The sequence below is a fragment of the Ciconia boyciana genome, chromosome 12, assembly GCF_034638445.1.
Source record: "Ciconia boyciana chromosome 12, ASM3463844v1, whole genome shotgun sequence".
NCBI lineage: Eukaryota > Metazoa > Chordata > Aves > Ciconiiformes > Ciconiidae > Ciconia > Ciconia boyciana.
In genome coordinates this window covers 17,663,406-17,807,584 of record NC_132945.1, presented here as the reverse complement: position 1 = coordinate 17,807,584, position 144,179 = coordinate 17,663,406, and the positions used below count along the sequence as shown (strand labels likewise).

At 39.6% G+C, this 144,179-nt stretch overlaps 1 long non-coding RNA gene across 1 annotated transcript; it reads right to left on the bottom strand.

Moving 5' to 3' along the window:
• Positions 1–67,139: 67,139 nt before the first annotated feature.
• Positions 67,140–129,561, bottom strand: LOC140658640 (uncharacterized). The gene is made up of 3 exons (XR_012044801.1): positions 129,537–129,561; positions 126,431–126,568; positions 67,140–67,403 (listed from the first exon to the last, which is right to left on the bottom strand). It is a non-coding gene; the product is annotated as an uncharacterized lncRNA (long non-coding RNA).
• Between the last annotated feature and the right edge of the window lie 14,618 nt (positions 129,562–144,179).

The following is a 144,179-nucleotide window of genomic DNA, read 5'->3' as shown; positions in this document are numbered from 1 at the left end:
GAGTTTGGGTTTTTCTCATTTGTTTGGTTTTAGTTTGATGATTAACTTTTGCTCCAGATTCCCTAATTTGAGCAAATCAGTTCTTCTCAGTACTAAACAGGAGGAAAGTTCTGAGCGAGCATTTGGCTCCAGTCTGAAAGGTGCTACTTCCCAAGGAGGACTGACGGCTCAGGCTCAGACGATATCGTACAGTGAGGAAAAGATCTCCCCTGTTGGTCTCTTAAGCCTCACACTTTTCCTGGGTCTTGTTCTAAGTGTCCTTTTAAGAGACTTTTATTCCAAACAAAGGCAGCTGCCCTTTTTAACAATTTAAAGTAGTGTAATGTCAAGATTTTAATCTATTCTAATGGCAGTACTTTGAATTGTAAACTGAACCCATTATCAAAGATAGGCTATGGAAATTAGTTGCATAATTAACTGTGTCAAACGGGTGGTGCTTTCCTGAATGCGCCCTACTAAGCAGGGGTGAATCTTCTGCAAAAAATTATTAGGATTTGCTAAACTGGAGCTTCTCCCCAGACCGCAGGTCAGCAAAGCTGACAGTGTGCAGGCTGGGCGCTCTCAGGGTAGCAATGGTACAAACAGCCACAGAAAGTATGGGTTTAATTTTATGTTGTCTTAGGACCTGTTTTTGTAATAAAAAAGTCAAGCCCCAGGAAGAGTGTGAGGCTTTGAGGCAAGCAACTCTGAGGACTGGACAGGGCTAAGGTTAGCAGAAGGGTATGTTTATAATGCTAATAAACTAGATTCTGATTTCTAGCATGAAGGGGGTAAATTACAACCTGATGAAGCTTCTCCACAAATGTGATTTCTATTAACATTAAAGCAGCCATAGGCATATACTGAGGGGAGAATCGGTCTCTAGAGTTTGCTATTTTAACCATCAGTCATATAGTGCAATTGCTGGAAGAAAATAAACGATATAGCAATAGCAACTCTAAAGGCAGATAGAGGACAGGAGAAGGAAAATATTAAATAAGAACAGTCACTATGGAAACAGTTGGATGTTTAGTATTTTAATACCTGGATGACTCAGAGGAGTGGCAATAAGACATGGAGCCTTTTGCATTTGGAGGAGATATCATTTCAAATTTTGCCCAAGCTAGGGGCAATGCAAAGATCGTCCTAGTAACAGTTGTAAAACAACTTCACAGTTTCAGTTCATTTTCAAGGTTAGTATCTAGCTAGGAAATATCTCCACCACGCAAATACCCCAGTTAGAAGGCCCAGCAGAAGGCCTGAACACCTGACTGGGGAGGCAGCGTTTTCTCACTGCTTTTACAACAACAAGGTTGGGACTTGAGGAAGTTTGTTTTGCTGCTGCTGCTGCCGATGCAATGCCTGTGAGCATCAAGATTTCAGTCTCCAGGCCTTGCAACTATGCTTCATGAGCACCAAATTAAAAATCAAAGAAAAGCAGGCACTGTGTTTGCAAAATGGAGAAAGGATGAAGTTAATGAATTGCAGAAGAGAAACAAGATCTGAAACGAAATCTAACAGATTCCTAAACTTGGGAATTTTTCTAGAGTAGTTTGTTCAAGTCACAATTCCCACCTATGCTGTCTGGCCTAAAGCCAGGCTCACATCTAGAATAGTTCAGGTAATTGAAAGGCATTGGTGTCTCTGTAAAAGACAGAGACATTGCTGTAGGAATGCCTGAAATGCATTTTCATTCAGTGGTCGGATAATTTTGTTAAAGAGCTAAACTGCATGAGATTTATTTAGTCTTTAATAGTGGAGATATACAATAAAGGACTACTTGAACAATTATCTAGAAAAATGTCTCTCTGATACATTTTCAGTCACACACAAGTGAAATTCTTTCCAATGTTCTTTTAAGGTGCCCTACTTGCTTGTACAGAGACTGAGAGGAAATCTAACACTCCTTCCTCCGTTTCTTTCCTTTAATGCCTACACACTAGACACAATGCAAATCTGGACTGCCGCCTTGGTAGTCTCGCTACCAACTGCTACTGGATCCTGGAGAACATAAAGCAGATGGAGCACATTACCAACAACTTGTTTTGCCAGCTAGTCAATCAGTTGAAAACACCCATTATCTAGCCATATTTTTTAGGAGAAAGTTGCACAGGACAACATCAAAGCTTATTAGTAGACATAGCACAGGAAGGTACAGGTGAGAAAACCAGAGATAACCTCACCAGATTCCTGTTCTGCACAAGTGACATTCATGGAAAGGGACTCCATGTGCTTTTAAAAAAAGTCAGTGCTAAAAATAAGCGGAAAAACAGTTCAACTTCACTCATCTAACTTACCAGGTGTTCTTAATGATGATGTGAATATTTTCAGGGCAATACCACTGATTTCTATACCATACCCATGAAGGACTATTACGATGACTGAAACCAATTAAAAAAAATGACAAAAAGTAAGAAAGTAGAGGCTGTATGGGACAGTATGATAACTCCAACCTGACCAAAAACTTTCTGAGAACTGTACTGCAAACAGAAGCTTCACAGGGAGACCAAGATGCACGGAGACAGAAGCTGTGAATGCAGGACAGCCCTAATATCTGAGTTATATATAGGCTACCAAAGAAGACCTGTGAAATGGGCTGTGCCTCCGAGGCCCTTCACAACTAGAAAGCCACACCATTAGGAAGAAATGTCTAAATTTTCACTCACTTATGGGTCTGTGAAAGATGTTGCATTAGCAGAAGTTAAGATTTGGTTTATAAGAGAAACTCAGCAGGAAAACCACACACTTGTTGGAAGTCTGTTCCCCAGTGAACCGCAGGGAGAAGCACATTAACCATCATCATGCAGCATTAGCTTCAAAGGCAAAAGAGAGTTCCAGCACCAAATTCACTTATGATTACAATCTAGTACAGATAATTTGGGTTCTTGTCTAGTCTTGGTCATAAATATTTATTTTCAATAGATGGAATATAGAATCACATTTTATGTAATGATAAGCTCTACCAGTTGTTGCAACTGTCCTCAATTTTACAAGACACACAGCAGTACTTGCTAACAATGGGAAGGCAGCTTCACACCCTTATGCTTTGATTAAATAGCAATCATGTTATTTTGCTGTTTTGCTCACCATGCATCATACACATCTGTTATTTCAAAGAAAATTTATGTTTACACAAAGGCTCAAATAGGACTTGAAGGAGAAGGGGGGGTATGGGTGCAAGATTTCTAATCTCATCGTATTTTAATTTCTGGAAAGACAAAATTCCCTTTTCAGTTAAATAAATTTTGTTTAAAAGCACGTGCACAAACACAAAACCCAAACAGTATTTCAGCTTTTTAAAATGCATGCAATGAACTGAAATCAGAATAATTCTGGTATTTCAAAATTTTGCTTGTAATTAACAAAAAAGATCAATCAGCATCAAAGTGAATGGAAAGGAAAATTAGCATCTTCAAATTGTTCATTAGCCCAGACTAGTAACAAATATTTTTGTGCTTTCTGCATCGGCCTCCATTTTCTTTTAGGCTCAGAGCAAGTTTTACAAATGTGTTGTGATCAACAAAATGTATCATTTTTTGTAAAACCCTGACATGATTCAGATGCCAGGTTTCTTCCTTGAGGTTCTTTTAATCTGCTCTCCAGGTCCTTATTTATGCTCTCCCTTAGATATATGTGCCTCTTAGCAAAAGCAAAATTTCCTATCATGTCCTGCCTGGGTCACAAAATATTAAATTCAGTCCTTATCACAAACCATGCCTTAACTTAGGCATTTAAAATGTTTATGAAAAAGTGCAGTGAATTCCTTCCTTTTGTGCATCATTCAAACTCTAAACCCACTGCATTTCTGTGGGTGTACAAGCAATTTAAATTTCAGCAATTTTCGGTTAGTCAGTATTACCTTTTATTTCCAAGTAGTGGGGAACTCAACTAAAAATTACAATGGGCAGACTGCAAAGGCTTTGGAGCTTGAGTTTGGTCTGGATGTTGATGTTGATGCTGTTAAACACTGCTGCAGAAGTAACGTTCTCCATTGCATTAGACCGTTTGTTTCTAAGCCTTTGATAACGGCAGAAACATCAGAGCTGTTGCAGCGTCCCTGCCCTTGCACGCGGGTCTGTAGAAGGTCTGCAGGAGCCACAGGTGGTTCCCTGCTGCAGTCCTGAAGCCCAGCCAGTCTCACGCTAGCACAGAGGATAATATCTGGCCACTGCGGAATGCTACAGAAAACTGCTTCTCATTTCAGATTTCAATACACGCTTCTCTAAATGAGGCTGGAGTAATTGAGGGTTTTCTTTTCACTCCCCTCATTCGATTCACTTGGCCATAGTACTGACACATGTGAAAATGTGGGGGTTTTAATCTACAGAGTGACTCCCACATTACCTGATTAAGAATGCCATAGCCCAGCAGGAGATTATCATCATTCCCTTTCAATGAGGAATAAATGTTGTAATCAGGAAATTTACACCACTGTAAAAATCTTAAAAGAACTGAAATAAGCTCCAGTTTTGTGGTGGTGTGTGTTTGAAGAGCTTATCAAGTTTGCAAATGCCCCTTTAAACAAGCTGAAATGGAGCCAGGTACCTACACAGCTAGCCACTAAGGAAAATATAATAAAGTGCCCATCTAAACTACTGGATAATGAAATTAAGTATCAAATTAAAATGAGAAGAGGGCTATAGCATAAAAATTAATGACTTTGGTGATGTCTCTGGTGAAGCACAGCTGTTTGTCAGATGTTATCTGAGGTGGTCATTTTAAACGAGCTGGGGCTGCTCCACCACTTACAGGTAGTTCTATGCAAAAGGAATTCCCTTTTTTTGTAGCTTAATTTTCAGCTTTAGTGCAATATCAGCTCACCAGTTCCGACTCCCCAGATATGATTTCTGGAAGGGGCAGACACCCTCCAGACCGTGCTACTACATAATTTTCTGCAAAGAAAGATCTGGAGCCACCGCGTACTGTATTCCAATAAAGGCATTAGTTAGATATATTGGCTCACTTAATTCAGACCTTGGTTTCGTTCAAAAGATGGAAATTAAAATAAATGAGCTGACTGACAGAGAAGGTGAGCATGAGAGCAAGTTTGCCCACTAGAAACACCATTAAGGTTACTCTTAACTATCACGAATGGAGAGACACTGAAACAGCCCACATAAATCCCCTCCAGCTGAACAAATCAGGAATGCATGTAAGAGAATTAAAAGCTTTTCATTTCTCTTTCTTTCAGGAAATGCTACAGCCCTGTTGTTAAAGAACTTCAGTGGATAGGAAAAACCCTAACCTTCTTAGAGTTTAGAGAAGGAAGGTTATAAAAAAAGTTTTCAGTGAATTCACAGATTCCCAGGCTGTGCACAAGCTGCAGGATACAAGGGCTCCTTACAGCCCAGTTAGCGTGGCATTGCCTCAGCTTGCCGAAGAATTTTGATTTCGTTTACAAATTATCAAGGAGGATTCTCTGAACCAAAAACCAGAACAGAGGGAATCTGAAATAGCTCTGCTCTTTTAAAATGCCTTAGTGGAAGCTTTTTAAATGCTTCACATAGTCATATGCACAATCTTCCTTATTTAGGAAAAATGTGGTGGAACAAACTACAGGGATAGAATTATGATCCTGAAGAAATCAGTTGTAAAGAGAGATAAGCAGAAGGAGCAAGACTCACCTTTTGGTGATTGACAGTGACTTTTAACAGCTTGTGTCTTGACACAAGCACTTCAGCTAAATGCTTGTCGCTCATGATGCTTCAAGGAATGGCCTGTCGTAACCAGACTAATGACCAGAACTGGAGAGAAAGGAAGATAAAACTTGCTTTTAGAGAAGCGCTCTTTATTGACATACTGTTGGTATATTATCAGCTGAAGACTGAAAATATGCAGGAGGTCTGAATGTTGTCCTAGCTGAAGTGGAAATCTGAGAACACCAAGACAGTAGTCCAAAGCTTTCCATCAGGGTGTAACACTCTGGGGATATTTCCCAAGCTGACTTCCTGTGAGTTCCTTTAGTTCTATTGGGGAAAGCATTTCAAGGAGAAAACTTACTGTTTTACACCTTGTGTCGGGGTTACTATGACTGGACCGCTAGGATTAGATTCAGATGTAACATAAAAATGTCAGCTGAAGTCACTGCGAGGTAGGAGCCCTTACACGAGTACCGCATTGCCTTCTGGCTAAACAAGAAGGTAGAGGAGACTGTAATACACTGGGATTTCATTCACTGTCACTAACATCAGTTCTTAAGTGGCCAAACTCTTTTATGCTTGACGTCAGAGGTGGACTAGGTGGCTGCTTTGATTATTCCATTTAGCAAGCCAAAGGCAAGTGGTCTTCTGTCAGCTTCCCACAGCAGCTTTATAATCTGTTACTGTTGCTTTCTGCATCTTGCTGTTTTACTCGATGCCATAATTATTTTCTCATTTCTAAATTCACTATTAATTTTAATTAAGCTCATGTACACTCATTAGTTTAGCTAATCTATCTTCACTTTTAAACACACACACACACACACACACACACCAGTCTTCATTCTGATGTAGTGTTGGTGTGGAAAGTTTTATGCAGAGAGGCAGAAAGACCCACATATGTAATGAAATAAAAGGGCTTATAACTGCAGCTGGTTGGGGATTTTTTAATTAAGCTTTTCCTATCCAAAAAAGCCAATTAGTTGGGATTGAAAGTTTTCAAAGACCTACATCCTGTTTAATAAAATTTTAATCTGAAGTTTTCTCTGGTGAAAAGTAGAGAATAATCACTAGCTAATACAAATCAAACTTAGAGGTCAAATCTCATCTACAACAGAGGAGGTACTGAACATGCTGCATTTGATTATAAGAACAGCTCTGAATCCACAAATGCCAGCCTCACAAGTCCCTCACCGTGAAGCTGCTCAAGTGATCTCGTTTTCATTAGATACTCCGGATTTCATTCAGCACTAGGGCACAAATTTCAAATCTCTGAATTTTTTCATGTAGCAGAAGTCTTGTTCTGAGTTATCCCTCCATTTTCTCCCTGTCCTAGTTTCAGCTGGGATAGAGTTAATTTTCTTCCTAGTAGCTGGTCTAGCGCTGTGTTTTGGATTTAGTATGAGAATAATGCTGATAACACGCTGATGTGTTAGTTGTTGCTGAGCAGTGCTTACACTGGTCAAGGACTTTTCAGCTCCCCATGCTCTGCTGGGTGCACAGGAAGCTGGGAGGGGGCACAGCCAAACTGGCCCAAGGGCTTTTCCATACCATATGGCGTCATGCCCAGTATAGAAACTGGGGGGAGTTGGCCGGGGGGCAGCGATCGCTGCTCGGGGACTGGCTGGGCGTCGGTCGGTGAGCAGTCGCATCACTCGTTTTTTTTTTTCCTTGGTTTTGTCTCCCCCCCTGCCCCCCCGTTGTTCTCCTTTTCATTACAATTTATTATTTTTATTTTATTTTATTTCAATTATTAAACTGTTCTTATCTCAACCCACAAGTTTTCTTACTTTGCTCTTCAGATTCTCTCCCCCATCCCACCCGGTGGGAGGGTGAGTGAGCGGCTGGGTGGTGCTTGGTTGCCAACTGGGGTTAAACCACGATACTCCCATAGTTATATTTTTATGGACGACTAAATGAGACAGTAGATAAAATGCATTATTACTATTACTATTATTATTATTGTTTTCTGAGATCTCCTGCTCACAGATTTTAGGTGATGCTTCAATGTTTAAGTAGGCCATAAAGTTTAGCAAGGAAGTTTTAACCTTGTCTATGTCCTGCATATAAAAACAAGTATTCTTATTTAACTAACAACGCGATCGATACCAATTAACCACTTCACAAGCTGCTGAATCAGAGAATATTGTCCATGGATTGCATCAGTCCACTGTTTACTCGTCTACTTTGCTACTTCAGCTTCTCCCCCAAGCCCCAACAATTATTTTATGCTTGTGCCGTCCCTGTCAGACTCTTCTATTTACAATATTCTGCAGAGAAACAAGGAGTTGCCCAGGTGGACCATATTCACAGTATGTTATCATCCAATATCCTAACAGTTGCTGGTACCAGATGTTTCAGAAGATGATAAAAGACCCTACAGGAAGCAGATGTGAGACAATCTGCTCTGCCTAACTCACATGCAGAACTATATCCAGTCCACAAAGTTCATCTATATTCTCAGAGCTTCAAAAAATAAGACATATTTCCAATATCAACACTTATTCATATGTAGCCTCACCAGTCATATCCTGTGAGTAAGTCTTTCTGTTTTTTCCCTTTTCTCCCAGCCGTTGCCAATGTCCATCCCAGGAACCCACTTTACCTGCAAACATCTTTTCAGCTATTCAGAAGAACATGCAAGTATCAAAACAGGTTTAAGAAGCTTTAAAGTGTTCTGTTTAACTATGTATGTATTTTAGCAAAGATAAGGGATTACCCAAAATGAAAGTTGCCCTATTATTTAGAAAGCAAGGTAGAGGCAAATTGGTATGATTATTTTCATTATCATAGGAAAGTAATGTCTTTAATCTTGGACTAACAGGTCATCTTCAGGTCTTACTCTTCTGGGTGAACCAGTGAAGCTGCATGAAATAGACATTTTCATAAATGTTACTGTTTACGGTGATTCCATGTTTCACTTTCTATGGCCTCCACTTACTGTGGACATAAAATAATTCTCTAGGAATTGTTACAGTTAGAATTCAACATCACCTGTTCTCTTTGGAGGGGGAAGAAATATGTGGATTGCATCTGAGTACCCTGAGGACTGTAGGACTCACATATTCATGTATTCGATTTTATGAACATCTCCAGAGGATAATAAGACAAAATAGAATTTACTTATTTTTACAGCCTGTTCTAGGTCTTCTATATTTTCAAGTTCATCATAGGCTTTTTTTTTTTCCTATCATCATTTGGAACAGACCCAAGACTGCCTGAACGTGAGTTCCAGCACAGACATTTGGCTGAGAGACAATTTAGATGTGTTTTGGTGATAGAGAAAATGCCCTTGTATTTGTGCATCTTTGAATTATGTTACAGATGTTGGTACAATAGTATCCCCAAGCTTTAAAATGATTACCCACTTACACAGACTCACAAACGCAGAAAAAGAAAAATATGGCAGTCAGCCTTTTCTGGCCCCCAAATCCATCTCTCTGTTGTAGATTTAAATTTATGTGCAGAGACCCTCAGAACTGGCCAAGAAGGGAGGAGTGAGCAGAGGGTGCATTATGAACGCTGGGAGAAATGTCAGCATTTCAACCTAAGAGCATATTCTGTTGTCATGACAACATGATGTAAAGTGTTTTCTTAAAGAAGAAGATTGCAATGTAAATGGAAAAGAAAAACTCAGTTAATAGAGCAAATTCAGATGATGTGTTTTGTGAGGTTGTGACATGGATTAAAACACATCTATTACCATAAACAGATTTTTTTAAAAAATCCCACACAGAACAAATGCTTGCTTCACAGAAATGATATTCTATAAAAATCTCATTTATCATTAGAAATGAAGTTCAGAAACTACACTTAAAAAAAAAACAACATTTCAAATTAATTTCACATATTTTCTACCAGATATTCAGAAAACATATGATGGTGTGCTCCCTCATTTTCTATGTAAACTACTGATTTAAAGTAGCTTGATATTTTGTGCAACACCAAGGATCTGTTAAGTGCTGTAGAAACACTTAATGTGCCACTGGCCTCCAACCCTATAATTGCAGTGGTCAAAGGGTAGAGAAAGGGAATATCATTATCCCATTTCAAAGTAGGAGCAGAGACACAGGGCATGTGAAGCCAGAGGCCCAAAAATCACATGAAAAGCTTCCAACCGTGTTGGGAATTACATCAAGATTGCTGCAGCCCAGTTATGTAGTTTACAATGTCATTCTCATCTGCTCACGCAAAGAGAGAAATTGGTGACTATTTTCCTTCAAACATTTACTGAGGTTTACAGTTATTAAAGCTTTCATCATTTAGTCCTGCCTGGAACATTAAAATTTTTGTCATTGCTTGGAAGTGTGACCCATGCCTCGGGGCATGCACTGGAACAGAACAACAGCAACAGAAATACTGAGGCCGCCCTTGCGGCCCTTGCTCCCTGGCCATTAAAATGAATAGATTACATCTCCCACAGTGGCAAGAGAGAATGTATTTTTATGTCAGTCTAAGTGACCTTGTATCACTTAGATGGAGCTGGAGAATTTCTCCCTGCACCCCACACCTCCACAATAAAGACAGATATTGAAAAAAAAAAGCAAAAAATCTAGAGAAATGTCTCAAGCTGGATTTTTCTCCTTTGCCAATATAGTCTGCTGAACACCAAAAGCTAAAATATTTAAGAACTAATGAATTAGAAAACTTGGATTTGAAATTTTACTTGACAGCTCCCTAACAGGTTGGTTCTTCAAGAATAAATAGAGAAATGTGCCCCTAACCTGCTGCCTCTGCAGAAAAAGATGTCAGCAACCAAAGATACGTCTTGCCTACAGCTGACCACTAGAAGTACGTGCCCTGGCATTTGGTATTACAACGATTTATTTGGTAGTTTCTGGGAGTCAGCAGAGAACGGGGTCCCACGAGGGCGGACACCACCTGGGCACAGACAAGGAGATGCCGCCTGCCCCTTGGAGGGCACAAGGAGAGCGAGGCAGAGGACAGCAGCAGGCCATAAGAGCAGGTCTTGGCTTGCAAACGTCACGCTAGTGTCACTGTGTTACACCATTTCCGGTGGGATTTCGTTAAAAGGGAACCTGGAGAACGAGGAACATTCGAGAAGGAAGGGGGAAACCAAAGAGATCTTGTTCACGTTGGAAAGAGCAGAAAGGAGTTTGAGACCACTGCTGTGTGACAAGCGCCAAGTTGTGGGACACGCTGAGCACTGCCTGTTGACAATGACGTTACGCTGGGATTTGAGGGGGCCCAGCATCCTACAGACTCAAAGCTCAGTGCTTTCAATAAGCCGCAGCATTTAGATCTGGAGTCCCCTAGAGAAGGAGGGCTGAATTCATTTCTGTTTAAAAAGGGCGATAAGAGCGATTTACTGGAAAGGTACATTCTGAGTGGATACTACAGCGATTCTGATATAAAAGATTACTTGTCTTGTTAAAAGCTTACAAGCTATTTGTCATCTCAATGCTCTGTTCCCTACCATGTCAGGTTCTGGAAAGCTGTGAACTCCCAGGTAATGAAACAACTCAGTTTGTGCTAAGAAAAGTATCTTGTATACAGAATTACGGCTTTGCAGCCACTTCTAGAAGGTGGTGATCAGAGTCTCCCTTCCTCTTTCAAAAATACGTCTGTGAGCTCTGTATTGTGTGAGATATGAAAAAAGTGGGACGTTGAGACTCCTGTGAGCCACCTTTCCCTCTGCAGTGAAGGGAACTGCCAGCGAAGCACAGCAGGATTGCCGCCCGCCCTGGAGCCCTGAAAAGACAGCATGGGTTTAGAAAAGCTTCCTAGATGTGCAGCATAGGAAATTTGCATTGAAGCTACCTGTATATCAGATGTGGCTTGTTCTAGACCTGTCAGTCTGGAAACCTTCCTGGGTGATACCTTCACTGAAGGGCCGGAATAACACTGCATTCTCTCTGACACTGCTAAGACTTCTCTAATAGTTTTTAGCAGGAAGGCTGCTGTGCACCATGGCCTCTGTACTACAATAACGAAAATCAGAGGTTGTTTCTTATTCTTCTGCTGTCATCCATATGACCTTAACCCAGTTCCAATTTTGTCCTCCAATTCTCTTCCTGAGTGAAAAGGGCCACATTTACTTTCTTCTACCCTTTGGTTACCTTATGTTATGAGGATTATAAGCTCCATCATGTGGAAATACTGCTTCATCCATGTTTGTACAGCACCCAGCACAAAGGGACTCTTGGGGCAGATGCTGTCTCTGAGTTACTGGAATATAATGTGAAGTGTGTCTCCCCACACACTCCTGAGACTAACAAAATGATTTTAAGAAATCCCAGAAAATTCTTAGTCAATGATATATTCCTCACATGAGTTCGGAATCTTATCTGATATCTAGGATGTTTGAAAAGGAAGTTTTAATGCTGCTTCCTCTACGGAGTATTTCAGAGAGAACATAATTCAGGGAACATTGCTGGGGCCTACCCATGTTTTTTGACCTAGAAACAAGATTGCAGAATAAGAACCTGCTCCTCCATCTGGTGTATACACTAATAATCCTCCCCAAAAGAGCAATTCAGTTAACTGAACTGATCCCCATACCATTATTGCGGTGGTGGGCCTCTACAGGTGGTCCTCTATATCACATCGAATACAGGCTGGCTTTCAGATGCAAGCATGAGGTTAGATCAAACTGGCAGGCAGAAAAACACATCTTTGTATTTGTAAATTCAGCAAATTTGATCAGGATTTGCTGAGAAACAACCCCATGACACCACTTTAGAAAGGAAAACAGAAAGAAAACACAGATTCCCTGTTCTATTTACTAGAGATTTGAACTTTTAAAAGCATAACTGTGAGAAAAAGAAGAGAGAACACAAAATAGACTCGAAATTATCATCTTATCTCTATGGTCACACCTGTGCCTTTGTTGACAAGGCTACATTACAAGAGATTATCGGAGTTGGAGCTAACCTTCATATCTTTGTAGCATCAAGCGAATGTCAAAGTCAGCATCACAGGCACAGAAGATCCTATTTGCCCTGTTAACTGCATCAGTAATATCTTTTCAACATATGTCTCTGAAATACAGCTTGTGAGAAGGAAGATTGCTCATTGGAACAACAAGTAAAGAAGCACAGAGATACTTTGCTAGAAATAGAGAACTTGAGTTATGCCATTGAGATCAATGGAAATTCAGAGGAAAGCCTGAATAAGAAGTCTAGGATTTGACCCTAAATCAGCTTACACAATTTTCAACAAATTGAGTTTTTACAATCTGGTGGAAGCTCTAATTATGTTGTCATAAAAATCTCAGCACTGTTGAAATCTTATTTCTGAAGGCTCCCAAAGAGGCATCTATAAAGGATTTTCTTTCCCATTTTGTTCTGATAATGGACAATATATGAGGTGTCAGATTAGAGAGCCCAATGTGGGACACGCCACCTCCATCACCTCTCTGACAAGGAAGCCCATAAACAATTGACTGCCTTTTATTAAGTCGTATTAAGGACCAAAGTCTCAAGCTCTGACTCTTCATTTAGACAAAGTTTCCCCAGAAACAGACAATTAAAGGACGTATTTCATACAATGGTAAAAAGACTCCCCTCTCCAAAGATGAAACATGGTTTTAAATGCCTTAATTCATGAGATGACATAAGTAGGTGTCTAAAGGCAGCTGTCACAAACATCAGACTTTCTTCCATCTTGTGTAGCAGAAACACACAGAACTTCAGGAAGACAGTGCAGAAAATTTCAGGGAGGCAAGAAAAAATTCTCACTAGTTCACGGAGAACAGATGTTTTATAGAAATAGTTCAGCTTTAGCAAACTTATGCCAAAGCACTGGGAATTTCCATCAGAAACCACCGATTTCCCGGCAGCTCATTTGATGCCTTTTGGCAAAACTGGCCTTCACAGGCCTACTGCCGGGGACAGCCCGTGCGCACAGACCGTACCTGAATAACACCTTCCGGTTCACGAGCTCCAGCTGCCACGCAGCTGGGTGGGCGCGTGGAGGTTTGCAGGCAGTGACACAGCCTCCTGCAAGGAGGCCCCGTGGGCAAAATGGGGAGGTCCCTAGGAGTCAGGGCAGCTGGCTACCCCGCTTCAGTTACAAAAAGATTGAAAAAGGAGAACAGTTATGTTTCCAGTTCAAACATTTCAAAGTTCTCAGCCTCCCAATGAAATGGAAATTCTCACTTGAACAGATCTGTTCAAAGCCTGCTGGCATAACAACTCAGGTCTCTAACATTTAAACTATCAGGACGTCTTTATTACTAGTACTATCCACTGTGGCATCAAAAAGATAGCACGTTTAGAGCTACACAGCATAAAAGTAAAAGACATACAGCAGAGGTAACACCTGATAGGTGTTGCCTGACCCCCCAAAAAGCTGGCATTACAGACGCCATCTTCAGCCAGGAAATAATTCCTTTCCAAGACTTGCTTTAGTTTGTTAAAAACATTAATATTCAAATGAAATATTTTCTTTTATGATTTCCTCACTTTTTTTTAAAGGAAAACATGTATTTCTGGCCTGATCGACCCAAGAAATTCCTTTAAAACTAGAACCAAACAGACTTTCATTTCAGATGTGTTTTAATGAAATGATATTAGACAGAAGAATTGTCTGCTATGGAGAAGGTAATCAGTATTCATTGCCAGCTGAAAGGTGTCAGCTAGGCTGACATGTTGACAATGCTGTATTTCCACACATCTAGTTTTAATTCCACAGCACAGATCAGTAATGTAAAACCATCTATTCCTAAGGCTGCACTCTCACTCCAAACTGGCCGTACTTGGTCAGACTAAATTTCTCTCTTGCCCAACATCTTCAGATGCCTAACAAAAAGCACAGGAATCTAACAAACCAAAGCTTTTTTGGTACTTTCTTCCACCAGCATGGTTTCCTGTCCAGAGGCAGTATCGCAGAATGCTTTGTTACAGCAGAGCCTGGGTGCAGAGTACACCTGTAATCGGGGCTTACAGTGCTATTGCAAACATGAACTCTTCACACACAGTGGGAGCAGAGCCTGGCTGTTCGCCCTGAAGCTTACAATACATAGACAGGCTTTAGTGAAACAAGTTTATATAAATAAGCACAACAAGTCATCCACTCGCTTTAACATTGAACATTTGCGTAACGGTCTCCGTATTTTGGCTCACACGCAGTGGATGATGAAAGTACCACAACAGCCGGGTGGGGAGCATGCAGGAGTTGAAAGTTTTAAAGGAAAAATCAAATGTTACATTTTGCTCTTGACCAAGATCTTATATATATCCCATTTATCTATTTGTACTCATATATTTTAAAGACAAATCACTGAGAGAAAGAGTACCATGTAGCCAGCCAGGAAGCATGCACAGGATAAGCCTTACACCTTAATTACATGGAGGAGAGTGCTAGGGGAGGAACAGCTTACTGAGAGGAAAAATGAGCAGAGAAAGAATAAGCAAGAAGCAAGTTTTGAGGATATATTATGTTTATTATATTAGATTAGATTATAGGGACTGCAGTGTTTAACCACAAAAGCAATCACAGAACGCCCTGACTCATTTCTAGTAACTCGTGCTGTCTGCCCCAGCACCGTCTGCTCCCAGGCAAAGGGCGAGGGTCCCCTCCACCCCAGCTACTCCCCAGCTGCATGCAGCACCACGGGTGCCAACCACCCTGCCAGGCACGACCGGGGCCTCTCCAAGGGCTGCAGCCTCTCCCAGCAAAGAGAAAGGCTGGGCACTGGCTTCCTTCACTGTTGGTAACTCCATCTCATCCATCTTCCTCCTGAATAACCAAGCAGCCACTTGGGCTTGCCACGTGCATGCACTTGTACCTGATGATGTGCTCTCTAGAACAAAAATCCTGCTCATCTTTTAAGTGCTACCATTTCGCAATGTGCCAACATACTTTATTTTTGGTAATAGCCCTTCACCTAACACAATAAGACAAGTGTACTCACTCGGTCCCTAGATACTGTTTAAATAGCATTCCTAGCAACAAGCGTCCTTTGCCAGGAACACAGAGCAGCGCTACCTGCTCACCCCACTCCTCCCTGTTCAGCTAACGGGGCAGGATGGGAGGCTGAAGCAGAAAACCTCCTCTGGCATCTTGCTATGCGCTGGGGAGAGAAAGGCCAGCACCTTTGGTAGGTTATCAATGCAGCAGGCGCTTTCCCTCCTCACTTAGTGCCTGATCATGATGTCCGTTCAGCCCCCAACCACTATTTCCAGACACCCTGCCCTCCCCCAGCAGACTTCTCTTGCCCATGTTCCTGCTAACACAGGGTTTTGCCCTTTTTATTACAGTTCAGTTCAAAATAAACATGAAACTCCCCGGTATGTTTGACTCGTGATCAGCAATTTGTTTCATGTGACAAGACTGCTGCTCCCAGGCAGTCTCATTATCTACAGCAGGGATCAATGCAATATTCTACTTACCTGTGATAAGCTGCATCTTCAGGCCATAACAAAACCTATTTTATAAGGGATTTCTCGACGTTGTCTATATATCTAGCAGGTATAGACCTCTCTTAAAATTAAAGTAACCTTTATACTTCAACAATAAACCTAATATACAGTTGTATACACATAATGCCATCATAGATTTCATATCATTTATGGATTGCTCTTTCAGCTTTTTTTATTTTAGTAGTGATAACATGCTTAGCTATGTCCTGTGTGTATGCCCCGTGTACGTAGCTCTACCTGCACCATCAGAACTAACACGGTTCAATTTTCACATCCTGCATGGATAAAACCTTATCAACCGAACTCTCCTGGAAGTCCTGTCCTTTCTAGAAAACACCCTTAGCTCCAGGTAGAGAGGAACTCATTGAAGTTGTGAAACACAAGTCCCAGCACCTTCAGGAAACGATATGAAAAATAAGAACACTGCCTACAGAAACACTGTACAGGAAAACAAAGATACCCGTTGTCTAAATCCTACTATTTTGCTGAAGTGCTCTCAGAACAGGTTTCCACAGTTAACATATATTCTTCAGCATTCAGGAATGGAGGTACTCAAAAGAAGGAAATTACACATTCTCTTTCCTTCCTGTCTATAGAAACTTCTCCACTTCAAATGTTAAATTGCTCATTTTTTCAGTGAAAATGCCAGTGGAAAACTTCACATGCGCTTGCACAGGTGGAGTCAGAGAAGGTGGGGGGCTGAGAGCTGGCCAAGTCTCCAAACTCTGTTAATTCTGGCAGATTCTAATCCTGGAGGGACTGGACTGAAAGCCACAAACAGTTAAGCAGACTAGGAGAGCAAGTGGACATCAGAAGAAAGGCTGAATTCAGGGAAGCCTTAGCCCCGGGACGCTGCCGTCCCTCGGTGACAGACAAGGCACCTGCCAGCACGCCCCGCAGCCCCAGCAGAGGGGAGGCGAGAGCTCTTCTCCGGGGGAGAAGATCCCCAGACTACTCCGAGATGAAAAATACACCAGTTAAATAAGCTAGGGCTTATTTATACATCTATACAGCAAAGCAGCTTGGAAAACATGTTGCTTTTGTGTGGTAATTAAGACAAGCAGTTTTTACGACTCCAGCGGATTATCAGAGGATGTAAGGCCAGACCTTTTAAATGTCAGCGTTGTTCTACCACCCCCCGCATTTTAACAAAGTCACAGTGTAAAAAGGACTAATTAGTATGTTATGAAAAGGCACACATCCAAAGATGATATTTGATGCATTTCTGTACTGGAACCTGAAATTAATTACTTTGTGCTGAAGTTCAGATAGATGTTTCAAGAAAAAAAAAGACTTGATTAACCTGCCTGCTTGTGAGTTCTTTAGGGGTCACTAGTCATATTGTTTTTGTTATTTTGATTGACATTTCACTTTCTGTTAAGTGCACTGTAATTTTGCTCTAAGGAAAAATGAACTATATGGAATGTTTTATTTAAAATCTTCAAAGTATTGTCTAACTCTTTCCCCTTCGCAACACATCTCTTGTTCTGCAAGCCTTTTTATAACACGGAAATTAAAAACAGTAAAGATATAAGAACATTCATAATGCATCATTTAGGTAATATGTTTAATTAATGTGAACAAATACATCATTTTATTCTGGTTATCAAGATGGTTTAAGCAACATAAGATTTTCCTCAAGCATGAAATTGGTGCCATTGCTACAGAGCTCTGTTAGAAACTTACTTTGGATGCTTTTTTTGCACCACAAGTTACCCTACGTGTTTATTTTCATGCATGTGTGCTGGTTTATAGAAAGATAAAGTTGTAATTGGTATCACAAGAGCATATACACACTTCTCAAGTTAATTATTTGGACAGAAATGACCAAGTGTGCTTTAAAAAGGAAAACAGCATTGCCAGAGTTTCTAATGTGAAGGCAGTACAGTTAAACTGAACAATTTCCTATCTCATCCTATCCCAATAACCTGCCCTGGTCTTCTGAAATATTAATGAAAGAATAATTATTGCCATCTATGGTCAAAATAATGTTAATGGCACATGATTTTATAGCAGTTCGTAATATTTTCCCTTAGCAATTGCCCATTTATTTGACTTGCACTTGGCTCCAGCTTATTATTGCCCTCAGTGTTACCAGAAGGGCACATTTAAAGAGAAAAAATATGTCATTAGGATCAAGATTAATCATAGGAACACTGATTTTTAGAATAAACAGAAAAAACATTTTTGGTGGAAAATGCGTTATCTAACACTATGTCTGAACAGCCCGAGATCATGGTTATCCAAATCAACACTGGTTATGGAACCACATTTATTAAACAGATTTCACAAGGAGCTCCCTGTAATCCTGCCCTGACTCTCCCCACAGCTGGATTCCCAAGCCGCCGGCCAGCAGGGAGGTATCTTTTGTAGAGATTATCGGTCAGTAGCAAAATGATGTTTAACTCACAGCAAGACATTCAGACGTTACAGTGCACTGACTGGCAGACACCAAAGAATGACAACTGCCCTCATCCCTTTGCCTTGTAATTTTGTTCTTTTAATTTTTAGCACTTTAATGGTAGCCCAGTTCTAACCTTACTAGGAAGCGGCACCAGTTACCCACCAAGGCTTTGATGAGGTGCCTGGGGCCATCCGCTCAGATGCAATTGTAGTAACAGGACCAAATAAAAGGAAAGTGAGGTAAACATGTGGTGATATTCTCTTTGCTTTAAGCTTTTTTGTTTGAATTAAAACTAAAGATCCTCCTCCCTCCCAAGCAAAAGTCCTACTTGAAATTTTAAACCCCTTGAGTGTTGCTGGCCTTGTCTGTACTGCAGTCCTCAAATCTTGAAACCTTTTGAAGATTTCGTAGTATTACAAATAGGAAAAATATTACATTAATAGAAACTCGATCTAGGTAAACTTTTTCAATTACTTCCTCTAAGTGTGGTCTTAGTGCAAATGTTTTTTTTGCTATTAAAAGAACAGGGAAATGTAAACTCCATGTATTTCCTCACAATAGTTTAATTGTAGCATTTGTGCATTAATTCCCAGAAAAATAATTTGCAGTTAAATGTGACTATGTAAAAAAAAAATTTTGTATTGGACACATTATTATAAAACAAGACATTAATATTTTCCTTTTGACATTTTGCTCAGTGTTTCCTTCCATTAGAAACAGACAAAATTCAGGATGATCCCGAGGTTCTGCATTAAAACCAGAGAGCATCCTCAAACTCTTCACCAGTGTAAGGTTTGTAACCCACAGCTAATACAGATGCATGAAAGATGCAGGGATTGTAATGAAATCCCTCCCTGTATCCTATATTCTCAGAAAAAATGTTTGCCTATAGTTGGGTCACCCTCAAAATACACAGATGATTCCTCCTGAATAGGATAAGCTTCGAAGTGAGAACCTTTCTTGTTTCAACATGCAAGCCATATAGTGACACCATCTTTTTTTCTCTTACTTCTCTTGTAGAATGAACAGTCAGGCAAGAGCGGATTTTCTCCAGGTAATCTCCACAGCATGACTTTGCATATATATATTTCTAAGCATAATATACACTCCTCACTCATGTCAGTGATTTCAGCAAGGCTCACTTCATCGTTGTTGCCTGACAACTCAGTAAGACACAGCAAGTAACAAAACCCATCAATTTTCACTACCATGCAGGTTCACTCCAGCGTCCCTTCCTAATTTTTAATGCTCCCTACCCTTGAGCATAGCTATTTGCTATTACAGGTGAGGCTGCACAAGCATATGGTGAGTGGAGGCCCAGTGAGCTGGAACGTCCTGTTTCAGCTGATATTCTGCAGAACTGTTTGACTGTGGGAGCTCAGCAATATATTTTGATAGGCTTGGCTATGCACCTATAGATCTAGTTTGCTTCCCACTCGGATATTGTTCATGCTCCAGTCATCATGCACAAAATTAGCGATAAGCAATATTAAGCAGAGCACTCTGTATTGCAGTTCTGCCCAAGAGGGCTGATAACAGACCCCAGTCTCTTTATGCTTTTTGCCTTTACAGGAAGCTGAGTGACAGCTTCCCTGGGAAGCAGAAGCAGATAAGTATTCTGAGCTTTATGTTAATGCAATGTCTGTCACATCCCTCTTGTACCTCCACCGCGAGCTTTCAAAGTCTTGGTGGAAATACTAAACTGGAAGACCTTTCTGCTAGTGCTTTTTCACTGAGGATGCTATGATGCAGAAATAAGTAGTAAGGATATTTTAGCAGCTTGCCATGCATAAAAAATGCATGATCTTCAGAACACGACTGCTGATAGCAATTAGCATGTATTTATAATACATCTATGAGTAACTGCATTCTTACCTGGTTATTGCAGGATACATGAATACCCTTTCAGCTTGATGTGCTACAAGCCCACAGATTTCTTAATTTAATGCATGCTCAGTCCATTAAGAACAGCAAGAATCACATACAGCTATCCCATCTTTTCTAGCACATGGTTTAGAATACTGCTCAGGAGCCTACATCCTGGCTTTTCTGCCTTTGTCCCATTCTATCAGACGCAGATTTTCCTAGAAAAGTCTTAATAAGCTATCTCCCATACTGTTTGAATATGTTCTTTGCAGGCTTGGTGTTCCTTCCCCTTTCAATTTAATTCACATGGCCTGATATTTTCTTTAAAATGTCTACAGGTTATACTTGTCCCCACACTGTCCACCCTATGGTGCTGGTGCCACCCCGTGACAATTGCTACACGAGCCCTTTGCCTGTAAACGGGCTGCCCTTTCGTTCTTTCCAGATGATTCAAAATCACATTAATAAAACTCTGAATCAAAACAGTATATCCAAAGAACTGCAACACGACATGGATCCCTTGTCCCTTTGGCAATAAGAGTGTACAAAATAATTCCAAAATTCACCAAAAGCCACAGCAGGTGACAAAAGTTTTCTTGAGCGTTGTCCTTCCACCTTGCATCTTTGACACTCTTGCATATTTTGCCTTTAGGGCCAATATTCCAAAGCTTCATATATTTTTTGCTGTAATTCCTTAGTATTTTACTCTCCAGTTCCGGATTTACCAGGGCTAAAACTTTTTAGTTGGAAGGATTTGCTTTCAGCTCTAAAATTACTGGGCATTTCAGAGGCGAAAATCAAATGCATGTTCAGATAAGAGACTGAAGATAAGGAACCAAAGATAAGGAACCACAGGAGAACAACACTATTTGTATCACTATGGCATAGATATATTTTTTAAAAATAAGGAGAGTATCTGATTAAGATAGATAAGGTGAAAGAATCTTTATGCTACCTACACTTCAGCTACAGCATGACCTGGGAAACCATTTGCCCAAGCATGTATCCTCACAATGCCCAAGCAGCTCATTTTCCAAACCCTTACCCTTATCAAAACAGTAACATCAAATGGAAGCATTTCCAATGGCTGCTTTACATTAGAGCTCATCTGCCCTGTTGCAAATGAACACAGAGCACCGTTCACTTTTGTGTGCACCTCTATCTATCCAGCAAATTACAAACTGTTCTACCTCCCTAATGAATTCAACAAGAGCCTTAGCAGATGCAAGTATGCTGACTTACCATAAATGAAGATCTAGCTCCTGCTAGGAAATGAAAACTATCTAAATCATTCAAGTGTACTCTCTAAGTCTCATAAAAATATTCTGAGTCATCTGACTGATAAACTATGGTAATTTAGCCTGATTGTTCTATTTAATCTTAACGACTGCCTGGAAACCTTGGAGAATACTTTGTTTGGCATCAAGAGAACAGCATACTCACATGAATGCCAGTTGCCTGTGTGGTTGGTTGTCCTGTCTCAGAGCCTCAGAAACCCACATCAGCACCACTGAACAATCCTGAATTCCTGTACAAGGAAAAATGGACAAAACATTCACATGTTGGACTTACCTACTTCGACTTTATTTTTCTTGATAGTCTCCTTAGTATTTTGGATAAGACAGTGTCCTAGGTGGGCTATTAGAAGAATATGCTTTAAATTAAGAACCAGTAGTATAAAATAAAACGCCACTCAAATCTGTCACAACAGCTTAACAACAACAAAAAAAATCTATGAAAAAATTGTGGTAAGCGTCAGTATTATTTGTATAATATTTTCTTTAAACTTTGGCCACCTTGTAAGCAAGCATCCTCTAATTTTCACCTGGATTAGCACCAGTCCCCTGGTGAGAGAACTGCGCAGTCACTTATCTGAAACCCATGCAAGAATTCTGAGAAACCCAAGAGCACTGAGCTCTGGGGATGTGCAGTCTATTGCCTTGTAAAGGCCTCTGGGGTTTCTTAAAAAGATTTTAATGGGATCCAACAAGAAAAACTTGATTATCCCATGCTGTTTCAAAGATGTAGCAACCAAACCACAGAGACCATGAATCTGAAAGGCAGCTGACAAATCTAGCAGAGAAGTAGAATTTGCTAAGATTCAGAAGGAAGATTTGTATGTCAGATGACTGACTATATTTCAGAAGCTGTCATTTCTAGGAACGTCAGCTGGAGAAATTATTATTTATTACTACCTATACAGAGCCCCATACATATTACAATATATGTGTAGACATTAAAGTCAGGGGCAAAAAAAGACAGAAAGAAGGGAAGTAGGAGGGAAGGGAGAGCAGTTTCATGTATATAAACAAGGTGTTTTCTTAAGACTTAATTTGAATACATATCGCCTTTGAAGGTTTGGGTTTACTTTTCCATCTCAGCTCACAAGTTAATTAATTTTGCTCATGAGTTTCTATGTACTATTCTTGGGAATGTATTTTATTTTTTTGGATGACAGTCATGCTATTCTGAAGCAATTACTAACTAAATTTATAGTAAACTTGTTACAAATAAATTCTGGAGTTGTTCTTGAGGGCCTTCCAGGAACCCTGCTATCCCAAAGTCCCTTCTGTCAGTACAGCCTGTTGCTCAGAGCCTCTCAAGAACACCCAAGGTTTCTTTCTTCCTCAGAGAAACAATCATATACATTATTGAACATGCCATAGCAGAAATATTACATTATTTTGTTACCACGCTGCTTAATGGCATTCAAATACAATGTTAGAAACACATCATAAATATCAATCTTGAAAAGACATTAAAAATTCAAAGAATACTAAATTACTCCATGTAGGTGATCTAAAGTGATTATAAATTAATAACCACGAAGAAAGTTGAAATTCAAAAGTTCTGAACAGGTAATTTAAACGTCTGAGAACTTCTGTAAAACACTAGGAGAACAGACACAGTCTCTAATGTCACCATCTTGTCTCATCTTTGCTGAGTACTAGTACATGGTTTTATTAAAAAAAAAAAAAAATCCAGCAGATTTCAGAGAGAATTACTTCTCTGCAGCCCTAGCTTTTTTTCTCTAATCATTCAGCTCTTTTGTTAGCTGCCACAGCTCTGTTAAAACGAGTCAATTGTCAGTTTATATTGGACCTCTAAAACAAGAAAATGGTTTCCTGGACTAGAGGAAACTCAAACTATTTAGCTTCTGCTTCCTCAGCAATTCCACGTGCTGGGATTTGCTACAGTTTTCATTTTGTCTCAAGTCTTGAATACACCAGTTCCTTGTTGAGGGAGTAATCAAGCAATCAAAAAAAGGGACTCTCCCACTGATGTCTATTGAGAAAATTGCAGCTAGAAAGCAGTAATGGTGACCTTTCATTACGGATTTGGATGGTTTTGGCAGGTGGGTGTGAGGATGACACTTACGGCAGCACTCCCTGTTGCATCCTCCTCGCACCCCCACCACAGCCAGATCTGGTTTTCAACTGACTCCCCATTTTGCAATTGAGGTGAGCAGGAAATAAAGCTATTAGCAAGAACACAAGCAAAGAGCTTTGATTTTGATGTAGCTCTACATACACAAAGGCAAACATGAGAACTGAACGCAGTGGGACCTTTATCACATATATGTTGAAAAACAGTGCACGTTACAATAAGTAAATGGCACAGACTGTTGGGTCCTAAGAATGACTTTCCACTCATTGTGCCTTAAGATCCAAAATACACAACAAACTCAAAGTATTGCTCACAGGACAGTGCCTGGCGTTCCTTATAGAGGTTAGAAATTCATATCCATTCCTTTCAAGGTGACTAAGATGCCAGCTTTCAAATTCAGATATAATTTTGGCCAGTTTCTAGCAGAATGTCCTTGGTGAGCGAGGCTTTCGCACCCAGATTTTAAATCATTGTAAGGATTCAGCAGCATGCAGTCCATTGATTTTAGCAGATGATTGGGTGTTTGCTATCAATACTCTGACAAACCTTACATATCGATGGGACATTGACATATACCTGGATGCACATGCGGGTTTAGCGATAGTACTGTTATAGCTGTATCAGTCTAAGATACAAGCAAGGCACGGTTCAAAGGAAGAGGTAATTACTGTTATTAGCCCAGGTGATACAACTGAGGGGAAAAAAAGATAAGCTTTCAGGTACATAAGGTATTCTTTATGTTTCTTCTTCAGAGACGCTGATTCCAAGAAGCCTTGTACAAACCTTATTTCTAACCATAACAGTTAGCTAAGTTAAATACATGGTCTTCCCTCAACAAACCCTGTTGTGCAAGTTGCTTTCAGCTTTAAAAATGTGATCCCTCTCTTCTGCAGTGCCAAAATATTTAACCCAGGGACAGATTATTAGTTTGTGTGCTGCCTAATAAATTATGCTAAACTAACTGGATTAATGTCTTCTGGTAATATTCATTGGCCATGATGCCTTGTTATCCTGAAGTCTGTGTGCTGAAAACAGCAACCAAAGAATTACAACGTTGTAGATCTACTACTCAGCTGCTGTAAATATCTAACCAGTGCTCAAGGCAGAAAACAACTGGGCAAGTAATCTGACTTTATTTGACTCTGTAATAATAGTGGTTATGATCAATGGTGATTATGAAGTATAAATAGAATGTAGATTTCTTATGAATGAATAAAAGTCTGTAGCCATTAAATTAACTAATGCTCCCATTTCATTAGTCCTTGCTAGTCATCACCAAAAAGGAAATCTCACCATTCCAAAAATCTAAAACCTGTGCGTTTCCAGCTACATCAACATGCTTTGAAATATTTTTAATTGAAAGTAACTGATAGAATATAATGCAGCATTTATCTTGGTGCAGGTGACACAAGGCACGTAGCGGAATGTTTTAACAAATGTTTTATTTAAAGACAGAGTTGAAAAGTCTGTGGGAGTAATTGCCAGTTTGTCAGCTGAATCACTTTATCCTTTGGAAGAGCTTTTTGTCATTATATTAGATTATTCCCAATGTCAGTGCAGGCCAATTTATAGGATAAATGCACCTTAGTGTCACTGCATTCCATTAATGAATATTAAAATATTATTTGGGCGCTTGTTTTTACAAAATTGTTATCCTTCATATTTTGATGGGCATGCCATTAAATGACATATGCATTGAAAACCTGTGTTTCTACAATAAAATGAACCAATATCTCTTTTTCCAATTCTCCTTTATTTTCCATACAATAAAAAAAAAATAGTCTATTCATTACCTTCTTAGTATGAGAAAATATTTATGTATAGCGTAGCAAAGTCTTAATCCTGCATGGGAATTTTTATTTATCTTAATGGGATTGTCTGAACGGAACAGCCAGCAGAACCGGACCCTTTGTGCTCCGTATGCAGTATTTACACAACAGATACTACACCAGTACGTTGCCAAAAAGCAGGCTACAAGAACAGCATTTCTAATCATTGTAAATCAGTCCAGCACTCTCTGGTATTTTTAAAATGCTTACATTTCCTTGAAAAAGAAAGACATTCTGCTTACTTATAAGAGACTGACATATACTAATCCTCAAAATGTGGCACAACACTATCCATTTTTGAACATGAGAACAAAATCATCTCAAGGATGTTGTTTGAGTTCTTTGGTTTAACTGAGCAGAAATGTAAAAGATTTACCGGATCCATCAAAGTACTATGAACTTTATTCCTTGTGAAACTATTTTAATCTGTATCTGCATTATTCACCTATCTGTCTACAGGAAGAAAATGTGTGTGAGACTGACTTGCACAGGATATCTGTAGGAGATACTGCCTCTTGTATTTTCTGTAGGAGGGAAGCAGTTGGGAGATGAGCAAGAAATATATGAATCATCTTACGACTACAATCTATATATGACTTCCTCCTCACAGGAAATAAAGTTACCTGACAATTTAACCAGTAGCGTGGGTTTCTGACAACTTTGCATAAAGTTTGTTTGAAGAACCCTCATATTTTTAAATCTCTGTAAGAACATTTTTTCTAAATATATTCTAAGCATTGATCTGCACAAAATTAAAACTGGAAAATTAAAAATGAGAAAAAGTAAAAATTTGTCTTTGCAATGAGAGGTGTAGTTTGCAAATCAGAGCTATAGTTTGAAACAAAACTTCAGCAAAGTTGCCATCTGGTTCTGATTTACAGTTTGGTCACTGTTTCTACAATCAGCACAGGTGATTTCACTTCTCCCCTCTCTTCCCGTCCTGCTTTTACATTCATGTGATCTGATTTTAAAGAGTCCCTAAATTAATCCTTCCTTTCCCGTATTCTTCGGGTGGTACCCGCTAAACTGATGAAGGAACAGCTTTTCCCACCTTCACATTTTCAAACAATTAGGGAAACATAACAGACATCTTGGTAGGAGCTTTGCTTGGACTCTTACAACTGTCCCTTGACCTCCAGCCCAAGAGGGGCTGCCTTCCTCCCACGCCACAAGCGCTGGTGAAGGCAGCAGGAGCCGGCGGTTCCGTGGCACATTCGAGCATGGGTTTAGCTTTGAGAATCAGGACAATGCTATTCCCCTTGAGGTCTGGTCTCTACCAGGTAGGCCTCTAAGGACGACGCCACTGCTTCCCATTTCATACATAGCTAAGGCCTACGCTAGCTCAGGATCTTTCCAGGACCAAGTGCATAGCTTTACTAGGAAGGATTTCAATTCTTGTAAGTCACTATTGTTTTCAGTATTGGATACTTATTCTAACAATATTTTTATCTTTGCTACCTCAGTTTTATGCAGTCTTCAATACAGAAAGAATAGATAAATGCTACAGAAAGAGTATCTCTGCAAGCAATCCAATTTTGGTAGCAAAATGAACCAGTAGTTTGGCTCTGGATGCTAACAATGGAGTTACAGTCAATCATTCCCATGCAGCTTATAATAGCTTCTGTCTAATGATTTTTAGATGTTTCCTTATTATCAATGAATTAATTTCCCATGACTCAGTACTTACATTAGACACAGAAATATTGTTTCCATTTTATGGGGAAGTTGAATTTTTGAACCTGAAGAGAGACCAAACCCTGTTTACAAATGTGCTCAAACCTCCTTCCAAACATTTTTTAAAACTGGACTCCTCAGTTAGAAAGATATTTGTATTTAAAAGACAACAAAGCCTGAAAAATTTTGACTTGAGGGCCCAGAGTTCTGGTACTTTCCTCAGAAGAGCAAGTCTTGATCAAAGACAGGAACTAAAGGAGTCCCTGGTTCTCTACCTTTAGGAAGAAAAGCAAGAAGAGAAAAGTAAAAAAAGCAGAGCAGCACAGACTCTCACCTTCACTCACTTGGAATACTTTAATGAAGAAAACAGGAAAAAAAAATGTTCAAAAGCATTATTCACCATGTTTAAGGCCCTCCTTACAACTATTACTTTTAATAAATGCTTTAACAAGTAAACCCTCTTTTTTTAAATCCACTTGAATCAAGAACTATGTAACCAAAGCTTCTGATCAAAAAACATTTTTGATAATATTCAAATGCCCACTTCTTCCTTGGGTTAACAGGAGGCATACTAATAAGATTTTTCAGCCATTGCTCTGAATTTCTGTTTGTCAGCTCAGTTCTGGACTTATGCTGACAACAGCAACATCATTACATTTCTACCTAGCGTAGGTTCCAGTTGCAAACGTCAAATGAATATTGAGTTTCTTTTTACAACTGAGAAAGCTTTAACAGACACAGCAATAGTAATTCCTGGTAAAGGGTAGATAAATTTGGAGTTGGTACAAAGAGCTAATGTGTTATCATTGTTAGCACTGCTGGAAAGGAGAACAGAAAATGAGCTGAATAGGCAAGTGATTTGTGAATCTTTTGTACTCTTTTACCTGTGCATACATGGGTTGAAACCATTTGGGTGGCAACTAAAGTAAAATCTTTTCTGGAGAGTTCTCGCATCTCAAAAATACTCCAAAATGATGCATGAGAGGCAGCTCTAGCAGGAGCAAATGAGAACTGGAAGTAGGTTGCAGACCAGATGAATGCATTTGCTTTGACTGATTATCTCCATCCTAAAACAAATGAAGTCACTCAAAATAGACGTTTAGCTGAGGGTTCAGAGGTTCTACATGATATTTCCCACACATCTTGTTTTCACTTGTTCCTGTGTCAGAGCAAAAATAAGGCAAAAAATACATAGGATAGTTTTAAGGTCCCAGAAATTCTGCTTATATCAGAATTTCAGCTTTCATTTAAAAAAAAAAAAAAGTTTTGATTCCTTGTGGTTGTGAAAGATTGTCTGAATTCTTACATAACCTTATCTCAGTTTTGTGTCTAAAGAAAGTCCCCAAATACTTTGGTTGTTTTTCAAGAGAAATTAGAAATAACTCCTTAAGGATACTCTACTTACTGGTCAACACTACCTCTCTGTTTTCTACGTAGCGAGGAAAACCAATGAAATTAAAGGTAACACATCTGAGTCTTTTTTAACACAGGTCTGTAGTCAGCCTACCTATCACACAATACTAGACAAAGAGCACCTGGTGATTCATGAAAGAATTACACAATTATAGGAATAAGACATCAGTCTTCTGCAGTCTTGCTAAGAGGAAAGTTAAGAGTTTTCTCCCAAGGCCAATCCATATGACTTTATATTCCAAAACCTCCCTTCTTTAGGCCTTTCTCTAGCCTTCTTTACTCATCCTTTCAAACACAGCTAATATTAATTGACATGAAACTTGACATTTGAGGTCATTATTCTTAGGTCATGGGAGAATCAACTCCTCTAAGGAATAGTTCTGCTATTTAATCAAACAAGCCACAGGTAACTAGGAAGGTGTTTAGGTGGCTCATTTCTCTTAAGTGTTGTCTAGTTAATCAGGGCTCTTGGGGTCTATTTCTAACTCAACTGCTGACTTCATAGATCATTTTGAACAAGTTTAAAATTAGTAATGACTGGGTTCCTCGACAGGTGTTGCAAGGCTTTGTTAATTTAAACACATAAAACATGCTTACAATTTAGCAGAACTTTTCTCAATAGTCCTATGAGTATTGTAATTCTAATAAACTTAAAATAATAGATTCAACACTAATTGACTAATCTTTCTTTCCAATAAAGGACAAATCAATTTTCTCTGGAATTAAAAGAAGTTATGTGAATTGTGTTGAACAACATTATTTCTAGAAGATAAGAGGTTCATCACGTTTAATTTCTTGATTGGCCCTGGCTGACAATCCTGCTGAGCCCACCAGAAGGACATTTGTCTGATCTCTTTAAGATGTTGCACTGAATATTCTAAAAATCAAATTCAAGAAACCAGCAACTAGAAGCATCCCCAAACTTATATTTTCTCCCAGCGAAAGACACTGTTTCATCGAACTGCAGGAAGATTTATGCAAATGTTGCAGGCAGCATAGCTCCTCTGTGTACCAGGCCTCCACAGACTTTTTATGCAACTCCTTGGGGATGCGTGTTCTTTTGTACCATCTGGTCCAGGCTCCAGAGAGGAACTAAACAAGAACTGTTTGGTCCTGTGACTTATCTAGCTCCTTTAGGGAGCACATAAGAAGAAAAATCAGAAAGCTTACTCTGAGATTACAGGGGAAAAAGTGAAATATGGGTGGGTGGGGGAATAAGGATACATATGCTTGAAAATATTGTAGCTTGACTGATTTAAAAAGGAATCATAATTGTTAATGACATGACGGCAACATGCTAGAACAAAATATGTGAAATGTCCCCTGATGTCAGATAACCAAATTGACATTTGGTCACCTAAGCAGCCTTATTTTCAGAGTAACTGTGCAACTTCACTTCTCATTCATATCAGTTGGATTTACAGGTACCGAGTCATCCAAATAATGAAATGAAATACATAATACATTTTTATCAGTCTTCTTATAAGGCTGTAGACTGATGTCTGAAGCGGAACAAATAAAATAAAATAAAAGCAGTATCTATGCAAAACTCTGCAAATTAGTCTCCCAGTACTTATCTACAGCACTTCATAAATATTTTCAGATACTAGAATGGAAGACATACTTTTATTATTAAAATATTAGGATAACTAATGGTGAAAATGTACTCTGATCCTTATACAAAGCGATATCTCCATGCCTGAAGCATTGTCCAGCACTGAAACAACACGGGACTTGCGCTGTACCGCTGCGCCAACCCGATACGGAGCAGACGGCTGGCCCTTCTGCACTGATGTGTTTTACATGTAAAGATTACTGTCTTCTGACTTCATGGCACAAATCCCTGCATCAGTGCAACTTGCTGTGGTTTTAACAGATTGACAGATCTCAAGCTTTTGTATTAGTTTATTGCTTATGAGCACAGTTTGGGGCTGCATCAGCACTAATTTTCTTTTAATATGGATACAGTGTACCCAGCTAAACAAACAGTGTTTGAGGTTTAAAGTTTGTTTTACTTTGCTCACAGAGTATGGGAAATAGAAGGGAGGAAGAAAAAGCAAGGAAGCTCTCCTTATTCATCTGTCACTGATCTGTACAACACAAGTGGATCAGTACATAAAGTGCTAAATTCAGCCATATATATATCTCCCTGTTTGTATTGCATTTGTTACTCTTCCCATTCAAATAAAGAATAGTGCTATGATAAAAACAACATATTTGTCACCAAAATATAGTGAAGATTTCAATGGCTGCAAAGAACAACCCCTGTTATCGACTTCAGCACAAGCCAAAGACCTTCAACAGCTTCAGCAGAGCCAGGGTGAAAGTTTGACCAAATGATAATATTCCAAACAACACAGTAGTTTTCTTAAGCAAAGTTATTTACCCATAAATTTACTCTCCTTCCTACTCAGAGGAATAACCCGTGGGTTTCACTGAATCTAGTTTTCCGAGGATGTGATGGTAGGACCAAGTCTTAGTGCTTTAGCAGGTCACTGCTTTTCTCCAGCAGCGGCACTGCTGAGAGCAGCCCAGACTGCCAGGTGCAGGGCCAGCAAGTGGCTGGAAGTGAATGAGAAACCTTTATTGTCTACTGCCTATTCCCTGCGTACTGGCAAATAACTCGAACCCAGATGTTCCTCACAAAAATCTGTGGTTTGGGATTTAGCTGTTGCTGTCCCATGAAAGAGAGAAGAGTTCAAATATTTAGTGGTCTCTGGTAGTAGCAACACCTGAACACACAGGCATTATTGCAAATTACTTGAAAAAAATTAATTAACTTTCTAGTAAAAAATAAAATTGCAATTACTAGCCATTTTAATTTAAGGAACCAACTGTTCCTACTTGCAGAAAGACTGCATTATTGTCATTTCAGAGTCATATTGGAAGGTCAGATGTGAGAATTTAAAGTGTAATTTTGCAGATGCTCTCACATATATCGAAACAACCCTTCACTGTTCAAATTCTCTTGAAATCTACAAAGACAATCAGCTTCAGGTCCCATCCAGAATCCCAGAAACAACTAAATATCTTCTTTATGTTCCCACCATAAAGACGACATCTCCTCTTAAAAGCACCAAAGCCTGGTTAAGGGAAAATGATGCAAAATATACAAATAAACCTGGCTCATTCTTTCCCAAAGTGTCAGTTCAGTAGCTGACAATCACAGAGGGTTACTTTCCACTGGAGCTTCAAGCAGTAGATATTGGATAGAAAAAAATCCGCTATTATATAGAACGGCCTCCAAAAGCCTAGCAAAAGCTGACCAACAGTCACTCAGAAAGTCTGAATGTTGAAAATACCAAATTATGTGACACTGAAGACAAATAATATCTCTGTATATTCAGACAGATTTTAGTACCACAGGAGGTGCCAGATGTAATATCCAGTAGGCAAGATTTTGGACAATGAAATTTCTAGTCTGCAAGGAATTTCAAGATGCTAACTTTTGAGGGGTCCAAAATGGAATGAACATAAGTAATGAAAAAAGTTCAAAAGAACAAGTCAGTAATACTGAAACAAGTTACACAAATTTTGGTGAAAATGCTTCATTTTGAGCTGTTGACATTCTTAATTTCAAAATACTGAGTTTGAAACTGAACTGTTCACTTCATATGCATCTATTGAAGAAATTAAAAGGTCAACATTAGAATGCTATTTTAATAATTTAGATTTTGAAAAAATGCCAGATTTCCCCCTGGGCTTTTGTTTTCATTGACACTGTTCATGTACTTCAAATATCTACTGCATATTCTAATGTTTTCAAAATTTATCTTTTGCACCTATAATTTTGTACATGACAATTACATATTTCAGTTGTTCATTTATTCCTTAGGACCAGGAACAAAGAGGCTTGCAGTGTGGCACCCTGGTTCTGCGAAGCAGAAGAACTATTTTGATGGCAAAGGATTCCCTGTCATTAAGGGTGGGGGGGAGATAACCTCCAAGACTTGATCTAAAACCAGAACTCCTCTTCCTTAGAGCAAGCTCAAACAAAATATATCAGCTTCCAAATGCAGGTGCAAGTCAGTCAGTCTGTTCGTTTACCTATCTACCTATTGTTTCACTAATTTTCTACAGTCTCCGATATATTCTGGCAATGCCATTGGCTCACCACGTACTGGTCCAGCTAGCACAAGTGACAACATACAACCAGCATATGTTGCAGTTATTGTTTAATTATAATATTTTGAGAATGACTGAAACATTATTCCCACTTGATAACTTTTTCTTATCATCTGACAATAAATATCCCAGGGCCCTGGTCTCTATCCACTCAGAGGGAATGCAATTGGTGTGCCTCTTCATTCTTCCCTGCGAGTCTTCTGTGAGCTCCATTATCATTAGCAACATTTTAATAAAAGTCATGTAAAAAAAAAATGGAAAAGTGGTCATTTGAAGAACAGACTTTAGACTCTAAAGGCTGATCCAAAAACACAGCATTGAAGTTTAGGTAACAGTGCCCAAAGCCGAGGTGGAGAGAGCAGAACTAGAGCAAGGGTACGCTTACCTCTTTAAAGGGTATTGTGCTGGTTTTGGCCGGGATGAAATTAATTTTCTTCACGGTAACTAATATGGGGCCATGGTTTGGATTTGTGCTGGAAAGTGTTGATAACGCAGGGATGTTTTCGTTACTGCTGAGCAGGGCTTACACAGGGTCAAGGCCTTTTCTCTTCTCACCCCACCCCACCAGCGAGGAGGCTGGGGGGGCACAAGGAGCTGGGAGGGGGCACAGCCGGGACAGCTGACCCCAGCTGACCAAAGGGACATCCCACACCGTATGGCGTCATGCTCAGCATAGAAAGCTGGGGAAGAAGAAGGAAGGGGGGATGTTGGGAGTGATGGCGTTTGTCTTCCCAAGTCACCGTTAGGCGTGATGGAGCCCTGCTTTCCTGGAGATGGCTGAACACCTGCCTGCCCGTGGGGAGGAGTGAATGAATTCCTTGTTTTGCTTTGCTTGCATGTGCGGCTTTTGCTTTACCTGTTAAACTGTTTTTATCTCAACCCACGAGTTTTCTCACTTTTACTCTTCCGATTCTCTCCCCCATCCCACCAGGGGAGAGTGAGCGAGCGGCTGTGCGGTGCTTAGTTGCTGGCTGGGGTTAAACCACGACAGGTATTTATTCATAGCTACACTTCTTACTCCTATAAATCCATATGATGTTGGTCATACTCCAGTTCAAGCTTGTCGCTATTTCTTTGTCTCATGAATTCTTTAATTTGGATTTATGCTAAGCATTGCTGCCAGCACAGAGGATATTAATGATGTAGTTAATGTATATGGAAAACAGAATTCAGGCAAAGAAGGAAGTTTTACTGGTCTGTCTGTTTCCAGTTTATCACATTATCGAGCTGTTAAAGGTTGCCCTAAGCAGTAGATACTCTAGTTCTAATTTAATCAGTAGAAGCACTATTGCTTTACTTCTTTAGCTCCCATCACTTATACGATAAAAATAAGACAAAATAAGTACAAATAAAGGAAAAAAAATATTTCACTATGTAGAGGAGGGCCAACTAGAAGTTGAAAAGAGAATGAAGAGGAAGAAATTATGTTAGGGAATATAAATTAGTTTAGTAAAGGACAAAGGCAGCCACAACAAATGCCGATAGCATGCCCTGGGGAGAAGGAAGCAAGGGGTTTTCTTTGAGGCAAGATTGGAGTGCAAGAGAATCACGACTGAGTGAAGTCACTATTTCTAGTTACTCTGAAGTTTTCGTCAATCAAAAGTTGGTCAGACATGGTCAAAAAAGGAAACGATATCTCTGTGATGACAACGAAGGCTCCTAGCCTCAACGCTTAGGTTAAAGCACTGTCCTGGAGAGAGGAAACACTGTGAAACCCATATTTCTAGACCGATACTCAAAATTTGGAAGAAAGTATTTTAAATGCTTTGCAAGAAGAAAGCAATAAACTGATGCCACAGTGAGTTGAATGGTAGAAAAATCACTAAGCTGAGGAAACTGTAATCACTATAATTAAGTGAATGCTTAATTAGCACATTTCGTGAATAACAAGGCATGTTTGCCATGACAGCCTAAGGCATAAGATAACTCCTCACATGAGGGTGGCCACTGCTCACTGCTGCATGGATGGCCACATGGCATACGGGGAACAGCCAACAGAAAGGGCTTAGGTGAGCAACAACTTCTCTCCCAACATAATTATTCGCCAGTCAGCAGCACCTCAGCAACCCTATTGTGGAGCAAGACCACACTATGATATATGCTATCCAAAGCTCGGAACAAAATTATACCACCTTCCCCCTGAGAGTCGAGCACTGCCCTCGCCTATAGCCATGCAGGACTGCTAACATGTAGCAAGGGGCTGTGGCCAGATGTAAATTCAAGGGCCAAAATACAGCACACAGAGTGGAGTATAAGATCACGTATACACAGCATGTGCATTGTCTTCTGACACAACTCTCCATGTAACCTTTATTACACTGATGAGGCACAGCGTGCTACGTTCGTCTCTGTAGGTGTTAAAGGACTAATTACATCAATATGCTACATTAATATGGTTTATGATGGAAGGAGACTAATAGATGAGAAGTAGCGATGTGCACTTTGAGGAATCAATTGCTGGGAATTAGACTCTTATTTTCAGTGTAGTAGCAATTTTATTTCATTTTGAGAAGATTTGAGGATTAATGATGGAAAAGTAAAGACCTTTTTCTCCTTTGGTGAAAGGCAAAGGATGTAAATTTCTGACCAGTAAAGTTGAACTGAGCTGAAGCATTGCTTGCTAGAAGATCAGCTGAAACGGACAGGAAAACTTAATTCTGGAATTTTGGTTGCAGAACTTTGGCCCCCAAAACATACTATAAATCAACGACTGATTATGATGTAAAGCAGACTTTTATTTCTTGGGAATTGCCAAACTGAGAACAGGTTATTATCATGCTAAAAACTTTAAATCAGTTCTATCTCTCTCTGGCAGCAGCAGTGTTCATTTGAGATTTAAATGATTTTCTAAAGACAGACAAAAACCAACTACCATAACAAAAGCTACAGTCACAGTTAGAACAAAAATTTCATTGTTTTCCTACCCACCATAAGTCTCCTGAACTTGATCCTTTCACTAGCCCTTGACAACAACATGATAGAAGAAAGGGAACACTTGTGATAAACTAACTGAAGCACAAGCTTCAGAAGTCTCATGAATGATTGAAAATCAGATTCAGACCTAAATTTTGACCGTTCAGAGTTCCCTTCTCTTACATATCATGGCCTTGGGAAAACTTTTATGACCACCTTAAAGGAATCAGTCACTGTATCATACATTTAAGTAGTCGAGAGCACAGGAAAATGAGTGCCGAAGGGCCATATTCACAAAGTTCACCTGCATGCCACTGAAGTCATGCCTCAAACACTGATTCAACCTCATCCAATGAAAGATTTCACAATTTCCGCCACTTGATGCTACATATTGCCTAGCAATGGAATAAAACCTCACACACTTAGGAAAGGTTACGTTTAATATTTCGGTATATACCCAACCAGTCAGAAATCATTAACTCATTTGCTCATGAATACTTGTCTGCTCTCAGCTCTATTTTAAACTTGTCTGCATTAGGATATATTTTTAGTTCTGTTTTATTTCTGTGGAGAGTGTAAGAAGCAGAACATTTTATCTCCTGTTCATAAAGGAGATATAAATCATCCCATTCTAAAAAGGTGGAGCAATTTTACCTCTAGTTCTTTGGCAATCAGTTTGATCTAGCCTAAAAAGGAGGCCTCATCCTGCTTCTAAGCTGGATCTCCTTATCTAACTCAGAGCATCGTAAGTGTTCAGCGATTTGCTTGCACTAGGAGAAATAAAGTTTTTTTGCTACTCAAATTATTGCTCTGCTGTAGAAAATGGGAGCATTAGTACAAAAAGGCAGGAGCTGCATTAGGCTGGAATAACCCACTTGCAAAGAGATCAGCTGTACTCACTCATGATCCAGCTTCCTACGCCAGAACACACGGGGTCTGCTTTGCTCAAGTGCTTACGCACATGTGCTGCTGCAAGCATCTAAGTAGCACCAGGAAATTACTCAGGGCCTTCAAGACAGAACTCCTTGCTGAACTTGGAGCTGGAGAGTTTGAGGCTGACCAATAAATATCAATCATGGTAATTTCACAAGAGAATTTCATTCTCCATTGAGCGTGACTGGAATAACTAATCCGGCCTTCAGAAATGCACAGTGCTTTCAAAATTAGGCTAGTCGATGCTCTGACTTATTGCCATCGCCAACAGAAAATCATCTTATGGCAGCTAGTGCCTTCATCATAAATAAATCCTGAAATTTACATTTGTTTCTATTTTGACATTGACTGCACTTAAGCATGCTAATTATCAGAATAACGATTTTTTTCACATAAAAGAAGGCAAAGAGTATCAAGATTTGTGAGAAGAAAATACTTTGGAAAGAGCAATAACCATTTGATAGAATGCATGATTTTTTTAAAAAAATAACTGGAGTAGAGGGCTCCTTTTATATAATTATAAAATCATTGTTGGTATGACTGATTTAATTTGAATAGCATTCCCTGGGGAAATATACTGTGCTATCAACTTGAAATTATTATGATTATTTGGCCTTCAGCAGTAGTGGGATAAAGTCAGCAGCAGAGCTGGATGGCAGTATGCCCACAGCTACACCTAATGAAATGAAGCACATCTGTGGCTCTGACAGGAGGAAATACCAGGGAACGAGGAAATCTCAGAGCAACTCATTCCACGCCTGATGCCAGTAGAGTCTCCAAGCACCCGCAGGCTATACCCCAAGGTCCTTACTCAGCTTTTACTCAGAATTGAGGGAATTTTGATCACAGACTGAAAACCAGGGGCAGATGTTACGTTAAAAAATATTAATATATAGGGGAGGCTGACTCGCTGCCTTGGTCGATTTAGCAGGAGATGCTGAGAGGGGTCTTCTGTGAGCCTGGACTGCAAGAGCATGAGGTGACCCTCAGTAAATCATTTCTCCCTACAAACAGAGATGGTCAAATATGAAAACTGATATTTTTATGATAAGTTAAATGGAGCAGAACTTCATCAAGCTGGCAATAATGGCTTTATTTTAAGCTGCTCTCCTAAGATCAGCAGGCTAATTTCATACCCTGCAACATTTGTGTGGGAAGCCTTAGCAGTATCTTGCTCTGACATAAAATAGGGGAACAGCCCCAGAGAGCTAGTTCTTGCAGGACTTCTGCTCCAGTGAACAAACCCTCGGTGGCAATTTAGAATATGGCTTTTTAAATTGCATTGACAGGTTGCACAATGTTTCTCTGCTGCTCTTGACTAACAATCTAGTGAGCAGATGAAAAGGCAAACCTCTGCCTTTGTCAGATTTGCTGGCACTCTACTGTGGGAGATCAAAGCAGGTGCTTAGAAGGAAAGAGAGCCAGTACGTAGCCAAATGGTGGTTCGAGACAAAGGAGCAGCCCGCTTGAGGTCATAGATGGAAGGAAAAAGCCTGACAGAAAAAAGGAAAAAAGAATCCCTAAACATATGCTGTGCAGGAGGAACACAATTTGCCATGCCCCTCCGTGGAGACTAAGCTAGACTTTGCTTTCAGAATACATCTGGCCTCCAAGAGTAAAGAGCTGCCTGTCCAGAGGCTCTGAACCATCTCTGCCCTTGATTTTGTTAATGGTAGCAAACTGGAGGGCAGCATGGCTTCCCTGTTGACCGCTGTCTCTATAAAATGCCAGTTCCTCAGAGGAAAAGGTAGTAATGCCAGAAAAAGTGAATGGCTTGTTTTCCATGTAATAGCAGAATAGTGTTCTGACTGTAGTAAGCAGTTTTTCTTCCTTCCACACAAGGCAAAAAAGGTCTGTGCAAAAATAATCCCCTCTGTCACAGGATAAAAGATATACATAGTCTAAGAATGAATTAAGCTTTCCTGGGGACTTTATCCTGGGACATAAAATGATGTATTCGACTTGTGCTGGACCTGTGCAGCAGCCAGTTTCCCTGGGGCTCTTAGGAAGCATCCGGGCCCAATACATTAGCTGCTTATTGTTCAGCTTTTTCATTTTCAGAAATCTGGTTCCCAGTTCTCCCTCCTGGAATGAGGTGCCGTTAAGAGACACAATGCAAAACACAAAACATAATTGGGATGGGTAGAGCAATCCGATTAAAATGAGAAATCTGCCTGGAGCAGGAACAAAAGCCAAGAAATGAAGGAAATTATAAAAAAGGTGAAAACCTAAATAATTTTCAAAAAATCATTTTGATTTTTCTGTAATCCCCTGATTCCAATGGCACCAGAACAAGAAAAGCAGCTTTTGCAATATTCTTCCGGCTGGAGAGGAGGCAAAAAACGATGTAATATTAATAATCACCATTTTGCTAACTTGACAGAGTCCCATAAATGTTTCTGAGAACACACAAAAACACCAGATAAAATATACCATCTGTCCTCAAGTTCTGCAGAAGCTGGTGCCAGCAGGATAAAAACAGAGCACCAGTTCAGGCAAAGGTGGGTGTACAGTACTCATTGGCAAGGAGACTACTGCAGGGAAGACTGAAGAAAGAATGTTTTATTGGAGGTAATGAGAAGTATGAAGTAGCAGGTGCTTCCTTTCCAGGAGAAGGAAATCATGAAAAAAGCTTTGAAGTCAGAAGTTGGTGAAGGATTAAGTAGGGAGGAGCAGAATTTCTACAGGAAAGTTCTTCTCTATAGTTAATATGAACAGGCATAACATGTCATTACATCTGTCAAAGTAAAAACTACAGTACAAACGAAGTTCACCAAAGCATGACATTTTAAACCTCAGGCTGCCCGTTGTGCGTATGCAGCTTAAGCACCAGCCTAAGGTTTCTGCAGGCTGAGTGCAACACGTATCCCTTCGCAGTATCAAGGACATAAACATAGTTCCCAGAAGGGTACAGAGTGCACTCTACAACACAAGTGCAACGGCATGGCGTGACTGAGCCCTCTTCAGAAACAATAACGCCTTGAAATGTGAGGGAAGAAACCCAACAACACCCTTTATTCTTCAGAGAAATGTTGTTGATGTATTTTCTTGACTAGTCAAATTGGCATGTTTTGACTGCGGCTGTTTGCACAAATTCCACAGGCTAGAAAGACATAAAGTAAGCTACTGGTTCTCTAAACCCCCTTTCTGAATAGGGTATATCAACCGCATCCCTACGTATAGATAATGCGGCTTACCCAGGATAACACCATGCTGCATTCAGGTGAATTTTCCCGACCCAACATTCCTCTTTGCCATATGAATCAATACTTCAAAGGATCTTTTGAGTATTATGCTCTTTGCTACAGAGGCATTCCGGGAGATTTTTTGTTGAAACACTAGCTGCTCTTGTTTAGAGTTAAATCAGAACCTTTAATGTAATAGCAGACTGATTTAGGTATCTTTAGACTGATTTATTTATCTTGATGTAGCACCATTTCTTCTAGACTTTGTTTTCAAAAATTCCTCTCAAAGGAATTTTTTTTTTCTTAAAGGAAGTAGTAGTGTTGCTATGGAGGAAAAAACATAGCTAACTTTCTTATTATTAACTGTTTTCAACTAAAAATTTAAGGACATATTTGTAAAGGCTTACACACTTAGGAGGCGAAAGCTTGGCTAAAATATAAAATCCTTTTAAGCAGCTCGGCTTTCATAGCATGCTACAAATTCATGAAGAAAGGAATACAGGAGGATTGTAAAATTTCATGCCTGACACTTGCATGTTATCTTTGGGAATCCAGCCTGAATAGGATAAGCATAAAAGGAAGATATAAGCTTGCATAGCTCCAATGTGGTATTATATTTCAGAAATTCTGGAATGAAGCAAACCAAGATCAATAAGACAGGTCTCTCAGATAGCGTTTGACATGTGTCCATCTAAATACAAGTTAATTATTTCAGACGTCTTGTATCCTGAAGGATGCAATTTAGGATTAAAAATAAATTCAATAGTACATATATGCTGATCAGTAACATTCATATGCATGGGTAGATACAGACAGAGCAACTTGAAAGGATAATTAAGATTTAGCATCTCTATTTATAGAACAAAAGTGAAGCAGATTCATTGTCTTTAAATGTGAAGGCTGGAGTGAGCACAGGGTGATATTAGTTGCTAGTGAAAGAAGATATAACTCATTACAAAGATGTGTTCTTTTTCAGTATAAAATAATATGAGAGATACAAGAAAAATGAAATGATAAAATGAAAGGACAGAAGCTACAATGTAGGAAATGAAGAACAAAAAATACGTTCTAAGCCACTGGGACATGTATTTTTGCTAAAGAAGTAAATGAAAAGGACTGAAGAGATAAAAAAAATCTATAGAGGCACAAGACAAAATAACAGAAATTCTGATAATACAAGTGTTTTTTCTTTAAATGAACTACTTGCAATACAAATATGAGCCACTTTTTCATTGCAAAAGAATCCAATAGCTACCATTATTTCACAACTGTTGAATTAAGGAAGTCTGTAATGTTCAGGGAAGTCCATTCTTTACTGTTGATAATTAAGGATATTTAAACGAACACATAGTTATTCTGAGAGAGTTACAGCTATTCTGAAAGAGAGGTGTAAAGAAATTTAATTCTCAATTTTCTTAAATCCCTTATTATAATAGTAATAATAATCAGATAATGTTAAATGATTCAATGACCCAATTTGCATTTCAAAAAATTAAAATTGTACAGCAGAGCTTTTTGGATCTGATATTAGGATTAGCTCTCTGAAATATCCCTGGAGAAAACTTGTAGACCGTTTTTTGGTTTGGTTAGTATGGTACCTTTGTATCCAGTTTTCTATAGAACAGTCAGGAAAAGATGTGGCAAAAATATTTCAGGATATTTCAGAAGGGATAGATTAGACTGCTTTCTACTTTTCTTTTAATTGATTTACAAAGAGCTGTAGAATGCCACTGAAAACCCCCTATTGCAACTTGTTCACAGCATCTCAACTGCACTGCACTACTCCGAATCCTTTTTTCAAGAGGAGGGCTGCTGCTAGGCTTACATAGAGTGTTAAGTACTCTCGCTACTCTTTGACAATTCATGGCTTCTGTTCAGAGAAGTTTCCTTCTCTTCTTCAAATACGAGTGGTTTTTGCATAGCACCGAAGTTCCATTTGAATTTGTTGCTTCTTGTTCACAAACTTGATAGGAAAACCAGTGATCAGCAAGAATTAGTTAAAGTGCTGTTGAGATACTCATGTCAGTTTTTATGTGGAGATGCTCATAAGGATGCTTTTAATACAAACTTTCAGTTGGGGAGGGAAAGGTGGGCAGACCAAGCTATCACTGATTGTTTAATACTTGCTAACAGAAAAGAGTAGCCTTCAGGTTAGATGTAATTCAGAGAAAACACATTTGATGTGGCTATGAATTGATGCATCAACAGCAATTTTGTCGTTTGGATGCTAAATGCAAAAAAGAATTGAAACTCACTGTAATATTCTTTGCTTTAGTGAGCTGACCTTCTGCATATTGGTGATACAGTTCATACATGGAAAAAAGATGCATGGAAATTGAATCAGTCAACGCTGCTGGAACGAGGAAGGTTTTGCTGACTCCGAACTACAGACATTGACAAGAAACAGCAATGGGAAATTTGTTCCAGCCTTTCATCTAACCATGAAGCAACTGCATTTAAGAACATTATGATAAGGTGAAAGCAAAATAAGAGGCATTGTATAAATTGTAAATAAAACAGAAAACCAGAGATACAAGGGATAAAAATATGCAAAATGTGACTCTGAACATTTTTTTGAAGTCTTCTTTTGGACATATTTTGGCAGGGTAGCTTGATTTTTCACATTTCTTTGATGGTTTTCCAGGCTAGCTACCATTTTGCAGCATGTGAAGTTGTATCATCATAACACACCACCATAACTGCTGTTCCTTCCCATACAATGAGACTGCATTGCAGAATGAATGAAAACAGACATTTTGTTTCTCTTCTTCCAAAAAATAAACATCAGGAAAACTAAAAATGGTTTTATATCATTGTCAATTTTTTTTTTTTTTTTTTGCCATTGTCTAAGGGACTTGGTGAGCTCAGCAACGGCCATTCAAATGACATTTATGCCATTTGTATCATAATGGCCATTAACAGCAATATAATTGACCTAAAAATCAGAATGCTGAAACTAATTTTTCCCTGCTTTTCTCTTCTCTGTTCCTTCCTTTATCAAGAGAAGCTACGAGGCTAAATACAGCCAGGTTGTCCTCTGCCCTTTCATTGAAACAGACCCCTGCCTCAGAAACTTCTTTTTTAGGACCAATGTGCATCTGTGGAAAATTTCCATTGGTGTTTTTAGGTTCTGCATATTTAGCTGATAGTGTGATCCATATTTTCCAAGCCCACACCACACAGGGACACTGGCTATCTGTGTACTGACTGTCCCCTCACTGTCTTAAAATAACTCTGAAAATGCTTCTTCCTCCCCATCTCCACAGTTATTATTTACAATACTTTTTGACCATGGCTTCCTGCACCACAGTTTTATTCAGTCTGCATTTTAACTCTTAATGTCTTAGGAACCCTATTTGTGAAAAATGGACAAATTGTAACTTTCAGATAGCTCAGCCTTCCAAAGTGCTGTGACACACAGTGCAAAGGTGATTTTAAGACTTACATGGCTAGCAAATTGGCAACCAACTTCTTTTGCAAACACAGAACTTAAGCAAACAAGAGTGCAAAATAGTTCATGACTAGAAGTGAAATCCTTTGAGTTCAAGCAATTTGAGATACTGAACTGCTTGGCAGGAGGTCCACGAGCCTTATTTAGCACCTAAAATAACAATGATAATCACTACTAACAAAGGTAGTTGCATGTGATGCTTTCCAACTTCAGGTGACTCAAAAATATTCATTACAGTGATATATTTTTCTCATCCTAGCTCCTGATGGCTATCTAAATTATCATGCAACAAGATACACTGGAACTGTATGGTTGATTCAAGAAGACGAAGGATAATTAAGTTTTTATGTTGTGGCATCTTTGTTGATATTTACTGTACAAGCTGGCTTATTTTGTGCTGGGGGTTATGAAGCAAGAAACTTAAGACATTTACGTGACAATTAAGACAGTAATAGACCAAAAAGTGAGACTTCTTTTTAGTGAAATAAGAAGAGGTAAGCAGTGATGAAGTAGAAGAACATGAAGGTGACTAGTGAGGAAATAAATAAGGATGGCTCCTTCTTACATGATTGAGCCCATCCTTTGGAGTGGAGCACCACATCTCCCATAACTTGCTACTAGCCACTAGCAATTAGGTAGTCACAGACCCAATAATATGGATATTTCTACAGGCAAGAGTAACGATAAAACAATTTTCAGAGCAAAAAATGCTGATACGTAATATAGTCTGAAGAGAAAATAGGTATTTCACCTAGCTTTCACTAGCCCCAAGGACAGGTTTTATTCACTGATACATCAGTAACCTGGAAGTATGATGTGGTAGGTTGATAAAAAAGCTGGTGAGCAGACTCGTGAGGAAAAAAAACCAAACGTACAGGTGCATGACAGAAAACGTTAGGAACTACTGCAAGTAAGAAACATGGATTAAGCCCAGATAACACAGCCCTGAACAGGAGATGCGGCAGGGGCACCACTGAGTGATGGCCCTCTCAAAATATATTTGGCACAGAACCGGACTACCCATTTCTGAGTAGATAGAGAGTGTCTTCACTTTATTATGGAATCATAAAGTTGCACAAATGATGCCTACATATGTAAATGGAAGTAGAGAGTAAAAGTTAAATTTGGTTTATTGAAACGATATGAAAGCCTGAGAATATAAAAGTCTGCAAAATGAAGCCAGAATAATTCACGATGGTCGTCATATCACAAGAAAGGACATCACAGAAATGCATATGGTATAGCTGCAGGTAACCTGAGCAGGGACCTCAGGACTTTAGTGAACCAGAAAGGCTAGAGAAACTGAGAAATCAGTGCTCCCACTGGCATAGCAGGGATTTACACATTTAACTCCTATTAATGCTAATGGGATTTATGTCCGTCACTACCCCATACATCAAGAGAAGAATTAACAGCTAGGTCTATCTTGTTTAGAAAAGGAGGGGATTAGCTGTAAGTTTTTGCCTCCCAGTACAAGACTTACAAGCCTGAGAGCCTGGGAAGTTATCTGCTGTGCAGCAGCTATAAAGTATGGAGATTACTGCTTCAGAAGGAGTCTGTGGGAAATTTCAAATGGCAAATGTCGACTTTAGAGGCCTGGGGTATCCATGGGAAGAATACACATTTCCACGGACAACAGGAAGAGGAAATCCTCATTTCTCAGAAGAGCGAGGCAGTAACCAGTACCCTGGTGTATAACTGAGAGCTGCAGACCCCACGCTGTGAACAGGTCCCTGCACTCGCACACTCACCCGACCAGGTAAGCAGAGAGGGTTCCTAGCAGGCCACTAGCAAGAAGCAAGAACTCAACAAGCTGGTAAGACACAGCTGGAGGAGTTATACTTCAGCAGATGTTCAAAGCCTAATTAGCTCCCCTTTGGGCTGCTACACTAGCACAGAGGGGATTTAAAATTACTTTGAATTCCCTCAGGTGTGTAGGAAGTAGACTAGCTCAAGGAAAAGGGTATTCGGGTGATGCAAGAACACATTCCTATTAGCAGTCCTAGACCTACATAGCTTGCCATAGCCTTGAGGAACACTGCACTAAAAGTGCCTTAAAACAACCTTTGCTTCACAGAAAAAGAGCGTGGTTTGGTCAATGAACCAGCACAGGATTTATCCTGCATAAAATGTGCACATTGATGTTCTTTACATCAAGGCAGATGCACCATTAAATACAGCATATTGCTGCTCCTGATACTTCCAACTGCTTAGTGAAACAGCGTTTCCTTGTCCCCTGAGAAAACGTTGCCTCCTTCCTGCAAAACACAATTTAAAACAGTATTTGACATTTTCCAGGAAATATTCTTTGCACTTTAGAAAGGTTCAAGTTAGGACATCATTCCGACCTCTGGTAGAGAGAGAAACATTTGCTCTGTTTTCACTCGGATATGGATACTGTAACTGCCAAAATTTGCACTTTCACCTAAATCTTTGGCCAAGCATCTAACTCAGCTAGGAAATGAAATCAGATGTAACACCTGCTTCCAGTCCTGCCAACAGGAGAACAAGTATATTTCAGGCCAGAAGTGTTTTACTTAACATGTTCTCAAATTGCTTACTGTTTGCATCAACTAACACTACAATGTGTTTTACCCACCTTTTCGGAAAGCATTGTTTACATTCCTGTGGTTACCGCTTTGCACAAACATAATTAAACTAAATTTAAATAAGCAGGCTCCTCTCACCAGTGTTCTTTCAGTGCTTTTACACCTTAGTATACACTACGGGAACCCATATTAAGAGCTAGAGAAGAGCTACGAATTCACACCTCTGTTTACTATATAGCAGCTTCTCTGTAAGGACCGAGCTGCAACGATGTTGTGTGGCTCCATCCCACATGAATGATCTCAGGGCTTTACCTGAATCAACCAGGTAGAAGGTGAAACACATGCAAGAATGGCCCAGTGACACAGTGAAAAGCTTTCACTGGGCATCATCAAAATACTGATATTTGGGCTAGCTAAGATTCCCAGATTGTTCAGAAAAGAGGGGACCAAAAGGATTGGGTGGTAGGAGCTTTGCCATTTCTGCCAGCCTTGAATAAGAGCCAGAAATTTGTGCCTTGTCTGGAACTGCTCCCGTACTGGGGAAAAACCTCCATTCCTGTGAAAACTAGATCAAGGCATATCTTTGAATACTTTACGTAAGAATAAAAAGATCCAAATATGGAGACCCATTCCCAACTATCTCCACCCCGTTTCTGTACCACATCCTCTCTTCTCTTTCCATATCCAGGAACACATACAGTGGAGTGAAGAGGATAATTCAAGACCTGCAAATGCAGAAATTCATATAGTCCTGGACTACCATTTTTACACTTGCTCTTAATCTATCTGCAAATATAATATGTGCACTTATTAATGGTAACAACAGAAGAGCAAAAGAGAAAAGATGCTGTTTCCAGCTCCAAATTCTTTTACTCCCCTCCAGCTCTCTTTGATATTCATACAGAGCTCCTGTGCCATTTAAACAACCATGCACAAACTGCAAGCCACCCCTTCGTGTTTTCTGAGCATAGTTAAGGAATATTAACAACTGCCCTTTTCTGGCATTAGTGCGTGCTGTACAAAGGCATCGATAATCATTTATTAAAAGACATTAAGACATGTATGCAAACTCTGCAAATGTTTGAAATGCAAACTGCAGTTGAGAACTAGATTTTACAGGGTATATTTTCAACAGCTTGAACTAAGAGTCAAGATTCAACAGACGGCTGAGCAATGAGCTGTTGAGGGTCTGGATCCCAGTTCTGTAGCATGAACCACCTTGCAGTAACAAAGTAGCTGCAGGCAAGGAAAAAAAAAAATCTACTGTGCAATTTTCTGTTATTTTAATGTACATAGGTCATCTTTAGCTAAATGACGTCACTGAAATCAATGGGGTTCCTCCATCTCCGGTCTATTAACATCAGGAATAGTTAGTATGTATTATTTGACCGGTAGTAGGGCTGGAATGCTGCCCATCCATCTAAATTCTAGGAGCAGAAGTGAGTTTTTATGCTTTTCTGAATCTTTAGAAAGTAAAAATAATTCATAGTGTTCTGTAGGACACTAACTCTACAAGATGCAAACAACTGCAAGGAATAGTAATTACTAATGTATCTGCAGCTTTTAACACTCCATTGTTAGAATAACGGTTGAGAACTATAACATAGTGAAGAATTTCTTAATTTCAGTTTTAAGTACTAATAGTTATAAGACCTCCCAAAACCTGACATGCCTCTCAAAACAAATATGCATGAGCAGACTCACAGAATTGTATAGGTTGGAAAAGACCTTTAAGATCATCAGGTCCAACTGTAAACCTAACACTGCCAAGACCACCACTAAACCATGTCCCTAAGCACCACATCTACACATCTTTTAAATACCTCCAGGGATGGTGACTCAACCACTTCCCTGGGCAGCCTGTTCCAGTGCTTGACAACCCTTTCAGGGAAGAAATTTTTCCTAATATCCAATGTAAACCTCCGCTGGCGCAACTTGAGGCCATTTCCTCTTGTCCCATCTCTTGTTACTTGGGAGAAGAGACCGACCCCCACCTCTCTACACCCTCCTTTCAGGCAGTTGTAGAGAGCAATAAGGTCTCCCCTCAGCCTCCTTTTCTCCAGGCTGAACAACCCCAGTTCCCTCAGCTGCTCCTCATCAGCCTTGTGCTCCAGACCCTTCCCCAGCTTCGTTGCCCTTCTCTGGACACGCTCCAGCCCCTCAATGTCTCTCTTGTAGTGAGGGGCCCAAAACCGAACACAGCATTCGAGGTGCGGCCTCACCAGTGCTGAGTACAGGGGTACGATCACTGCCCTAGTTCTGCTGGCCACACTATTTCTGATACAAGCCAGGATGCCGTTGGCCTTCTTGGCCACCTGGGCACACTGCTGGCTCATATTCAGGCAGCTGCCAACCAACACCCCCAGGTCCTTCTCTGCCAGGCAGCTTTCCAGCCACTCTTCCCCAAGCCGGTAGCGTTGCATGGGGTTGTTGTGACCCAAGTGCAGGACTCAGCACTGAGCCTTGTTGAAGCTCATGCAATTGGCCTCGGCCCATCGATCCAGCCTGTCCAGGTCCCTCTGCAGAGCCTTCCTACCCTCCAGCAGATCAACACTCCCACCCAACTTGGTGTCATCTGCAAACTTACTGAGGGTGCACTCGATCCCTTCATCCAGATCATTGATAAAGATATTAAACAGAACTGGCCCCAAAACTGAGCCCTGCGGGACACCACTTGTGACCGGCCGCCAACTGGAGTAAACTCCATTCACCACCACTCTTTGGGCCCAGCCATCCAGCCAGTTCTTTACCCAGCAAGGAGTACACCCGTCCAAGCCATGAGCACCCAGTTTCTCCAGGAGAATGCTGTGGGGAACCGTGTCAAAGGCTTTACTGAAGTCTAGATAGGCAACATCCACAGCCTTCCCCTCATCCACTAGGCGGGTCACCTTGTCGTAGAAGGAGCTCAGGTTGGTCAAGCAGGACCTGCCTTTCCTAAACCCTAAACCCATGCTGGCTGGGCTTGATCCCTTGGTTATCCTCTACATGCCGTGTGATGGCACTCAAGATGACCTGCTCCATCAGCTTTCCCGGTACCGAGGTCAGGCTGACAGGCCTGTAGTTCCCCGGGTCCTCCTTCCAGCCCTTCTTGTAGATGGGTGTCACATTTGCTAAGCTCCAGTCAACTGGGACCTCCCCAGTTAGCCAGGACTGCTGGTAAGTGATGGAAAGGGGCTTAGTGAGCACTTCTGCCAGTTCCTTCAGTACTCTGGGGTGGATCTCATCAGGCCCCATAGACTTGTGAGTGTCTAAGCGGTGCAGCAGGTCACTAACCATTTCCCCCTGGATTATAGGGGCTCCATTCTGGTCCCCGTTCCTGTCTTCCGACTCGGGGGGCTGGGTAGCCAGAGAACAATTGGCCCTACTATTAAAGACTGAGGCAAAGAAGGCATTAAGTACCTCAGCCTTTTCCCCATCCTTTGTCACTGTGTTCCCTCCCCCGTCTACTAGGGGCTAGAGATTCTCCTTAGCTCTCCTTCTGCTGCTAATGTATTTGAAGAAGTATTTTTTGTTGTCTTTTACGGCAGTAGCCGGATTGAGCTCTAGCTTGGCTTTGGCCTTTCTAATTTTCTCCCTGCACAACCTCGCTACACCTTTGCAGTCCTCTTGACTTGCCTGCCCCTTCTTCCAAAGGTCACGGACTCTCCTCTTTTTCCTGAGTTCTAGCCAAAGCTCTCTATTCAGCCAGGCCGGCTCGTCTTTCGGCACCTGGGGACAGCCCGCTCTTGTGCCTTTAGGACTTCCTCCTTAAAGAATGTCCAGCCTTCCTGGACTCCTTTGCCCTTTAGGGCTGCCTCCCAGGGGACTCTGTCGACCAGTCTCCTAAACAGGCCAAAGGCTGCCCTCCGGAAGTCCAAGGTGGCAGTTCTGCTGACCCCCCTCGTCACTTGTCCAAGTATCAAAAACTCTATCATTTCGTGATCACGCTGCCCAAGACGGCCTCCAGCCATCACATGACTCACAAGTCCTTCTCTGTTCGTGAACAAGAGGTCCAGCGGGGCACCTTCCCTAGTTGGCTCGCTCACCAGCTGTGTCAGGAAGTTCTCTGCCACACGCTCCAGGAACCTCCTAGACTGTTTCCTCTCTGCTGTATTGTATTTCCAGCAGACATCCGGTAGGTTGAAGTCCCCCACAAGAACAAGGGCTAGCGATCGTGAGGCTTCTCCCACCTGCTTATAGAATAGTTCATCTGCCTCTTCATCCTGGTTGGGTGGACTCAGCTTATATAAATCAATGCAGATCCTCCACTAACTACTGGAGAAGCCCTTGGCTTAACAACATTTCATGCTAAAAGCAAATTCCTTTCTATGGATATGTTTTTGCCCCCCCTCCCTTTTTTTTTTTCCTTTTTTTTTTCATTTCAGGGCAAGTATTGGGTTTTTTGTGCCCAAATGTGGCTAAAGTCAACAAACCAGCATATCTGTGTGCTCAAAAATCAAGGAATCAACAGGACTTCTCAAAATGAACAACTCGTGACTAAATGAAACTGTGCGTTAGAGTTTTGCAGAACTGCAAGCCTGGATCCGTTAAAAAAAAAAGGAGGGTAGATCTGGAGTAAAACACAGTTGATCAGACGGGCAAGCTGGACGATACTTCTCTCTTCTCAGGAAGTAAAATGCCAAGTTGCTTGCTGTTAACTTCTGTGCCCATGAAATGCATCCTGCATGAGCACAAAGAGACTATTTAAGTGAGTATCATTAGCCGGGGGAGATGCGTTAGCAGAATGAGTCTCAGCAACCACAAACTCATTTCATGGTTTGAAATCTGTGTTAGGATTCCATTCTAAATATGTCTTCTTGCTTTAAAAGACCTTAAGATCCACCCCACCACCACCATTCCCCTGATCTCTGGCCTGACTTTCCACTCAGTGAAGGTGGTGGAAAATCAGAAGCAACCTAGATAATATCTACTGAGCCTTCTGTCTCTCCATTTTCCTATAGTCCATTCACGTGTTTGCTGTTTCTTTCCTTCTCTTAGGATTCTGCTGTCTGAAAAATTCATTCCATAACTCTTTATGTCACTTTATCAGCCGATCCCGAAAACAGGAAGATTTCTCTCCTCTGTCTTTACTTCTCAGACAAATAGCACTGAGTAGTTTAAATTATAAAGAATCCTAAAGCTCTTTGGTTCCTTCAAAAATTCAAACCTTGGCTCAGGTATTTTCCTACTGAAGCTGGGGTTCATGCCCCAACATACAGTCAGCTCTATTTCTGGATTTGAGAAATCAACAGAATGTACTTTGGAATGTGCAGAAAGGAATTTTACTGTACGCATCACCCTCTCACGTATTGGTAAACCAACATTTTATTATAGCAAGTTTATTTTTAAAAAACTACATTTATTCCACAAATTTTCAAAACTTAAATTATATAATTTGGTGGAATTATTTCAAGCTTTTAAATAGCAACCTAATTAGTTTAGCATAGATTTGGAAATCAGAACTTCAATTAATATTCACATTTTCAGGTCCTTAATTTCTGCTAAACTAACTGCATTACTTAATTTAATAGCTTTTTCTTCCTGCAGTGTACAGTTTAACATCCCTAAGCATTTCTGTATCAATTACTAAATCTAAATTAAATCTTTATTGGAGTTATTTACTTTTCATCATTCCGAAGCATGGCTATGGTCCATGACTCACGAGCTAAGTTTTGAAGGTTTCTTATGGTTAATTACATGTAAAGGTTTGAAAATGAGTGAACAGTTTAAAAAGAGTTGGGATACAACTTAATTTTACCTATCAGTAGCAGAACAACTCTGATGAAGAAACATGTACTGAAGATAAACCACACTGATGTTGCTAATTTTACAGAAAATTAAAGTAAAAGAGTAGCCAAAACTGGTAATTTCATACGGTACAACCTCTGTCAGTAGTATGATCAGTTTAGTTCAGGAAGTACATATATACTGGATCCTTTAAAATTATTTCTTCCTTGCTGGGTTTACATGGGGGTTTGAATCAATTTCCAGTAACTAAGATGTCTCCCTCCCCATATGAGAAGGTGAAGGGTTACGATGAGCTTCAGCGCAGTACAAGGCAAGGGGAAGGCGGCCGAGTTTTTTGTTCCATTATTACACATAATGTTTTACAGAGATGCATACGGATCACAATAACATATGGTAAAGAACAAACACTTTTTACCTCATATGGACAAGCTGCATATAAATCACACCAAGATGCTCAAGTCATTCATATTCATTTTTACCATATTTGGTATCAATTTTTACCAGTAGTTTGGACCTCGCCCTGCTAAGTGCTAATGCCTTCTGGAGTTTGTGTACTATAGGAATCTCACATTCCTCACCAAGACTTTGGTAAAGGAATCATAGTTTGAAGACAACAGCATTTATTATTTCATTTTTAACATCTCTTCCTGTGCATCATGCCCTACTTAATGTTACAATTGCTGGGATCATTGACATGAGCCACCAATACCAATGAGGTGCAATACAGTGAACATGTCAGTGGAAAAATGTCATTTTGCAAAGCTATAATTTTGAAGGCTAACCTCCAATTTCAGAAAAACATCTTCCAATAACAAAACCATTACTGCAGGTTATACTGTTTATGAGCTTAAATTTCTACATTAAATTAAATAATTGCCCATGGCTGACAGCAATGTTCAGATTCATACTGACAGCACATACAACTTATTTCCTGTGTCTCCATGCTCTAAATTTCCAAAGCATCTTAATACTTTTATATCATCCCATGTGAATTTTCAAGGTTTTAAACATTGCAATATTTGTTTTCCAGATGACATACGGGGCAGATGTACTGAAACATTTTTCAACCTGTGCCATTTCAGCAGAGCACCAAGTCAATATCATTGCTTTCAGGTTTAGTGTAGCTTAACTTGGGCAGTACAGACAAGATCTGTCTAGAGGTCACTTAGCAAGTGCTACACGTACGCTGCTGGTTGCAACTACAGAAATTCTGACCAGTGTGCGCTCTGCGAATTTAACACAGTGCTTCATCCAATAAACTGTGAGATGCTTGGCACTACGGCAAGGGGCACTCTGCAGAAACCAGATTCATACAAGTGAATTCAGGAATGACCAACAACTTGGTCCAGATGCACTAATGGTGGGACTAGAGCAAGAAGTAGCTAACACGAAATGGGCAAACTGCAGTCCCACTGGGCATCTAGACCTAAAACTTTACTTCAAACATCCCTTTGCCACTGTCCTCATTAAAAGTCCTTTATACTGGCCCCAGAAACATTCAGCCTCAGCCCAGAGAACCTGCTGAATATCAGGGCCTGAGCTGAACCCATTTCTCAGCGCAGCCCTCACACACAAACATTTTCTAGCTCCTCCCCTCCTGCATCCCTCCTAGGCAACCAACTGATGAAGGGGCTCAGCTCATTCATTTGATTTGCTCCTTCAGGTGACCACTTATCCTCTGTTTTGTTGCAAGAGGTTGAGTCAACCAAGCAAACATTTGCAGAGCAACAAAAAGCAGTACAAGTGTTAAATAAACTTTGTTATTTTCACTATAGAATTCAGCTTGAAGTAACCCAGTCTTCCAAAGCAACTGAAAAGTTCAAAAAGTAATGAATTTGAAAAGCCTCTCTTGTTGTGTTGTTAAAGACTGCATTGAATTGCATACCTAAAATAATCAAGGAAGTGGGCTTTGACTTCCAAGACCTGAAATTAGCCCAGATTGCTGCTTTTGTACTTGCAAGCTCAGCAAAGAAACATGAGAGGAAGAAAGCTTCTGGAAAGGTTTTACTGGCTATGCCAACAGCAATGGCTTGTCAGTTATAGGCACCCATGCTACAAAGCTCAGTTTTGCAAAGCAAAGCATAGGGCCTGGAAACATGGTAGCAGGACAATTTTTTTTGACAGGCTTATAAAGTTTTGAGGTAAAGGCCTTACTAGAATTTTCTGAAAATCTCCTCCAGATTTACAATGTTGTTGAAGCAAACTGTATTCTCTTTGGAGCTTTACTGTACTGGGTTAATTGTATAGCTTAAGTTGAAGAGACTGTAGGAGGATGTCAGAGAGACACAAAATTGAAAGGAAAATGGGATAGATTCCTTTAAGTTTTGGAGAAAGCCTGGATGAAAGCTTTAGGAGAGATCCAAAAGGGAAGATCTCCTCAAGGAGACATGCAGACATTTCCTGCAATTCAACACAGAGGCCACTGCCTGAAGAATGCAGGCGTATGGTAAAGACAACAGGAAAAGTTATTCTTCAAAAGGAATGGAGTTCTGAGCGGTGTAAGGTGATGAGCTACATTTACAGATGATGGTTTAGTTTCCTAAGCTTTCTCACTGTTTCCGATCAGGCTCGGTATACCTGGTCTCAGACAATGACTGTGTGCCTTCCTGTAACATTTCCAAAACCAAAATGGAGAATGAAAGTAATTCTAACAGTGTCTAAAAACAAAGCTCTTTAAGCTATTCTAGTGCTAAGAAACATGTAAATATAGACAATTAGAAGGACGCTGCTATGGAAACAACCAAATACCATTAGAGAATTATCTATAGTTATTCATATAGGTCTCCTGACTGTAAAAGAAAATTAAACAATGTTGTATTTCAAGATTCACCCTAAAGTGATACAACTTTGATTAAAAGGCTTCTATGGACAACAACAGTACATTAGCTTCTCTTTCAACTGAAAACAATCAAGGACTTGATTGAAAATGGTATCTTCTTCTATGAGGCCACCAATGCCTAAAACTTATCAAGATTTTCTAAGTTTTCTGCTATTACACACTTAAAATGTGAATAAGCCATTGTGGCTTATGAAACTTACTACAGAAGTTTCAAAAATATAAAGAAAACACTAAGATCATATGGTGTAAGCTTTGACACCATGAAGAATTTGCGGAAAAACTGGTACCTTTAATCTTGGGAGACACTGCTCTGTTTTCAAAGTAATAACAAATGAGGATGAATATTTGCTTCCATTTGATAGTCTAATGCATTATAAAGCAAAGTTAGAGAAGATGAATCATCACTTGATCTCCAGTGGTGTGTTGGAAAATTTTCTAATCTCCCCTCTTCAAGTATCAGAAGAGCTTCATAATTTACATGAGAAACGATTCTACCAACCTGAAACACAGAGGAACATGCCCCAGGGTGTCCAGAAGATTTTTTTTTTTTACATCTACCTGCATGAAGGTTTCCATCTATTAGAAGTTACTCTTGTACTTCCAGCATATATACCAGGTTGTAATTTTCAAAATTATAAGAATGGTAAGAAGCAGATGACAGAAAATGCTTAAAACCTGGATGGCTGAGGATTGCTTGTGCATGTTTCCAGTGTGCTAACCACAGTGTTGAAACATTTATGGTAGTTTCTTAAAACCAGAGAAATCTGATGTTACATAGAAGACACTTCTGCCATAAAACATTTATCAAAGGCTTACCTAGAATAAGGATTTGAAGACAAATTGTTTGATCAGAAATGTAATTTTTATCTAAAAGTACATTATATTAAACAGAAAAAAAAAAAAAAAGAAGAAAGGATTTCATTCACATGTTGATTCTTAAATGCCTGACTTGAGCAAATAAAGTTCCTGTAACCTAACTCAGCTACTTTCTGTGGAGAAAAAACCCACAATGTTGGCCTTTCAGGAAATTATAAGGATTACTTGAAGAGTTGAAATGTGGTAAAGGCCAGATATGGACTGTTATATGAGAAGTATTCTGCTCTGAAAACCCCATTAGAATGTGTGAGCTTGCCTCAGAAGTTTTGTACTAAGAAATGGTCTAACATTCTTGCTTCAAGCTCTGGCTCTCTTGATTCCAAAAGACTTCACAAGTTCCTACCTCAGTTTCAGCAGTGGAAGAATACGTCCCTCAAACAGGCTTCTTCATATTGCAGAAATCTGGTAAATACCAAGTCTGCTAGTTCAAATTAAATAATCTCTACACATATGACTGAAATAACTTAAACTGATAGATTAAAATAGCTGAATCCCTAAGACTGGTATTATATATTTCAGGACAGTAATGTAAACCTGAGGGAGAAATAAGTAAAAATCTTAAGGGAAATAATGCTTTAAAACTTTCCTTACGACATTGTTCTGCATTTCTCATTTTTTTGCCATTCGAGTAAGACAGTTTATCCCACATTCTTTCCCATAGTCCCATATTACTATGAAAACTTGATTCCTAGAGGAGGTGCACCTGAGGATTCGGGCTTTGATATGGCCAGCAAGATACACTAGGGATGGCGAAGAAGAGACCTCATGAGTCAGGCAGAGGCACCAAGGGTTAAACCCAAAAGTCACTATAGATGCAGCCACAGGTGAGAGAACAGCATTCAGAGCTAGTTAGCAGATGCACAGATGTCTGAGCAAAAGTAACAGATTGGCCTCTAAGTTCAGATGAACTCACTCTGCCACTGAGGCTGGATTGCCTTCTCATGTAACCAGTGACCAAATCCAGGAGAATGGAGAGCAGCAAAACTGATGCTCTCAGCCAGGCTCTGCAGTCTAGTCAACAAAGACACATGTGGAGCATATTTGCTAAGGAAAGTAGTAGAAATTTAATATTGATTGTATTATTGTAAGCAACAGATAGTATTTTTTTATTCAAGTACTGGATATTTGTGTTTTGGAAAAGAAGATTGGTGATGATGATCAGCACTGAACTATAGCTCATGTTGAATTGAGCCAAAAAACCCCAGAGAGCTATCTCTAGTTTAGACTGGTGATAAGATACAATAAAGAAGGTGTTATCTAAAATTAGAGATATTCCAAATCTGCCAGGTTCTGCAAAGGTCCTGTTTGCTCCATCTACGCTCCTAATGTGTTTCATCTATACCCTTGATACGTGGCCAGATACTGCCACTAGGTAGAAACACCAGTAATTCTCATTTTAGTAAAGCACAGAATGTATGCCTCCTTTTGCCATCCTGGAGTACACATGAGATGCAGAGATTTAGTACAGTTATGAAAACTTAAAGAAAACTGTGACAAACTGTTCCTGTTTTGATAAAGTACATTAGGTCATTAGGTGCCTAAAATCAGATGGAGAACAACAGAAATGAGAGGAAAGAACAAGCTGCTGAAATGCTAAGCTTAGCTGACTCAGACAGGTTCCCTGGTAACAAAAGCAGTTACATTTATAAATATGCTGCAGCCCCCACAATATGGATTATTTCCCATTGTTTTTAAAAAATGGCTGCTTTAAAAATAAAGATTAAAAAAAAGAATGAACTTTTGCCAAGATATACTAAGAATTATTTTCTGCCCCCTTTGCTCACACTGAATTATCCCAGGACTATTGACTCTGAGAAATTAATTGCTCACTGTGAGTATAAAGGGAGCAAAATCTCCCTTAGAAATGAGACGCTACCGTTAAAATGCAGATATCCAGCTTCCACTCTCACCTTTAGGTTCCTTTTAAACGACGTATTTCTAATAAAAATATTCTGCTTATTTAGTGCAGTACATAAAAACGCAATAAAGTCCAAGGTTGTAGGTGTTTTTACATAATTTTAATTTATAATATAATAAAAATACACAATACGTAAAGTACTGCTAAAAATGAACTTTCTTCCTCTCTGCCTCAAGGTGAGTATTAAGAACCATATTCATATTTGGATAAATCTGCATTTATTTTAGCTTTGTTATAAAAGAGCTATCAGCCTAAACCATATCAAAATATTATTTGTACAAAACCAATCTATTTTTGATACCACTCTTCTTCCATATCTGAGTCATATCAGACATGACAGCTGTCTGCATAAAGCTGTAACTCACTCTTAAGTCCTCAAATGTATATAAACTTTATTACTTGGTGCCTAGGTCCATACACTGGAACCCCAGCTAATAACAGATCTCTACATTTTAGAGAGTATCTTTTAGAACTAACAATCCATGTACTAGTTATCTACCAAAGTAATGACAGAAATTAAGGGAGCTCTTCTTAAAAACATTAACGATAGCTCTAGTTTGCAGAATTGCAACAAGGATTAGCAAGCCTGGTGTTAAAACAAAACAACAAAAGAAATACCCAAACCCAGAAGAACCCTATAAGTCAAATTTCTCCTCCAGCTCCCGTCTCTTTCTAAAACTATGAGACTGGCAACAAAACACAAGAATCACCAAGTCAGCTTCAGGCAACTTTGTTCCCCACCTACACCATCCCTTCCTGTGGAAGAGAGATGCATCTGTTCAGTGCTTTCCCTCTCCACCTTTCCCCCCGACTTTCCTCACTGCATTTCTCCCTGCTCTTTTTTCAATTCACTGAGCAAAGCAACTCTGGTCCCTGCTGCAACAGCTCTCACTGATTACCCAATGCTGCAGATTTTCTGGCTTTTCCCAGTCCCCCCAGTTCAATTAATTCTATTCCTTCTCTCAAGTCCAACACGCCCATTCCCCAGCTCACCAGTCTGCACCATAAACATCTATTTTATACTTCATCCTTGCATATACATGTCATGGAGTTCATGATGCTCCATGAACTTTGCAGTCTTGTCTTCTTTCCTCTCCTAGCATTGGAAGGAGCTGCTGGGCTCCTTCCACTGCCTCTTCCCACTTCTCTTCCAGTCAGACTGGCATCAGCCTGCCTCTTCCACAAATATTTTACTATAAAGGTCTCTGGAAAGGTGGGTGCTTTCTGCTTTCCTTAGTATCTCTGATCGGACATCCTCCCTGCACAGCACAATGATTGCGACAGCCAGGACTGAACAGAGAGCTGCAACTGAGTGAGCCGAGGAGGCACTGTAGGGTCTTTACTGCTGTTCCTACTCATATTTACTGTGCAATCATACCTTGTTTACTGTTGTTCTTAAGTATACTATAAAATAAGAAGTGGACTAAGCAACATGTAGGACACTCCAAATTGGGATTAGGCAACTCCCAGGCACCCAAAGACGTTCAATTCCAGGAAGCTGCACCCAGCTGGGTCTGCAGCACACACCTGGTGAGCATAGCTAGAGACTGGCAAGGAAACCCAGAACAGCCCAGTAACATGCTTATTAAAGAGGAGCCTATCACAGTACATAGCTTAGTTCAAATTTAAATATTACAACTTGAATGTGGGGATTTAAAGCTCAAAAATGGTTCTAAAATTTGTTATATAAAGTTAGATGGGAGGCATTTGCATATATGAGCCCTAATCTTGTGCTCTGGAGCAGAAGACCACATTGCAGAAGGGAAGGCAATTACCAAAGCAGGTCCCCAGAGCATTTTAAGAGTTCCCCTCTTGTTTGCACACCTCCATTTTAAAGCTGAGGTGTTTGGGCCAGCAGCCCATGCAGAGAGGGACTGGGCAGACCAGAGCAGGAGGAGCTTGCTTGGGGGAGGACAGCCCAGTGTGATGGGGACAGAGCTGAACACCCAGATGTGGGTGCAGCTGGAGGAAGCCAGAGGCTTTCCCAGCTTCATGCTTAGAGACGAGAGTTGCTTAGGCACAAGGCAAAGCGACCACGTACCCACAGGAGATACATGGTGAAAGCCCAATGCTGGGGGCAGGATGGGGAGTAACCCAGCCCGCTGTGTCAAGCCTCACATGTGCAAGGCCATTCATTGTGGGGAAGCAGCACGCCTGCATGGTGCAGACAACTGGGAGTGAGGCACACTGGCTTGAAGCCAGGGCTGTCGATTTGGAGGATCTCAGGGAGGAAAGGGGTGGCTGAGAGCACCTGCAGGAGCACTGTTCAGCAGTCTCATCTCAAGGCAAGCAGCAAGCCCACTCCTGAGGAGAAAGACAACAGGAAGATAGAGATGTCCATACACCAGTTTCAGGAGCAATACGCAGTGGGACTCATATGGAACAGCCCCAATTTTAAGGCAGAAAGGCATTAGCGTGGTGAGGGGGATGCCAGCGGCTGGTCCACCCCATCAGGAGACTTGTGCATCCTCGCAGTGGGGAAGCAAGGGCTTTGGCTGCGAGGACAAAGCATGTGGCGATGGAGGGAGACTCTGCAAATCAGCGGTTCAGCTTACAGGGTCATAAGGGAAACTGGAATGCATCTGCTGTCACTGCAAAGCCAGGTTTTGTATTGTCTATACTCATTCAACTTTTCTTTTTCCCCTCCAAACACCAAACAGTCATTCCAGTGAGCTAACTGGTGGTGATAAACATAGAAAAATTGTTACTTTGCACAGCAATTTGTCATAAACAGCTTGTAATTATTGCAGGAAGAACACGAAGATTGAGTGAGAACAGATTGAGTGAGAAAACACTGTAGATGGCTCAAACGAAGTACCTGAGAAACTGACACAAAATATGACAAGCTGGGACAAACCGTCACAATTTCTAAATTCCGTCTGGCTCGCCAGTGATCAGAAGGGATCATGGGAATGGTCCTGGGATGATCAGAACCTTTCACTCGGTCTTGATTTTGGTTTATTAAATATAAGACCAATATTTTAATAAAATGCTACTGCTGTGAGACATCCTCTAACAAAAATATTACTCTACTCCTTGGAGGAACTAGAAAAATCTTGCAAAATGTTCATTAAAATAGTCGTATTTCTGAGAAATCTCCCATTCCCACCAAGTTACTAAAGCACTGCTGGTGTGGAGCAGTAGCCAAGTTTTGCATTCTGATGTTTTTGCACTTTATAACTTGGTGCTTTCTTCAAGATTTCTTCATCTTTCTGTTTTGTGTATGAGACTGACAATTTTTTTATCATTTCATGTACTAATGATGAAAGCCGAAAGAACAGAAAAATCCAAAGGCCTTCCCCAGGAAAGGTTTTGCTAGCCTCCCCCCCTTTCAGAAATATTCTAGCAAAAATGCTCACTCTGTCAGGAAACAAAACACGGAACTCTCAGGCGCAGGTTGTGAGCCCTCAGTATAGCCCTGCTGCAGCCTGTCTTTACTGCGGGTAAGGGAGGCACACGTTAACCTGCACCAAGAAAATTTTGCAGAGTTCTGAATGACTTTCATTTAACACATCTAATCAAAGAATTGCAAATGAATGGCAGCTAGTCAAAATGCAAAATGCCCCTGCCCATCCAACCCAACATTTCTAAACTGGAAATCTGCAGCCCAAAGCCAGGTACTTGCACAGCAGTCGCTCCCAGGCACAACCCAGAGAGTGGACAGTGGAGGGTAAGTCCTACCCATGTTTTCAGAGACCTGTGCAAATTGGTTAATAGCTTCGCTGATTCCTAACAACCCAGACTCATGGTATGGCTACCGTGGGAGGGGATGTGAGCCAGACTCTTACTCATTCCTATTTGCAAGCATGGGTGCATGCGAGTCCAAAACTGCTTCACAGTAAGCTATTTAGAAGAATGAGAACTATGTTTAAGAAAAATGACATTTGAGAAAGTCACAATCTGTTTGCCAGTTTTTCCTCTTCCTCTGCCTATCAATTATCAGCAAATGTCTTATTCACCGCCCATTCTGTGCCTTCTTTTCCTTCTATATGAGCTTTTCTTTTCCTTTCAGTCTTTAAAGCATTTAAGGGAGTCATCGATTTTTTCTATATAATATATTAATCTTTAAATTGCTTTAATATTCACATCACTGTCAAAAGCAGAAGCTCCTTTGCTGAAGGCAGTGGTACTGCCAGAAAAACTTTAAATTTAGCTCAGTATATATACATATATTTTCCCTACTTCCCACACACATAAAAGCTGCACATTCCAGTTGGAACTTCCTTTAAACTCTTTAATTACACAGGTTATTTAGTCTGGCTCTTTCCTTTCCGATTACTTTTTAACTAAATTAAATGTCTGCCTCTTGCTGTCCTTTCTACATTAGCAGGCCCATTATTGATTTTTATTATCTTTCCAAAGAGAAGTTTTTGCAGCTGATTGCAATTTACACTGTAAGCAGTTCACTTATGCTGAGAATTCATGCTGCCACTGAGACTGCTTAAGATGGTTCTCTCACAGCTCAGCTATGCCCAGCACTGAACCGGGTATTAGTGCGAACATTACACAGCTTTGCAATGGGAAACGAAGACGAATACACAAACACTTCTGTAGCATAAAGAGCACAATGATATTGCTCATTTATGAAGCACTCTTGTACCAAAATAGCTCCTCATGAAAGTTTATCATTTACCAGCTAGCTCCCTAAAGAGGCTCCTATTTGCTCTCCAGTCTGCAGTGATGTTTGCAGAAGCAAATATGTTGCTTCTTTCTCTTCACCTGCCATCAACGTAGGGAAACAGCAGGTAAAAGGGAAGGGAGGAAAGGAGGGAAACAAAAGTAGTGAATGCTTTAGGTAACGCTTGGCCTTTTGACAGCCCCAGAGATGATAATGAAGGGGCTGACAAAGGATGCTTCAAGCCCAGAAGTGTCAGGACAGTTGGTCACCGATGCATTGGCTAGAATTACCTGCAGACAAGGAAAGGGTCAACTCTTAACAGCTACAGACCAGGTTTTCTGTTTTCTTTGTTGGGTACATCTGAACAGCGAAGCTCTACACAGCAAGTTGGTTCAGTGACAGCTACTGTTTATGATACATTCCTACCTGAATGCTTCAGAGACCTGATTTCTCATTGATTATGCCACTTCCCACTCCTAGCAGCAGCATTAGAACAGAGGAATCAGAGACTTAAGCAAGAACAAAAAAAGCCTGAAGTAGCAACACTCTTTTACTCTTAGATTGCAAGTGTACGTTTTTTTTCCTCAACTACAGTTCTGAATTTCCAAAGCACTGCATAAATGGTCAAAATCAGATTAAAATGAAAACACAAACTGATGATTCAGAAACAAAGCTGAAGAGGAGCACATTTCAAGCAATATGGGGTTTACAGTGGATTGAGAAAACAACTACAATTAAAATAAATACAAAGCCTCCTAACAAACCTACTAAAAAACAGAGAATGCAAGACAGTATAGGAGATTATAAATCTAATGACTGAGAATATACAACATATTACAGTAATTAGGACCTCTACACTTGTCCCAGGTATCTATACAGTTGGCTAAAAACACATCTCACCAAAGAATTGAATTGTTTTACAATTTAGGCCTTCACAACCTATGGGATTTATATAATGGGATGCAAACTTCTCCCTCTAAATTGATCAGTATCCTCAAAGGATGCAAACAAATACATTTGCTATTCTGTTAGACTGGAATCTCATTTTAATCAGAGTTGTGGGTATCATCATGACAGTCATAGAAATAATTGCAGTTGAATATGAAGATACTTGGTATAGTTACAAACTAACCAGCCAGGTAACAACTGTAGAGCGAGTGCAATAGCATTTGCCAAAACCCTGCTACAACTTTCACAGTGGCACCACGCTTCCAGTTGAGCAGCTCTCAGCCTCTGCTAGAAATGGGCGATGTTTTGCAGCCCTATCAATGCAACTTCTGAACAAGTGCTGCCCACAAGATACGCAAATCACATTGATCACAATATAAACAGGAAATGTAATTTTGCTTTTTCTGGAATATATACGTGGTATCCTTAAAGTCGCCCTCTCAAACATATGGCCTGGGAGTTGCTGTTCTAATTCCCAAGGAGCTGAAAAACCCAACTAATATTTCTTCTCCTTCCCGCAGAATTTCTGGAGTGAAAACAAATTTCACAGCAATTTCTTTTACTGTTCCCCGAGTCACACAGATCATCCTCCCTTGTCTCGCAGCAAGACTTTTTGCTTCACTGGGAACTGTACCTTCAGCTACATGGTACATGGACTGTGCATTGCACTGCGCCTGTAAGATGGAATAAATACCTTTGGCTGAGCCCATTCATTACAGCACCACCATTCCAGAAGCTGTAAAATTAATAGTTTTAGAGCATCACCAAAACATATCAGATTAATGAAAGAAACATTGCAGTCCATCACCTTTCTCTCTTTATTCTCTTCTGTTCCATTATTAGTGTTTCTTTCCATCATGTCGATGTGCTCCCTGGCTTTGATTGGCATGTTGGACCATTCTCCTCTTTTCCTACTAACTGAAAATTAGAGTACGTCTAACTCAGTGGAGTTTTGCCATGTACACCAGATGGCAATTCATATATTTAAGTAATGTAATGTAATGTAATGTCAAGAGGTCAAAGGCACCACTCTTCACATACCAACCTTCATGTTAAAGTTAATCTGATCTGACGGGGGGGAATGGGACATATCCCTGGGTGATTTCGTGGCAGACCTTCCTTAAGACTCTCACCAGCCACCCCTACCCCCCTCTGAAGCAAGCCCAATGCCCCTATTCAGACCAGCACATTTTTCCCTGCACCCCCACAAGCCCTGTGCAATGTTCAGGCCAGAGGGACAAGACCAAAAGGAAGCTACATGTGTCAAGCACGGCCTTCACAAAATGTGGCGGATATATTTTAAAGTAATTTCTTTCACTTGGTATTTGAAATTAATGAGAACAAACGCATCTTCAAATTTTGAATCAGAAGCATTTTAATGCCTTCTGAACTACTACAAAGAAGAGGTCACATTCCACAGGTGGGTTTTCCTCCTCTACCAGAAGACTTTGCAGTATTGCACAATAAAATTTTTTGCCATCTACCTCTTACTATTTCATAGAACCTGATTCACAACACTCTGTTAGTAACCTTTATTAAAACTGCATCAGTCATTTCCATTCAAAACAGATGATGTATGCAGTTTTTCATGCTACACCAAACACTGGAAGAACAAGACAGAGATACACATTTGAATTTACATAAAGATTGCAAGCTGTTGTTCTGAAGTAATTCTGAAGTGGTGTGACCTGTGTGTAAGCATTTGATCTGATTGCATTTCTGCATGTTGGGTGTAACACATACAAAATCTATAATTGGAGTCTGTTTTCTGAAAAGAGATAAATGGCTTCTTTCTGTCAAAAGAGAAAAAGATACATTTCTGGACAGGGTCTTCCAGGCCATTTTTTCATGTAAATTGAGTCTTTTATTTTATCCAATAGATATTTAGAATTGATAACAATTTTACAAAGAAATGCTTAAATACCTTTTCTATTTTAAAAAGTTTACACTTTGTTACATGATAATTTTTTTTTTTTCCCCCCCTGAAGCGTACATGCTGTATTTTACTACTTACTTAAAGGGCATTTATATGTTGGGATTGATTTGTTATTGCATACTCACCTGCATCAATTTGCCACTTCTGGACAAACACCCCTATTTCTGTGGAGTTACAGCTTGGTTCATTTTTTTCTTAGCACTAGTTTATACTTTTGCTAGTCTATATACTTAAAAGACATTACCGCATTTCAGATGGGAACATCATAAGAAAAAGCTCCCTGTACAACATGGAACTGCCCAATCAATCAATTTCCAGTGTTCTCTAGTCTCCACAAGCACTGAAAGTCCAAAGGAAAAATAAAGAAAAATTGATGGATTTTGTTTGGGTTAAGTTTTAAATTTTAGTGTCAATTTTCTCTGGCTGGACAGATCAATTTTTCTTACGAATTGCTTGTGTCCTCTCAGTCCACTTTATTCTAGACTGTGTAGTTCACAACAAACAGCCCAGTCAGAGCATTTCACCATTCTTCTACTTCCAAAACAAGGTGAAAATTTCCCAAGTTTGTTGCCTTTTCATGAAAACTACAGATGAATAAGAACCTAAAAGCAGACCTCATCTTCCCACTCTAAAAGTTCAGATTACAAGTGCTGTACTTTTCCAAACTTGAAACCTAACAAACCCAAAATATATGATAAATAGCCACAGCAATACAGTAACATACAAAAGTACAGACTAACAAGAGTCTAATGTGCTAACCCTCTCCTCCTGCAGTCTCTAGCAAGAAGGAAGTTGGCAGCAGGCCCCAAAACTGTGACCCTTCCACCCCGCTGCAAAAAAGAAATAGACTCGAATAAGATGATGCCCAGATGAGATTGCTGTAGATGAAAGCCTAAAACATTCAAAATGTAAGCTAAGTAAACAAGGAAATTAACATAAGCTAGGTAAAAACAAGAGTAGAAAGAAGCCAGTCATTAACCTCTCTCTCTGAACTGAGAAAACTCCAGCAAGCACTGAGACATTCAGTTTGCAATTTTACAATACAGTATAACTGTATTTCAAAACCCCAGGTAAATCACACATGAGTGCAGAAAATGTGTGCTATGCAGACAGCGGAGCAATACATCAGAGCCAATGCTACAGCACATTAGCACACTTTCTGGAAATGGCAAATTGTTGCAGATGTTGGCAAAGGTGGAGCCTAGCTCCAAATTGTCCCCAGCCTTGACACCTACACCCCTGTTGCTGAAAGCAACCCCTACAAGTGCTCAGGAACCCACCGGTACACATCAGTCAGAAGCGATGGATGGGAATCTAACAGTGCCAAACCACAGCTTCTTGCTCTAGAAGTAAGACACTCCTGCAGGCCATCAGCCTCAGCAGTCTCTGCTTTTCCCAACGCTAATCCTAGCCCTGAATTGCTGCAAAGCCTATCGCAGCAACAGGCCCCACTCAATGCATCATCATGTCAAACAATGCTGGCCTTTGGCATCCTTCTCTGAAACTTGCAGATGTTTACAGGCAGCCAAACTCTGCAGCTCCTCCTTTTCCTAACCGCGACCTGACTTAAAGTAACCCTAACCCTTCAGGGTACGATTGCACATACAGAAGCAGAAAGGAACCAGAGCCTAATGAAAATGCAGACTTCTGCCAGCAGTCAGCCTTTACAGTTTTCACTTTACCCCTATGCCTAATCCTGACCCTATGGCATACTTACATAAGCAAGAGTGTACCATCTTCGGAAAACTCTTACCTTAAAAAAAAAAAAAAAACCAAAAAAAACCCAAAAACACAACAAAAAAAGGAGTACGTGATCCAAGGGCTATTAACAACTAACCAAGAGAACAGGGACCAGGCTCGCAGATCTCTGATGTTTCACCAGGGATGGCTGCTTTGTTCCTGTAAATCACAGCACCCACATGGCACCTGCCTATCTGCTCTTGTACACCAGTGCAGGCAGCGAATTCTAGAAAAGAGCCACTGTCTGTTCCTTCTAATCCTACAAGCAGCCTCTTCATTTCTTTGTCTGTCCTTTAAAACCGATGTGGTAAGAATGGCGCCCTCTTGGAAGTACAGGGATTTTACTGCCTTTATTTTTCCAAGAGTAAAAAAATTCTCACTCTAAAAGATGCAGTGAACCGGCTGCTCCCCATTGCATGTTCATGTCATGGCCTATCTTTCAAATGGCTTGTTCTCACACCTCCTGGAGTTACAATATGGAATTACAAGATGCATAAAAACAAACAGATGAGCGAGAGATAATCAGCAAGAGTTTTAAAAAGCAGAACCATGTATAGAATCTTATGTATGTATGTCTGTTTGTATTTTTAATACATATATATATATAAATGCATACACACGCACAAAATGGGTAGATAAAATAACAGAATACAGCTTATATTTCAATGGATCTATTGACAAAATTTTACATTTGCCCTTGAATACTTGCCTTTTTACACATTTTTTTTTAAAAGCCAGTGTATATATGTTAACAAAGGAAGCTGCTGAAAACCAGCAGTTCCTCTTATCCACACTAGTCCGCAAAGTAATATCTTGGTGTAAAAAAATTGTATTTCCTGGCTTTTTCCAGTTCTGTCAGAGAGCTCATCTAAAATATCCAAACCTTGTGCTCTGTCTCTTGTACAAAGTCTGAAGGAATTTCTTGCTGAAATAGGTTGAGCTAGGAGGCAAGACAGACTTTAGCTCATCAGACTCACTGGACGAACAGCATGCCACTTCCATCTGTGTGATCAGCTGCAGAAGAATACCCTGAAAACAGAATAAGTCTAAGCTGGTTTGTTTGTAGGGCCTGGAGGGGAAAAAAAAAAAAAAAGTAAAAAAAATTATTGTGCCTAATCCGTGATTTACAGACCACAGAATTGTAACAGATCCAAGCTACTCAAACTATCAAAGCAATTGCACTCAGGCACATCTTCAATAAAGAAATATTAAAAATTACAGAAAAAGCAATCTTTGTTTGTGCTTCTCAATTAAGCTGGTATTTTAATATTGGCCTTTATTACATTTTGTTTCCATTATTTCTGAGAGTTAAAAAGGTCTTTCTTGGCATTGGGACTGTGATATATGAACCTCAGCTACTATTCACATTTGGTATCCTGTATATGCCATTCTAACTAATGGGAAAAGCATGAAAATCAATATGTCTCAACTAAGAACTGAAACTATCTAAATTGACCTATGACATGCAGCAAAATACACATTTCTCATCATTTTCTAAAATGGATTCTGCATTTTTCAGCTCCACAGTAGTTTGCCCATTGAAAATATCTAAAATTTATCTATAACATTTGTGGGGAATGGTAGAATAAATGAACTATGTCCACTTTAGGAGATTTTAATATCAGAGATAAATTTGTATTTTCCAGAAGAACTAAGCAATACAGCTACCAGCAACTTAATTATGGTGTTTCACATGCCTTGAACAATTCAGACCTCTGGAATCCCACATTTCATAGCCAAAACCTACAAGCCATCACACAAAGACAGCAGGCACTTTTGAAATTATAGGCTGCTATCTATACATTGCCAAATTATATTATAAATCATTAATTCTTTTCCATTCATGCAACCGGACAGAGGTCTTTCTAGTATAATAATCTAATAATAATTGATACAATTGCTTTCTGCATATCAGTCCTTCCATGGCTAAAATTAGCCCTTGTCTGCTTGTGTTCTGAAGGCTTGCACTGTCATGAATGTGGGAGTGGCTGCTGGGTTCATCATTCTCATCAAAACTGAAGAATTTTGGTAGTTTATAATGTACAAATTTGGTAGCAAGTAGCTACATGCTATTGCCAGAGCACTGCAACTCTGATATGTAAATAGTGCCTTCCCCCTCCCAACCCCGCTAAAATTTTTATTTCCCTGAACATCAATTAAGACAGACCTTTGGCTTCTTGCTAATGAATAATACATGTTTAAATCTCAGTTTCCCAAGTAGATTCCACAAACTTCATACCTGTTTCTATTGCTTCGTCTGGAGACTATGCCACATGACATCTACCGAATGTTTTTGAGGGCTTAATAGAGAAGAAATATTAGGCTCTCATCAGGTTTCTTTTGCTGTGTAGTTTCCTTGAACTCTAGGTTAAAGATTTTGGCAGCAATTTGCAAGTCCAATCAGACAACTACATGCAAGTTGACCCACATTCATGAAGTTACATTTGTGCATAACTGATTACAAGCTAGAGGCCTACATCCAGAAAACATCTTCCCAGGAACAGCTCTGGATTTTTTTTTTTTTTATAAACCTTCCAAAAAACAGTGTTGAAAAAAATTAACAGGCCAAAATTAAGAAATCTTTCCTTTCATCCATTTCTTAAAGAAAAATTTTCAGTTGTTCACTAATTCAGTTGTTCACAGAGACAACAACAAGCCAGAAGAGGAGTAAAGATGCCCAGAAATCAAATCACGCTGTATACACATAGGAAGAAGGCAATGTCCCAGGTTCTACATTTCAGCACAAAAGAACCAATGAAAACACTTGCCAACAATTTGTATGCCAAAAATCAGAAGCCATAATTATAGGATTGTAAAGTTATACGTATCTATTAGAGGGCAGAAGAAAAAGGTAAATCTTCAGCTTCCTTAATATATTAGTTCTTCAATAAATGTACCTATTTAGAGAACATCATTGTTCTGTTTTACTGAAGAAAAGCAGTCAACTGCTTGCTATAATTACAACCAAAGAAAAATTTTGTACCCAATTTCAAAGCCAAAGCTACATGAAGAGCAGTAAAACCCTGAAAGAAAGCTTCCCTGTGAGTTCTTTCAAGGGCATCAGCTAAAGATTAGCATTTATCTGAAGTTACTCACACAGAGAAACGGGTGCTTTCATCTGAATATTACAGGTCAAACTCTTACTAATAAACATGCACCTGACACACTGTGCATCCTGTAATCTTCCTTCCTGCCCAGATTCCAGCCCTCATTTTACATTTCTGTCAATTCATATAGACTGGAAGAAAATTGAAATCCTTTGCTTCATTCTTAAAAAGCTTCTTATTCCATATTTCAGCCAAAATCCATTCTGCTATATGTACCTCTTCAATAAACGTTGCTCCTCCACACTTTACCTCACATCTCTGCCTCCTCCAGTTGAGACAATCCCATGCTGGAACTAAATTAAGAACTTGAAAAATGCAAATTAAGTAGGCAGAAAATGATTTATTGCAGCACTAAGAATTTAAACTAATAGAACAATACAGCACTTTTTGATCAATCTACAATGCCCCACAGGCAGTTTTATTTAAATCAAAGTGTTATCTAAAATGAGATGAAGGAAAAAGTAATTCAAAAGTATATTCTAGAAATATTTTAAATTGGCTTTGCAGAGACACAAGGGTACTCACTTTCTGCCGCATTAATAGTGATGGGCTGATATCGTATCTGTAGAAGCCATGCAATTAGAGCACTATGGGATAGCGCTTACGGGACTCATTGAACTGTAGCATAGTTAGAAAAACGCTATAAAAGTCTTAGATGAGAGAAGTTTAAATAGGCAAGATACTTATACTCAGAATGATTGTTGACACTTGTAATCAAGATTTCTAAAGACTTAAGTTTAGTAATTAGATGCTTTAAGTCTAAATAATTGAATATATGCTGCCACATTATTAAATTCTCTTCCTCAAATAGAGAATTTTTTTATCGGATTCAACGATACTTTGTATCACATGATCTTTGGTCATACCTGCAACCTGATTAAACATGGGGGCTCCCAATATCTCATTCAAAATACAGTAAGCTAAAAAAACCCCACCTGAACAAATATCAACCAGTCTAGAACAGACCTGCACCAACACAAAGCAAAGTTTTCGGGGCTTTGAGGACAATATTCAGTAGTTTTGCAACAACAGAATTCTTAACAAAGTATTTGAGTTCTCTTAGATGCATGCTCTCTTTCCCCTAGGGGCATTATTTATTAGGAAAAAAAAAAAATAGCATTTCTACTGTAGCTTTACTTCATCTCCAACTCCACAGTTATTCTACATTCAGGTATGAGGACAGTCCTTGTTTTAAACATGAACAGACTCTTCATCCCTAAAAGAGCAGACCCCCAGCAGTTACCTTGTCTTATTTACTGCTTCACTGAAATAAAACTCTGCCCTGCAGATACACTGCATCAAGAGAAGAAATTCACAGTGATGCTCAGAGAAATGAAATGTGAAAAAATCACGTACTTATTTTTGGGTGCACCACAGCTCTAAATATACCCAGTTTTGCCCAGGGCAAACAAGTATCCTGCCTCCTGCAGTTGTCTAGATTTGCGATCATCTCCCTATCTTGCTGCATCAGCTCCCCGTTATGCAGCAAGGCCAGAGCAGAGCTGACTTCCCTGGCATCTTCCTGGGGGCTCAAGGGCCCACAGAAAGCAGCTAGTAGCCAGCCAGTCCCTGCATCGAGCAGGGGGCTGCAGGGCAAATATACTAGTGACCACCTCCCTGCCCTCTGAGAAATAAAAGCCCAGCCATGCCTTCAGGATATACTAACAGTATTACTGTGCTCCCCCCAGCTTTACTACAGACTTATTTTAGCTTCTGTACCAGAGCTGAGCCTTGCACTAAGACACCACAAGGCTTTTCTCCAGCTTGTTTCACTACTGGACCATCAGCAAACGTTAACATTTCCATTAAGCACAAAGAGAGATAGAGGCTGCCAAGAGCCAGGAACGATGCACCAGGTGCTACCCTATTAAGTACCACGCGTAAGCCAGGGCTGAACAGAGGCTGGGAAGTTCTTGGTTTCTAATCAGGCTGTCATCAGGCTTAGTGAACCTATGTACGGTATCATCCTTAGAAATGCTTTCCAAATAGAGATACGCAGCCAAGGAATCATAGCTAGGTCTGTTCTGTGTGAAAAGGATGAATTACAAGAACACTGCAAACTCTGTACTGAAGACGGCGTTCCAACCTATTCACCTGCAAAATAAATAGCTCATCTTCAAAACACATGTGCTAATGTGGAAGTGGTGAAGACTTGCTCACTTTCTTATTTTCCCCAAACAGAGGATTAACTTTCAAAAAAAAAAAACCAAACCCAAAACCAAGAACAACAACAAAAAAAGCCCCCAAACCGAAACAAAAACAACCACCAAACCCTAAACTTTTTAAAAATCCAAAAGTATACACTGTGTATACTCTATTCAGCAATACAGCCTGCTTATTCTGGGAAGGAGGCTTTTTAAGCCTCTACTTCTTTGCCAGATGGCTTAGTATTGTTCAAAAATAGCCAGAAATCAAAAGATACTTGGAAAGTAACTGTGATATCTCATTAATACTGAAAGATGAAGAAACTAGAAAAAGAGACATTTGACAAATGACAAACTACATTTATACATACTTTATCCTATTATTAGCACACTTTAGACCTTAAAACTCCCATGAAGAAACCTTAAATCAGGACTGTAAATTTAAACACCTGCAGATACTAGTTCTGCTGTACAAATCTGCTCCCCAGCTCTTCCTTACTCTGCTGAGTCATATGCAGAGCCTCACAGGGAAGGAGATAACTAACATCCTTTTCTCTCATCACTTCAAAAAATGCAACTCAAGTACAGGAAATCATTACCTGGAGCAGGATTTCAGGGAGTCAGATATCAGCACTGGTATTCAACTCCCTCTTCCCAGAACTTTTCTAAAGGTCCACTAAAGTAAAACCACTCAGCTAAGGACCTCTTACATAGCACTCTTTTGGATAACTACCTACACCATGGGGGAGCTAAATGTTAATGTGGTAGGTGCAAAGTAGCAGCATGGGTTTCAGCTCTAAATGACCCCATGTCTGCCTAAGGAAATGTCCAAGAGACGGTTACTCAGGCCTCTGCCTTAGGTAAGTCACCCATAAGAGAGTTTCCCACAGAAAATAGCTCCAGAGGCCCTCCTTGGGCAAACCTTCAAACCTCGGGGTATTCAGAGCAACTCTACCTTGGTGCTGCCTTTGTAGGTTTAATAGCATCTCAGGGAGATTCAGCCTCCCCTTGCCTAAACTCATTCTGTGCCTCCCTTTTCTGAGGGACACACAGTCACCAGCTTTCTCAAATAAAATAGTGGTCAGATTCCTCAAATACAGGAATTACTTTTTGCTAGACTGAGAATCACCTCACACATTTAAACGGGCAGTAAATCACCTCGGAGGTAAAACTCTCCCATGCCCTTAGTGGGAGGGCACTTTGGCATTCTGTGGTATGAAATGCATTTGCTGGAGCTTACATCTGAAACTACATCCAAACCATTGAGATACAAAGGCCTAAACAGGTTAGCTAGCTCGTGACTGGCTTCTGACTGAGACAAAAAAAAAAATGGGAGAGCAAAGGGTTTGGGGTGAATAATCCCCAATCTCCCTTTCTAACAACTGATTAAATTATTCTTTAATCGAATTATCTCTGCTGGATAGCAATTACAGAGTAATGTGTTTGTTTATCAGCTATTGCGTACCAAGTATGTGCCATGAAGATATTGTTGCTGCCACTTAGACATTGTTTCCCTAGAATGCAATCTCAGTTAAATATTTATGAACGATCTTTCTTAGAAACTTTGTTCATGACTGTAAAAGTATTCTTGAAAATAATTTGGCCACTTATGGAATATAACCAATTGTGTCTTGGGATACAAGATCAATAACATACAAAACTCACATTTTGTGTAAGCTTTTCCTTCTAGTACTAAATGAATTGGGACCGTCTTTAGGTTAGATATTTCTAAGGTGATAATTTGATGACTCTTCATTGCTCTGAAACAAAGTAGTAGTTTTCAGTATCATTCTTCATGGATAAGAGTTTATCTTGTAAAATTTAGCATCCCACCTAGCATCACCTATGGAGATTGATCTGGAGAGGCACAAAGACTGAAATATCTTTACTGCCTGGTAGAAGTCATTCTTCCTAAAATGAATTGGAGATTTTAGCAGGAAAATAGGCAAGATACAGGGAAGTCTGATGCTATTCATGTTACAGTTGTTCTGTTTTTCTTCCAAAAGTACCATATTCACTGAAAAGTTGGCTCCTTTCCAGATATCTGATAACACGTTCTTCATTAAATTCTAAGTTATTTTAACAAAACCTAAAATCTGTTTCCCAAAACAGGAAACTTCTACAATAAGCCAAAACAACTAGTCTTAGATGAAATAATAATGCAGCTTCAAAGGAAAAACTTGGGAATTTTTCTTTTCCTCTATCATTTCTAATAAAATATTTGCCCTTAAACTCAAAGTTCAAATATTCTCATGAAAAGAAATGCAGGTGATTCTTAAAACAAACAGATGTTATACATGAACTGCTGAGGAAATTTTAGTAACATATGGTAGAAATTATCTAGCAAACTAACTGAGTAGGTAGCACGAGTGCAAGCAACCACTGCCTAAATTTATGCACTGGCCTTTTTTCAAATACTCTTTTTTTCCTTGGGGATGCATAGTTTGCTCTTTTAAATATTCTTTGTTTTATCAATTGTCTTCCCATAGGCACAATTCTCTCTCAGGGCTGTAATGTCAGTAAGTTACCTAGATGCTGAAAGTGCAAGAAAACTTTGACATTTAGAAGCAAACTAATTATTTTGCTTTAGTAAATGCTCTGAAAGGCTGCAGAAATTAGCATCTTTTAGTACAAAGAAGCCAATAGTCTGGACAAGGAAAAGAAACATAATGCACTATAAAAGAAGGCAAATGTTTTACTTAGCAATTTTTTTTTTTTTTTTAAAGGAGGTATTTTAACACACCAATTATTATTTTTAAGAAGTTGTCTCCTTTGTAATGGGATGGTTTATTTTCAAAAATTGCTAAAATAGGAAAAGAAATATTCCATTCTTCTATTTTTATGGAAGAGTTTTGTGTTCTAAGCCCCGTTCTCCTAATTCTATCATACGCAAACTTTTAACTCTTCTTGGTTCACAAAGAGCTCTGGAGTCGTTTCCCCAGGCAATTGTTCAGTCCTGTATTTCTTGTCACTGCTTTATCCAACCCTGCTGCTCCCTCTGACACCTGTCTCAAGCCTGTGCTGAAAGCAGCAGAATTTGGGACCTCTGAAGGGCAGCTTCTCACAGAACAATGACACGGAGTCTGAACAGACTATCCGTAGCACACTCTGTATTCATACTTGTATCAGCCCTAGAAAAAGAGGTGCAACAATCTCTTCTTTCAGCGCCCTCATCTATCAATAATGCCTATTCCCAGGGACACCTGTCCTTCCAGAGCTGTACTGACACAGACCTGTATAGAGAATAAAATCTTCTCCTATTCCCACAAATCAGTTCTGCCACTATGCAAACTTAAAACTACTACTAATACTAACAAGCAGCATTTTTTTCTAATATTAAAACCTTACTCACAGAAGCAGCACAGAAAAAACCTTGTTAGATTCTGTACAGTAACACCACTGTCCGTAACACACTATTAAATTATAGATTCACCAGCCCAAGCTTAGGTGTTCTTGACAAATCAACTCAACAAACTGATTCCAACAATTAAATCAGTTCTACCAGAAAAATCATTGTCCAAACAACTGCCCGTTCAGTTGTTTCTACATTGTGGAAAAAGTTGTAGCTCTGACAATTTAATTGCCAAGGTGTTTCATTCAACTAGGTCCACCAACCTAGTTAAATGTTGAGAAATACTTCATCTGCAAACCTGTTAGGTTTAAAATGGTGGTAGTTAATATCACTACAGCATACACAACAAATAATTTGGTAGAAGAAAGCAACCACAGGATTTTGTCTGGACCAAACCCTTCAAAACCACTAAAAGTGGTTCTCTTGTCATTTTAAAGTTTTGTGATTGTTACTGTGGAATAGATAAGCCTCTAAGTGAATACAGCAAAGCAGATTTGTAGTCACTAATGGAGTCCAATGGATCTAGTATTAATTCTACTGGAGCGACACATCCCTGCCGCAGAACAGGAAGGCAGGTGTAGCACCTGCGTTCACCCAAGATGCACGTTCAAGCAAAAAGATGATATGCAAGATGTAAGCATGTCTATCACAAACAAAACCCAAGATTTTAGTTTTCAGGAGCTCCTTTTGATTAGTTTTTGAATGCTTGTGGGTGCTGACGTTACGTTCTACTGCAGAGAATATAATTTAGCTGAGACTGTGAAAGTTCACCAAGAGATGGTAGATGTCAGCCGTCATATTCTGCAGGCATTTCTGTGTTTCATGACAGGAAAAACATTTCCAATAAATCTGAAAGATGCTATTGCCAATGCACAAATGGACCAAGAAAAAATAGTGGATTAAATAAATAACAAAGGAGGAATACAGCAGCACAAGTTTTCAGGCGAAAGCCTAATAGAGTATACTACTGCATTTCCACATCGTTACTGAATACGAGCGAATGACCATAAAGCAAATTATTTTTTTAACAATTTTTTGCAGCGTTGCACAAAACATAGCTTAACTATGGCTTTGATAAATCATGACACATGCCACTACGTAAAGTGCTTTATAAACATTTACATTTTACTACCAAATCACCTAATTGGTGCCTGATGAAAACATCAAAGGACAGGCCAGAGATTACTCAACTGTTGTAGCACTAGGCTGGACCCAAGGGACCTCAGAGCTTTTCTATTCCATGCTGTACTCAAAATCCCGTAGCTTGAGCCCACTGTGAAAACTGCAGTCGCTCCAGTGGTGAGATCCAATGACTGCAGCAGAGATGCTAAGTTTTTGGGGTGTTGGGGTGAGGTTTTTTGTTGTGTTTGTTTGTTTTTAAATGGAGGGCCATAGGCATTAGCAGTTAATTTATCAGGGGAATCCTGAGACTGCTATTGCCTAATCACTTTCACACCAAAATCAACAAGAAACTGCGATTTGACCGGTGAGGCAGCTACTGATGTATATGAAAGTTATACAATTCCAAACCAATTCACAATGCTGCATCTGATTGCAATACTATTATAAAATCATGTTAGACCAAACTAAACTGATTTCATACACAGGGTATTAGCACGGGATTTTAAGATGATCCTTTCTTTGATTTTTATTTTCAAGTAGAAGTGTTCCAAATGTACCAAGATTGTTTCCAGAGAAGAAAAATTGACTCCCTCCTCAGTGTTAAAATTGATTTGAATCAGTCAGACTCTAGAAGTTTACATTTTACTTTTACAAGCTTGATGCTGCGATATGCATACAAAGTGATTAAGTGGATTTCTGTGCCTTAAAATCTTACAAATTGCTGGATTAAGTCAATATTTATGTCAGCTACAGTAAGAAAAAGTAAAATAAATATGTATACTGTAAGCTATTGCTCAAAGAATGCTGAAATGTAACAGAATAAATGGAGGAGACCAATACAAATACCTCCTCACAGGGGCAATGCTTGTCAAAACCTTAAAGAAAGAAAGAAATGTCCTTGAATATAACCTTATACAACATTTGCCAGAACTTTAATTACTGGCAACCTACAACAAAGCAACTGATCACTGGGCATCTTTTGTCTAATTTCCCTTTGTGGGTCAGCACTCGTCAGCCTCTGTGTTTCAGCTTTCAAGTCAAGAGAATACCCTAAATAGAGGAAGGGAAAGCATTCCCAAATCGTAACTGTATAGCAAACACTGTTTCAGGAGAGACTGTTTTAGATGTTTAAAGTAAACATCAAAGCCCATCCATGAAGATGGGCTTATTAGTGTCGTTCATAAATCAGATCATCTATAAACTCATATTTGTAGGATTCTGATTTTTTATTGTCTAAGCATGACAGACTCTTTATTATCACACAGATACATGCAAAGCAAACTGACCAGCAACTCAGCCTTGGGTCTGTAGACATGAGTCACATGACTAATCCTCACATGAGTTGGGTGATTTGTATCAGTGAAGGAAAAAATAAAAATAATAAAAGCACCCCCACAAAACCACAAACTTTGACCCATAGCTGTTAGGTTCCAACCAGCAATCACTCTTACACACTGCTGCCGAACTAAGGAATACAGTTTCTTTCTGTTTGCTGCCATCAGAACAAGTACCAAAATTTTGGTCAATGACAATGCAAATCTAATCTAATGAACTAAAAGTTAAGCTGGTCATCCCCAGTCAGTGGAGAGAGCCACCCAAGATGGATGCAATGAGTTACCCCTGAGTACACAGGGAGCCTGGACAGCTGGCTAGATGCTGAAATTTTGTTGGGGAAGTCAGTAAGATACCACACAAAGTAAGTACTAGAGGCAACATGTACAACACACTTAACTAGATATCTTCTGGAAACGAAGGCATGGCTGACCTTCAAGCTCACTTTCTGCTGCTATAATATAACCAAGAACTCATCAGAGCCAATACACCCACTACAAGTGAAGCCCTGCTAAGAAGTATTGTAAATTCAAGGGGGATGTGTGTGAGAACTACTTAATCTACATTAATTTAAGAATTGGTCCTTTGTGGTGAAACATTCTTGGTTGGAAACATTCTTGGTTGTAAGCATTTTAGGAAGCAATGGGGGCCAAGTGACAAGGCACTGAGTATTTTCTAACCAACCTGGGAAACGGCTGAAGCAGAACTATTTCGAAATGTGAGTATTCCCTACTGACTTCCCTTTCCAAAGCTGAGACTAATCAAGATCACAGCAATTCACATAGAAAGAATTTAGATATTGTTGTCTGACTTTCACCTTGGGAAAAAAAAAAACCTCTGAGCAACTGAGCTGACTTCTGCCATCTGCATCAGTTCAAGGACAAAGCTGCCTTTCTGGAGTTGTAATCGTTGTATAAAGGTAGGGCTAATATTTGTTGTCTGCGCAGAGCATGTTAAATGGCAGATTTTATCTGGGCTGTAACAGCAATTGCTAACTCTTAGCCCACAAGACAGAAGATGCTTCCTGAAGGAAAGGGCCTGCTTTGCCCAAAGACAAGACCTTAGCCAATAAAGTGCATGAAGAGAGGAATATTATCAATGACATTCTGTTTCTATTTTGCCTCTCTAAGTGTTGGAATCCTTAATTCAATGTTCTTACAGTCAACCTTACTCAAATCATACCCCAAATTTTCATCATTACAAGTGTTACAAAGCTGCAGATTCAGTGTCTACAGTGTTGACTGAGGTAAAGAAAACGTCTAGTGTGCACACATATTCAAGACCTTGTCTCCAGATGTCTGCACGTGACTCCATGTGAAGCTTACATATGCAGTCATTGTACCTGCGTGTACCTGTACCATCATGTTCAGAGTAAGATTTTCACATAGCAACTAGGACACAGAGAAAGCTTTGGTCTTCAATAACTCTAATTAGACAATGGAAACAAAGCCTGACATTCTGCTATGGAAATGCTATGAACAGAGTTAAATTAGATATAAAGTATAGAAGATTCTATTCTAGACTAAAAGTCCAGAATGTTGTTTTAGAATCTGGGGGCAAACAGCAGTAGATGAGCACCCAGTCACACCGGGGCATAGCTGTCTTTTCTAGAAATCCTTTTTTCTAGAATTCCAGTGGGAGATTTTCCCCGAGATGTGGCTTTTAGGTATGACAACCAGTGCTTCCTACTTTCACTTGAGTCAGAAAAGCCAATATGCAAATAGTCAGAAATTAAATCCAAATCATTGACAAATGACTGTTTCTGAGAGACTTGAAGTGAGTTCAGTCTCAAGAAAATAAGCTGCTGAGTGCTAATCTAGTGCTTTAAAAGACCAGCCTACCCATGCAATGTAGGAGGATGTCATTAATAAAACACTAGCTTTTTGATTTTTCTTTAAAGAACGTGCTCAGAGCTGAAGAACATGTCTTTAAATCTCTAAAGCAGAGGTTGGTCGTAGAGTCCCACTTGCCTGGAAACAACAAAACAGTTTGCTACTTTCTTAATTCAGAGCAGAAAGAAGCTAGAGGAGGACAGTATAACAGAACTGCAGAAATCCCTCAAAAGCCTAGCCAACATAAAGGAACACAAGAGTATAAAACCAACCAACCAACCAAAACAAAACAAAAAGATGGTTTATTCCACGGATGTTCATGTTTAGGATGCAGTTACGCAAATGCATTTCTAAGTGCTCAAAAAATTAAATGCATTCAGGAAAACCTTTTCTGACACATATGAGAAACAAGCTGTAGAGTACGTCCAGTGTGTTATATGGATGTAAGGCGGCATCTGACAAACCACTAAAAGCATGGAATCCAGGGTTAGGGCTGTTATCCTCTGACTCAGACTTCTGGATGTGCTCCACTGTGCTATACAGGGTCTTTGACTCAGCCTCAAAAATGAAAAAGAAAGATGAAAACACCTTATTTGCTTGTCTTTAAGTTTGCAGTGAAAACGAGGGCTGACTGAAGAGCTACATTAGGGCCACTAAGAATGCAAATGGTAAGTGAAGAAATGCAGAAAAACTTAGACACATGCAGGAAAACAGCCCAAAGTTCATGTACAGAATGAGGGCTGCTGAGTTAAACATGCCCACTCAGACATCAGGTCTGGAGGTTAAAATGAAAAATTACATTACATAATTATATCGTGTGCAATTCTGCTCTCCTCTCACTCCCCCAATACCATTTCAGAAATTATATAGAAGATCTGGAAACAGTTCAGGAAAGCATGACAGGGATAGGCAAAGTTAGGAACAGCTGCTGAACCTGTCAGAGTGGAAGGGACAAATGATAGACCTGGGAAAGAAGTCTGTAAGATCATTAGTGGTGTAGAGGAGATATTGATTGTCCATCAAAAAAAGAGTTAAGGAACTTTGGATGAAAATCAGCAGGAAAAGCCAAACGCAAAGTTCACACGTGTTTTGATTCTGCAAGCCCTTACTGCAGGATGCTGAAAAAGTACCTGGGCTCAAGGGAAAATGGGACAAGTTCATGGAAGAGCAGTCTTCTAGGGCTATTGAGTACAATGTCACTACATCTTGCTTGGAAAATTCTTCCACTGAAAAGTGTTGGAGGTTGAGAGAATATTCAGGGAGCTATGACAATATTTTCGCTCTGTTGAGTATTTTTCTGCTAGTCCTTCACTTTGGCTACTGCCAGAAACAGGATACTGGGCAAGACAGACATCTGGTGAAACCAAGCATAATCTTTGTCCTGCTTTTAAATAAATACAGCTGGTGGAAATCATCATCATGACATTATTTTATGGTAAATTTGGAGTACCCGAGTCATTTGGGAGCTGATCCTAGTTTCTTTCAGCTCAGAATATTTGACATAAATTCCTTGACTCCTTTCAGCCAGCACATTTCAGCTGTGTATCGGCTTATTGTGCTTTAACTGAATTGTTGCCGGTTTCTGAATCATAATGTATTAAAATGACCAAAGATTTTTAAAAGAAAATAAAAAATTAATAGTCCTCTCCCCACAAACTTCTAACAAAGTTGCTTTCAGCAAGAGCTTGTCATAAAATTCAAAAGTCAGCTGGCACTCAGATAAGTATTTCCAATGACCAAAAGCAAAGCTTGAAATACCAGCAGAAGTATTTGTCAAGTGCTTTTTTATTTGACCAGGACTGGCTGTGAGTCAAGTAGAAAGACAGATATGAATATTGAACATTTTTCCACAAACGGCAACATGAAATTGCAAATTATATATAGTCTTCCCAAGAGCAGGTGCTGCTGTTCGCACACACCAAGTATACTGAGCAATGAGCTGTGTTACCACCTCTCAAGACTTCCATAAAACAAAACAATTAGCCTTGAGCAACAATTTAGGTAAAAATAAGCTATACACTGTGAAGATAACTTTCAAAGCATAAATAACCAAAACACTTAAGTATAGTCCTCATGTAAGAGTACTCTCAGAACTCTAAATTCATGTGAGATCACATGTATCAATATGATATACATGTGTAAGAAATGAAGACAGAGGCTGAATACATTTCCCCTTTTTTTTTCCAAAGCAAAGACCCTACGCTGAATAGTATTCATGTGCATGCTTATCAGTTTACTTTTCTAACAATACCTGTGAGATTACGGAAATAATTTCTGTTATGTATGCAATGGTCTAAAGTTCAGACAGGATCTGTATAATTATTCATAAATAGTAGTCTGCGGGAAAACAGGGGAGTTCTGAGACTTCAGAAAACTTGAATAATTTTTGCTGTCAGTCACATTTGGGCTGCTTCAAGAGTAACTTATCACAGCAGAATTTATTGCTAGTTTTAAGTTATTTGTTGGTCCAGTTTTCATGCTACAAAATACAATACTGATAAATCTGAAGTGGCTGTAAGTTCATATTAATTACAAAAATAATCCTACAAAACTTTTTTTTTTTCAATTTGAAAAATTTGGAAGTCTCATTTGAAAAATTAATTGCTACAAATAAATTATTTTCTATTATGAATAGATATTATATTATTATTATACTATATATTAATTTTATCCTTTCAATTTTCTACTATTATTTTATACCCATCTTTGTATTTCTTTTCTTACAAATACAAACTTTACTGCAATTGAATATTTGAACTAAATTTAATTTTTTCCAAAATTTTTTCAAAATTCTCTTCAGCAGTTTCAAAATCAATTGTTGCTTGCTTTGATGTCCACCCCCAAAACAATCAAAGATACTGAATTTTTCATAAAGCAAAAGTTCTGAGGTTTGAGCAGCTGTATTTTAAATCTGCACTCAATATACATAACAGAAGAGTATGGAAGAACACTAATTCAGCGTTTTTATGCTAATCTGCAGGAATCAAAACAAAAGCAAATGTTCCCAGAGTATTCTGTGAAATTCTGCAGCTCTTTTAAATAGTGTCCTTCATCAAAGGTTTAAATACAACTGTCATAAGAGGCACTGAACCACTATTTCTGCTGTTAGCACCTGGTCCTGAGGACTTTGAGAGGTCCTTGAAAGTCTCAGTGATTAGAGCGGGTACAAAATTTGACAAAGCTTGCCTACCCCTACCATTTAAACAAAGCAGTCTGAAAAGCCCTGCGCTTCGACAGAAAGTGGGTTTATGTTACAATGTGCAACGCCACACTCTGCTTAACACCTTGGCAATGTGTAAGGCTAGAGGTTAGCGAGGATTAAATGATATTGCTATTAGAAAACTATCATTCAACTAAAACTGTTTTGCTGGAACAGTTTTATTCAAATAAAATATCAGTTGCACAACCTTCTCTGCTTCAAATGTTTAGGCATAAAAAGGGCAGGAATACACTGCGCCCCCATGTTACCAGCTAGGGCCTCTCCGGTTCCAGTTTGCTCTGCCTCACGTATTCTAGTGGGCTACTAGGCACAAGGCTAGTAGATGTTTTAGGGGGAGCCTCTCACAATCTCTCCTACTGGAAATGAAACACTGGAAAAGTAATTATTGATGAGAGCACAGAATTCAATCCAAGTCTCTTCTGTATTTGAGTGCACTAGACTATTGTGGGTTGTGGTTCACTCTTTCTTTTTTTTCCCAGGTCAAAAACCCCACTGTCCCACCTCAAACTATAGCTGGTAGAGTCTATGCAATGCGGTGTGTATCAGCCCGGAAGAGAGAGTTGTTTTTATGGAAAGTAAAAACCTGCAAAATACATCCAGTGTTAAAAACAAAATCCATGACAAACCAGTCTGACACCTACATAAAGCTGAAATCCTGGCACACAATTACTGAATGCTCTACTTGCAACACGTACAGAATTCTAACAAGAAAAGTAAGTCTCTGTGTGGGACGCGACTTAGAAAGGATTTTTCTCTGGCAGGTAAACCATGTCAAGGCAAGATTGCTAGCAAATTTTCTTTTGTCTTGCCTCAGAGTTTGATGCATATATGTTAGTCAGTCTTTAATTTACCTAAGCAGCACAGTTGGCTAAGTGTGGGAGGCTTTTGCATACTTAAATACGAGGAAAAAAGAAAACTTTAATACTGCTGCTGCACAACAACAATAATAATAATTTATCATTTCTCCAAGGACGTTTATGGCAGACACACAACTCATGTCATTGTCAGAAGCAATAAAATAACACTGTAAGTAACAAAACAAGTTTTCCTATACTTTCCAATTAATGTCAATTTATGAATCTCCAAATAACATAGCCAAACTTATTTTAGTTAGTTATTTTCATTTACATACCACAGAAGATCATCTCGGCTTCTAGGTGCGCTGATATAACAATAAAATCATAACCCTAAAACCAGCAGAACAGCCAAATAAATATAAAACTACCAGCTAACGACGACTGACCAACCAACCTTATCCCGTCTGACAGCTCCAGAACAAACCTCACCCTACACATTCTGGGTCCATTTCAAAAAGCTGGAGTCTGCACTTTCTTCTGAAGCCCAGTCTTGCCAAGCTCAATTTGAGGGGTGAAGGACATCCCAAACTGTGAAGACACTCTCTTTTGAGCAGGGAGAAACCAGTGTAAGCATTTCTGGTAACTGCAACTGTAGCCATGCAAGAAGCTGTATCTTAGCACTTGTTTCAAGAAATACACATCTTTTTACCAATGCCTTGTATTTCAGCCAGCAAATATCTCGGAGCACCCCTGTAACCTGCTCACAGAGAATAATTCTACCAATTGAACAGGTCACCCTGTTGTTTTAGTGTCTGTTTGCAGATGGATTTTTGAGACACAATTCACAACACCTCTACCTTTAGGCAACAAAAATAAGGTCAGCAGCAATAAAAAGGAGGAGGAAACGGTTCCGACCTCTCGGGTCACTTTGGTACATGTCTGTACATGTCTACTTTGGTAGAAGTGTCATTCATTCAGAGATTCCCGTCCTAGCTTAAACTAGGAAACTCAAGTACCGGCAGCAGCATAACCCTGGCAGCAAAGATTACTGCAAGAGGTGGAAGTTCCTCTTGGGCACTGGAAAATCTTTAGGCCAACCTTTACCTAGTTCTGTTGCCACTAACTCCACTCTGTAATACAGAGGCCAGCCAGCCTATACCTATATGAAGTGGCATCTTTGTTGACAATGTAGATCTACCCAAACAAGAGAATGAAAGGAAAAAAACCCCACAACTAGTCATTTGTTCTGTTTAAGAGCCTACAGCAGGCTGGGAAGTAGCAGACATCCCATTTGCCAGCTGTGCAATTGCAGCTATCATTTGTTACTATTCAAATTCTCTGGCAGCTTCTCCAGCCCACCAGTTTAATCGGCAAAAGATTAGACTGCTGAGATGCATAGCAGCCTTCCTTAGCATAGCCTGACAAAATCAGTGAGATTAATACCCCTAGCAGAGGCAAGGGGCAAACATTTTGGGGAATTAGCAGTTTATCCTTATCTTCTCACTGCGATCCCTTGCATGCTTGTGGGCTAAGAACAGCAACAGTGCTGGGACTCCAGAGTACTCTAGCCACAGATTTGTTCTTGTGATCTCAGAGATCTCCGATCTCTCTCTAAGAAGAGCTTAACCACAGGAGAGCACCAAAAACACACCCCAACACAGGACAACATCGAAACATAGTCTGGTCCGGAGAACAGTGACTGGTGGATGGCCACTGATCAAAAGATGAGTGCTATAGCTAATGATAAAAGCTAATGTAAAAAGTGAAAGAAATGAGAAGCAAACTGAGAATCACCTTAACACCAGAATTTGCTATTCTCCAACTAAACATGGAATGTTAACCTCACAATAAATCACTGCAAAGATTGCCAGTGCTGGAGAGGACATTTTTAAGCAGGAAATAAATGTTACAACAGCATGCACTTTTGCGTGATGAAGAAACTGGCAGTTTCCCCCTGCAAAGGACTCTTGGGATTTCTCCAGCCAAAACAAATGAGGCTTTAAAGAGCAAGCCATGCCTCCACAAAGTAGGAGATGGTATCTCTTATATCTGGAAATCAAAAAATAAAGGTGCAAACACTGTCTGTCTCAGAGTATAGACAGATATGATCATTGTCCTTTTCCACGACAGGGGCACACATAGGCCTTTCAAAGATTCACATTTTATACTTGCGTTATATAAGAAGGAAAGAAAATCTTGTTTGTGCAGCAGTTTGGATAATCCTCTCTTCTTTTTGGATAAATCTGGGCACAGTACTTCAGTGGGCTTTTGAAATCTTCCAAAAGATTTGGGAAGATTTGGGAAAATGTGAAGTGTTTTATTCAGAGACCACTCAAAGGGGTTTTGAAAAAGTCTCCAGCTGTGGGGGGGTGGGGGTGTGTGTGTGTGCACTGTGCACAGAGTTGTTGACTGACCTTCAAGATATAAATGCCAGGTATTTTTAATCACTAAAATAAGAGAGCCAAAAATAATTTTCTGGGTTAAGAATCATTAAGTTTTAATAAAAAGATTATGATAGCTAGCAGGGTCTCTCTTCCAAGTACTCAAAGGAGATGTCTACTTTGCTATCACTAAATGAAAAAAAAAAGTATTTTCAATACTAAAAAAGTAAATAATGTTATGTAAGAGCATAATTTTATTTCCAAAGGGCATTTTTAAACTAAAACTTCGCATATCATGTTAAAGCTACCCATGAATGCTGCATTTTGTTAATTTCAGACAGTAATGTTCAATGGTTTGAAAATTTTTAATGAGAATGGCCATCTCTGTAGATTGAAGACCTTGAAAAACAGAATTCAAAGCTGATGTATTGTTTAGCATTTGAAAAAGTGACTCTGCCTTTAAGCATTCAAAAATTCTCATATAAACTTAATTTCTATTCATTTGGCTGCTGTGTACTACTGCATCCCCATAAGATTCCTGCCTAAAATCAAGCAATGATGTGCAGGCAATGAGGACTGATATCCTTTGTGGAACAAAAGATTTTTTTAGACCTTTTAGAGATAGAGAAAAATATGCTTTAAATTTCAGACTGAAGGTGAAGTCCTTTGACTGCCATCAAATGCATCTTCCTTCATGATCAACAGAACTAGCAACACAGACTGAAAATCAAGTTCTCATTATCAATTCTCAGGTAACTGCAAGGAATGTGCTTCCTATATTACCAAAACCTACATGATTCCTACATTCCCACACAGAAGAAATGTGGGAATGAAATTAGCAATCATTAGAGAAATCATAGAAATCATGAGAGAGGTGAAAGAGGGTGGTTAAGTGATAATAAAAGAGCCTTTAAATTTCATGGCATGTCAGATTTGAGCTGATTTCTCGTGGCTAATTCTGCACTTCTTGTGTTGGCAACACATTTGTAAGACATGAGCTGAATTCTCACGCAAGCATTAGTTTTTCCCACCATTGGCAGTGAATGTCCTATGTGAGGTTTAGCGTATCATTGCTGACCTCTGAAAGAAATGGTACTAGCCATTGAAAATCGCCCAGTGCAGAAGACAGTATACGTTCTTCAAGAGATTTCTAAAAACAGGGGCTTGGTTTTGTTTTCATGCATCTATTCCTGATAGAATATCGATACTGTAAAAGTTGTAAATTGAAAGCCTAGAGAAGTCCACATCTGAATGGCCTGAGTTATTTTCATTTCTATATAATGCAATTTTAAAGCCTTAGAGAGTCATGAAAACAAAAATGACAATTTCTAAATGCACTCATAGAAGTTATAATAAAAACACACATTTCAACAGTTTAAGTGTCAGCCTGTCTTGTTACCTATAATCACAGTGATTGAAGTTTCTGTATTTCAAAGGCAAAAATAGCAGTGATATAATAAGGAAAAACTATTGCAGTTCATTAGTCATGGTACATTAGAAGAAAGAGATTCTTTGGCAATTTTATGGCCATTTTAAAAATGGTGCCTTCTCAAAAGAGAAAGTCTTAAGAGATTCATATTTCACTGATTTTTCAGAGGCTAGGTAAGCCACATCTAGAAAACCAGTGAATTCAAGCAGGCTGTGTAGAGGGAAGAAGTGATTCGGAGCTGCAGATCCAGTACAGAGATTCAGTATCTTGTTTATTTGTAGTGCCTGACCTACATCTGAGTAACCAAACACTTCGAGGAGGGGAGAGTTCAAAGACTTGATCCGCATTTGAAAGATGTGATACAGACCTCTGTGGAGAACAGTAAACAAGCAAGATAGGGGAGAAAAGCAGCAGATTTTTCCCCCCAACAAAGCAATGTTAGATCCTATAGGAAGCCTATGCAAATTACACTGATAATTTTACCCCATGATGAAATAGGGTCTATGGCTGAATTACGGTTATGAGTAAAACGATGAACCCTGCATTCTTTAAGCAAACCAAACAGAATCTTTGTGTAGTAAAAACAAAATGTGATTAACTAGACTCTTATCTTTGTGTTTTTCCTCAATGAAACCATTGTGGAAAGAAGTGGGGGGCAAGGGGAGATTGTGAGAATGAGAAAGGACACTTCTCTGATGTGGACATCAGTTAAATATCTTTGGATATGTATCCAGTCATCAAGAAAAATATGTTGATTACAGGCAAGTATGTTTGCTTCTGTGACATTCTTCATAGGTAGCTTTTAGATTCATATAAAGTGATGCGCATGGGGGGGCGGGAGGGGGCAGGGAGCTCAAACCTAATTTTCCATATAAAATTACCCCTTCGGAACAAGTCCTTAGTGTTAGAAAAGATCATTTTATGAACACATCAGCTCAGTTCACAAAAGCAGTTTAAAAAGGAAGCAAATTTTAGGAATCATTAGAACTGAAGTAAAAAGCAAAACAGAACCATGATGCAGTTTCATAAGTCTACAGTGTGACCATATCTGGAATGCTCCAAACACTTCCAGTTGCCCTACTTTAAAATGAATGGAGCAGAAGTAGGAAACATGCAGAGAAGGAAAGAAATTATTATCAAAAAATATGTTATAGCTTCCATATTTAATACTATTTAGTCATCCTGCAAAAAGAAAACAGTGGGGTTATGGCATAGATCTATAAAATCATGAATATCACAACCAAGGATAGGGAATGGCTGTTGAGCATTGCTTCCAATAGAATTAGCTATACTACCTTTTGCTGACTTCAAAATAAAACTATTAAAAAATACAACAATAATTTATTACATTCAGTTTAAGCATTGCAACTAAATGAAGCGTTAAAATTGAAAGGCTGAATAAACTGAGCTGAAGACCAATGTAAGTACATGCCTATGGAGAATAATCAGGCTTTCTTAGTTTTCTTTTCAACTGGTTTGTGATACAAGATAAAGCAAAATAATTCTCATTAAGTTTTAAATTATGAATGATACAGTGAATTATTAATGTTGAAGGTACATTAGGGTTTACTCTTAGCTTCTACCACTCTTCTTCTCTGTTTAACTATTCTTTGGCAACACAGACAGCTTTATTGAAGGTAAGAAATAGCGGGCCCTTTGTACACTGCAATTCAGAGTATAGAGCCTACACACAGACATCTAACCTGGGAGCCTCTTCAGTCTCTAGAGAGGATTGTACATGATGACCAGCACTAGAACTAACAAAGGTTTCATCCAGAGTCAGTGATTTAACGCCATTGTCCAAGATCTTTAGAAGCTACAGTGAATCACGCTGAAGGCAAAGGGAACATACAAATTAAGGGCCTATTCTTGCAAACATCTGGCATCTGAGCTAAAACTACTCGTGTTTGACCTAAGTTTTCTATTTCTCTGGAGGCAACGAGGTGGACATCAGTGACATTTACAATTCTCCACCTTCTCTTGCAGGTTTAAAGCTTTCAGCAACGGCTCCCCAGAAAACACCACCCTCTACAGCACCCACCTCCTGCTCTGCTGCAGGGAATAGCTTTCTTGTGTTTGTAAGACCAGTTCATATCACGCTTTGGATTACCGAGGATATTTTCTTGTGATGGAGAAATTCCAACCAGGGAAACTGTCAACCACAAGAGTCTTGGGTGGGAGAGAATAGAAGAATTGGGAAAGAAAAGGAATTGGGTCCTTTTTAACCTGCACACTTCCATTATCACCAGCAACCATCTCAAGATGAAGCATTTAATTTTGCCTGGTATATAAGCTCTTTCTAATACTAAACAGTTATTCAGAAGTAGAGAGCAAAGAAATCATGGACCATGAGGAATCCAGACTCTTTTCACTAAAGTTAATCCAAGCTGTGTCACTAAAGTTAGTGTGAGAAGAATAAAATAAAATCTAGATATTTTCTATTCCTCTGTTATGCAAATTAACTGTGACATGCACAGCTCTATTGCTTATTTCATGAACAGCAGGAAACTCAGGTAAGCTAACGCATTTTTCTTTTACAATTTACACTTCAAATTATATGATCACCCACAGCATGCTGCATTGCAAAATACTGCAGGCTGACAAAACACAAGATGAGGATTTCATTGCTTGCAACAAGCATTTCAGGACTGGCAAGAAAATGACTGGCAATGTTTTCAAATAAAAAAATACTATCATTATGGTAAATAGTCATTAGGTTTCATTCTTGGGAAAAGCCTTAAAACGTCTCCAACACTCGGTAAAACATTTTTGTATATGTCATTATGAACTGCAGACAATCATCTACTTCTGAAAAGTCTGGAGATGCATTTAAGCTTTTGTAATCAAACATGGAAATGAAATCACCTTGTGGCATTTACAATCTTGATTAAATGAGACTGATCTTTGCTAGTAGTCACTTAGAACTACATCATAACCTGTTTCAGACTGACTGTCTATGAAGCTCTACCATCATTGCTCAGACTCTGCAGAGAGTATAGTCCACTCTTCCTTCAGTCTTCCCTCCATAGGCAGCTCCAACCCAAAAGGACAGTATCACTGCAAAAGGTGCCTTACGTTTCCCAGGACTTCCTTCATTCATCATATGACAGAGGGAAAACAATAGCAGGAGGCTAGAAAGGACTTAAGCACTTGCATCCTTTTAAAGCCGAATTTGCTGGAAGGCCAGCTCTCTTCCCCCAAGATGGTATAGCTATGAGTACAACCTTTTTCAGGTGCCCTTGGAATCTACTCAAGATGTTCAAAGTAATGCTGAATCTATTCTCAACTGCAGGTGAAATATCCTTAGATTTAAACAAGCTAAGAGCTGTGCAGCTTACTTAAATGCACACACAGCACATTTCCTTTGTGGAAGAGAGAAGTGCTGGGAATTCTTGACCAGATACAACAGGATAATGTGAATTTTGTCAGCATAGCTACTTCCTCTGAAGTTGAGAAATGCATCAGAACAGGCTAAAAGACTAGACTAAGGTGATCTCAACCCATAAATAGGCATCTGAATTGCTAACACCAGGAAAAATCGGAACTGAAGGCATTCGTTTTCATCCTGAAATGCACATGCAGCCCCTTCCCATTGCATATGCCCCTTCTGTTTCCCAAACTTTTTACAGCACAAGCATGCATAGCACCACGTCTTTGAACAAGAGGAAAAGGGATTTCCTGTGAAGAATACCGTAACAGCAAGAATCACAGTAGAAGATGATACATTTTTTATTGGCAATGCTTCAAGGTTTTTTGGTCAAAGAAACCTCAATCAAAACTAACAAAGTTTCAGTAGGAGATTCAATTAGATTTGACCTAAAATTATTCACTTCCAGTGCTTTCATACACTGGTAATCCCCTCTCCCATACCCTTTTGATCTAGGTGCACAGAAAATTATGGAAGTTTGTAGCAGTTTCCAGACAGAGAAAGAGAAAACTTAGTTCAAGTTATAAAGTTAATTGGAGGGGACTTGGAAAGAGAGAGGGTTGCTTTTTCCTGAAAACTCCCTGTATTCAGTCACTGTTACTGATCAAAGACAGTTGTTTCATTCAGATTTTGAACATTTTATATACAGAGGTTTTGGTTCACTGGAGCTATTGAGGAAGCTCGTGTTGCATCAAAGAATGACATCTTGTTGCCTTGAATCCACCTTTCCAGGAATAATAATTAGTAATACAATAAAATAAGTCACATTACGAGTGACATCTGAAGGTTTTGTGGTCCAGCCTCTCTCCCTCTGAAACCTGAAGTAATAATTTAGGAAACTTTTCCTCCAATTTAATTATGATCTCACTTCAGCAAAATAAAGCATCCATAGACCTACTTCACTTCAAGCCAATAGAGAATAAGCAGAGTCTAACTCTGCATTTGGCCTTGGACATTTCTGAATACAGCAAAGCCCTGACACTTTGAAATGTTTATTTACTGAACCTTGCCTGCTTCTATGTGATTTCACAAAATGGCTTAAGGGACCTTTGTATATGTTTCACATGCAACCAACCCTCCCTAGAGAATGAATTATTTTTAAATGCATAGCCAGCCAAACTATTTGTACTTTTAGACCAGCATTTTCTTTTTGAAAAACAGCTTTTTAGAATTTTAGTTTAGTCCTGTTTCCTAACATTGTGAAAGCTTATCGCTATCATTACATCACTATAACAAGACACTCCCAATTCCCACAAGAATTTCCCAAATAACAACAGATTCTGCAAAGCTACTGGCCTCTCAATATTTACAGATAATTTTAATTTTTAATTACTCTTTTGTTAATTATAATTACTCTTATCATTCCACAGAGTTATTAACTTTGACAATTTCTATTCAAGGTCTGCAGTGTGTGTGTCACCTACGGAAAACAATGAATGGTCTGTAGGTAACAGTAAGTGGTCATTTCTGAAGCCAGGGATCTCCCATTATTCTGCAACACTGACAGTGTCAGGTGTTACAAATAACAAAATGTACAAAATTTTATATTAATTAGTTGCTTTGCAAATGATCAAAGGCAGGCTTTATACCTCTACCAAGATTCCTCTTTATGCTTACGGATTCAAGGTAATCTGAAATTTTCTAGACATCTGAAACTACTCTTTTCCCAGCCACATGTGAGTACATGTGAGTCTTGAGAACCTGGTAATTTTTTACAGCCTGAGAAGATGTGGCTTTGGAGTGACATAGCAGCAGCCTCCTGATCCCTATGAGGGGGCACTGGGGAGATGCAGCCAGGCTCTTCACAGAGGTGGCATGGTGGTAGAACAAGACTGGAATAAGTTGGGGGGGGCGGGGGGAGTTCACAAAGGATTTAAGGAAAGAATTTTCCCCTGCGAGGACAGTCAAGCAGTGGAACAGGGCCCAGGGAGGCTGTGCTGCCTCTGTTCTCGGCAGTTTTTGAGGCCCAGCTGGATAAAGCCCTGAGTAACCCAGTCTACTCTTATGGCTGACCCTGCTTTCTGCAGGAGGTTGGACTAGATACCAACTATGTCACAATTCATCAAAAGCCATCCAAGCTCTTCCTCCCCCTTCCCACAGGTATTAAAAAAAAGCAAACTGGTTTTTATTAAGAATGAGAGCTTGACAAATATTCTTGCCCCAATTTCTCCTTCCTGTTTCGTATCAGACAAAACATTTCCCCCGATGTCCTTCATTTTCAGATGATTTTCAGATGTGTAAGGAAACTATATCTACATAACAGCCATATTGTATGTTACATTACATATTTGACAAGCATTGAAGTCAGCTGGCTTTACACATTTCACAGATAAAAAGAAACTGGCTGACTATATATCTTTCTTGAAGATAAAATGCACATATAAAGATAAAATAGGCATGATATTGGCAGTTACAAAAAAAAAATGTATAGAAGAATCAACATATGTTACCAGATGATTATTTTTCAAGGATTTTCCTTTTACTTTCCACTGGTTTTAAGTTTTTGTAGATTTTGGATCTCAAAGACCACCACATGACTGAATATGAACGTAATGCTCTGCTCAGCTGTATGCAACACCACCAAACATAAATTCCTCTGCCAGGATGCAGAGACAAAGGAGGAATGTGATGAATGTGTAGTGCTCCTCTTAAGCCTCATAAGTTGATTAGAGATTTTATAAATAAAATAAGTTTCGAATGTCTCGGGAAATCTCACTCAGGCACTCTGGTTGGTAGAGAAAAGGTCACTGACTGAAGATGGAAAGCAAAGCTCTAGACTACTACAGATTCGTTTTCTTAATGATGTAACAGACATTGACCACAGAGTGACTTTTGCATCTGTGCTATTCACATTTGGAATCTATTTATATTTCTTCCACAAAGCCAGTTCTTTTAACCTCATTACTGCTATCCCCTGCTTCCTCACTAGACAGCAATTTGGAAAAGTCAAACAGAAGAAGTGATTTGTATGCACTGTGAAGAGAGGCAAGTGCTTAAGACTTTTTTGTTTTAGAAGTGTTCTTTTCTTCCTGACAATGACACCTGCAGAACTAAATTTGGGTATTTATCTGTTTCTGGATATGTCAGACTACCTGAGAAAGACTTACTCCATAGATTTCATAGTCCAGGCTGCTTAAAGTCAGAAAAGGAAGAAAAGAGCTCATTTATATACCAGGACCCATTATAATGGTACACAGTACGTTCTTTCATCACAGAATCCATCTGTCATGAAAATAAACAACAAGTTTTAATTTTAAATGATTGGGGACATTTTCCTTTTTCCCCAACAGGGAATAAAAAGAGAGCAGGATTTTTTCAAACAGCCTATTTTATTGAAATGAGGAAATATTGTTGAAACACTCTTATAAATGTCTAGATCATCATCAGTAATGTCTTCCAAATACCATACATACATAGTTCTATTTTTAATGTTGGACTGTTCTTGAAAGCTGCTAAGAAAAACATTTATTCATAACACATAAAGCTATACCCTGTCTACGCATTTCCCTCCATTTGGGAGAGTATCCCAAGTGTTGGTAAAATTTTTGGAATTATTTTTAAAATTTTAAAAGAACCTAAATCTTATACTTTCGTTTCCTTCCAAAACTAACATTCAAGGACCAGATCCTGTAAACTTTATCTCACAAGTAATTTATCAGAATGCAAATAAATCCTTCCAATTCTGCAAGACAGACTCAATAAATACGTATCACTCTAGTAATTAAAGGTTACCCATTCAAACACCACGCATTTTATTTTAGTTTACAACTTTAACAAGAACAGATGTGAATCAACCCTTTCCCCTAGGAAGTCTATTTTCAGGAATGCAGCAGAGTCCTTTCCAGAAAGTCTGGGTAAGTGTATTACGTAGTTACACATTTAACAAAAATTTTATTAGCTCTTAGAAGCAGTATTATTGAGGATTGAGAGTCTTCTGTTGCAGAAAACTTGTGTCTGGTAATCCACCATTTCCAAACCAGAACACGTACTGTGCTGCATTACAAGTCATCTAAGGTTACTATGTCTTTGTTTGTTCAGATTATGCATACATATTTTGTCTATAGGATGAAACTCAATGGAATTATCTTTCTAAGAATGAAAAGGGTGCTACAGCCTGGCACAGCCATAAAACTCTGCAGCCAGTCTTTTAAAAAAATATTTTACCTATAGCACGGACCTTGATCAACATACAGAACCATTGCTTGGAGAGCTGTGCCTGTTGAAAACAGCCAGTTGTGTGTCTCATTTAGGGAAAGGGTTTGTTTTACTTTCTTTTTCTCTTCAGTCAAATTCATTAAACACTCACATTTTTCATTGCCCCTTTATGTACCCTAGTCTTATGATGATTCCTGAAAGTTTGCTATTGTTTTAGTTATTAAACTTATATCATCAAAATACTGTAATTTGGGAACTCTGTACTTAGCTATACCCAGAACAGCACTGAAATCTGCTTCACTAACTCTGCCCCCCGATTTCCACAAATGCCATAAATACTGCTATAAACATCACTCTGCAGTAGCTTTCATAAAAGTACATCACAAAAAAAAAAAACAAAACACCACCCCAAGCTCAAGAGCTGCAGTCTTGTGTCAGAAGAAAATTCCTGCTAACTATCAACATCTTTACGTTTAAAGAAAATGGTACTAAAATTTTTTTGCTGACTGTTCACCTCTATATCATTACAAACCTGAAGTTACAGTGTATTTACCCTGTACGCTCTAGTGATTATACACTTGCATGACGTATTATCACATAGTGACTATTTCTTTCAGCTCTTTCAGTTCCAAGGCTGAGAGAAAAACTCGGATTAGAGCTGGCATGGCACCGCAGCCAAATGGTTACAGGAAGTAATTGGGCAGCAAGCCTGAGTGGTCTTTTCATCGTTTTTATTTAAAATTATATTGGTAAGGTATTATTTCCCTCCTGTTTTAACTTGGTACACAATTTTACATGGCACATCTCATCAGCACATAGTAACACAATGCTGTGTTTCCAAGGGAACCAAAAGGGAGCATTCCCACGGGGCCTGAAGCAAGGTGAGTGTGCTGTGGCTGTAGTCGCTAACACAACAGACAAGGGCTGTTATTGTGGCAATGCTATCTCAGCTCCAAAGAGACACAAGGAAAGAGAAAAAGAAAAAAGCGTACCACTACTGAAACCCTTCACCTGTGAGACCACAGCAGGTCGAGGTCCCCCAGGAGAAGCAGCCAGGAACCAGATTTCAGCCCATTTCGATCTCGCCATGCACCACCCTCACTCCCAGCCTGCTCCCCCCAAAACCAGCACCTCACTTCCCAAGCCTCGGACAAGGCCAGAGCGTGGTGCCAGGGGGTGGTGTGCATAACTTAAGATTTTTCCCTTTAAGAGGAATATACTTCGGAAGTTTAAGATAATACCTTGAAAAATAAGAGCTTTGCTGGCCCGGCCTTTCCCTCTTCCCCCATCTATACATTGATAATTGATACCTTTCTATTTTGGTCATCAGTGCCAGTGGCTTTAGCACAGATTTAAGTATATTTTATCTAATTTTTGTAAATACACTTGTGATCATCACTGTAAAGGTAAGAGACAGCGAGTCATTAATTAGGAAAACTTTCCACCCTGATTTAAAAAAAGTTAGTAGGAAAAAGAAAACAGTTTGAGCTGGATTTCTCTCAATTCAAAACCTCGTGGATTTCTAAAAAAGGTCTTTACCCTCCTGCTTGAAGAATCCATTTCTCCCAAGCTTCCCAACTCTTTTCTGTTTGAAATGTTAAGTTTCACCATCAGTTTTATGTTTAAATGTAGTTTTCTACTACATTTGAACAAGTAGATTGCATCAGCCTATTAATCCCAAATCTTATAAAATACACGGAATCAGCATTTAATGACAATCCAGCTGGTAGGAGATACTGCCCCTCAATAACCCATGTACAAGGAAATTTCACTTGTATGAAGTAAAATACATTTTATCATTAACCTACTAAAAAAATTAATGGAAATCTGTGGAAGTAAGCTTTTCAAATAAAATTGCATTAATGAGAATAGAAATAAAGCTAAAATAGAATCTGGATGACACTTTTGGTAGGTGGATCCCTAATTAAACAGTTGTCTATGACACTGCTGGGGAAAAAAAAAAAAAACAAAAACAAAAAAGAAACCCCAGATCTTCTTCCCCCACAAAGAAGATGCATCTAATCATAAAACAGTTTCTCAACCAATTTAGTTCCTGTATATCCATTTCATTTCCACATGGATACAGAAGTGAAGCAAGCCCTGTACCAGCAAAGCAGAAGCAGAAGCTTAACTTTAAGCAGGTAGGTATCCATTTTAAACTCCATGCATGATTGGTTTTCTTTAATAGAGCTCTAATTCACTGAAATCAATAGATTTACTGCAGACATACTGAAGGCTGAGAGCAGAGATTAACCAAAATATACAGGTTATTTCTAAAGACCAAGCATATATTTTCCACGTGCAGAGATCAAATGACAGAATGGAAATCCTGAACAAATTCCCTCCACAGGCAACAGAAGGAAAAGGGAGAGGCTGAAGCTTTCTTGGGCCTCCCCCCCCAATTCTTACCTGCCTGTCATCAGGTTCTTATGTCTGATCTGCCCATTCAATTTCAAAGCAAGCCTACAAGAGCCTTGCTCCTAATTTATTATGGCAGTTTCCTTTGAGAAGCTGTATATGAAACCATGTTTACACCATTTTCAAAATTTGCATAATTCCCAATCGAAACAACCCCAGGTTTTGAAAGTATCCTCACTGTCTGCTTCACAGTTTAAAAAAAAATAAAAATAAAATAAAAGCAGCACTGCTTTTACTGTTGTAAAAGTCACCCCTTCTCTCCTAGCCTTGGTCACTCTTAATATGGAATTTAAAACTCTTTATGAGGGACGGTATTCTACTGCATTCCAAGCACTGCACATGGATGCAGCCTTTGGGAACAACATGACAAATAGTAAGTACATCCCAAATCCAAGTCTCAACCAAAGATCCCAACAGGACACCATTCCCGAATCTTTGCTTTGTAATCCTACTGCTCTTGCCTTCTCTATTGTAGTCTAATACTCCAAACTTCACCATGCTTGTGGAAGCAAACCACTGCAAGGAGCAATATTTATTTCAGGAGGATACTGCACTGGAACATGCAGAAATGTCTGGAGATTCAGTTTCACCCACATGCTGCATTCACAGTCTTTTTAGAATTACCCTGTGTTAAATACCAGTACACCCTGTAAGTACACATTCATGGAATGTGGTCTGAATAAAATTCAATACAAGAATGTTAAAAGATATAAATATGCAAGCAGTACAAGCTGCAAATCCTAGCTTTTGTAGTTAAACTCATTTTTCTTCAGATCCCCACTCAAATTTCACTTTTATCATCAGGCATTCAGGACTTAAGAATTACTGATGAGAAGATCAGGGAACATAAATCTTTAACAGTGACATTCTTCACTGATTTGGTAGAATCAACTCATGCAAATTACTGGTCTCTGGAATAACTGTTTTTACCACTCTCACCTCTTGTGCCTTGGTACAAGACTCTCTTGGTCTTTTGGTACAAAGATTATGTCTTCCCAGCATGCATGGAAAGGAGCCCCAGAATGGAGCTCTCAACACCAGATAAATTATAATAAATATGATAGCATAGGTAAAATGTTTTTTTTCTGTAAAAACTGAAGTAGCATTTTTTCTTGACCACCCTTCAAAAGGAGATTTCTATGTTATCATACCTTATATAGTGAAAAATTCCTGACAAAAGCACTACTACATTTTAATATGATCTAGAGTTAAACAAAGTTTTCTTGACAAATCATTTTTAAAAGCTAAATTTTTGTCCAAATGTATTTGTAGCAAGACTTCTTTGGAAAAGCGTTTCCAGATAAAGGACACAATTTTCACCATTCAAGCTAACCTGGAATAGCATGTAGTTTGGAGAAACAGGTCTTCACCTCAAAGACTTTGTCTCAAATCTCTTCTGTTTCTGATTTAAAGCAGAGATGAAAATGTATTAGCCACATTCCTGGCAAGCCCTTAAACACCAATTCATAGGCATTGTCCAGAAGGGCACATTCTTCTATGAGTGGTTGTTTTATTTTGTTCTTAAAGTCGCATATTAATCCTGACATAGAAAGGGAGAAGTTTGAAATTCTTAAAAATTTTCCAAGACAGAATTTTTTTCCATCATCGCTCACTTCTAATTATATCAGATGCTATGATTAATATTATTATTTTGGAAGTGTATATTTTTATTTCAGAAGTATGGTTTGCTGATGCATGCTACAATGTTAATTTTTGGTATAAATTAGAGTGTGCCTACTGCAAACACATTTAAGTAATTCAGCACACTCTTAGCTTTTATTTCCCTTTTATTTGAAGTAGTTAAATGTTGTGCTTATGAAGAAAGTGGTAGTACCCCACCATTCAGTGACCTATAGGCTTTGAATTATGATAAGCAGTTCAATCTGGAATGCTGTTACATTGTCAGAAATTTACCCAAAGGTCTTCTCTGAGACCATAACAGTGGTTCAGGAGGTAGCAAAACTGATAAACCTTTAGGGCATGGAAAGTTATCTGCATTCAAAAAGAATATAAACTGTCAAATTCTGGCAGTTGCTATGCAGAGATGTATAAGAAATAGTTTCATTCTGTAAGTTAGCTTGACCAGACTGTACAGGATGCTGTAATGACAATGTCTGCACACCTGTTTTAATAGCCCAGACAGAATGCTTGTACTCTGTGAACAGCTATAGGTCTGATGAGGCGTGCTGATGTTCAGTACGTACAAGTACATACTAAACAATTACCTCTGGCCAATTCTCCCAGTCTCAATTCTTGTGATCAGTTTTACAATAATTTTGATTTTTCTTAACATATGGCATTAAGGGGAGTTTTATCTTTTTCTAAAAAATAAGAATCATAGCCCCTATCACTGCAGAGAAACATAGAGACATGCTCAAGAAACAAGGCAAGGAAGCACATATATTTTTAATCTTTCAATTTTCAAGGTCTGATTCATGATTTATAACGTGTAAGATTAGTCAGATCTCAACTGTATCATAGGCCTGAGCTGTTTAAAGCTGAATGGGTTGCTGATGCAGCTTTAAAAAAACCTCCACAAAAACTGCTGCCTTATCTGAAAAATGCCTTCTAAGTGTTCACTTAAGGCAGCTGACCTTATTTTGGCCAGCCAGATGAATATAGATGCTAACATTATATGGCGTCCTTAGGATGCGTGAGTATAAAACTATCTTCTTTCATCACCACTAAGAATGAAAACATAGCCCATGCAACTTCAGCATCTGCAATTTATGTTCTCAATAAAAACTGTGTAATCCCCATGTAACTGGTAAGTTTAATGTAGCCCTTCACAGTAGCCTGAAACCCATTACTGGGAGCCCTGGGAGAGAAACCATTAGTTGGACCAGGTTTTCATACCCACTGTTTACTCACTTGAGTAAAATGTATCCTGAGGAAATCTTAAATACAGCTTATTTTTTCCAGGAGCAGTACCTCCAAGCAGAGAGATAGGAAGGAAGTACATTGGGAGGAAGATTAACATCGCTTAAAATTCCTCAAATTACTTCTTCCAGAAAGAGGCTGCAGTAGCTTTTGAGCTCCCCAGTGAAATGCAAGAGTCGAAGTTCAGTACAGAAAGGTCACCATGAACATCTAACTAAATACTGCTGCTCAATGCTCAAGTGCTGTTTTGATCGGTTCTTGTGATGAGGCGAAACTCCGTAAGCACAGCACCTGCTACGTATTATTTCTTCTGATCAATTATACATTTAGAGAACTGCAAAGAGGGGATTACTGTAAGTTCAGAATAATCAAAGGATAAGGAGGCTTTATCCCCAAACCCACCACCTGCAACTCACAGGCATGATTTGCAGTACTTTTGATGTTTTATCTGCTAGAAAACCTGTCTTTAACTGAATTGTGGGTATTTGACACTATCTTGAAATACTTGGAGGTATGTTAAATGTCTTTGCTCCTCACAAAGTTTTTTTGCCTGGGCTTTTTATTTTCTCAGAGTATAAAAGTCTATTTTTCCTTTTTTATTCCCATTTCCTTCTACATGCTGTTGTGTCATGTGTGTGCGTCCCTCCGCCCCCCCATTTTATTATCTGCATTTTATTATCTAAAAGATGATGTTTAAATATAGGAAGAATCTTCTAAGAATTGCAACAGAAACCTTAATATTCTGTCTTGCAGCCAAGCCTGCTCAGTAATCTTCCAGGCCTGCCTTTCCTAGAAGGAGATAGACAAATAAAGAGGTGACACTGCCCACAGAAATCTACTTATTAATGACTTAGAAATTGGAGAAGCTCTAATTTCACACTTTGGAAAAAGAAGTACTTACAGAATATGGTATACAGAAGTCTGTTTAACCTTTGAAGTACAAATGTTATACAATGAGTTTAGTTTTAATTAGTATCTGACTTGCAGTATTACAGTAGCAGAGCAGTATCGATGGAGATTTCTGCAATGAGATTAGCCTATTAGGGGACCACAGAACTGAATATGCATCCACTTAACATGCATTTTAATGTGTGATTTACTGCATAACAGGCAAAGAATAAGATTAACGAGAACTTTTCAATACTGACAAATTCTGAATACATCCAGGAAGAAGTGAAGTGATGGTTATATACAGACCTCAAACCCCCAAAAGAAACTCTATTAAGTTATAAATTCTAATGACCTAGATAATTTCAAATGTTTCCTGATATTTATTTCCAAAACACCCAACAAAAAAAAACCAAAAAGCCAACCTGTTTGTTTGGGTGTTTTTATTAATCCCAGCCTGATATATAGAGGATCTGCATGGCAAACTACAGGCAGAAATGGGGAAGAATCTCCCCAAAAGAAAAAAGACTGGCTTTCTGACAAAGCCATCATTTCAAATTTTGCCACAAAAAAACCTCTTAAAAATATTTATTTTTATTTTGCTATGTTGCCTAAAAAAAGAAGAAATTATAACTGCTCCCTTGCTGAAGCTGGTGATTACCTTCTAAACACTTTGCATTTCACATAGATTAGAAAGTAAAATCTCCTTACCTGGGACAGACGGACTAATATGCTTGAGAGAAACAATGCTTTAGCCTGCCATAAATTAGCAAAATCCAATTGACAAATAGTATCCAAAAATGCTATAAAATGTACCACACTGTTTAAAATTCAGAAATGCTTAAAATTCACATTCTGAAAGGAGTTGTGCAAGCATAAACATCACCAGGGAGTTCACTGAGAGCGTGCACATTAAGGATGCAAGGGTGGTCAGAGAGAACTCCATTTAGATTCGACTATATATTATCAAAACGGAACCGTGGATGGTTTCCGAGGTGAAACGGTACTGTTCACCAGAAGATTGCAAAACATCAGCTTAATTTGAAAGCTCTCCTGGAACACACTATTTTCTTCTCCACGGAGAGAACTGAACACATGCTTCAAATAGAGTTTCAATGTTTTAAACTCTGGAAGTAAAAGATTAGCTCTCAACTCAAAAGAGGTGTAGGCTTATAAATACTAGCAGCACAGGATGTTGGTCTCCATTTTCAAATAAACATTGTCTTTTGGCAGAAAATACTGATTCACTGGAACCCAGTTGCTTTTCTAGACTTCCCCCCTGCCCCAGAAAAACACACATATTCAGTGATAGTGCTGGGAAAGGTTTTTCCAGTTCAAGTAAGGTTTTCTACTCAAAATTATTCAAAAGGAAGGAGACTCAAATGCCCTACCAGCCAGCACAGACAATGGTCCAAAAGTTAGGGTGGACATGAGGGATGGGAAAGACCCAGCCATAAATCCCTGCTCTAACAATTCAGCAGCATTACCTCATTTGTCTTCCAGTGAAAAAAAGAGTTGTATGTTAATTCTGCAACAAAAATGTTCTCCTGGCATATTGACAGCAAAAGGAAGGTGAAGGGTGGTGATTCAGAGGATCTGACCTCAAGTCCAGTCTCTGTCCCTGGGCAGGTAAGCAGCCTGGAGCAAGCCAGAGGACTGGATGTCTCCCTTTCCCCACGTAGGAACTGGGGCTGGTGTAGCTGAGCTACCTTCCATAGGCAGTTGAAGAGAAATGTTTGTACCAACCCTGGCTGTGTTCAGCACTATTAAAGTATTAAACATGATCTCAAGTCCCTTCAAGTTGATTAAAAACCATGGAACACTTCTGATCAACTGAGTGCTTGCACAAGCTTACTATATGGCAATCGGACACAAATCCAAACTGTCCTTAAATGACCCAGGACACTTGGACAACAGCGCCCAAGAATCTTTCTAAGCTGCTTTCTGACTGTATTCCCACCAAAGTAGTATCACTCGTGGAGAAAGTCATAATGTATAATTTTATGCAATTGTGGCTTATAAAAGTTAATTATATGAGTTCCTTCTATCCCTGGCACAATACATACCTTTTAATAAGCAACACTGTAATTGAGTGCAATTGTCCACCACAAACCCATTCCATGTACCCAGAGGCAATTATATTAATACTTGAAATACAGAAGGAAATGCAACTATCATATAAATTAAGCTTTAGGACAAAAATGCTTTGACAGACTAGCACTGCTACAAAATAGCAGTAAACATGCATGTTGTTTCTTTTAGAAGCTCACTGTAAGGGCAGATGAGCTACTCACATTTAGAATTTCTGTAGTGCTCACGGCTATAGTATTTAAGTTCTCACACATTAAATAAAAACACCATATGCATCAAGGATGGGTTGGAGGCCATTTTATGAACATTAAATTGTTTCCTGCTTTTTCTCCGTTGTAAATGGCAAACATCTCATCTGTTGTTATAAGACCATAGTAGCACTAGGAAATACAGGTTCTTTGAGAACCAAGATAAAGACCACTTTCAGACACCACCCGCTGTCCCCAAAGCAGAGTTGCTTCATATTTGAGATTTAGCTATTGATCAACTATTATTTACATGCTACAGAAACTCCACCTCAGCATTTCTCAACAGTTTTGAATGAAAACAGGCAATCTCTATTGATAGGTAGAATGGCATCAAGCCAACCTGAATGTTTCCACTCCAGACAGCATTACATGCCTTTATCTCCAGCACGATCACCTCAGCAAGCACACATAAAACTTCAGCTCTGTGGAGGAGGCAGTATAAAGAATATACATCATATGTATCCTCCTTATATGATATACAGCATAAATAGTGTACAGTCCTGTTGAAAACAGATGACATAAGAATTTTTTTTTTTGCCTTCAGTGAGGAGAGCTTCATTTTACTGATGTTTGAGGCTTTGAAGAAACTCCACATAAACAACATAACTGTTCAGTATTACGGTTACAAAAGACAGAGAGAAAAAAGGGCTGTGTGCTCTTCTGGTTTCAAGTAAAATGACTTGAAACAGTTTTTACAGCTTTCCACCAGAAAATGAGTGAGGCATCATACAGAGCAATCAGAACAAATGTGACATACATCAAGACCTTACCTCCACCATAACTAACCAGATGGTAGCTCAAGGGCATACATTTAGAAACCAGAGATCATCCACAGAATTTTGTTACTACTTCACAAGAGCAAAATGGAAACAAACAAACAAAAAAATCCTGTCTCATATTATAGGGCTCTGAGTTCATTATGATGATGCGATTGTGACTGACACCATTTTAATACCTCAGACTTAGTCAAGCAAGTCTATAAATAAAACAGTTAAAAAACCCCACAGTCTTTCAATTTAGTTTATCAGAGGCCCCTAACTTCAAAAACTGCAATCATTTGCAAGAATGTCCATGTCAAGAGGAATTTAAACACACAAAACTGTTGAAGAATCTTCTAATGGAGGCCTATAGAATGCAATATATTGCAGTGCCAACTTATGCCATAGCTAAGCTAAGAAATTTTATGCATTAAGGTGATGTGCTTTGAAGAAAGTCCAGGAAATCTGCATGACAATACCTGATCTGCAGAATTACAAGTAGAATGCTTCATGTTCCCCCAGCCTCCCTTCAAACCATTAATACATTCAGTGAAATGCAGTTTTATACTATGCTGCTTTGACCTTTGCAGTATTTTATATTTTGAGCAAATGGGCATTCCATCCCTTTCCCAGAGGCTAGTGAGACTGTAAACAGGAAGAAACGAGGAATTGCAGCCAATGTAATTACAGAATATTGAAAAGGTCAAAGAAGTGCACCAAGCCAGTGTAATTTGCAAAATGAAAGTTATGAAGAGCCCTTTGATGGGGGGGGGAGTTATAGAAATAAAGCATGCAATCAGTATTGACCCAATTGCCCTGGGAGAGACAAGGCAACTCACAAAACATACCTATCAGGAACTGGAAAATGCAAACCCACTTCAATGCTGCAGGCAAAGGTAGGTTTCAAAATGCCAAGCAACAAAATCTATCTACAAGTGGTTTTGCACTAATATCCCAGTACACTTAAGTCAGAATTTAATTGCACTAATACAATTGCACCAGTGTTAATAGCAAATAGCTGTGGTAGAACTACTAGAACACCATCACTCTCTGACCACAATATGTCTGGCCAGAGTCATTCCCACGGGGCCTTACACACACTCTGGAAAACAGATACCAGCCATACACAGATACTGTATTCATAAAACTGCTACCTCTAAGAAACCTGGGTATTTTGCAAACTACACAGCAGAGTTATTTTGACAAGGACACCAAAATCGGAACGATAACTGCTGGGGTTCAGACAATCATGACAATACCCATAAAAAACATGCCGTCACATAACGCATTTTTCAGCGCATAGCCAGGGTAGCTACATCACCCAAATAGCCTCTTCTACTCCTACAATACTGGGTAGGTTCCTCCTGCAGGTGAGCAGACACCTGGCATAGGGGTCTACCCCACCCTCATGAGACCCCCACAGAGAAACCAATGGAGAAGAGCCCTGGGTTTGGAGCAAGCAGCAAGCCTTGATCTCACCCCATCAGCCTTCTCTGGTAGCATTCACCTCATTAAGAGATCACCCTTCTCTCATCAACCAGCTCACCACACATGGAATCACAAGTAAGCATCAAACAAGCAGCAGCAAATCACTTCAGCTAAGATTTCTCTTTAGCCTCCTTTAGCGTAGTCCAGTCCCCATAACTTTTTCTTGTGTTATCAAGGTCCCCCCTCAACACAGCTTCATGCCTAATAGTTTCTTATCTGCTGCCAAGGTGGCTTCACATTTTTCCCTACTTTTCTTAATTTCTCCTTTCAATGTTTTGGCACATTGACTGTCCTTGAACTTGATCCAGTCTGTTGATTCCTATAGCATCAGCCTTTGGGACAGTGATGTTTTCCTCTTATAAAAACTTTCTATGTTCCCTGGGTAAGGCAAGCAACCATGGCTATTCATTTAATTATTGTCAGGCCTACGGTAAATCCCAACAATATATATCTGCTGCCGATATTCTGAATTAAATTAGCAGCTCTTGTGATGTTTGGAGAATTATAAATAAGAACAAAAGTTATCTAATGAGAGGTAGTAGCTAGAGAGGCAATGGAAAGTAATACAAAAGTCTCTAATATTCCCGATTCTTCTGAGGAAAAAAAGAGTAATTATTGGCACCAAGAATAGTGCAAAGCTTGTTCAACAAGAGGCCAAAAGTGAATCTACCACCAGACAAAATAAAATGTACTTGTGATTATTGGGCCTTCCTCAGGGGAATGTCTTTCTTCCATCTGAACTGAAACTCTCAGAGCTTTCCTCAGTTCAACTTAACAGTGACTTGAAGTTAAAGCTAACTTTCTGGTGCCCTGACCTTCTGTTTTTTGGAAATCTCCTTTAAGCTGGTTGAAAACTGTTGTTAATGCAGGTCCATAAAAATGTGGGGCAAGGGGATATGATTCCTGAAAGGTTTCCTCAGACCTTACATTACTTCTTGAGTAAGAATTTGAGATGCTGCTTTGCAGTTTAACAGCCTCTCTTGGCCTTCCGTTTGCCTACAGAAACATGGCTGTTGGAGCTCAGCGACACCTCAAAGTAATGTAAATTACTTTTTCATTTCCACACTGAGCCTTCTGCATTTGTTGCATGTTTAATCAGAGCTAATCTACCCATTTGCAAAGGGCTCCAGTGTATAATTCATGAAGAACTATGAACAATAGTCTAAGAAATTTACATTTATATCTTGGGACCAATGCAATTGCTGCTGTTTTGGATTTTTTTAAATATATACCATTTTAAAGAAAATAAAATGGAAGGAGAATAATGAAAAGAATCTTAAACACTGAGGAAATAAGTAATGCTGAAGCAGCAGCAATCTCAAATTGTAAAGCATTAACAGCAGAAAAAAAAAAAAAAATCTTCAATCACCTCAAAACCCCCCCGGGGTTTTTGGAGTTCAATGACACTTTGTATCATGCACTTTAGTATGCAACACAAGGAACAAAAAGCCCTGTTCTTCAGAACTGAAGTTCCTTCCTTACACAAACCTGATGCCACAACTTCACGCTTAAAGTAATGCTTTGGGGATGGGGACAATTTGTTCACGCTCTCTCTGACCAGGATAATCCCACCTTAAATACATTAAATGCTCTATCAGAAGCACAGAAGCCAGCATCAATTCCCAACATGTTGCCCACAAAGATTAACCAGCACTAACTTAATGAAGACGAAGAAATATATTTGGATCTCCTCTCCCAAGATTTTTATTAACATTTTCTTGTTTATCACATCGCAGAGCTCATTACTGATGTAATTTAAGAGCTCTCTGTCATAAAGAACCATAGGGAAACTATTTACAGGTCACATATGTAAGGTATGTAAGGAAACAGTAGGATCATTAGAAGCAGTTTCACTGGCATCAATAACTTCATTTGAAAGTAAAACTGGACCACAGTCAAGCAAACGTATGAGGAAGAATGAAGCTTCACAAATTAATACCAGTCTATAAAATGATGGTACACAAATATGTTGCACATACATTTGTGTAATGTACTTAAACTAATGAAAATAAATAAATACAAGCTATGAAAGGAGGAGATGGGAGGAGAAAGAGAGCAAGGAAAGTAAAAGAAAAAAGCTTATATTTCCTTTCAAAGAGAAGAGGACTGTTCTAGAAAGGCTCTGGAAAGGATAGACCAGCTCAAAAAGGTTTGGGGCAGACAGACATGGCCTTGAAACACGGCAGAGTTGATTTTACTGGCTAAGCTAGCGTCAAAGAGGGGGAAAAGGGGAAAAAGACACATGCCTGGGGTAACGCAGGCTGTGCTGCTCTTCCAGTCCTGCCATTCAGCACAGTTTTGGGGAATGCAGCAGTAATGGGCCCTGCTACAGCAGACGTGTTAGCAGTGCAAGGCACTGGGTTATGCATAACCCTACTAGTGTTTTGCAAAACCGCGTAGAGGGTGGTATGTTTTAAGAAATGTTCAGGTGACAGTAGAACATAACTTGCTAAATTTCTATGAAATACAGAGATGCCAATTTCAAGGCTGCACATACTTCATTTTACTACGTTTTGTTCCTAGAAGCAGGATAGCTATTTAACAAAGCAGGTATTATTTAAACCTGAGCATCACAAGTAGGCAAAGGGAACCTTCAAGATTCTGGCAGCAACAGGGGAAAGGCATGATAAAGGCCATCTAGTCTCCAAAGCAAAACATTGCTGGCTCCTATGCCTCACCTCACGTGCTCACTGAGCAAGTGTCATTGTCCAGTATGAGCATGACAGGTTTAATTCACAGAAAATTAGAAAAATGTCAGATCTCACTCTGAGTATATCCAAACAATTGCGGATGAGCCCAAGTTATTCCTACTACAGTCAGTGCTGTTTTGCTGTTACTTGCAACAGGAGGAATTCTTTAGTAAATGTTGTCTAAGATCAGGATCGATCCATGCCACATATACTGAAAATTTCAGTGAAAACACACAGATTGCAAGTTATCACTGACTGCAGCCCTAACCTTTGCTATTTGTCATTTCTCAAAATATTTCTCATTCAAATCCCAGTAGTCATAATGAAAAGACTCATCCATCTTTATTACTTCAAAGGGAATATATTACCATCTAAAGTGTCACTTAATTTTCAACACCAACTATGTATTTTCTGGTGAACAATTTACATGGAAACCATATTCACAGCACACAGAAAAGATGATTAATGTCCAATCAAATATAACAGAGTTTCATCCTAACAAATATTTTGTTATCACCAGTCACTGTGATTTATTGTGATCTATAAAGCTTGCGCTCTTTCCCTCTTTAAAAAAAAAAAAAAAAAAAAAAGAGAGAGAGAGAGGCTATCTTTATAAAATGAATTTGTGTGTTACCCACAGGAAAATTCCATTTTTGAGCATTTTCAAAATAGATTCAAATAGCATTACGAAATGTCACAAATCATGCCTTCCTCATAGAAATCCTGGTCTGTTGTGGGCTCTGACATGGCCCATGTGAAGTGGCTTACAATTATGGTTCCCATTTATCTCTACTTTGTTGTTCAGCTCAGTAGTAAAGGAAAATCCTCCTGCAAGTATAGATCCTGGGCCAGACCCTCAGGAGGTGCAAGCCACCACAGCTCCATTAGCCAGCTCTTTCTCTCCCACAGCATTTCCCTGGGCAACGTTAAGGACACTGTATTATGAGTGAGTTCCCACACGACAGCTGCTGCCCAAGGACATGTGAGAATCCTACAGCGTCAGGCTCCAGTCCCTCAGCCTCTCCCATTGATAACAGCACCTCAGCATCTAAAAGGGGAATCCATGGGGGGTCAGGGATCCCAGAAGAAAAGGGCAACAATACTAACATTCCCTGCCATGCAAATGTTGTGTCACACACCTTAAAATCCTACCACTCACCCCTTTGCCCCCCATTTCCCAGGCAATGTTTAAAAATGGTCCCTGCCTCAAGCTAACTCACAAGAAACAGCTTGAGTGCAGCTCCCTGTTTTGGCAGGTGTGAGTTTAGTAACATGGACACAGGCCACTACAGACCAGATGGCTGCAAGGCCAGGAATGGTCCCGTGCACTTTCAAATATACACATAGGTTCTCTGCCCTAGCAGTTAATCACTGTATTTTTCAGTTTTTCCATTTGCAAGAAAAGGAGGTAGAATTTTTTTTTCTACTCTATTAAAATGGTTCGAGACCCTTAAGTGAAAATTGCTGTACAACTGTAAAGTACTATTAATAAAGAAAACTGTCTAACATTGTTTCAGTACATCACCAATAAATTTTGATTTCTAAAGTGACAGCTAACTATTGGGTTATTGATTCAGATTCGCCCGCTGATAAACTAGCATAAATCTCCTCCAAACTCAATGAGAATGCATGGACCAGTGGTTCTTCTCAAAGAAAATGAAGTCTAATTTTACTGTCTCTCAGATTTATTTAAAAATACAGCAAAAATAAGAGCGATATAACACCTACTAAATGGTGTTTCAAAACTAAGCACAAAGGAAAGCACAAATTTCAGTAGTTAGTCTGTCTCGGCACAATAAAAGTATATATTTTTTTCTTTATAGAAAAACAAACAAAAATTACTTGTAACAGTCATTTTAAAATAAGAAATCTATTATACAGTGCCTATGAATTGTTCAAGGTAATGCAGCACACACAATATTATAAGAAAATGCAGCCATCCTGAAAACTTTATTTCTTGGCCTTAAAAATGCACTCTCTGTAAGAATATTAATTTTATAAACAAACCTTTCCATAAATAGAAGTCCTTTACATTACCTGGCAAGAAGGGCAGAAGGAGATTAAAGGCCCAGGACTATATAAAAGAATAATTATGGTTAAGAACAGACTAAACGCTTTCCATATGGCAAATGATACCAAAAGCTACTCCCATTAAAAGAGAAGCCAGCAATACCAAGTACGCCATATTTCTTTACTGCAGCATTTTTTTAAAGGAAATGCAAACTTCTTGAAGCAGGTTGTGACACACATTCACCTACCGAAGAGCTGTGGTGGCTCAAAGCACTGCCAGCCCGCCTTTGCCGCCTGCCAGCTCCCCGCCAGCGCTTCCCAGCCGGCAGCACACTCCGGGAGGGATGCACCAGTGCACTCTACCCACCAAGGGAAAAGGCAGTGCTCAGCTGCCACCCCTCAGGTGATGGGCTTAAGCCAACACACTCCGGTTTTCCTGGGAGCAATGAGCAGGCATTTGCTTTTTTTCCTCACCCCTTCCAAGGGAGCTTGGGAACTTCTGGCAAAGAGGTGGCTTAGAATGTTGGGGAAGCATGAGTTGTACTAACACATTAAGCCATCACAGGAAGATAAGGGTGTGTCTAAACTTTCCCTCTTTAGCTATGCCATCTTAACTATGGTAATCTCCAATTTCCCCTCCAACAACTGGTTCTACTTACGAAGTCTGATAGCTGCTGTTTGGTTAAAGGATTTTATCAGAATAGCCTGACACTGACGACCTGGAGGCAGAGGTTTGCAGAACTAGCATGAAATGAAAAGAAGCAACTCTACTCCTACTTTTTGAAGCTTTTAGATTTTTCTGCACACATCCTGAAGTCTACCATTAATGCTCCACCTTACTAAGCAGTATTTCGAAGAGTGGAGTTAAAATAAACATTTATTTACTTACATGATTCCCAGAAAAAGATCTTCTGCAGTGAGTATCTCTAGGACTTAAGACCAAAAAAATGAAAGCTGTCGTCAGGATAACTAGAGCCAGGCTAAAAACCCATTTCGTCCCAGCTGCTGCGGTGGCTATTCAGGGAAGTCCGTCCCTTTGGCATCAGTGGAAACAAGCATGAGTGCCAGTTCAGCTCTGCATGAGGCAGTTGGTATTCAAGCTAATGGAGATATACACAGTGGCAAAACACTTTTGCTTTCCCAGGTTATTACAATTCCCTCATTTTGAATCAAGATTGTCTCCTAATACCATTTTTTATACAAAAATAGGTAGGTGTGATCACAGGCCATTTACATAGCCTGCAAATCGATCGCTGGCAGGGTCTTTGTGCCACCTTCCTTTCTCCCTTTCCAGCACAGTGGCTGGCCCAGCCACGCACTTCGCTACCTTCTGCTGGCAGAGCTCCACAAAAGTCAGTGGAGTGACGATGAGTTAAGTCAGCTGAGGAACCAGTGACATGTTCTTACCGAAACTTGTAAGGAAAAAAAAAAGTCTTTAAAGAAGAAAATAAGACAAAGTCAACACACCTGGAATGCCCCCATTCATCAATCTATTTAAATACAGGCAGAAAGCTTATTTTAACTTGGGGTACAGGAGGAAAAAGAAGTCTGTCTTACTAGCAAAGACCAGGATGGTGAGTAGAGGAAGCTGCTGTGCTGACAGTACACAGCTGCAGGTCTGCTGCAGCCTTGCTGTCAGCATTGCAGCTCCACAGGCAAACACTGCACCACTTTCCTTTCTCCGAGATTTTTAAGCTCTGGTGCAAAACAGGCACTATCAAATCATTCATTAACTCAGAACTTGTCTTCAAAAAAAGGTATCTCAAAAGCCAAGGCTAAGGCTAACGGCTCTGAAGGCACGGATGACAGCAACAGTGAGCAATGCTACAAAAGATGCTGTGGTGCAAAAGGGTCTTTTCAAACCTGCTGGGGGTATGTTACCTGCTGCCCGGCTTTATTTTCACTTTAACATTGGCATATTCACTTATGACATTGGTAATGCTGTATACTAATTGCCCCCAGGTCCCGAATTCTCAGAGTATAGACACCTTGCTGGTGCTTAAGCTAGCACTAAACTAGCTTGTGGTTGTATGTCCTATTACAAGGGACACTTTTTACTGGGATGGTGAGATTCTGTATTGGAAATGGGTTTCACTGAGTGTATATTGCTAAACTCTAGTGATATTTCTAATCCCAGGATTTTCACATGTTGGCTTGAGTACAAAATCTGCATGGGATTTTTTGTTTGTTATGGTCAGAGATGGGGGGAGGCAGTCAGCCCTGCTCTCCCGTGCTCTGGTACACATAACATAGAGAATGGGGAAGATGTTAGAAGTAGATTCACTTTTTTCCCCCACTTCATCTCTGCTAAACAGACAATAAGAAATGCCCAAAGATGCATGCAACCATGACTGTAGGTCTTCAATCAAAGAGCCCATTTCTAATGAACTTAAAACCCTACCACCACTGTAGTTTCTGTTTTCTGACCTAGGCTTTTCAGGCAGCAGAGGTCCATGGATGTTATCTGCGTTATTTTTATTTGCACAGGACAGATCTTAAGTTCTAAATGCATTACACAACCTATGCTTAAAGTGATTCACCTTCACTATGGTCTTGCTGGCTTCCTTCACTTTCAAAAGCAGTTATTTTGCTGACATGATGTTAAATTTTCTCTTACCTGAAGAAATCATCTTGTCTGCTGTAGTGTCTAATTCCACCAATACAAGTACAAAATGACTGAGGTGGGAAGATCTGTAAAGCTAGTTATTTTGTGATTTGTATTTAATTTAATCCTATGAAAGTGGGTTAGGTCAGAGTACCTCAAATGCTTAGTTAATGATCCATGTATGAGCAGTCCCATCCCCAAGAACATTTCTGGACAGAGTGTACTACAGAGGAAGAAACAAGCAATTTCTATTACAGAATAGTGTTTTCCATTCCAGACTGCCCAGTTATGATAAAATACAGACACATGTTGAAACTCCTGTTCTGATAAAGAAAAAAAGTAGTGTTTTAAAGCCTGTTCTTCAAAAAGTACTTCTCTCTCTTGAGAAACTATTACATTATTGTGGAAGTGCCAAATTAAGAATCCAGTTCAGGTGCAATCAATGACTTGGCCAACATGCCATAGCTTCCCCACTTGTAAAATACTTTTCCCTAGTTCCTTTTTATCACTCATGTTTCTCTTGGCTTTTTAAATTTTTACTGAGTCTGCACTGCAGCTACACCAGAAAAGCTCTGATCTGTGCTTCACCTCCAAGCACTATTCTGTCACATATAAGATCATTCTGAAACAACTCTCCTGTAATTAAGGCATCTCTCTGAAGCACCTGTAAACCTTACAACCAGGCAGGCATTTTAATTCACTGATGCTACAGTTGTGTTTACAGCTATTATCTACATTCTAGTTCATTTAAGGTCGCAAGACTGATACAAGCTTCCAATAGAAAAGATTGGTCTTATTCCACATAACATTATACTACGGTACATATACAGATCTTGAAAGATCACTTTATACACTAGAAAATACATTCTGGCACAGTAAGCAAGGCTGAAGTACCACGTAACTAACACCAGCTCGCAAAGGTCAGTTATAAGAAAGATATAATGAAGTGATATAACAGGTAAATTACTGTATCTCTGGAGATTTTCTACTGAACAGAATTGCAGTCATGCTACTAGTGATAACTGCATATGGAAAAGAATTTTTTCCATATTTAAAGGTGATTGAAGGATACTTTTTTTTTTTTAAGTACACTAAATTGTCATGTAATCCAGACCATTTCTAAGCCACTCTAAAGGAACCGAGCCCTGAAAGTAAATTGGTTATATTTCTGCTAAGACTATATTAAATAAGGCCAAATTCCTTTGTGACTGGCAATGTATCTTTCATGAGGCTCTATTCTGCTGAAATATACTGCTTTCTAGGCAATGAGCCGAGGAAGGTCAGCCCGTAAGAGGGTCTGCTCCAGAAGAATGTAACCCCAATCATTTACCCAGCAGCCCTGCCACCACACATATTGGAGTCACCCGATAAGTGAAGAGCTCATACAAATAATCTTTGCTTTTCTATTGAACAACATGCATTTCCAGTTTCTCCTTCAGTATCCACAGCTGTGCAGCAAATGCAAGGCACTTCATTTATCAGAAGACAACAGTGCTGACAGAGGTAGTACAATCAAGCAGCCTCTTCCATCTGTTAAATATATGCCTCTCTGTTCCCTCTTAACTTTCTTCTTCCTTCTGCAGGGAGGAGGAGCACAAGTAGTTTTATGCTAAATATTTTGGCCATGTATACAATTTTTGCCTTTTTCTTCTCTAACTGACAAGTCAAGTTCCCCATGTCAGACCAGCAGAGTCATTTATGCCACTCATTGTTTGCTCACAAAAGTATCTATTGAGAATATAATACTGTATTGTCAGATCAGAATGACAGTTGATGATAATGCGAGTTCCTCTGTATTCTGGCTGCCAATATTATAGTCTAACACTTACTGAGGTTTAATGCTCAAGGGAAAAAAAAGAGCAAGGCTCTTACTTCAGACTACAGCTAGATCCAGTTTAGGAAGAGCATAGCTCAATGACAATAAATTAAATAATTTTTTTTAAAAAGTTTGGAAGAAATTCTGAAACAAAGATGTGCGTCATACATTCTGAAGATCAATGACCGAAAGTCTCAATATGCACAAGCATCTTTCAAACAACCTGTTTTACAATTTTACTGATACTGGTTCACAGGGAGAAAAACAAATCAGCTCTCGGTGCCATTTCAGAACCCTAATTCAGTCTACAAATGTAGCTCAAATTTGTGGCTGGTGCCACCATAAGGTAATAAAGAACGAGATTTATAATTCAACATACAATGGATTCAGATCAGATTATGATCCCATCTCAGAATGGTAAGAATTTTTTGTGTGGGACTAGAACCTTCCTTAGCTCTTGAATTTACTGCCAGTTGTTTTGCAAGAAAAAAAAAAGAAAAGCATAGTAAGTAAAGCCAGACCAAGGCAGTCTGCCTCTGCAGTGGCTCAGCTGTCCCACAAGCTCTGCTCAAAGCTTTCTCTCCCTTTCTGTTCTTTGCAGCCTGCACTTACTCCTCTGGCAACCAGAACATAACCCAGTTCTCTTATAAACTGAAAACATTTAAAGGGAAGAAAGTTGAGAAGAGAGTAACAAGCTTATGGCCAGACCACATACAGTTTTAAAAACAAACAAGAAGTATCAATAGTTTCTCTTCCTATTTTCCTTTCCAATCTCTGGTTATGGCCTTTGCTTTTGACTATCAGTGCCCAAATGATGGATGAGGTCAGATTTTGGAAGGACAAACCTCAGAAAACCAAACCCCTAAGAACTTCTTCCTGGATACTAATTCTGTTCAATCCTTTAATAGCAGACAGAAGTAATGTGTTTGAGAGAGATTACCGACGCCAGATTAGAGGGATTTCAGGAATCCTTACAATGAACCACAGAGGAAGAATGTTGGGATTTGGAACAGCACTCATAAAATGTGACATTAAGAGTTAAGAATAATTAAGATATTAAGATTATTATCATCATGCCATTTTGGTATGTTCTAAAACTGGGGTATTTAGAAGGGGATCCATCTGCTGGTAAGCAAAGAAAAAAAAACCCCAAACCAAACCCACCAGGATTTAACTTTCCTGGGCCACATGCAGTAGTATGTTTACTTATTCCATTTTTTCCATATGACTTTTCCACCTTTATCTCCTTACTGACACGACAAAGAGCAAGAATTATGAAACATAAGTCAAAGGTGACGTCTAAAGCATACAAAATTTTATATCTATCCCTGTCTTCTGAGGAAGGCTACTCAGGCAAGTCAGTCCCTGATACAAAGCTATTAACTCGGGTGAAGAGCATAGTTATAATGGAAATTTTCTAGTTGTTTTGCACAGTAGGGGGGAAAAAAGCTTACTCCTAGGAAAATTCTTCAGAGGCCGTCCTGCTTTACTGCAATTTTATGCTTGTGTTTCTCACTATCAGAAGAGGTTCAACACCCACGGGATTAGTTCCCCTTCTCCATTAGCCCATCTTTAAAGATCTGGACAATAAATAAGCAATAAACTGTAGCATACTATAAACAAGCCTCTCCATCTCCTCGGTTCATTTTGGTCTTCTCCATTTCTGCTTCTGACAATGCAGTTACTTTCTGGCTGCAGGCCCTCTCTACTGGGAAAGCAGGGGCATCGAAAGCTAGCGTCAACATCTGGGCTGCAGCTAAAGTGGACCCTGTGGCTTCCCAGTGCTCTTTCAGTATATTGCATGCCACAGGTATGACCAAAAAGGGAAAAATATCGAGACTCAGTTTATTGGGGGGTATTATAAAAAGGTTGACTTTTGTAAGCGGCTATAAATCAGGAGATACTTTGTGAATACAAATTTATGGACTCTCTCTGATGGACAGACTGGGGTTAATTTTTCTTCTCTAGGAAAAAAAGAAAGCATGGAAGACAAATCTTAGATCTAACCCAGAACAATAATTTATGTTCATCAGCACATTTTAATCACCAGGAATACCACAAGGCTGCAGTCATCCCTCCCTAAAGTTAGAGTTGTCAGAGCAGTACAATGCTTATGGGCATCCATGTAAGTTGGGTGTTCATCTTCAAATAAAGAAGCATAGACTAATAAATCTTATAATGTGCAATAGTCTTAAATACGCACACACAATTTCTTTTTTGAAAATGAAATCATCCTAATTACATGTATGGTTTCATAGGTTACCCCAGAAGTCTGGTAACGCCAGCCTAGCACAGGCTTCAGGCAGTGCTTTCCCATTGCCTCGGTGAAAGTCACAGACCATCACCAGGATACGATGCTACAAGTTACATTTGTTTAGGTGTCCCAACTCATGTTTTCCTTCTAATCAAGTGACAGGACTTCATGGACATGGCACACAGTTACTTATAACTGACAAAGCCAGTGAATCTATCAGCATCGTATGGCTTTGGCACTCTCTGTACCCCAACCAGCTGATGGGAAATGTACTTGATATTTACTACAGAGCCACTGCAACTTCTTCAACATCATTAGGAGAACTAAAGTAAAGCAAGTACTGCAAGCTTATCTTCCAATTTAACTATAGATATACCCCCTAAGCATCTGATTTGGGCACAGATTAGAACAGGTGGCCTACATGGAAGATGCAAATAATAATTTATAACAAAGTGAGTTCATTATTTATACTTGCAAAATCAGGTTTAGCTGACACCAATCAGCCTGTCAGAAATACACATATAATACAAACATATAAGATAAGAAAGCATGCTACAGCAATGCCAAATTTTCATGGGAGCTCAGGGGAGAGCTTTTATAATGAAGATATATATGCACCTCATGCTTAAAACTTCATGGAATCTACATGCAAAGAAATGGTCCTTTAATCATATATTCCTGGTAAACTTGAAGAAAAAGAGGTGTGTCATTTTCCAAGCGAATTTCCCAGGGTAAGGCTGGACACATTTTTGCTCTGGAAATGACAGTACTAATAATGTTCTCTAATATTACTACAAGTGTGACTAACATCAGGTTTTTTATAAGCTCCAAAGCGCACACGTTGCAAAATAGCTGTCTGCAGAAACTCAAACCAGGAATGACTGTGTGGTTAATGGAAAACTGATGTGTCTCAGTGAAACTTTAGCAGGAACCTAAATATGAGGAATCCAACAATACGTTGCAAAGTTTAATCAATACCTTTTTTTAGCACAAATATTACTTTGCCTTACTACATGATATTATTACTTCCAACTGTGGGTAATTTTTATGCCCTAGGCATTCAGCTTTAAGCAGTTCTTTCTGTGAATGGCTCAGCTTGACCAATTATAAAATAGGGGAAATGTGTGTATGCAGGCCTGATTTAGCATGCAATTAATTTCTTTTTCACTAATAGTCCTTAATTTTCCTCCTAACATACATATACAGCAAGGTCTGGGGGGAAAAAGGCAGATTTCAGAAACTGCCTTTTTTTTTTTTTTTTTAAAGAATTACAAACCTGTGGGACAAAGCTAGTCATACTCTCATCCATGAGCCCCTTCTCATCCACAGTCCTGCCAAGCTTAATGAGAGCTTTCATGTATACAAATATTGTCAGGAGATAAAGTTGCAGGTAGTTTTCTTCACTATTTGATATATTCACACTCTCCCACCCCTCATCACTCCCCTGCCATTTATGTCTCAGTTGATATTTTATGCCCCTTTGTGGCATGTCCAGTGACAGTCACCCAGCTGCATCCAGTTACTGTCGGTGGCTGCATGGACGCCCCCTCCCACAGGCTTTCCAGAAACACAGGGAGAAGAGGAGCAGAGGACTGATAACCTCCCATCTCTCAGCACCAGCCAGGCAAAACCTATGCTGGGCTGAGCGTCCTGACCATCATGGCCCATTGGGCTCATACATCATTTACCAGCATATAAACTGTTTCCAGTTAATAGCAGTTCTGACATTTTTCATCTACCGCCTTACTGTCTGAGAAGCTCAACATCATAAAAATTTCCCCAAGTAGATTTTCAGAAAATGGAAGTATTTATTGCAAACATGAATAAAAATGGTCAAATGCATAGGTCCTTTTTTTAAAATAGCTTTGATTGATTAAGCCTGACATGTCTTAGCATGTTCGTTTACTTCAGCTTAAGGTAATCACTTGATTCTTCTCTGTCATACCCAGAAAGCTATTTTAAAGCATAAGATTTCTAGTGTGCTCTGAACCTCACAGAAAATTGATTTCAGCACATACAGTACTACTGGTGTCTGATGCTGATGAATTACCCTGCTAGTGAAACACAATTTCTATTAAATCAACAAATAGTTTGCTATAAAGGCCATAAGATTCACTCAGTTCCTACAACAAAAGCTCCCATTTCCTCTTCATTAATCCTTGTAAGTGAGATTCAATAGATAAGAGAAAATTCCTGCTAGCAAGCCTTATGGTGTTCTTAACCATTTTGAAGAAAAGATAAAAAAAACAACCAAACCAACAAAAGTTAATTCAAGCCGTGAGTGACCCAGAGTCTGAGGCCACTATTCAAAACTCTTGTCTCTTATGATTATGGAAAATTATGCATTCACCTACTAATCTCCCAACACAGATTACTGAAAAGTAATCTTTCAAGCACTGAGAACACTGCAGAGAGAGTCCCCAAAAATCTCCTCCAGAACAAAAGAGAAGTAGCCAGTTTGAAGATAACACTGACTTTTAACTGAATTTTGAATAAATTTTCCCATATTTAAAAACCTAAAATAGCCCAGTTTTTAAACATTATTATTCTGCTTTCACTTTAAAAAAAAAAGGCAAAACACCTGAAGTTGAGAAGTCCATAGACAAGAAAAATAAAACCATTAAGATTCAGGATGGGGAAACTCTTTTTGATACAGCCATTTTGCTTTGGAGTGAAATGCAGCAGGGAAAACCATTCCTGTGGCATTTCAGCCACCAAGGAGAAGCAGTTCTGTATTCTCCCACCATCACTGCTAAAAAAATATTCCTTCCCCTGAAAGAAGAGATGAAATATTATTGCAAATCTTAAATTATGGCTGTGATATGAAGCACAGAGAGATACTACACATGACTTCTCAAAATAAAGTTGCAGACAGCCACAGTTTGGGATAGTCTGCCAATTTACTCCTCCATCAATAAGCTTAAATTCTTTATCTAGTGTCATATTATACAAGCCCAAATTCGGTGTAGTAGCAGGATACCTAACTAGCATATTCTGTCTGAGTTTTATTCAGCTTCTCTCCACCTCCACACTCATCCCCTGCCACCAGCACAGAGGAATTACTCGCCCAAAATGGAACAAGTCAGGTGTAGTGCGAGGGCGAGCACAACATGCGCGTGTGCATTGCACCAGGCTGGGCAAGTCCCCCGGGCTTCAGCCTCCGTACCTCAGTGCACACAGGAGCTGGAAATCCCATTTCCATCGATTGGAGCCCAGCTCAATTTATCCTAAAATCCCTACCCTCACTGCAGTTGTCGAGAACGTACCTAGTGACAGCGCAAGCCAAAATTCAGCCACTGCTTTTTACTCAGCTTAGACAATACTATCTCACAATCAAAAGAACAGCAGATCCCTATTAAGACTATTCTCCTGTTTGCTGTATTTTCACTCATTACAGATGGCTTCATTCTCAACAGAACACCACTCCGGACAGAGTTTATTTAGGCTATGTCATCCAGAACCTTGCATCCATTTGCTTAGGAGCTTTCTGTTATTTTTAGTGACATATATAGCAGGATCAACTCATCTGGAAAACTACTTTCTCCTTTCAGTCTTTGATAATCTGCTCAGTGAAACATTTCTTCCTCTAAATCCACATACTGTCGAATTGGTAAGAATCAGCATTTAAGTCAATACGAATACAGTAGTACAAATAGTATTAGAAACATATTCTATTATCTGTGAAAAAGTCAGAAGTCTAGGTGTACACAGAATGCTGATTAGTAGAAGCCAGTGAACGTCATGTTCACATTTGTAAATGCTGGACTGATAAAGTAATCTTCCAAGTAGTAACAAAGACCTATCTGTGTTCTGTGAAACATCAAGTTCTGGCATACCAAAAAATAAGGATCCAAACCCAAAAAAAACAAAAAATACCCCAACATTGACTTCTGTGTCTGATCCGTGGCTCTACCACACAGGAAAAAGTGAAGCACCACTCTGACTGTATGGCATCGTTCATGCTTTCTTGTGCACCAGAACCAGGAAAATTCAGTTCATCTACCACGTGCTACAGAGATAGTGCACTGAGACTTTCAGGGCAAATGTCATGTGTTGCTTCCTACATCACTGGGGTTTTTTTCTATGAAAAACAAAGGTTACGTAAGTTTACTGAGTGCCAGTTTTATAAAGAATGTAATCGCTCCAGTCATGTAACTGGACCTGATTCTAGTTTGAGCCGTGTTCATGAGCTGTTCAAACAGCAAGACCACAGAGAGTCTGCCTCCACAAAAAGCCATCAGCAGTCTCCAGCACTGTTCATTCCGCCTCTCAACTCATAGTTATGTAGGTAAGATCAACAAGCAGACACACATGCTGTAAGCAGTATCATTAGACCTAGGCTACCACATGACACAAAGCAATTCTAGTTTCTTAATTAACAAAGGGGCCTTGAAGCAAGGGCATATAGTCCCACCAAGTCCCTGAATATGGTTAAGCCTCTGGTCCCACGGAGCAGATCACAGAGACTCCAAAGAGCAGACACACGTAAAGTCTTCTCCCATACCGTATTAGGCAGAAACCATTTCTTCAGAGAAGAATTTTTGTGGCTAATTATAATTTCTATTAGGGTTGCAGAGATTCATTATCACTAAAGAAAAAGGATAGCTACTAAACAAAATAGTGCATATATTGCCTGCTCCAGAGAAATCATAATCTAAATTCTTCAGATTTAAGGTCAGTACTACTTCCCCACCTACCGCCCCCGTTTGCTATCAGCTTTTATGTCATTTCTCTTTGATCCCCTCTGTTGCTGCTGTTTCTTCAGCTGCTGTTAAATGCCTGCAGATTTTTTTTTTTTCTATTAGAGGAGTAATTACTACATCATCATAAAAGCTGCTCCCAAACGAGTATCTTCAAGGGCCACGTTCCTTTATGCATTAATAGTCCTTGGACCCACTCACATTTGAACATATTCTGCTTCTCATCTCTTACATGAGCAAAATTTCACACTATCCTTAAGAGAAAACAGCTTTCCTACCGTTTGATGCAAGTCAGTCTCAACAAGATACTATAGTGGCAAAACTAATTTCTCACTCTAAACAGCTCCCATGATTAACAGGATACCCAAAACTGCCAGGAAGAGAGTGCAGGGCTGACATGGAGCCTGATGAGATACCCTGCACAGCTCTGCGCTGCTGACAGATGTACCCACAGCCACGCAGGAGCTTTACACAAAAGACATCCTGCTTATGTTAATAGGAGCTGCTCATGCATTAGGCAGGAAAAAAGGTCAAGTGTCCCTCTAAGACTTGTGTCTAAAGACTAGAAATTGCCAGAGAATGAGTTACTTCTACTAATCAACTTCAAAAGCCTATTTGAATCTATTAGTTTTAACTTTCCAATCCAAAATGTGTTTATTGCTCTCAGTTAATCATAGGTTAGGGTGGGCTTTCTTCCAAAATATCGATGGACTAAAAGACTATTCACTGCGCCCAATTAAATGAACATTAGAGAGAAATGCCTCCCTTGTATCATTGAATTATTTCAGGGAAGCCGTATGATCTGTGTTATACAGAAGGACAGGCAAGATGACCACAGGGATCATCTAGCCTTGGAATTAATTAATTAAAAGAAACAGGTGCACATCAAAAAGACTGACACACACAGTTGGACTGGTAGAGAATACATAGGACTTCAACTGAGCAACAGAAACTGATAACATTAATGGAGAAGGAATTAATGGAGTAAATGCAACATTCAAGCAAGAAGGGGAAGGTGGTAGGAGTAGGCAAGTGGTGAATGGCACTGTGCCCCATAAGATCATTAGAGGCGTCCAGTTCACAAGCACGTTGCAGTCTTACACCAAGGGTCCTTCTATAGCCACCTTCTCTACACAGATGGGCCCTTCCATCCTTAGAGCTCCACAGAAATTTATGAAGTAGGGTGCATTTAAATATTGGAGCACCCTGAACTACAGAGATCCTCATCCATAGCCTCTAATCAGCACCTCTACCAACCAAGCTCTTCGAGGTGAAATTCTTCGAGGTGAAATTCATTCTAGCTCCCCCACTAAATTGAGCCTTTTTGTCTCTGCCAAGGTCACTGGACGATGAGACATTTTTGGCCAGGTTTCCCAAGGCAATGAAGCTTAGAAGTCCTAAAGATAATTTTTGCAGAACTTTTAAGAATTTAATTCCCTGGAGGGGAGAGACACCCAGGTTAATGCCACACCACTAACTGAAACAGTAGCTGAACTAAACTGTTATGCACTCTCCCTGGCTGCCAGCACAGAGCTGCTATTGCCAGTCTGGCTCTGTACTTCCCTGTGAGCAGCAGCACCGAGCATTGTCAGGAGCTGCAATTCAATTTGGGAAAGGGAGAAAGCTATGGGACAGCAAAGAAAGCTTAAAAAAACAACAACAAAAAACAAAGCAAAAAAAGCCCAAACAACCAAAAAACCAGCTCAATTTAATTCTTCATGGAACATGCACTGCTAAAGCAGCCTCTGTTTCAGTGTATTCACATCAGATAGGGAAGTTGTTGAAGTGGCAATTTTTTGGGATACAGAATTTCAGGCTCACAATCAGGAACACTTGAGTTCCTTTTAAAAATTAGGAGTAGGCATATCCCTTAGAGGAGATAATGCAAAGAGAGACCAGATTTCATTTACAGGATATATTTTAATTTACTCCTATAATGATTTAGATGAGGCAAAAGTATCTTAAAATGCTTCTGAAACTCCATTTGCCAACCTCACAGAGTTCAAACCACTTTCCTTTAATAAACTGGTTATTGCTCTTCTTTAAATGTCATTATATTTAACATTTCTGCTTTGTTTCCTGTAGCATTAATCTCAGTTATTGACAGTCAGCAGCCATACTCAAGATGAAAGGAATTTTCTTGCCATGATTTAATGTGTTTCACATCCTGATAATTCTTTCTTCATTCCTGCCGTTTTAAACAAAACTAGCTAGAAGCAGCATTTCTGCCTTTTACTTATAACTGCTGGCCGATAAAACAGAAATACGTCCTAGGGGCAGTTTATTATGTTATCTGTCCCCAGCTATTTTTAAGACGATTAATGATTGTTCACCAGAGCTATATAATAAGTACAAAAGTTCTTTGATATTCCTAAACAACAACAATCTCCCCAATGTCTAAAATCCCATTGAATAGACATGACTATGCAATCTGCTGTAAAATTCCTTACAGACAAATCCTTAATAAAAGGCTACCAAAGAACCACCGATTTATATTTTATCTTACTTGCACTTGGCTATACTATTTCTTGTTTGTTTAAAGGAGGCATTTTAAAATGATGGCTGCAACCCCTAAAGCACTGTTTAATGAATCCTAACTTTAACACATTCAAAGGCATGCAAGTAAAGAATTTGCTACTGTAGGCTGTTTGAGCCTCCAGTTTCCTTCCATTGTTTCTTGTATCATCTCAGATCATGGTAAATCAGTAGACAAAGAGCAGCATTTTATGAAGTATCTTAAAATTTCTTAAAATACAGCTACATTTTCATATTTATAGTGCACAAGCATCCCATCACTCCCCCCTTCATGATTTGGCAGCAGTGCAGATTATACTGAAGAGGAGGGACCAGACCTCATTTTTCCCTACAAGTTCCACAGCCTCTGATCTTCCATACCCTTGTTCACCTCCTCAGCAGTCCCTCTGCTTCAACCTCTGATTTTAAGCAAGTTGCCAGAGTTATTAGTATAAATGGATTGTCTGAGATGCAGGTTATATACAGGAAAGCATGACAGTTACTTGCATTCTCGTATGCTACACGTACGCTGCAGCATGCAGCCTACTGTTCAAGTAACTTGTTTGGATAGAGGAGATGGCATAGCAGCAACCAGCAGAGGCTAACTCATACTGCAGAGAAGTTGTGCACCAGACAGCACTGCACCAAGCAAAAACAGAAAAACCAGTTCCTACCCCAAACAATTTATTTTAGTAACACAAGAGGTGGATACAAACAGATGGGGAAGGAGGAGGGAATGAGAAGACACTCCGATCAGATCATCAGCACCCAAAGTGCTGTTAAGACTTTGGGAGGCAGCCTGCCAAAGACAAACTTTAATGAGATTTTTAAGGGGGTGGATGCTCATTAATTTTATGACAAAACACGTAAACATTAAGGGCTTACAAATCCACTTCAGTGCAATGAAGAAAATGCCATTCTACTGACTAAGAGGAACAGGATTGCCTCTCTGAAGTGGGCACCACGCAATGGCTGTTGTCTTAACAGTGCAGAGGGTTATCACAGCTGTGCAACCTGCAAACCCAATCCCCAGATGCATGTGCTGGCCTTCTCCAAAGGACTCTGGACAAGCTTGATACCTCCTCACCCTCACATCTGAGACTCCTCTGGAAGGAAAACAAATAGACAGGCCAGGAGGGAACTGCAGAGCTACCCTGGTTTCCCAAGTGAATCACAGACAGCTCCCCGATCCCTGTCTTTTTATTCCTTCTGCCGTTCTACAGGCCAGTTCAAACAGCTCCAGGGAGGATGCTGTTCTTTGTCATGTGATTTTGGGTGTCAAATTTTCCAGATATATCACTGCCTTGGGCACCAACACCCCATTTGAACAGTGACGCTTACAAACTTGATTCCCTTCAGAGGCTGTAGAAATGGTAAGCGCCTAGATCTCTTTTAGAAAAAGAGATGTGGACTTTATTTATTTATTTTATTTTTAAGGAAAGGTTTCCACTAGGCTTTCAGAAGATCAGGACTTTCTAGAATCTGAGGTCCTTCAAAAATATAATCTGTTGATTTACACTATGAATAAATGTTAAGATTTTTTTTCCAACTGCAATTTTCAAATATAATTAAGAGAACTCTTATTATAAATCTAAAGCAATAGCTAATTTTTTTTTTTCTGTCCAACACAAGGTCATCACTACACACAAAGAAGCAAGATAGATTTGGGGCACTGTTTGCTTAAGGGCTAATTCTCATTCCAAATAATGATTAACAGGAGATCAAAAAAGGTTGATGTTGAATAGAGTAAAGCAATTAAATGATAAAATACAAATGGAAAATGAAAAGCATTTGTAGCTAAATGAACATACACCAAGTGACCAATGGTTTCAGGGGATTATACTCTCATGGTAATAATTATATGTTAACGTAATCAGTAACAGCATATATTCGTTATTCAGTTGAAATGAAATAGCAGCACACACAATTCTACATCACAATGGACATTCAGGTTAGCTAAATTGAACTATGCTGAAACTTGGTACCAATGTATGTCCATTGGGAAGACTGTTTTGCTAACCTTTACTAGCCTGAACAGCATTTTTGAGCACAAAGGGGATCAAGCATGGTTTGACCTGAGGATTTTGCAACTTTGAAAAAACTTGGAAAAAGAGGTATTTCTCAGACTTAGATACAGATACTCTTTTGTCATGCAAATTAATTCCTTCTCAAGCATACAGGACACACACAAGTTTACATAGTACAGCTCAGAGTAAGCAGCTCAGTCTTAGGTTCCTAAGGCTTTCATTTTAAGATAACAGAAGTGCCCTGAGATTTGCTTTGGAAGCCTGTTCCACAGCACTAATCATCAGAACGTACTGCAATTGTGAAACCATAGATTAACATAGTGTACTCTGTGGCTGACACTTTCAATTCTAGATTGAGCACAAACAGAAGACTGTTTTCTTCCTTAAACTAAAGATATACTGCATCCTTACCATGCTATTCATTCATCCTCTTGACAGGTATGCTCTAGTAAGAAGTGCTGCAGTCAGCTCAGCTGTATATATTTTACTGGCAACTCCTTCAGGGAAACACCCACACACAGAGCTCCAAGCTTCACTGGACCTCACAACCTAAATAAATAAATAAAAAAATTTGGATGTTAGATGTTAAGGAAATAAAAGTGCTCCAGAAAGTGCTATAAGTGGTGCACTAGACAAACTCACTCTTCTCATGCCAGAAAAGAACAGGGGACACCTTTGCACTTGTCTTTGGGAGGAGATCCAACTACACTGCCATGACTATGTGAGATTGCCAACGAACACCAAAAATACTCCAATTCTACCTGGACAGAAGTCTGTGTTGAATATGGCATTATTACATCCTGCTTAGAGCAGGAACTAGAAGCAATGGTCCATACTTGGAATGAGATTTGAAATAAATCGACATCAGAGACAAAATTGGATAGTTCAAAAATGCCTCTCAGTGCCTGATGCTCCCACTTCCTACTGATAGACGCTTCTTGATACAACTCCATCTCTGGGTACTTTGTGGTGCATGGCAAAGGATCACACCACAGAGAACCCAGCCTATGAGACAATGAGAGCATCAGGCAGGTGCAGACTACAGCTCTTCTGAGCAGAGTTTCTGAACCCACATACTGCCACCTTTTTTTTTTTTTTTTTAGTATATAATTCCTGTATGAAAAAAAGATATTGTTAACCTAAAAGTCAAAGCTTTCTACCAAAATGCTACTTTCTTAGAAATTTTTCAGTCACCTCTAGGGTGGGAGAAGAGACTAAGAGCCTATTCACACAGTTATTTGCAATGTTGTGCCCTTCAGCCTGTAGTTATTCCCCCCTCAGTCAAGGCAAGGCGCTTAATTAGACTGTACTGCAGCTAAGCAGGAGAGTCCACAAAGCTACTAAATACTTCTCATCTGAGTGGAAGTAACATCCAAATGCCAACAGGATCACGGACTGAATTTGTGAGCTACAGAGAAGCTACAGATAGCTTAAGGTACAACAGAGTAAGCAACTCAAAGCCAAATTGGACCAAAACCCCTTCTCATTCATTCTAGTAGAAAACAGAAAAAATATATAGTAATAGAAGGTAGTGGCAGTGGGTTCCTGCTTCTGTTTCTATCTGCTGTCAACAGCAGAAAGAGGCTGAAGTGGGAATATAGCAATGAATGCTAGAGGCAGAAGAAATGGCAGCAGGGAAAAGAAGGCAGCAACTTCATTAGCAGACAACTGTTGTTATGAGAAAGGCTGTCTTACTCAAACTCAAAATATTTCCCTTAATTTTCATGCAAGAGCACCATCAAATATAAAACAAAAAAATGCATAATTTTCATTCTTCTTATATTCTATGACATCCTGCCCTGTTCTGGCACTCGTTTGCATATGCCTCATCAGAGCAGACTGGGGCATGACACTCTGATGCATCATTATAAAGGACAAAGTCTACTGAGTACAAAAATGTCACCAGCACAAGACATCTCCCCTCCTCTCCCTTCTTGATCAAATGGCAGCAGAACTGGAGTTTTGTTTGTTCATCCAATAGGGCCAAGAGAAGGAAAATTGTAGAGACAATCCATTCCATCAGTAAAAGTCACTTTAAAACAACATAGTGTAACACAAGAAGTGTTACAAAGCAGTGCAGTTTTGGGGAAAGATTGGGGAGTGTGGTAGAGGAGTGTAAGACAGATGCGTAAGTGCCAGCAATGCTGGTAAGTTACCTGTGGTGCCATTTCCTCACACAGAATCTCGTATCTCTCCGCTACAGTTTGAGCAACGTATGTGCCATTTCACCTCTTGGCTTGCCCCTTCGCTTCCCCTCACTCGCTCCTCCCCAACCCTGTTGAGAGAGGTGCAGACTCCTGACTTCTGAGGCTGCTCATGGTGCTTACTAATCCCACTGCAACTTCTATTTTCTATCCCTTCTTTACTCTTTCCTCGCAGTTCCTTTCAGATGTTTTTGGCCTTTTCTAGTCTCTCCTCTTGGAACACAAGCATGATTCAGTCATTCCCCATTTTAAAGCGCCTGACCTTCAACTGTACTTTGGTCTTCCATTTCAACTCCTCTCTAATACACTTCTTGCTTACTATTTCTATCCCTCACTTGGCATTTCTCTGAATTTGTTCTAACCAAGACGAATGACTTCATCTTACTCAAGTCTCAGCAACACCACTCTGTTCCCACTGCCCTGTCCCTGACTTCCATCATATGTGACCACGCTGATGCTCTTGAAATGTCATCTTTTCTCAATCCTCCTTCTCCTCTCACTTTTTCGGGTAATTCTTTGACATTATCTTGGGTGGATTTTCCTCACAGATTCTGGCATGGCTCCATAGACACAATGACTTTGGCCTTCATTTTTTCCTCCCATAGCACTTTCCCAGCTGCAAGCTCACAGTTTGTCAGTAGAGAGAGAGGGGAGCTGAGTCAGAGATCCACTCCTCCACTCTTTGGTTCAACAAAAGAAATTTATATGCATTCAGAAGTCTTTGCCCAGCTTTGACTCTCTTGTCTGAACACTGGCATAATTTCTTCAAATCAGCACAGGGTGCTTATATTCAGAAATACAGAACAAGGCTCTCAACTATAGATAGATGGTATACTAGTAACTTTACAAGAATTACAAAAATACCAACAAAAACTTGTTGATGGAATAGGCAGTAGTGTGAATTAACACCTGAGTGATAACAAATTTTCAAAAAAGATTTTGAGTGCTGCTTCCTGCTTATGAATAACAGCTAGTAGGAGGGTGCCAGGAAGGACTATTCCCAACTAGTTAACATCTCAAATTTAGTCTTAACAGTAGACAAAATGAACCACTGTCTCAATGTACCATTTGCTGTGCATCATAACATAAAATAATTCAACAAATCTGCCCTACTTTACTGTCACTTTAATAAAAAGCACAACTTCAGAAAAAACAATCATCTTCATTTTTGCAGAAAACAAGGCAAGTGTTAAGATTGCCGAACAGAAAAAGTGTCTTTCAGTGGCTTTAACTGAAAGAGCATAAAAGCATCATAACAGAGTTGTTAACTGTTCAGGCTACAAAACCTCCTACAATGAGTGTCTCATCCTCACCTAGAACAGAAGTCATCAGTTCCGGGGGACGAAGCCACAAAATCATTGACGTCTCATCTCTATCTAACAACTATGAAGTGATGGAAAAATAATTTAAGACACAGCTTCTCCGACTCTGCAAAGTAGAGAAAGTTCTCTTCATTAGACTTAGATGAAAATACAGATATCCATACTTTTGTTTAGCCCTCCTGTATCAAAAACAAGATGAAAAACATTTTGTGAAACTAGCAAGATCTACAGTGACAGAAAAATCTTGTAATCCACTTACTGAGCTTATCAGAGCAAATGGATTAGTGAAACTGCATCACTAAATGTTCTAAGAACCACCAAGAACAACTACAAAGTCTGGAAGCGTAGGGTAATATTCCTAAAAAAGTAGGTTGTAACTCTAAATTCATTCACAGCAAGGTACTGGCCAGCTATCACTGGGAAAGTTGTTCTTCATAGGGCTTTCCAGAGTTCAGCGTGTAGGACAAAAATAACACCCATCTGCTTCTTTTGGATAACGAAATGAAATGGTCATCCCAATTTCTCCAACAGACAGAATGCAAGATGAGTACAGCACTGCAAAATGTGCACCTTCAAACTCTGATCTGACGGCAGATACTCCTTTGCAATTTTACCTGGGAATGCACTTGCTACTTTGGGGATGACACACTGTCAGAACAAGCCTTTTCAACAGACTCACTGGCACACCTCTTGTAGCTAAATACAAGCTCACTTTAGCTACTTAAATGTACACAAAAAAGCAAGGGCAATGATAAATAAATAATTTGTTGATTTTTCTTTTCACTCGCTAATGCTACAAATGGCAGTCACTCCAAACTTGGAAACATTCCTTAATGGGAATGAATTACAAATTCAGACCAACTTCATCACTGACATAAGAGAACACTGCTTGCATTTTGGTCATCAAATCTAATGGACACTTTCCCAACAGTGTAACAAAGAATGAGATCAAGGTCCCATTTACAAAAGTTGACGACACTTTTCCAGATAGCTGCTCAGCGAAGGAAAAGGAAAGAAGGATTGATCTTTGCTGAGGCAGGAGCCTCACACTCATATTCAACGAAGTGCAGCTTGGGACTATGTGCTGAGAAGAACACAAAATTTAGCTAGAGACTGAATACAGCTTTGAGTTTGCAATACTTTTCCTACCTTGATGAACTTCAAAGTAGAACCAAGCTTTTGGCACACTTCCCACCTAAGAAAGTAAGCAAGTGTGTCTTTCTGATTAACAGCATATTTTCATTGTCCTCCAAGATCTACCAAAAATACTACATGTTTTCTTGCCAATGTGAATATTATGAAAAATAAAAAGAACTTTGGCTTGGGTTCAACAATACTCCAGATATGAAATAAGCCAGGAACTTATGTAAGACAACTTAAAAACCAAACTACTGATTTAGTTCAGCAACACAACAAAATATCTTGGTATCATTTACAACACATGTAATTGCTACTCAGATCATATGAAGCACTAAAGATATTTATAACAATCACTGATTCATTCCATTTCTTTTAGATTCAACACCTAAGAACACGAGAGGCTTGAAAGTGATGCTACCATCAAGATTTTAGGCTTCTTTAGGAATTTGTTTTGCGCGAGAGTTAAGAGCTATGTAAGCCTGCACATTCAATAGAAACTCCCACAAGGAAAGCTTGCATGCAGACTCTGAACATCATAGTTTAACAAAGCCTGAATAAAGTCTGGAGCTGTCACCCAGACTCCCATGCTCCCCTGAGCTGAACTGCATCCATTACTTCATGAGTATTGTAGCCACAATCTAAGAATTCATATAAAGAAGCTGCCTAAGCAATTCATGTCAAACATCCCTTTTTCCAACACTAGGACTCCAAGAGAGAGGACGTCTTCAGTGAAAGGACTTGAGCCAGATCTGTGACACTTTTGCTGAGAGCTCACTCCTGTTCCCATTTCAAGCATAAGGCATTTTTAGCTGTCTTCATGGAAGCTGAGCTAGATCCAGTCCACTCTTATTCTCCTCTCCCCCTTGGTCTGCTGGCAGCTCACTTTAACCTCTCAGAAGCCCCCAGCACGCTGCAGGTACAGGGGCAATGTTGCCTTTCTGAGTGCAGGTCTCTAAACACAACACTCCAATGACTGTACTGTAAAAAGTGAGGAAGATGTCTCCTCTTGGATTCCTTAAATTTCTCACTGCTGGGCTGCATGCACCATTAAGACAAGAAACATGGACCTCTGACATTTGTTGAGATAGCCATAAGCCTACCCCAGGGCATAATCATTAGTTCTCTGCCTCGGAAATATTCCAGAGACAAAATTAATCCAGGAACAGACCAAATAAAACATCTCCACAAGATGGAAATGTATTCTGGTGAATGCATGTGTAATACTCAGTGCAAAAAACCTTGCCAGCAATACTGCAGCACTGTTGCTTACCTGCACAGGGGCTAGCCCCCCAAAAGAGCATATTAGGAGGGTCAAATGAAAGGTTTCTCCATCTATGCCACAATTCCCATCCTATCAGGAGCTCTGGAAACCTGTCTAGTCATTAACAGATCACTCTGTCATGTACCAGAGTGGCATCTCACATTTAAAAATAGAATAGAATAGACTATTTCAGTTGGAAGGGACTTACAACGATCATCTAGTCCAACTACCTGACCAATTCAAGGCTGACCAAAAGTTAAAGCATGTTATTATGGGCATCGTCCAAATGCCTCTTAAAAACTGACAGGCTTGGGGCATCGACCACCTCTCAAGGAAGCCTGTTCCAGTGTTTGACCACCCTCTTGGTAAAGAAATGCTTCCTAATTTTGACTGAACTGTACAAACTTGGTAGTAACACAGAGTTTTAAATGTTCTGATCTGCTTACACATCTACTAGCTTTAAACTGTATTTTCAAAGATAGACCTAAAAAAACCTCCTCAAAATCCAAGACGTGTAAACAGATCATAGAAAATTCAAAAAAATATGAACACAGAAATGCCATGGGGCAGAACACAGCCGTGTCCTTAGCTGCTTGTATACAACTTCCTAATAGCAAGAGAAAGGCAAGTCAGAAGTGTAGTAATGCTTCAGCACATGAAGAATTGAAACACGCCTCTCCCCCTCTGTACGTAAACACACATGCATTACACAAAGATGAAGGACTATTTAAATGCCAAAGTTGTCTCAGGTGCACAATGTTCTGAAAGTGATCTGAGCCCTCTAGTGATGGAGAAAATTAGTGAACTAGCCACTCTCCTCCTTTGAGTAAGAAAATGTTTCTCATTACACTTAAAGATGAAGTGATGATAACACTTTGCTGATTCCTTAAGCAAGTTACATCCTTGCATTTTACCATATACTAAAACCTAAACTAACAACACAGATGAGCCATACATGAATAGTGTAGAATTTATTAATTTTTTTTTCCCCCCTATTTTATTTTGATCTTAGACATTGCTTACTTTCTAGGAAGTGTTATGACCCTATTACTACACTAATTATTTAAATCCACTAATTGTTTATGAATCTCTAGCTCTTTTCCAGTGACATTCTGTGTCTTCTCACATGACCAAACTAAAGTTTTATGAATGGAACAAACTAACTGAAGATGGGAGCTGGCCACACAGACTTAAAGACACTGTTAACACACACATTAACAAACAGATATTCTCTTCTCATCCCGTCTTCCAGCTTGTATGATTGACCTCACGCTTATATTATTGACCTCAGTCAAAATGAAGTAGATCAGTTGCCTTTTAAATGTTTTTGAGCAAAACAACCTTCCCCCCACAAGCTTCTATCACCCTACCGCATTATACATCATCTCAGATAATATCAACATATGGTAAATTCTGATTTGTAGGAAAGACTTGTTTTAAGCTGGCCCAGCCAGCACCCACAGGCCCAAGGCAACCTTGGGAGCCCAGAGACCCAGAGGGGCACAGCCAGACCCCCAGCCTGCCCACCACCAAGCCAGAGTGAGCCGTGCCTGCCACACACAGACACCTATGCAGCATCCCACATCCCAGTTACCTTTGCCAGTCTACAGAAGGGTGCTCCAAGATGATTTTTCTAATGCTCGCTGAGTGGTCTAGTTTCTTATGGTAACCACCACACCGGGCTTCCGGGAACCACATTTAATCAATTCATGTAAAAGTTAAGGCCATGATTTTTCCAAAGGTAGAAGAATCCATTGTCGTTTAATGCAGAGAGTCCAGCTCAGGAGCACTCCCTTTAGAAAACCTGCTCCTTGAAAACAAGCTTTCAGCAACAGCACACTGGTGAAAGACTCCTGCTCCATGCCAGAGGAAGAGGGTGCTTTGGTCCACACTCAGAGCCCCCTAAGTGCCTCCAAGGTTAGTATTAGCTGAAGGTTTTTTAGCAACTCAGTTTTGGAGTTAAGCACCTACTGCTGAAGTTTCACTTAAGCACTCCTTTTAATTGGTCCCAAACCGATTAGCAGCACACATTTGAACAGAAGTCAGCGGACTCCAGCTGCAGACACTTCTGAAAATCCCCATGTGAGACCTCAAAAAGAGCCAAGATATAAATATTTGAGATAAGGGGGGGGGGGGGGGGAAACAACCTTTGGCCCAGCAAACATTGCTAGCAACAACTCAATTAATACAGCAGTAACAACTAAGATTAAATTTAGATAGACAGATATATAGCTTCTGGTGATATTTTTAGTTAACTCACAGAATACAAAGAAACTAAGTGTGCCCCAGAAATTTTTAAGAATACAAGGATACTGACCCTTTGAATTAATTTGCATTATTTGAAGACTAACCTATGTAAAATAAGCTTTGGTTAGATACTGGAAAATGTGTCGTTTTGCATTCCTTTTAGAGCACCCTAGAGGACAACTTCATGTGTGTAAACAAACACTTACTCCTGGCTAGTCCTTGGTGATACTAATAGGAGCCCCCATTAACCACCTGGAAAAAGAGAATCATTACCTGTTTAGACTAGACCTCATTAATTAACAGCACTGCTATTATAAACAGTTAAATGCTAAGTACTAAAAACAAAACAGAAAAGCAAACAAAAAAAGGAGGAAGGTGGCCAGCATGTGAGGTGGACTATAAGCTGTGCCTGTTACCACAAAGAAGTACTGCAACAAAATAGGATGTTAAATTAGTTTCAAGAGACTGCAGTGGTGCATGAAATTATTTCTTATGGCGTGCTGCATAGATCCATCCCCTGTGGGAATGCAAACCTTGAACAGAGATAGCCACAGAAAAAGGACTGTTCACAGAGGTTGTTCAAATCAAGATGCCTGAAGACACAGGGCGTGTGAATTTCGCTAACTGCTTTATTCCTGAAACACCAGTTTAAAATATCAATAGTGGTGGTTTTAAGTTTAGATCAGCTACCATGAATAATCATCTGGATTTCTTTCCTGCAGCACAGACTGCATGGCTAGATTTCCAATATATATTAGAACTTTAAATCATTTTCCATATTGCTACTGCACTGATGGGTCAGGCAAAAATGTATTTTTTCCACAGCCATAAAGTAGTAGCAAAATGAAAGCCCATCAAGAAGAAGAGAACACATTAAAACCACCTCCCAAGCAAGCATTATGAATGTTTTTTTTACATTGTCTTATTGAAGGAAAAACCTGCATACTTGCCTTTTTCTTGATGCAAGCTGCTCTTACTGCGTAGGCAATGTACTTTAGGGAGAAGTGGGCAGCTGCTTACAGGAACATTCACTGCTGAGCTCCATACAACGACCACCACCAATATCTCCCCGCAACAGCCCAACCACAATTTTGCAACACAAAAGCTGCGAGTCCAAGAGGTGACTACAGTGAGAGGCAGTGCAGAGTGATTCAAGCCAGGGGACATGGTGGTTCTGCTCCCCATCCTTCCACAACCTGCAGCCTCACCCACACCAACATAAGGTCTCTTCTTCACAACCAGTGTTTCTTTTTCTTTCTCTCTACTGTTAGGACTGCAACAAGCTCTCAAACTGCCTGGCAAAGGACAGGCAGGATTTATAGTGTGGTAGCACCCCCCTAGCTTAAAAATAAGAGAGCACAGCTGCAAATATGGGAGTAGACCTGTGCTGGTATCTTTGATGGCACTGGGCTATGCTTGAGTTTACGTTCATCTGGATGCCTGCATGCCAACTTCTGTTGGTCTGAACCTTTGCTGCGCCAACACTTACCTCTCTACAACTGCTAGTATCGTGATTGCCAGGCAGTAATTGACACCATTTTCCTTATTAAAGCCATTTTCAGCAATGTCATGTACTGTCCCTTTTTCACTGCCATTTCCAGATATGAACAAGACTTTTTTGGCACAGGTAAACATAACATCCCCAATAACCAGATATGAATAACTATTACTTCTAGGAACAGTTGTCACATTTAACAAAAAATGTGACTCCTCAAATGAAGCAGGAAGAGAGAGTTTAAGCTTTTCTCCTCACAGATTGGACTATGCTGGCAGATAACCCAAGATACCCTCCTTTTTTCTAATTTTCCAATTCAATGGAAGGTTAAAAGTGCCTGCAGGACAGTTGTTGATCACATTTAAATCAAAGCAGGAAATGAGAGAGATGGAGAGGGAGGACAGCACAGGCCCATCACACCGGGAGCTCATCAAACTTCAAATTCTTCCCTTAAGGCCTCACATAAATTCTGGCCGGTTGTTAACTACATGTGGAGTAATGATCCCAGCTGTCCTGATGCCACTTCTCTGTGTAGAAATCGTACTTTCTCGGTGAAGCTAAGGCCACTCCAAGGGAGAAAATATCCAAATGGGATCTATGCAGGTAGAATAAGTTAGATTGAGGGCAGCCCTAAGGCCAAGCCTAAACAGCGGGTGCTTTGATGCCCTATGTTCTTGCATGGCCATGTAAAAGTAGGGCACAGCAGTAGCCTAGAGGTTGGGGAGCTGAGGGGGTTCAGTCCAGATGGTCCTTTGGGCAAGTAACTTGTTTTAATGGATTAGGAAACAAGCCAGCAGGGCTTCACCACCCGCTCCCCTTAAGTCAGAAATTGTCCAACCGCAAGTAGAGCCCAGGGAAAAAGAGACCAGTAGTGAAACGAAACACAGGAAGAGCAGAAGGCTCCTTGCAGCACTACAGACACACGTGGAGTGCTCCAAAATGTAATGTACATTTTGGAAAGTACATTCAGTTGGATGAAGACTAAGGATTTGAGCCATATAGCACTGTCTTCCCAAATCTACAAGAACTCAGAGCTAGAGGGTGAAATTCAGGATTAAATCCACCTGTTAACACAGATAAAGCTGATGACTCAAATCATAGGATTCAAAGCAGTGAAATAAAGAGTCACCAGTTACAGTAATCTTTTTACATCCTCTTATCTGTTTATAATGACATATGAAAACACAACAATCTCCAGCGTGGCTAGACCTTGGGAGGCCTTTCACCATTACATTTAATTTAAAAGTTTTATACTGCTAATTAATAAACTCATCCACTTAATTACACTATATTATTATAATTGAGATAACCCCCTTGTTTGCAAAGGAAGGTCTAGGAAGATAGCAGTATTAAGTGACAAGCATGAGAGATTAATTTCTAAAATATTCCTTAATGTCTGACAAACTTTTAAACATTAAGACTGGCTAGGCAGTAAGTCAAATTGTGCTCCGGTTGGATATTTGCCAGGGAAAGGCTCCCTATTATCCAACAGCCCATTTTCCAAATTTGAACTAGATGTGATTTGATTCTCCTTTCAGTGAACCACAGAAAACTTTTGCTTAGCACAATTGATTAAATAAGCTTTTCTAAATAGTTTTGTATTCCGAATACTTTCCTCATATGCATGCGGCCAATAACTTACAGAAAACTAAGAACATGCTATCCTGCCAGGGAAGTGGGAAAGAGTCAAGTTGTAATAGGGCCCAAATCTGCCTGCATTTAAACCTATTACAAAACTTCTGATTCAATGGAAAGGTTTAGACTAATCAACCTCATGTTCACCATGAACACAAAGGATACTGGCACAAAATTTTTTTGTATTTTACAACTGCCCCCAGGAACTCAAAGCTGTTAATGCTGGATAACCTATAGCACACACACACAAGAAGTTTAGGCACTATAGCATAACAAAGCACACTAAATGACTCCACTAATGACTCTGTCCCTGAACTGTCTCACAAACTTTTTGGAAATTCAAGCCAACTGTTGAAGTCACCCCATACAGATGTAATTCAGAGGACCTGACTATATTCCATTTTTGCTATTGCTAAAGAGGAAACTTCTGAGCGTCTCAGTGACATTGCAAAGGAAAGTAGAACACTTCTAGTGTTACAACAGTATTTCACAAAAACTTAAAGCCTGATGGTATTCTGTGAGAAAAAGCGGGAAAGTAATTACTAACATATTTTTAAATGGGAATTTTACCAAAATTATACACAGCATATAATATTATGCAACATTAATTATTTTTTCATTATAGCAGGTTGTTCTCTAAGAGGCTTAATTTACAGCATTTTTGACAGCACTGGGAGTGGCCCTAGTCCTCACTGCAGTCCACAAAAATGGTACTGCTGATGTTGGAAGCAAATATCAAGTGTGGATTTTTTTTGTTTTAAAATACTTGCCTAAAAAAGCCTTCCAGGCACAAACAAATCATCTACATCTTACATTGCTCTTTGCAAGAGCAGATGGCAATACCTCTCCTTCCTTAACTAAGTTTGTATATAAGAGCTTAATCCTGGAAGGACTGACCTCACCCCCCAGGTTTTCACCCTGGAAAGAGACTCTTTGCATTTATTTATTTAAAACAACCAACCAAAAACTCAGAAACCAAAACAAGAAAACCGGCAAAATGTGGTGTGATGAAAACGAATGGAAAATACCTGTTTATACAATTCTGTAAAAAGAATCAACTATTCATGTTTATACAGAAACGTATGCTAAGACAGAGAGATGCTGAGCAAGCTCACACAACAGGTAGGCATTAGGATTTGGATAGTCAATAACTATCAGGCTCCATTCAAAACTAGCTTAGCATTAGCAAAGACCAAGCAAAGCTTTTCCATAATACTACTCCACAGGATGTGTACAGATACATATCTCAAGAAATCATGGATTTTTGTTCTTCATGACAAGCTCTGTGCTTCTGAGATGAGGGTGATAAATTAGTTAAAAGCTCAGAGCAGCCAGAGAACTGAAAGATGTAAGATTCTTCAAGAAGCTGTGTTAGAGCTTATGCCAGCAGCTCTTGCCAAACATAAGCACAATTAACCAAAGTGAATCTGCAAAAGTCTGCAGGGAAAATAAAAAGGGGCAGGGAGATAAGGAGATGGGAAAAGGCTCATCAGATCTCACGTCTGAACTATGAAACAGCACAAAATAGGGTGGTCATGTAGCAGAGAGGAAAAAGCAAGATCATTGAGCAAAATAGAACATGAGAAGAGATTGTAAATGGATACAGAAACAAGGTGATAAAAAACAGGTCAGTGAATGTACAGGTCTTTTCAAAACCCTGAGGACGTATCACACAGAACATAAGAAAACAAGGCATCTATGTGATAGCATACCCAAGAGGAAAGCAAAGCTATAAGGAGAAGATAACTGGTGACAGGACAACAGCAGATGTTCTCCCTTAAGGATAGTGATGAGAGAGTTTGCATGTTCACAGAAAACACTGTTAGGAGGGCTCTGGTTTGGTTGTGGGGGGCAGGTGGGGTGGGGTTGGCAGGCTTACTTAGACCTCCTTTGGTAATCAAATCATGGAGCTACATCCATGGTACCAAGAAAGAAAAGAGGCAGGGGGGATAGCTATCTCCATGTCCTTGAGGTATTAATGCAAAGAGAGAAGTTTGCAGAGCTCAGTACTAATTACTCAGCATAAAGGGGAACAGAATCATGCAGCAGTTCGAAAAAAAGGAAAACAAAACAAAACCAAACCACAGCACTAAACAGCCTTCCAACTAGCATGAATACAAACTCTTGGAACTGCTGATCTCAAGAGTGGCAACACCCAAACATGGGCTTAGGGAAATACATTAATAGGAAGAGTATTACTAAGCTTTACCAGAAAAGCACAGCATAAAGTAGGAACAGAAGAAATAGAAGAGCAAGTTAAGTCATGCCATTCATGTCACTGAAAACACGCAATTTCACAAGCATGCACTAGTGCTGTTGCACTCATGGCCCTCCCCAGGAACCTCTCTCCTTTTCCTTCTGGGGGATATCTTTTAAGCCAACATCTTCCCCACCTGCTCCAAATGCACAAGAAGGAAACACCACCATGCAGGAAAGCCCCAAGACTGCAGTTTGCATTACAAAAGCCAGGATATTTGCGCACAGCTTAGCTCTGGGCATCTTCTGCTCCCAAGCAGAGGAGACTCCAGGTGTAGTTGAGCTCCCATGCCACAAAGGCAGTGCATGGCCTGCAGGAGCCCTGGAGGGAGCAAACAGCCTCAGAATAGCTGGACCTGGTGTCTCCAACTGCTCTGGGACTCTGCTGCACCCAGTGTGGGCACCTCACGTTAGCTACACTCGCTGGCCAGCTAAGCTGGAGGGGCAATGCAGCAGGTCAGAGTGGGCTACACAGCCTGTGGCCAGCCACGTTTCGCCACATTTTTCAAACAAACCTTGGTTGGTGAAAGGCTGCTCCCACACAGAAGCAAAACAGGTTTGGCTTTTAAGTTAAACAGCTGTCTGTGCTAAAAGCTCTGCCCAGTTTTAGTAATGATGCAAATAGTGAACCAGGGTGAAAGGGTTAAATTACAAAAACCAACTAAATACCAATTGTTTGCTCCTTCTTTGCTAACCTTCTTCTCACTTGTCTGCAACAAGCAAAAGGACACGGACCAGGGTTTCATACCGCAAGCGCATACACAAAATAACCTCCCAAATGCCCTCAGTGCTGCTGCTGAGGTGGCAGCCAAGGGCCAGAGGGCACACATCCCACAAATGGGCTCTCGCCCTTACGTGTGTTGCAACAGGAGTCCCAGAGGCACAGCACCTCTCGTAATGCCCCTTCTCCTGAGTCTGGGGAGCCACCACAGGTCCATGCTCCAAGTGTGCAAGATGCCAGTGCTATCGCAACAGAATACGAGATGGAGGCCAAAACATGCAAGGCTCATGTAGACAGAGCAAGGCTTGACAGTCCAGAGAAGTAAGGCCTGCAAGCTTCTGAATCTCCAGAGGTGGCGTGAGACTAAGTCACAACATAACATCAAAAAACACTGAAAGACCCCAAGCCCACTTGTTCCGAATTTGAGACGAAGCAGCAGATCCTGGGAACTTCCCTGAGAAGGATCAGGAGTCATTTTTTGCCTGCAAGCAGCATGCCCTTGCCCCTTGTACATCTTGGAAAGCCTAGTAGAAGGCCACAAGTGTCTTCAGCGCAAAACCAGCAATAAAATCAGCAATAAAAAATTAATCCTACATGGAGGGGCAGACAGCAGAAGAAAGACAGGTGCATCTATGTGGACCTCCTCTTCTCCTACCCTTCAGTCTCCTTCATTTACAAAAGGACAGTATTTCAAAGCAGTGCTATTTTATAAAGCAACGGTTACTAGAGAGTCTGCACTAATTGGATCGTGTGTCTCCAGAGATTTTCCAACACTGACAAAGTGTTAGTATTCCTCTTAACCTTTCAATATCATAGAGGAAGCATAACCTACAGCTCTAAAGAGAGATCAAGTAAAATATCCATGAAACTAGTGGTTTCATCTAGTGCCTCACAATGCACTACCAATACTGCAGTATGTTTTCCTCTTTTTGGCAAAGGAATCACAACCAAAAATCAAGGAATTTACTGAGAAACAGAACATAAGTGAGGCAGATGAGAGGGAAGAGGATGGTAGGCCTAATGTTACAGAGTGCTTCTAACTCTCCTCTATCCAGGGTAGCACGGCCCCTGCTCCAGCATCCCTTCAGCCAGTTGTGGGTGTGCTCTGCAGACAGGTCACAGCACGCCTCTATCACCTAGCACACAGCTGCGTGATCTCCTGTTATCCAGAGGCAAAATTTTAGAGCTAATCAGCATTGCCTATTTTACAGAAATAATGAGAAAGAGTATGCCACATTCCATAACTAAATGTAGTTCTGCAGTAGCTTCATTGGTCAATCTTATCTCCAGAATTATAAATCAGAGACAGACATATAGACTGGGAAATTTTCCACTTTCATCGAAGAAAAAAAGGCAAAAGAGGGACTACTCAGCACTGACTGCTCTCAGAAGCCAGAACTATAAAAACGCTACCAGCAGCACTGAAGATGATTTGAGTGTACTTTGTATGGTGAGCAACTGCAGTAGAGAACACTTTGTTGGTGTGCTAGGGCCAGCCAGCTTCTCAGTAACCAATAAATTAAAGTGTCCTTTCTGACAGCCACTGCACAGACTTCTCAGCAGGGAAATGTTTGTTTGCTTAAGCTGAATTTATTTCCTAGGCTCACTGGGGAAGGAGAAAGAGAACTTCTAGCTTTAAATGTACTACATAGCATTCTGGTAAATATATACTGACTGGTAGAAACGCATCATGGTCAGTGTTCCTCCACTGTTTGTTGCAGGCGTCTTCAGATCTACACGCATTTTGTCACACTTATTTCCCAGTGGCTCAGAAAAGGAGAATGTTATTCCAAACCACACTGCTCCATTAGATATAGGCAAGTCTTTCTAGCACTCAAGTTAGCTTGAGAAATCCAAAATTATCTGTGCCTATATATTTCACAGGGACTTTTTAATGTTGGACAAATATGTTATATGTTTAAAAAAAAAACCAACAAAACCACTTTGTAATAAAGTTATTACTTATCATTTATGTGCTAGAGCACTACTGCAGATCAAATTTTCTGAACAAGAGTACAAATAGGTCTCTGATTTTTCTTGAGTTTATACTTACAGAATTACCGGGATGCCTGAAGCAAACAAAAAATAATGCACCAGCTAAGAAAGCTTTCCTTGATTTAGAAAGGGATCGTGGGCCATGCAGTCACTATAGGGCTTCTTTTTGCAGGGTTCAGCAAAGGTGCACAATGAATGCGCCGACCCAAGAGCCACAAAAGTGCCATCACCCTGAGCACCGCACAGACCCTCCAGTGAACAGGAGCCCCATCAGGAAAAAAGATGTATTTCTGCTCACTGAAATAGAACTATAGTGCTTTCAGTAAAATATATTTTAAACAGGCATAAGTCTTAACTTCTTTTTCAGTTTGATATTAGGGGAATCCTGCATGTCAAGTGATCAAAATGTTGGATTATTCCATGAAAACTCTACCTCCAGTCTACACGCCAGCCAAACTGTCAGTGCCTTTGGGCAGGATTCACTTAACCTAATATAGGCACATGGAAATTTGTTGTCTATGTATAAGCTAGTCCCCTTAGGCTATCTTTATAATCAAGAGGGAGAAACAGGCTTCTTCAGAGGGAAATTCACCTTAGACATACCTAAGTTAAAATTTACGTATGAACCTGATCTTTAGATGGACAACATTTCATGAGTATGTTTTTTCCCCAAACTCAGAATATATCCAAACAAACAGTCAGAAACTGGTTATGGTCAGAGGTGAAAGCAAAGAGACATAACATTAGAAGGTAACAATTTTTAAGAAGGTGATGATTTTGAGTGGAGTATCTCCTTGAAACTCATACAGCACTTGGGTTAAAATGATTTAACAACACTGCAAGGAGCTTAACCTTCTCAAGCAAAGAGAAGATAGGGAGTGACTCATCATTTAGTACCAGTTTGAATTACATTATTCTACCCTAAGTTATTAATTCCTTACCTTCTGGAAAACAAACATATTCATGTTTGGAGGTCACCATCCTATTCTGCATCCCTGTGAAACTTCACTAATAGCAATTCTAAAACAGTATTTCCCTACATGACTGCAAGTGGCTTTCATTGCACACTTAAATGATGTGAATTTTCCCTTCATGATGGTTCCTTCAGTTCTCATTCAGAATAAGTAGCATCTGGTGTGGTACTTAGTGGGGGACTGATGTCCTTTTTTAATGAGTACCAGAAGAGACGGATACACAAAGCACGAGGAAATAGTGATTAACTTTCTGCTGCCCATAGTCTCCCAGAGCTTAGTCATATTTCTTTCAATGGTTATACACTCAAGCAAACAGAACTGTGTATTGTTTATGTGATGAGTTTGCCTCCTCTTAAACAAGAGAGGAGACACTTGAAGTTACATTCCAACATCAAATGAGAGGTAGAGAACTGATTAATCACTGGAAAGAGAATGTTCAGGGAAAAAAATTTGTTCAGTGACTCACTGTCACGTGCCATGCCTAGCCAGGAAAAGTTGGCTGGAATAAAATAGCTACTAGATAAGATCTAAAGCCAGATCAACCTGAGCAAGCACTGAAGAGGCATAACAACCAGCATGGCTTTTCAGACTGGGCAGAGGCAGGAGAGATGCTGCTGGCCCTTGCGAAACTCTGGTCTGGTGAGAAAAGCATAAATTTTCCAGGAGAAATGCCCAAGCTTCAGACTCTGTTCACACTTTGGTAGCAGGGGCTGCATGCCCCACCACAGCAGCTCCACATACAGCTCACACTCAAAGTTCACTGTACTGATAAGGCTAGACCACCTCCCACTCACTGGACTGTTATCAGGATTATGTAAAGAAAGTACACACCAGAAGAGACATACTCATAGTTTCAGTCTCATTCAATAAAGCCTGAGATCTCAGCCCCCAGGGGCTGCCTCTTAATGAT